Below are 129,664 nucleotides of genomic sequence, written 5' to 3' on the forward strand. Positions count from 1 at the left end.
GCCATGGGCTCCCCCGTGTCACCTATTGTAGCCAACCTTTACATGGAGGAAGTGGAGAGAAAGGCTCTTGGCTCTTTCAAAGGAAGAGTACCCAGCCACTGGTACAGATATGTAGACGACACCTGGGTCAAAATCAAGACACAAGAAGTGGAATCCTTCACTGCGCACATTAACGCTGTGGATAAAAACATCAAGTTCACCAGGGAAGACACAAAGGACAACTGTTTGCCTTTCCTGGATTGCGCCGTGCACATTGAAGAGAACGGCAACCTCAACATCGAAGTTTACCGGAAGCCCACACACACGGACCAGTACCTCCTCTTTGACTCCCATCACCCTCTGGAACACAAACTTGGAGTAATCAGGACCCTACACCACCGGGCAGAACATGTTCCCTCTAAGCCTGAAGGGAAAAAGAAGGAACACACACATGTAAAGGAAGCACTCAAAACGTGCGGCTATCCTAAATGGGCGTTCATAAAGTCAGCAAAGAGGCACAGAAAAGAAGATCAGACACCAGCGAGGGAGGATAAGAAGGACAGACGCAACAACATTGTCATCCCCTATGTAGCCGGTGTATCAGAGAAACTCAGGAGAGTTTTCTCCAAGCACAACATCCTGGTGCATTTCAGACCCAGCAACACGCTCAGACACAAACTGGTTCACCCGAAAGACAAAACCCCAAAACACAGACTTAACAATGTGGTGTATGCTGTACAGTGCAGCGAGGAATGCCCAGACCTCTACATCGGAGAGACCAAACAACCACTTCACAAGCGCATGGCACAACACAGAAGAGCCACCTCCACAGGACAAGACTCAGCAGTCCATCTGCATCTAAAGGTCAAAGGTCACTCTTTCGAGGATGCCAATGTTCACATTTTGGACAGAGAGGACAGATGGTTTGAAAGAGGAGTGAAAGAAGCTTCTATGTCCACTGTGAGCGACCATCTTTGAACAGAGGCGGGGTTTACGACACCAACTCTCTGCCATCTATAATCCAGTTTTGAGATCCTTCCCAGACGCCTTAACGCCCACTCACATCCTGGGCCATCTGACCTCAGGAAATCACATGATAAGGTGGGGTCAGGTTTCACAATGAGCTCACCCAAAACTCTGGCTGATTGGGACCCACGCCCAGTTTCCCACCTTGGCTCAGGCGATTAGAGGATCATCAGGGGGTCCTTTTGTCCCTCTGTGGGGGGAAACTCCCACTAGGTTTATATCTGGGACTCTCCACCATTTGACCTTAGAACTGAAGAAGCTTCTCGGATGAGAGGTGAAACGTCTTCAAGTAACTTAAAGAAGTCCAGACGCTTTTCTTTGCAAGCTCCTTTGACTACGATGACCTGGATGACTGAGATCTCTGGGTTTCTGGACTCTGAGGTGCTGGTCTCAGTACTGACGTTACTGGTCTTATTATTGGAGGAAACAATCAGGAGTAGTGATCATCACAGGTCAACACTTCTGCTTTGGTGTGTGTTTCTGTGTGTGTGTGTGTTTGTGTAACTGAGTGGGAGGGTTTAACCTGCCTCACATTTGGAAGGTGGAGCTCCTGAACGATGTTAATCTCTTCCTCTAATTAAGTGAAGCAGCCGAGCGCACAGACTGCGGCTGGATGGAAACGAGCTGCTGCTCCTCCTCCTCCTCTTCGGCACCCTAATGAGCTTCATTTCATCAAATCTGTTCCAGTTGTTTCCTGTTTGTGTACCTGTCAGTGTTCCTTCACCAACACTGATCATGATGATGAAGAGGATCAAGCAACAGCTGTCAGAGCAGCGTTCATCCACGTCACACTCTTCATCAGAATGAAGATATCGTTCCTTCCTGTCATCGTGGCGTTTCACCGCCTCCTTCTGCATCAGAGCGTCTGTCCGGCAGCTGCACCACTTCCTGTTTCCTGTACTAACCATCAAACCACAGCAGAGTCTGTAAGGACGGCAAGGTTTATCTACACAGAGCTGTTACAAAACACACACACACTGTGTGTACACACACACACAGAAACACACACACACACACACACACACACACACACACAGAAACACACAAACACTAACACACACACAGAAACACACACACACACAGAGAAACACACACACACACAGAGAAACACACACACACACAGAGAAACACACACACACACAGAAACACACACACACACACACACACACACACACAGAAACACACAAACACTAACACACACACAGAAACACACACACACACAGAGAAACACACACACACACAGAGAAACACACACACACACACACAGAGAAACACACACACACACACACAGAGAAACACACACACAGAGAAACACACACACACACACACACACAGAAACACACACACACACACACACACACACACACACACACACACACACACACACACACACACAGAAACACACACACAGAAACACACACACACACACACTCACACACACAGAAACACACACACACACACACTCACACACACAGAAACACACACACACACACACACACACACACACACAGAAACACACACACACACACACACACACATACAGAAACACACACACACACACACACACATACAGAAACACACACACACACACACACACATACAGAAACACACACACACACACACACACACACAGAAACACACACACACACACACACACACACAGAAACACACACACACACACACACACAGAAACACACACACACACACACACACACACAGAAACACACACACACACAGAAACACACACACACAGAAACACACACACACACACACACAGAAACACACACACACAGAAACACACACACACACACACACAGAAACACACACACACATACAGAAACACACACACACACACACAGAAACACACACAGAAACACACACACACAGAAACACACACACACACACACACACACACACACACACACACACACACACAGAAACACACACACACACACACAGAAACACACACACACACACACACACACACACAGAAACACACACACACACACACACACAGAAACACACACACACACACACACACAGAAACACACACACACACACACAGAAACACACACACACACATACAGAAAGACACAGACACACACACAGAAACACACACACACACACACACACAGAAACACACACACACACATACAGAAAGACACAGACACACACACAGAAACACACACACACACAAACACACTCTGACACAGTGTGTGTGCTGGTTTCTGCACACATGTTCACCTCACACACGCATGCGTGACCTAAAGTAGACTAAAATAGAATAGAAAGTCTGTGTGAAGATGAGTGGAGCAGAGGGATGAAATGAGAGTCCAGATGTTGGTCTCACAGATGTGCTTTAGGTGCACAGTGACATGAAGATGGAACATGGTGATTGGCTGATTGCTGTCACACGGTGCTGAGGTTGGTGTGAGTCCAGCTGATAAAGACTAATAAAGACTTTACAAAGGCGATAAATAGCTCCATGACTCAGCTGATCAGTAACATCCAATCACATTTAAACTGAGGCCCGCTTGTCTCCGTGGAAACCTCCCGCAGCAGGCCGATGGAGCTCCTCAGCTGTGGAGGATTGATCCTCCCACTCTGACCCTCTGGCTCTGCAAGGAACACCTTAGCCTGTGACAGCTGCTAATCTGTGGCTGCTCCACCCACACAGACCTCCACCCAGCTGGATTCACCTGCTCATGCTTCCCTACACTTTATCTGCAGGAAACAGACTCCTCCACCTCCACCCACAGCCTGCTGCAGGACTTCTCACGGGCTCCAGACCTGCAGGTGAGATCATTATTTCATTATTTCAGAGATAACACAGAGTTCATCTCACTCCACCTGCAGCACAGCAGCTGCTCCGTCACCTCCACCTTCACTCTTCTGCTCTGAATTAAACTCGTTCTGGATGTGACCCGGGTTACCTGTTCGTCCCAATATCAGGTAAATGTGGTACAATTCAAAAAGTCCTCCAAAAGACACAAACACAAAGCAGTGAACAACCCGCTGGACTCGTCTGCATGCAGGAGGTGTTGATGCAGCAGACACAGCCTGAGACACACTCACGAGTTTACCCAGTGTAAACGGTCCTAACCAAGTTACAGCGACAGCACTCCACAGCCTGCTAACATGGACACTAGGGCTGCCGCGATTAGTCGACTAGTCACGATTACGTCGACTATCAAAATCGTCGACGACTGATTTAATAGTTGACGCGTCGTTTGAAGCTTTGTAAGATCCCAAAAGACGCAGGAATAAGTAGTAAGATTTAAGAGTGTAATAACGGACTGAAACAGAAGATGGCAGCACTGCATGTACAAGGATGCCAGCTGCTGTTAAACCCCGAAGAAGAAGAAGCTGTGTCCCAGAATTCGTAGCGCGGCCCAGCTCAGTTTCCAACAATGGCGGCAGCTAGTTAGTTTTAATATTACTCTTATTATTCTTTCTGGGTCACAAAATAAACGTTTAACATATTTTCAGGCTGGATTGTAGCTGTGTAAACCTCAAATATCTGCTCAGTTTATCAGGACACCGCATATTTTCAAAAGCGCTCCGACGTTTTCGGAGACGTCTGTTACCCACTAGCTCGATAGCTAGCCGGGGGCTAGGCTAACTAGAGCCGTGAGAACACCGGACTCCCGGCTAATCGTTTTCAAACCCACCGCCGTCTTTCACTGCTCAGGTTAAACATGATATATGAGTCACTTAGATAAATTAAAAATGTTATTGTTTGGCTTTTTTCAGTATTTTATTTGTTCCTGAGTAAATCGGTTTGGCTGAGATTAAAGTTATAGTTTTTACACAGCTGAATAAACCTCAAGCAGACAGCTGATTATCAGAAGTGTGAGATGCTCGAGAATTTACTCCGGTGTCCTGTTATATTTTAGATAGCAAGGAGTTTATTAAACTCCACCGAAACAATCTGCAAATGTCATTAAAATTTAATAAACTATCATCTTGTCTTTATTTTTAGTTAGCACCTGAAACACTTAAAGCTGTAAGCTAATGATCGTTATATAAGAGCAGATGCTGCTGGTGCAATAAGCTGTTCGTTTTACTCCAATGGATGATGATGTGATTAGTCGACTAATCGCAAAAATAATCGGTGACTAGTCGACTATCAAAATAATCGTTTGTGGCAGCCCTAATTGTCTTACAGCTAAAACGCAGCAGCATCCGGCTGCCTTCCTGCATGTCTTAGAAATGATTTTCAGGTTTCACTGAGTCTTCAGAGCCGGTGTGCTGGCCTCAGGTGAGCCAGATTCAGGGCTCAGATGGGTTTCCATCAGGATCTGAACGAGCTATCAGAGGGGATAAAACCTGTGATACGTGGTGCGTTCACTTGTCCTGTTTTAGCTCTGAAATATTGGCGTTGTGTCATATTCCCGTCTTAAGCACCCTGAATGCATCATCTTTTATCTGGAAACATGTCTACAGGCCTCAGCAGGTTAAAGGTCACAGCCTCGACAGCACGGCTTAGGTTTGAAAAGCTGCGTCTGAGCAAAGCAGCAGACTTCTGAGCTTTTTAATTAACATCTAAACTCCTCTCTTATTCATGAATGGTAACCTGACAGTAAACGTCCAATCAGAAATCAGCTTTCGTTTGAATCTAGGACCAGCTGGATTCGAGACATGAACAGCTCATCGTCGCTGTTTGAGCAAACAGTCGTAACACAAAGCAAATGTTTCTTTTACTGTTTTTGTCCTTCTGATCTAAAATGTTCTGTTTGTCGTTGTTCAGTGATAATAGAAAGAAGTGGAAACAGCAATGCAACATACCAACGCAGCCCCAATGCAACCAAACATCTGGAACATCGATGCCGCTGATGCTACCAGAGTGGAACTTTCATTATTACCTGCAAGTCAAAGCGTTCTTCAACCAAACCTGGTCTCCGAGGTCCAAAATAATTGTGTTTGTCCCTTACAAAGAAAGTACGTCAGCATGAGCGTCTTCTGGGTTTCACACTGGTGCATTTGGATTTAAGTGTGTCCCATAATCCAGATCAGGCTTTGATTGAACTAAAATCTCTGGACTGGTTGAATCTTTACCAAAAGGTGACCGCGTGTTTTCTTCTGTTTACAAGCTAAATTAGGTCCTCCAGAGGTCTCACTGGTCGGATATGAAAACTACATCCAGATCAACATTTCACTGCCTTGGCCCGATGACCTGCCAAACTTTCCCAGTATCCAGCATTATAACGGCTTCAGAGTCTCATTTCGGATCGGAACCGATGGAGAAATCCAGGTAAGACATCCATTTCATCCCAACATCAGCGTGCAGATTTAGACCTCAGCTGGTATCTTCATTCTAGAGTTCCTTTAAACCTGTTTGAGGCTTCAGTCACATGGGCCTACAGACCATCCTGTCCCTGAGCCAGCGGTCGCTGACTGGTGTCCAGGCGCGGCTGTAAAACACATATAGTACATATACGATATAAAAATGGAAATGCAGCCAATCACACAAAGGTGCAGATTTGGCTTAAAATAACCTGGTTGCACAAATATGCACACCCTTAAACTAATACCTTGTTGCAGCACCTTTGCCTTTTATCACTCTAATCAGTCTTTTTGGGTAGGAACCTATCAGCATGGCACATCTTGATGTGGAAATATTTGCTCACTCTTCTTTGCAAAAAAAACGTCCAAATCGGACAGATTGCGAGGACATCTCCTGTGCACAGCCCTCTTCAGATCAGCCGACAGATGTTGGAATTCAGGTCTGGACTCTGTCCGGTCTCTTCCAAAGCCTCAGCCTTATTCCGGTGAATCCATTCTGTTGTTGTTCTGGATGTGTGCTTTGGGTCATTGCTGTGCTGAAAGATGAAGTTCCTCTTTATCTTCCGCTTTCTAACAGAAGGACGAAGGTTTTGTGCCAACACCAACTGGTAACAGTAGTTCATGTTTAGAAGAAAAGATCCCAGCTCACTGATTTGATCGGGGCAATAGTGCCTAAAATGTTGCAGAATTTTGCTGAGAGATCTTTTACTCTGTGGTCATCTTTCGTGAGTAGTTTTATGGACAAAACCCAGCAGGTCATTCAGTGTTCCCTTAGTGCTGATGTAAAGAGATAGCTTATGTAGGCAAGTATATTTCTCCTTTTATCAAGAAGCAAAGACAAAAAGGGGGGAAAAAGAAACAGGGCAGGGGTCGGTGGTTGAATCATCCGTCCCCACCAATGCCACAACCAAATCTACGCCCTTGCAATCACAGCAGGCTTCTGCCTAAAAGCAGGTGTCGGGTTGATTGACATGAGGAGACTTTGACTTTGAGAGTCACCTGTCAGAGCAGGTGTTGCACACCTGGTCAGGCCTCCAAAGGTGTCTTCATGGCCGCGTAGAGGTCAGAGGAGAAAACGATGCTGAGGATCACACCAGTGGGTCGTGGACAAATCCCAGATGTGATTTTAATGACACGTTTCCTCCTTCTTTGACTTGCAGACGCTGGAAACAGAAAATAAAAGTTTTACCCTTGAAAACTTAAAGAAAGGGGCGGAGTACTGCATAGAGGTGAAGCTCAACACCAGAGAACTAAACAACCATGAGCCGTCTGCCTGGAAGTGCACCTTCACCACGGCGGTGGACCAGCAGAGAGGTGAGCTGATGTGCAGCCGGTAAGGCGGGCGTTGTTGCTGAATCAGAGCATAATGAGCTGCCACAATTCATCTGCCTCCTTATCTGTGTAAATATGCAGAGGGAGTAATTACTAACACATGCCAGGGCTGCCCCTCTCGCCAGTGGGACTCCTCCCCCAGCCACCTGCTCCACCCATCCCTCCCACAGCACAGCCACAAACCACACCCCTCCGCTGTACTTCGGCTGTACATTTAACGGAGTTAGAAGTTAGCAGGAAGTTAGCTCGCTAGCTTCTATCTAAATACAATATAGCATGTCCTGACTGCGGGGTTTTGGAAACAAATTCAAACGTACAGCTCTGCTATCACTTCCAGCATAAATGAAGACAGGAAACTAAACAGCAGTGACGTTTGTAGGGTTACTGAAGTTGGGCTAGCTGGTATATAATGATGTGCTATGTGACTGCTAGCGACACAGCTATGTTAGCATAATATAAACAAGCTAACTTTTTTTCCACTCGATAAAAGTTAACGTGAGTGTTCTCGGTGGTCAGGAACAAATGTAATCGCATGGCAGGGTGCTGTAAAAGGACCAAACTTCAGCCAGGAGAACAACTGAGATAATCCATCCACAATACGAGGTTAGTCATTCATATACTGCTGCATGGGCTGGGCTGCAGTTACATCCTAAGGTTTTAAAAACTGAGCTTAAATAAATGATTAGCGGTAATAAAAGCCGAGGGAGGTCAACAGTGATCACTGACTGTTTTAGGAGCTTTTTGAGATTAAATAGAAGGAAATACAAAACATTAAACATGTTAACAACACAAAAGCCATATTAAACGCAGACTACTTTAGACCCGGAAGTAGGATTCGTCGCGTCATCACTGAACAACCGGATAGCAGCGAGACAGGAAGCGGAAGAACTTCAACGTAAGAGCACTGGGTCCTCCTGGCCCACTTAAGAAGAGGGTTGCACACGTTAAGGAGCTGAAAATCCTAAACCCTTCACCCAGTCTGAACGTGGTTACCCTCGATCGAAAGCTGAGAGTCTAACCATCATATCCACGTCTATTATATAACTATAACTGGAATATGACTCAGTAAACAGGTCACAACACAAAACTTGTCAGTGTCCATATATATATGGACCTAACTGAACAGATACTGATGCAGGACGACTCCTTCACTCTCCTCCTGAGGAGGTTCATCCGTGAACATTCAACACTGAACAGCTACACACAGAGCAGTAAACTCACCCCGATCACTTTCCAGCTCCTAATCTTTGTGTGGATGGTTTTCTTCTTTTTAGGCAGCCAGATGTTCAGAGTCCAGCTGTGGGTGTCGGTGAAGGTTCAGACGTGTCAGCAGGTGAGATAGCAGATGGAAACGTCATTAAAGCGATGATAAGAGGCGATATGGTAGGCTCTGAGTCTGCTTTTGTTCATATCTGCAGACTCACTGATAGATCACTCTGAGGTGTTAGAGTCTACGGAGAGAGATTCAGTTTTCCTTCAACATAACACAAGATAAGCTAAGATTCTTTTTCAGCAGCTGAAACTAAAACACAACCTAAAGCTGTATAAAGTTCAAATGTCTGACTCAGGCACACAGAGCTCTGTGATGGATCGAAACCTGTACAGGTGTACCCATCTCTCACCCTATGAGACCTGTGATAGGCTCCGCCCACACCATGACCCTGGACTGTAATGAAAATGAACAGACTCTGCTCACCCAGCAGGAGAGGATGCCATCCCATAATAACCACCAGCCTGCTGACATGTTTGAAGCTTCAGCGTCTGTGAAGCCAAAATAAATCCCTCTGTATGAAAATGTGATCCTTAAACAAACTGATCAGAGATCACAGATTTATTCACGTCACTTTTATTTACATCACAACCACAGGCTGAATCGTATCCATCCACTGGATCCTGATCACTGATTCATTGATCTCATTCAATGATTTTAATGACAGCTTCACCTGTAAACGATGAATCAAATCTACAGTATGACAGAGTGGAGTACACAGGAAGCAACAGAACACAGAAACAGCAGCGGTTTTAGATACGGGCGACACGGGCGGTTTGCCCGGGGCGGCATCACGGGCATCGGCAAAAAAAGAAAAAAATGCTCCGATAAAAAAAAGCTATGATACCGGACACAGCTACTTCTTCTTCTTCTTCTTCGGGGTTTAACGGCAGCTGGCATCCTTGTACATGCAGTGCTGCCATCTTCTGTTTCAGTCCGTTATTACACTCTTAAATCCTGCTACTTATTCCTGCGTCTTTTGTGATCTTACAAAGCTTCAAACGACGCGTCGACTATTAAATCAGTCGTCGACCATTTTGATAGTCGACTAGTCGTGACTAGTCGACTAATCGTGACTAGTCGACTAGTCGTGACTAGTCGACTAATCGTGACTAGTCGTGGCAGCCCTAGTATGCACGCTGTCCTCAACAGCCATACTGAAACTGTCACAGTTCCAACGTCAGTAGGAAACACAGCCAGATAAACTTTTCAGGACAAACGAGACACAAAAGGAATTTTACTGGAAAGCAAAGATTGTTTCAGGACCTACAAGTTTAAAAGATTAAACCAGCAGCTCCAGGGAAGGTGACACAGATGCCTGTGAGAAGAACACCACTAAACCACTTCATACTGGGAGCTGAGGGATCAGGAGCTCATACCCAGGAAAATATGATTTTAACCCCATCCTGCAACAACACAAGTAACAGTGAAGAAAAGAAAACTTTGCATTTTCATCTCATGTTCCAATTACAACTTAGATGTGACAAAATAGGTTTTAAGATCAGGTGTAGAGGTCAGTTTGTTTTATAAATGATTTAGATCATTTCATTACAGATCATGAAACTAAAATAGACTTTGTTTAAGAGAGTGAAGAAGAAACACCCAGTGCATCATGGGAATCCCCGGCAGCCTACGTCTATTGCAGCATAACTAAGGGAGGATTCAGGGTCACCTGGTCCAGCCCTAACTATATGCTTTAGCAAAGAGGAAAGTTTGAAGCCTAATCTTGAAAGTAGAGATAGTGTCTGTCTCCTGGATCCAAACTGGAAGCTGGCTCCACAGAAGAGGGGCCTGAGAACTGAAGGCTCTGCCTCCATCTTAAAGGAACGAGAGAACAACTCTTTTACTCAGTGTGATTGTTTTTAATGTCGCTCTTAAGGATCTGTTATTGTATATTTTTCAGATGTTTGTATGAAATATTGTATTTGTTTTAAATGTTATGTGTTTATGTGGTACGTGTATATTTGACGTGATGCCAGGTGTTGTAAAGACTCACCTTTCAGCACACTCACTTCATCACATGCACCTTGTTTCTTTTCCTCACCTTTGATTGGGTGTGGTGTTTGCCCTTGATTGCACTCACCTACAGCTCACTCTTCGCTCACACATGGGGCAGCAGCTGAGGTGAGTTTCTGTTGGAGTCTCCTGAGTTCATGTGTTATTTTGAGTTATTGAGTGACTTAAATCACACTTTATTTCCTTTCAGCGTTAGCACTCCATGTGTGTCTTTGCTTACTGATTCTGAGAATAAAAGGAGAACCCTATAAAGGATTGATGACTGCTTATTCTCATTCTAATCAGATGAGCCCGTGATGGCAACGACTTAAAACTCTGAGCCTTTCTTCCTTCATAACACCAGGGCCCTATTTCAGAAAGCCGGTTTAGAAAACTCAGAGTGAAAAACGATACTCAGGGTTGAGTAACCCCGAACTGTCCAACTCGGAATATTCGGTTTCAGAAAGGCTGATAACAATTAGTTCAGTCAACGCGGAGTTGCTTTAACCCCAAATTAAGCGCGCGCACGAGGATACATAAAGCCCTGATTAGTGGAGCACAGATTAAGCGAGTCACCATGGAGACGGAGGGAAAGAAGGCGCGGTCAATGTATCTTACAGCGCTTGAGGCCGAAATTCTGATGGCAGCATATGCTGATAACATGCAAATTTTGAGGAAAAAAAGTAACACAGCCTCAGCTGCAAAAGAAAGGGAGCATGCATGGCAAAATATAGCCGACAGAGTCAATGCGTGAGTGTTAATTTAAACATTGATCGAGGGATTTCCACCCATTTAACACGTTATTTTATTATATTTTATTTTGTGATGTGATGTGAGCGCAGGTGCAACCCAACAGGCCCCAAACGTTCCTGGCAGCAAGTAAAAATGAAATATAAAAATATAGTCCAAACAGGTAAGGTGTAATTGTATTATGAGCCATAGTGCTTGGTCTGTTTGTCCCATGTAAATCAATTGCAGTTAGAGGCTACATTAATTTCCCCTCTGTAAGCACTTATTGAAATTATCTGAGCACATTACAAGTACATATTTACTCTGTATGCTCAAATGTGACCCGTTATAGCCAACAGAAAAAAAGCGGAGGCCCGAAAAACAGGTGGGGGTCCTCCACCACCACCACTCACAGAGGCTGAGCAGTTGGCTTCCACATTTGTGATAATGTTGGCAGCATCACATATGATCTTCACAGTGCAGAGAACACAAATTAGCATCCATTACTATAATGAAATAATTTGTTAGTTTGAAATGCTACAGGGAACTATGTACCTGCACATTAATGCTGTGGAAAGACTTCCTGTTCACATAGTCTCCTTCATTTACTGAAGGAGCAATGATTGGAATGTGAGTGCCATCTGTACAGCCAATCACGCCTGGGAACCGTGAGAATAAATGTAAAATTTAAGTAGTAGTTCAAGTATCACCACATCATGAATTAAGTTCTGTTCATCCTGATACCTGCAATTTTGTGGCATCCCTCTTTGATAAATCTTGTGGGTCTATGACCGGGGAACACCACAAACGAGTACAGGAGACGTTTCAGTGCAACTGTAACATTCCTGACTGCCCGACAGACGGTAGCCTTGGAAACGTGCTCAGCGTCACCAATATTATACAGAAAGCTCCCGTTTGCAAAAAACCGAAGTGCGATACAAATAATATGTACAGAACTGAGAGGATGTCCGCGATGTGTCACATGAGCAATATTAGGCCTGAGGATGTTATTCAAATAAATTATAGATTGTGCTGAAAAACGGTAACGTTCACACAGGAAATCATCAGGAAATGATAAAATGTCCGAACGCGCTCTAATCACTCTCTCCCGGCGGAGAGCTCTGCGGAGAATTTGGGCTTCAACATCTACTGGCTCTTCAAGGAAGGGACACGCCATCTCTGACACTTCCTACAGTCAGGTTTCCGACAAAGAGGCGGAGAAAGTCAGGGTTAGTTGAAGTAAACCTGCTAGGGGGCAGGTTAGCTTCACGGAGTGTGTTGTCATAGTAACTCACTCAGAATTAATCTAAACTCGCTTTGTGAAACCGAAAACCCAGAGTTTTCGTTAACTCAGGGTGTACTTACTCAGAGTTTGCACTAAACCGGCTTCCTGAAACAGGGCCCCGGGCCCTGTGCTTCGTACGTCGCTTACTACATCCAAGATCAAATGAAACATCCAAGACCAAATCATCGCGCTAACTCTGAGCTCGCTATTCCGGTTCCCCGAACACACCTGTTGTTGACGATTAGTACAGCTGGATGAAGTAATGTGAGATCACTGGGTGGCCCAACAGGGGCTACGCATCGATAGTAGAAACATTGATCGGCAACCCTTTGATTGGTCGGCGAAAATGTCGAAGGAGCGCGCTCGGTATTTTCCGGCAGCAGAGCAAGAACTCTTGAGTGAGGGATTTCAGGAGTTTCAGAGTTTAATTAAAACGCAAGGGAACACTGCAAAGGCTGCAAAAGCAAGGAGAGAGGGCTGGCAGAAAGTTGCTGACAAATTAAACTCGTAAGTAATTCAATAATAACAATAATAATGGAGTGGATTTATATAGCGCTTTTCAAGGCATCCAAAGCGCTTTACAATGCCACTATTCATTCACTCTCACATTCACACACTGGTGGAGGCAGCTACAGTTGTAGCCACAGCTGCCCTGGGGCAGACTGACAGAAGCCAGGCTGCCATATTGCGCCATCGGCCCCTCTGGCCAACACCAGTAGGCAGTAGGGTAGATTTATCATATCACACCATATTATCCAATATTATATTACATTATATTATATTATAATATGTTATATTATATCCCCTTTCACATTAGAGCCACAACAGGACCCACTAGAACATGGGAACAAGTAAAAGTGAAATATAAGAATATTCTACAGAATGGTAATATTGATCACTTATATTGCTTTTCGTCTCTTGGAAAGAGACCCTGGAATAATCTGTTTGTTTGTTTATAACAGCAACCAAGAAAAGGGCAGAGCAAAAAAAAAAAGACAGGTGGTGGTCCTGCACCCCCTCGTCAACAAGTTGGTTAAGTAAATAATACCCTCACGGGAAAATCGATATCTCTCAATGAGCACACTGTCGCGCTGAGCTAAAGGATCCTGTCTATCCCGCAATATACGCTGAATTCTGGAAATTCTCCTTATCAATCTTGCACCTTCCGCAATGGGTGGCTCGCGTATACGGACAGGACATGGCTGCGACAGGCTTCCCAAATCCACCTTCGCTTTTATAGCCGTGGTCTCTCATCTTGATTACACGAAGTAATTTACAATTACTACTCTGAAATATGAATTACATCTGTAATAATCACATACATGTAATAGAATGTTAATAGTACATTTCCCTTTTTTAGGGAATGACCTGTATGTACACTCTAAAAAACGATTCATGGGTTTAGTAAGTAAAGCTTAAAATCAATAGCTTTTTCTGCATAAAAAATTAAGTTTGTTGCATGTACACATTGTAATCAGTTGATAACTTAATTTAATGAGTTGGTCGAAATGAAAATAAAGAAAACAGTCTTAGCTCAGTAATATATCGATTTTGAACAGACATTTCTGTGTTAACTTAACATGAAAGTGTATTCAGTTAATACAACTTAAAAATCTCGTAAGCATCCTTTAAAAGCTGAGTACAAGGCTGACTTGCCCGGACATGTTGTGCTCTCAGACCACTGATCGAAAGAAACGGAGGGAAAGAGAGAAAGCGGAGAAACGCCATTTTGTACGGAACATTATCAAACGTTAAAGCTTTGTGGTGAGTACAATTTTTTGCCTTGTTTTATTCACAGCAGCTAATAACTCTAACTTTAACTCTATCAAGACGCACTGCAAGAAATCTATTTTTACACAACACTAAACTCTTCCTCGGCGAGTGGTGGTGATAAGCTAGTAACGTTACACTTCTGGCTAACTTGTGAAGTAATTCGACCGTAACATTAGTCTTTGTTAAGTTTTGTTTTACGGTGGCAGCCAAATGGTGTTAATTGACACTGAGCTTCTGTAGCCGTAGTTTTTAACTCTGCAAAGACAGGGTAATACATGTTTTTCTTCTTTCTACTTTGAAATCGTTGCAGCGTTGATGAAGGTTTGACCAGCAAAAGGCTGGGCCGTTTTACATTCATGACTAAACAAATGTAGGTTACTGAGTATACATTCGGTTTAACATCGATGCATTTTGATGTTTAAGTCCTAGAGTTATTTTTATGTGAGATTGAAGTTTGTTAATTGAGCCCTAGCTGAAGAACAGCCTGTGTCAAAGTTCAGTCAAAAAACGCGGGCGAGGAAGCGAACGCCATGTTGTAGAAACGCCACACGAAAGATCTTAAGTAACATTCATAAACTAGTTGTTTTAATGACATTACATTGAATGTGCATTAGCACATAAAATATAATATTGCTCTTTTGGGTGTTAACTGCAGATACATAAGCGCAGTTGTATCACTTAAGAAAAAATATCTTTGATTTGGAAACATAAAGCAACTTTTAGGAGAAACTCAACACTAAAAATAATATACATAGTTTTAACTTTTAATGTCATAAGGATTTCCTGTGAGATAATGATTAGACTAAAGACTATAGTTAAAAAAGCGTGAATATTGATTGCGTGTAATTTGCCCATTTCTTTGCAGTAGTTTACAAGCATTTTTCTTGTTTTTCATCTTGAATATTCAAAAACAATGAATTAAAATTTACTGTAATGCTGATGTAGCACAAGTTGTTTGTACTACAGCCTTCTGAATCACCCAAGTTAAAGTAATTTAAACTGTTTGTTTTTAAAATGAAGTGGATCTGTAAAATTTGCAAATTTGAAACACCAAGAAAGACATTCTCCATTCGCAGGCAGGAAGTTGTCAATCAAGCACCAAAAATCAATGACCTGAAAGAAAGATGGCCTGCTCTTTTTGATGCAGTTCAGGTAAATATTTTTCCATAAGATAATTTGCAGTATGTATTCTTTTAAAGTAAATTGTATACATTAACATGTTGTGCCTATTTGTGCCTTTTTTTTTTATACAGATAAACCAAGAATTCAGAAGGATCACCACTGTTAACCTGGAAACAACATTCATGGCAAAGCTGGACCAGTACTCTCAGAAAATAATGTCCTTGCTGTCCTCAAGAGGAGGGGCTGCAAAAATGCGCATTCGGCGCATCCAGAACATGCTGCTAGAGGTATGAATGAATGAAATGTAGTTTTTTTTTTTCCAATAGGTGATATTGAGTCTTAAAAGGTAGCTGTTTACAACTCAACTATGTCAAATTATTGTTTAGAGCTTGAGGCACAAATATCAATTAAAACTATAAATACTTAATAATAAAACAAATTATAGGTGATGTGGATCATGATTGGCAGAGTAATTTGCAAGATTTTGCAGTTTTTCTATTTGTTACCTGGATTTTTCAAGTTCATGAATTGATCATTTCAGAGAAATGGCTCTTTAAAATGATCAATTCATTATTTTGATTATCACTGGAAATCTATAATTGGTACAGTTCAGGCCATATAAAGTCAATCTTTTTTTTTTTTTTTTTGATGTAATTATCAAAAACCCATCCTCCTCGAAGAGCAGTTCGACATTCTTTTTCTTATTCACAGGATGATTCTGTGGAGAGAAGGCGAGAGGTCGCTATCCGTGGCTTAGTGGTGTATCTCAGGGAAAAGGAGGAGGATCTCTTCAAAGAGCAGGTAAATCAGACATGACTATACTTTGTATTAGAGCTACGATCTAATCTATTATTAATTGATTTCTAAATTTTTACTCAGTTGTATATAGTATTTGTATTCTATTTTTATCTTATTGTATATTTATTTTATTCTACTGTATATAGTATTTTATTTTATTCTATTCTGTACAGTTGTGTACTGTATTTATTCTTATTGTATTCTAATTTTTGCCTCATAACTTTTGCACTGTCCACTCCTGCTGTGACAAAACAAATTTCCCACGTGTGGGACTAATAAAGGTTATCTTATCTTATCTTATCTTAATTAATCGGCAACTATTTTGATAATTGATTGATCGGTTTGAGTAATTATTTTAGAAAAAGAAGTCCAAATTCTCTGGTTTCAGCTTCATAAATGTGAATGGTTTCTGGTTTCTTTACTCCTCTATGACAGCAAACTGAATATGTTTGACATTTGAGGTCATCATATTGGGCTCTGAGAAACATTGACATTTTTCACCATTTTCTGACATTTTCTGGACCAAACAACTAATCAGATAATCGAGAAAATTGTTAGTTGCAGCCCTATTTTGTGTTACTCTCATGTATAAGTATGATTACTTAAAACATTTATATTGATTCTGACCTACCAGGATGGTGGCGGGGATATTACCAATGAAGTGATGAAGATTGTAACCAGAGGTGCCACAACGTCTGATCCAGCCAACGCAAGGATCATACTTGAAGGAACAGAAGTCCTAGCAGACCTGGATGTACCCAGAGCCTGTGCCTTGCTAATGGGGCTGATATATGCACTCAACCTCAGCTACCCAAAAGAACTGAAAAACACTTTTGAAGTGTTTCAAAAGATATTCCTCGAGCTGGATGATCTGAAAGCCAGTCCTAAGGTAATGTCACTAAAAAGTAAACTGTTGTACTAAAAAAATGTGAAGAGTGAGGCTATCCTCAAATTAAATGGGAAATGTTCCACTGTTGTTTGCAATGTGTTGTGTTACATACTGTACAGTAGGCAGTAGGTGTAAAGTTGAGCGTTGAGCATTAAGTACACCTAGTTCAAAATAATGCACTTTAAAAGGATAGCTCGGGTCTTTTGAAGTGAGGCTGTATGAGGTACATATGTATAGTGAGTGTATTACACACAGTAGATGGCAGTCAGTAAGCTCCACCTACGGAGAAGCAGACGGGGCCACCGGCATGCAAGATGAACCTCCATCCTAATAAAACTGATGTCAGTTTAAATGTACATTATATCAAGAATATGTTTACTGCTTTATTTTGCTATCAGACAGCCTTTTCTGTGAGGAAAGAGAAGTTCTACTGCTTGTTGTTTCAATCGCTCTGGCCCACCAGCGTCCATGGACAAAAACAGCAATTTTACCTGACAGCACACAGGAGTTGCTGGTCTCCTGCTGCCTTGATCAGTAAGTGTAATTGTGTTATTTGGTGACTTTGGTGTTAGTTCGGGTTAGTTCAGATTTACCAAAGTCACACAAACAAACTGAGCCTATCGTGCGTGTCGGTGGCAGGAATGTGCTGACTGCTGTCTACTGTGTGTAATACACTCACAATGTACTTCATACTTAAAAAAACCTAAACTATCACTTTAACACAAACAAACTTGAATCAGAGCATGACTGTCAAAATGTTCAGTCTTTTTGAGACAGATTTACAGGGGTGTTTTATGTCATTTATTTTATGGAGGCAACAATTTTGTCTGCTATTGAAATGTCAATGAGTCTGGAATGGTGGACTGGTGTTCTAATAAACAGTTTGATCATAAAACTGGAATTTCAATGCGTAATTTATTGTATAATTGTAAGTTATAAGTTATTGTAAGTTATTAGTACTCAAAAAAATTAAGGTAACAATTTGCATGGATATTTCTGAGTAGAATAAAAGTAAAAAAATAAGTTTTAATAACTAAATGGAGTAATTTTTAAACAATTAAAATTAAGTTGGTTCAACTTAATTAAGCTTGTAGAGGACAAAGCAAATCATGTTGTTTGTACGTAAGGAATAGAGTTTGCCTAACTAAAGAACTCTTGTGGCATTTACGCTATAGTGGCTAAGCTGAAGTAACTTAAAAAGATCCATGCAAATTGTTACCTTAATTTTTTTACGTTAAGCCAGCAGATCTTTTTTTAGAGTGTATCTGTGTGACATCAATAAAAGGATCAAGTGCTGCATTATCTTTAGTTACATTGATAATATTTATTTATGGTGAAACAGTGGTGGAATATCGCTGTTGCTTTCGTATGAATGAAGCGGACATACCTGCGTGGCCGCGATCTAATCCTGTTTACATAAAGTAAACCTGCTCCCGAGCAGGTTTACGCTTACGGCTCTGTTGCTATGACAGCAAGTCCCGGATGAGCTTCGGGGAACCGAACGATCCAGGATCACGCGAAATCGTCAACAATCTCATCCAGCTAACTTACTTAGCGAGGTACGAAGAACAGGCCCCAGGACTCTGTTGGAAATGAGATTTTTTTACCTGGATAAATAAACGACTAAAAAAAACTTCCTGTGCTGCTGAAGTTCTGCATTTCTGTGTTTTCAGCGAGGATGTGGTTAAAAGTGTTTGTTTTTTTTGTCAGTAGCCTGTAAAAAAACATGTGATGTGACAGCTGACCTTTAGTCTGAGAGCCGGACCAAAAGAACAGCCCAGCAGAACAAAACATCATCGAGATGCACAAAATAAATAAAGGAGGGTTCAAATGATTCATAAATGCAGCTGAAGTGTGCGTCCACGCAGTGACTGATGGGAAAACAAGTTCAACTGGAGCGCCTCCTGCTGGCCTCAACGGCCCGTGTACAGGTAGCACTGGGGCCTCAGGGTGGCGCTACAGGGCTTTGAAATGAGGCCTGGCTGAGGAGTCGTCTTTGTATTCGAGCCATATGAACAGCTGAGCCCCCTCCTCATTACATATTATATCAGCGGTCCCCAACCCCCGGGCCTCGGACCGGTACCAGGCCGCGAGAGTTGAGGCTCAGGTGTGAAATGTCTGGTTTTCGGCCTTTTTATCGGTTTTCAGCGTTATTTTGTTATCGTTTTTATCGTTTACTCGGTTTTCCTGGGGCTTTTCACGTGTGTTATGAATAAATCTTCTTTTTTTCTGTACCGGTACTAGTTTTATTTGGTTGTATTTATCCGTGACACCTTAAAGGCCGGTCCATGAAAATATTGTCGGGCATAAACCGGTCCGTGGCGTAAAAAAGGTTGGAGACCGCTGTATTATATAATGCTTGATATTCTGCTGCGGTCAGCGTCAGCATCTAACATGGAGCAAACAGCGCAGTAGTCCTCAGCGTTCCCTGAAACACATTCATAGTTAGGTTTTAATCAAACATTATTTATTGAATAATTAAAAAATAACACTTCATGGAAAATTAGGCTCCTGAATTTTTTAGACTTTGAGAAGGGTCTTATCTGAAAGTGTTTGAAGAGCACTATTTAAATTGGAAGTGCGCACTCTAACGTGATAAGGACTTTACCATTTTCAAGTAGGGTGCACTGTTAAAAAAAACCTGTAATATTCCGGCAGCCGGGGCGCCAAAATACAACCGTAAAATAACAGAAAATAACTCCCGCATAAAAATACGGTTCGTGATGTTATTTTACCTTTGACATGTAAAATCAGTCTACTTATGTAAATTTAATGATATTTTAGAACGACAGTACAAAACTGTAAAATATACAATCAGAATACTTTACTCAGTGTGAACGCACTGTGTTTTCCCTCTAACAGCCTCCACATGTTCTCACTCTACTTTCCCCTCATGAATGAATTTATGCTGCACTACTTTGAATGTTCGGGGAAATCAAACGCATTTCACTCGCAGTACTCGAGCTGACTTACCTTTGTTTGAATGACGGCGTATTGACAACGTGGAGTCTAATAATTGCCAAATCTTGTACCCGATCCTTGGTGGATGTGCGCCTCCAGAGATTTATAATGGCAAAATTGGTTCGCCGTGTACGCGGTGACTCCACAGACAAGGAACGATAATAGATCAGGCTAAGCTAAGTCAATAGCGGTTCAGGGTTTCAGCTGTGTTTCATACGGGTCCACACTTCCAATGCAATCTTCCTCCATAACGTCCTTTTTCTTTTGAGCTGCTTTGAAGTATGGTTCATAGCAATCTTCCTTCCAACACAGTGTGTTTGTTTTGATTCGCTACCTGCTAAAACGGTGGCGTGCTCCCACAATGCATTGCAGCGTGACCTGGGCCAGCTTCACCTGTTCTTGCTCGTCTTCATCACTTCACTGCTGCAGAGTTCACAGCTCTAAAACCTCACAGTCAGAGGCCGATTCTCAGAGTCTTTAAAGTGCATCCCACCTCCTCCTGCTCCTCCTAGCCCCCATCCTGTGAGGTATCAGGTTGTGCTGCACCCTCCTTCCTCCTCCTCCTCAGTCCTGTGGTCTGCTACGATGCTGACCTGGTCACAGTGCTCAGAGGGCAGCGAGACTGGGTAGATGAAGGGGTTGAAAGGCAGCAGAGACGGAGGGGGCAGGACACACACCTCTTCAAAGTGTGGCGGCAGCACGACTTCTGGGCACAGGAACTTGGAGATTTGTTTCCAGTAGACCACCAGAGTCACCACCAGAGCCACCACCGTGGCCATGACCACAAACGTCACCACGGCCACCACCCACGGAGCTGCATCCACTGTAAGAAAACCACACAGCAGCAGGTGAGCCCATCAGCGACACCTTCAGCGATTGTGACGGCTGTGTGACGGCGGTGCCTACCGTCACCGGTGCGCTCACAGACGACGTCGCTGTACTCGCCCGGTCTGGGGTTCATGTTATAGATGATCTGGACTTGGACGCAGTATTCGCTCATCGGGTCCAGGTCACTAAGAACCACTCGGTCCTGCCTCGTTTCAAGGATCTTTTTTACCTGTAGGAGGCAGCAGAGAGGAGGTCAGAGGTCTTCAGTATCTGTTTTTATTCTTTGACCCAATACAGATCAAAAGTTTAAAACCAGTTTAAAATGAGCAAAAATCATATTTTGCATGCTGGAGCTTAAGAAGGTTCCAAGTAGAGCTTCAACATGCAACAAGAAGAAATGTGACACAAAACAACGCTTAAACTGAAACAGGCTGTTTTACAGCTCATCAAAAGTTTAGGACCACACCTCAAAAAAGGTAAACCCAAATATGAAGTCAGTAATGAGGAGCTCCACTCTTATTGTTGATCACTTCAAAGACTCGTTGCAGCATGCTTTATGCCAGCGTTTCCATGAGGTGAGTGGGAACATTTCTCCAAGTGGTGAAGACGGCCGCATGAAGGACATCTACTGTCTGAAGCTGTTCTCCATTTCTGTAAACTTCCCTTGCCATCCATCCCCAAAGGTTTTCAGTTGGATTTAGATCAGGGAAACACGCAGAATGGTCCAGAAGAGTGATGTTTTTCTCCTGGAAGAAGTCCTTTGTCCTGCATTGTGTACTGAAACGTTATCCTACTGAAAAACCCAGTGGTTACCACACAGACGAGGGCTCTCAGCAATGAGGGATGTTCTCTGCAACATCTGCACACAGCCATCGGCCGTTTATCTCCTGAAGCTCCGTTGTTCCACTAAAGCAGGGGTGTCCAAACTTTTTTCACTGAGGGCCACATACATAAAAATATAGGAGGGGCGGGGCCACTTACTAGAAATTAGGAATATAACCTTAACTTTAGTGTATTAAAGTTAGAAAAATCACTTAGAAGTGGTCGAATATGTTATATTGTTGAATATAATTAAAGACAAAACTGCCTTCATCACAGCTTTCCATAAATGGATCTTTATTGATTTATTCAGACAAAGCTTTGGTAGCTCGTTCTCACAACAGCCTCGGATTTATTCTTAGAAGATTTACAGCACAGAGAAAAAACAAAGATGTGACGGGTACATTTCAAGCTTGTTATTTAAGTTATTAGGCTCAGCAACACAGCTGTTAACATCTGTTTGAAACCTTTATCAACATTAACAGACTGAACTGGGCTTAATAACAGGAGTGCATCATTTTAGTAAATTATTCTGGTGATGTCACTTGATCAAGGAGCAGATCTGCGTCAGATGAGATCAGCTGACTGCATGTGCGTGCGCCGTGCACAGCGGTGTGCTCTGTGTGTTAACAAGAAAAACGCACATAAGAAAGTGGTGCTCAAAAGCAGGGTAGTGACAGAAAGATGCGCATTATTGATATTTGAAGCATGTGCACATTAACACATGGGTACTGTGGGATATATTTTTAAAGCGCTCGTGCTCTCGTCCACTCCCCGCAAAAAAAATTAGATTAGCAGCTGTGCGGCGTCTGTGGCGTCGGTGCTCTCATCGCCTGCGATGGAGTCAAAATCAAAAGCACAGCTTTATCAGACAGGTGCAGTTTAATGTTGGCTGACGAGTCTTCAGTGCGTCGCACGACTGGATTTCTGGACACGCTGACGTTGTTGAAGTTCTGCACTTTTTCCACATTATTTCAGTGACTTTAACGAGGCCGTGTTTTATGAGGTCTCCATCTGAAAAAGGCTCGCCATGTCTCGCGATGAGTTGGGCGACCTCATAGCTGGCTATCGGAGCCTTTTCCTGGACCTTTTGAGCACGAAATAAATACAGTTGCTGACCCTGCAGGAGAGCTACCCTTTGCTTTACTTCCTGCTCTGGCTCAGCACCAGTGTCGGCTGCACAGGCCTGATGTTTGGTTTCATAATGACGTCGTACATTATCTTCTTTCATAACTGCCACAGTCTCAGTGCAGATCAAACAGACACTTCTCCTTGAATTCTTTGAAGAATTCACTCTCCCACCATGTCTGAAATTTTCTGCACTCACTTTCTACTTTTCGCTTCTTTGGTTCTGCCATGTTTAATAACTTGGGGTAAATTTCTTCTGTGATTGTCCTTTTTGGTGGAGCAACTGCCTTGATCAACAGCAGCTCCCCCTGGTGTTAAAAATAAGAAGTGCAATACACTCAGGCAAAAGTTGAAGTGCGGCCATATTCTATTCTATTTATAAAATTACTTGCGGGCCAATTAAAAGTGGATCGCAGGCCGCAGTTGGCCTGCGGGCCAGAGTTTGGACACCCCTGCACTAAAGGAAAAAGACCCCAGAGCATTATGGTGCCCCCTCCACTGTGGGGTGTAGAAAACATCTCAGGTGGGATCTACTTGTCATGGCAGTAATGTTGGAAACCATCAAGGTTACATTTGTTCTCATCAGAGAATAAAACTTTCTTCCACTTTTCAACGTCCCATGTTTGGTCCAAACGGTCAGTTCTGTTGTGTCCAAGGCGACGAGGCCTTTGAAGACGTGTTTTGTTTTTGAAGCCCTTCAGTCTCAGATGCCGTCTGGTGGTTATGGGGCTGCAGTCGCCACCAGTAACAGCCTTAATTTGGGTCGAGGATCGTCCAGTGTGTTGATGGACAGCCAAGTGGATCCTGCAGCTCAGTGCTGGAGACGTTTCTTTGGGTCTTCCACTTGACTTTTTTGTTCCATAACCCTCAGGATCATTTAAGAATTTATTTAAGATTTAAGAAATTCCAAATGACTTTCTTACTGCGTCCCACCTCAGCAGCGATGGCGTGCTGCGAGAGACTCTGCCTATGCATTTCAACAACCCGACCACGTTCAACAAGGGAAAGTCTTTTTGCCTTTGCCATCAGAACATCATGGCAGTGACCACCTGACAGAAAATGAAATGAATCCACATTTTTGCACAGATTTGGCTTTTTAAAGGCATGTGGTCCTAAACTGGTGTAAAACAGCCTGTTTCAGTTCAAGTGTTGTTTTGTGTCACATTTCTTCTTGTTGCATGCTGAAGCTCTACTTGGAACCTTGTTAAGATACCCCTCACACTTTAAGTGCGTAGCTCTAACTACGGTGGCTGCTGTAGGACAAACATGCTTCTATGAGAGATCAAACACATGAAATTTGGACTGTACATCATAACGGTTGTGGCCGTATTCCTGCTACTGTTTGGACCGCGTCCACCTCCAAGCCTGTGGAAGGCTGTCAGTGCTGTTTACCTCAGCTGTCTCTGGCCACGAATGTAAAACATGATGTCTTTCCCAGCCATTGTATTCAAATATGGTGGGTAAACAGCTTCTACAAACCACAAAGCCGCTCCTGCCTATTTTTAACAGATTAATGATAAGTTTAAGAAAATTGTTCAAAGATGTAATTACACATGTAGTTATTACTGAGTGAATCTTCAGTGTTTAGTTTTTATGCTTTTTTTATTGTTATCTTTGATTTGTTTTAATGTTGAGTTTTCATTTCACTGCTAACGTGGTTGAAATCATGAGTGAACTGCAGCTGCCTGGCTCTCAGTCCCGGCCCATAACATCACTAACTTCCTGTGTTTGACTGTTTCTACACGTTCAAGGTCCAAACTACAAACCGGCGTTCCCACCTCCTCCTTTGAGCTGCTCTTCCAGTAGGTGATGTTATAGGTGGCCGAGGTGTACGTCTCCCTCAGTTCTGACTGCTTGAACACTGGGTCTTTAATGCTGACTTCCAAAGATGTCCCAGTGACATGAAGAGTCACATCAGGTGGACCGATGAAGGCTGAGGGGGACAGATGTGGAGAGACGTTTTTATTGGACAAAATCAAAGCTGCAGCTTCTCTAACAGTCCACTCCATCTGCTACAGCTCTGTTATGCCAGTGTGCTTGGAGCTGGGGAGGTTCCCACCATGACGGCAGACGGTTTCACTGAGGACACAGACAGAAACACAGAAACCAGGATTTCACTCTGACTGGACTGAAGTCAGCGACGGCGAGAGCTCTGACGAGCGAGACGCTGAAAAGCTCGCTCACGGTTTCATTTCTGATCGTCTTCAGCTCAGCGAGGCTCTTCAGACGTCCCCTGCTGAAGCAGTCATTGCATAACTGCAGACTCCCCACACAGCTGCTGCCACAGTCTGAACCGGAGCTGAAGGGGACCATCCTGATCTCAGGAAGCTTCTCTGAGAGCCACCAATCCTCAACATGCCGTCAGGCGTACGTTGTATTGGTCTACCTGCAGAGAGCTCTGCTGCACGGTTTGCATATTTGCAGATGTGAGGAAGAACAAACTGACGGCTCAGGTAAGCAAATACCTGCAGTAATGATTCAGACACAGGCGGTTCAGATAAGAGGTGAGCTCAGGTCCCAGGATGTGTAATGAACACTACTGATGGTGAGATGAAGCCTCGTGATGAACTGAAGCTTCCATCCAACTGGTCGACTCATGGTTCGAAGCATTGCGATGATTCATTTGCTCTACTGCGCCATCAAGTGGACAATTCAAGTGAAACAGGCTCTGTGATTATAATGATGTGATGTGTAAACCTCTAAATGGAATAAATAAATTGTTTTCATGGTTATTTATCCCGAATATTGTCTCAGGATGTCTGATACAAAAGAGAAAGTGGAAACTATGAGGACAGAGTTTTGGTATGATTGTGTAACTGTGTAATCATGCTTATGTACATCTGGACAATGACACAAACTAGTGTGTGGCGCTTCACTTTTTAATGAACTGAAAGACAGAAATCAGATTATAGGATCTGTAGTGTTGTTTACTTATATTATGGTGCTTATCATGATATTTATTACTGTGTGCATACTTTATCAGGAGAGATGAGATTAAAAAAAAATCTCTTGCTGGTTCCATCGAAGAAGAAATGCTCAAGTAGCTATGTAGCACGTACGTAATCCAATTCCACAACACAGTGATGGTGGAAATCAGCTGTGTTTTGCTGCCCATTTTATTTCGAATCTGGCGCAAACCGGCGAGCCAGTTCCTGAATCAGTCACGTGGTACGGACTGCCCGCGAGGCCTCGAACGTCACTGCATACGTAATCAAAGCAAGCCTCGATACACGCTTACCAAAACTCCCCCGACATTACCGACATGCAGGACACATCACTAGTGAACACCTGCACAGACTTTCTGTGACTGCTTGGCTGACTCTGGTTCATTTACTGCAGCGATGAGAGCCTCACACATGGACGCACGATTCACAGTCACATATTTGAAGCTGGAGATCTTTATCTCTGCTGAGCGCAGCTCTCGGCTGTTGCACCGATACTGTGCGAAGGCTGTGAGCTCACACGCTGCTGCAGCATGTGCACGTCACACTTCCTGGAAAGCCGAGTACTTACCCTCCTCATAGGGGCAGAACGTCTTCTGCGCCCACTCCGAGTGCCGCCCGTCCACGGTGGCTCGCACCCGGAGCATGAAGTCGCCGATGAATAACAGCTTGAAGCGTGTGAGGTCACATGACCGGTGTGACGTCTGGTTGCACGCCGTGATCCAGTTTGGAGTCTTCCTCTTCAGCTGGTGCTTCCTGAGGAGACATGAACATGAAAACACATTAAACCCTTCTGCTCTTTCTTTGTGTTCTGTCTTCGCTCGCTCCTCCCCGAATACTCGGCGGGTCTGGAGGGAGAGCTTTCATTCAAATAAAATCAAATTACAACAGCAACACACCAGCCGTGTTTCAGTAAACGTGTCTGTTTCATAGGTCGGGGCTGGGAGGTTAACGCCTGTGGAAGCAGGATGATGGGGACGAGGGAGGAAGACTATGAAGAGGAAGGCTGCTCCACGGCTCTCTGAGGCATGGAGCACACTCTGACTTACACTTAAACTTGTATTAAAATACCAGCGAGGAGTTAAAAGGTCTTTATGTGATCACATGATGGCAGGCCAGGTGGTTAATAAACGTCTCAAATGAATTCCAGTGAAACCAGAGAGGAGAAACACGAGCCGGGACACGAGCTGTAATAATAATAATACATTTTATTTAAAAGCGCCTTTCAAGACACACAAGAATACAATAAAATGACAAAATGAAGAGTGACTACCCCATAGACAAAAAGAGAAGAAGAAACAAAACACAAAGACAAAAACAGAAGGGAAGACTGACAGCGCACTTTGTTAGTGTAAGCAGCACAGTAGAAAGGTATGGAAAAGAAACAAGCAAAAACAAACAAATAAAAATAGTAGCAAACACACCCCAGAAAAAAAGAAAGGAAGAAAAAAGGAGAAAAAGTCAGTCCCCCAAATATTGTTCTTTTAATACGTTGGCATTACTAAATTTGGCTCAGTGCTTACATATATGTGTAAAAAGCAAATGTACGAGCTGTGGTAACTGTGTCTGATAGAATGAAGAGCAGACTGATATATGAAATATTCCTTTATTGGGTGAGAAAATCAGACCATGTCATAACTGCTGTAAGTCACACAGAATAGATATCAGAGCTTTAAACAGGCTGTTAAGCTGACTCGATGTTTCCTCAGAGCTGACGTTTTTCAGCCCTGCAGGTGGAGATCTGCTGAACTTTTGAAGGACCAGAAACACGGGAAAATTCATTGCAAGCATCAAACGTACTCGAAGCGAGTGTAGCGTGGACATGTTGATGGTGTATATGAGTTAAATGCAGTGCAGTGACAGCGAGCTGAGTGGGGGGGTCTGTGTGCCAAACGTGTTACTGATGCGAATCCAAAGCAGAACAACTTCAAGGTGAAACTGTTGCTCAACAAAGGGTGTCGGCTCACCGCCCTGAGTAACGACGTGCCAGCCTTCACCACCGCAAGCACACAACTACAGGAAACGGTGTCTGTGCGATCTGTGCCTGAGGAGGGGAGGGGAAGTGTCCTTCAGCCTGCAGAGACACGCCACTGACACAGGCGCACAACTGTTTAAGGCTCTGACACAACTGTTTAACTCCTCTCTGGAGGGGAGAGGGAGGACAAAGGAGGGGGGAACAACTAAGCTGTAGTGCCTCTTCACCTCACTGTGCAATACCTTTGTAAATCGTCAATGGTGCAATAGACCTCAATACTTGAAATGTGCAATTCACTTGTATTTTTATTTTTTATTCCTATTTATTCTATTTATCCCCTTCGTATATTTTATTTATATTTGTCTCTGTATTTATATGTGTGTGTGTGTGTGTGTGTGTGTGTGTGTGTGTGTGTGTGTGTGTGTGTATATATATATATATATATATATCAATTCTGTAACTGTAACTTCGGTCGTTGCTGTGCTTTTTGGAAGTCGAATTTCCCAGAGGAACCCACCCGAGGGATTAATAAAGTTCTATCTTATCTTATCTTATACTTTTATTCCACAATCAGAGAGAAAGAAACAGAGAGAGAGTGCAGGACAGACAGACAGGTGACAGTCTCAGGTGTACACACTGCTACACAACAGCACAGAGAAGCAGGATTTAGTGTTTGTGTTATTACAGTGTAAACAAGAAGAGTTCCAGATGGTGCAGTGGACACATGTGTGACTGCTGTGATTAAAGCATCTTTCTTTCAGCTTAACGAGTGAACCGTCAGCTCGTTCAAACACACGTTAAAGTGCGTTTGGCTCGACACCACCGAACAGAGGCAGCAATGTAACACAGCTCACATTAACAGTGCAGTGGATCCTGCTTGTGCCGTGATGTTCAGGACTGCAAACCGAGCAGCATCACTGACTTTCAGCCTGTTGTGTTTGTGGATATATGACTGACTTTAATTATCCACAGAATCATCAGATTCTCTGTAAGATTAAGGTCGACTATTGAACGGCGTATACTTTAAAGTAAAGGCTTTAAAACAAAGTTAGTACAAACGTCACTAATGTCACATAACTTTGCCGACATGTGGCCAACAGCAATGTTTTAATGTTCTTCGTTATTAAACAACATAAATAAGTGACATAATATTCAGTACTTACTTTTAAAAGTTTACTCTTCGGCCGCTCCGCTTCAGCCGTCTGCCACTTTTTTCCGAAAAAAATATCCACACCCACCACCACGCTATGAATTGTGGGATAGATTGGGTCACGAAGGCTACACTGGACCCAGCCTTCAAATCTGGGGAATTGAAGGGCGCATTTGTCAACCGCATTTTGAGGACTCTTCGAATTGGGACACCCTTCGTCGCGTCGCTGTGACACAATCGGTCTACAAATGCCCACTCCGAAGCATGCGGTCCCTGAATTGGACACAGCTAAAGTGTCATAAGAAAGTGCGTTGCTAGGAGTGATTGGAGGCAGATTTCATTTCAAAAGACTACCAAGCAGAAGCCTTGATAAAAGCGTGGTTTTGTACAAACTGTGCAAAAAGGAGTTTGGATACCACCGAAGCACTTCCACCTTATGGTACCATCTAAATGCAAAACCTGTTGCAGCGGGCACAGAAACTGTGGGAGCTGTTAGCGCTACCAGTCGAGTACCAACAAAAGGTGTCGGCAGCCCAAACTTGATGAGATGACTGGCTTCAGGACCAAAACTAGTAAGTCAACATTGGACAAACTTACACAATGGATTGCTCTGGGCTGTAGACCACTATCAGTGGGAGAAGATAGGGGGTTAGAACATGTGCTACAGTTAGCGTCAGGTGGTCCAACTTTCCAACTGCCTGAAAGACTATTTCAAGTAAAATTCAACAGCTTTATGACACTGAAAAGCAAGATTACAGACAGCACCTGCTAATATGGAGGAACTACACCAGGAGCAAACAAGTCTGGGGCAACAGAAAGAGCCACTCACAGAGGATGTTTCCACACGGTGGAGTTCAACACTGGATGTGGTTTCTCTCTACTAAAGAATCAAGAGGCTGTTTTTGCTGCTGTAGACAAACAAAAGCACGAGCTGGTCATTTTAACTCCATCAGAGCTGGTAAACCTCCAAAAGCTGGCAGCTGTACTTGAGCCATGCAGGTAAAGAAAACTATTCAACTTATTGTTACGGTTTCTTCAAAAAGGTCTATAGTTGACAGTTACTGTGGAGATGAATAATGCCCGCTGCAGTGCTGGTCCAGTCGAGCAGGGACCCACCCACAGCTGTCTGTTCAAAGCGTTTGTTGTCATGTGTGCAAAGAAAAGCATTTTCTTTCTCTGCTGTCCACACACAGATGCTGGTTAATGTGTACAAATAGATAAAATACAAATAGCATGGATAAATGACCTGATGTGCAAAAATTATTATTACTGCTAAAATAGGTCAGCTGTTCAGGAGTCTGATAGCAGTGGAGAAGGAGTCTGTTGAGTCGAGATGTTCTGGATTTCACACTTGTGAACTTTCGTCTCGAGGGCAGAAGAGTGAACAGTCTGGGGGTGTGTGGGGTCTTTGAGGATGGAGGCAGCTCTGGACTCTGCGATGGTAGATGCTTATGGTAAATAACACACCACTGGCAAAAAACAGTGAAAGGATCCCAGACGACAAGTTTTTAGTTCAACATACAAGTGACGACCTTTGACCTTCATCGGGTTTTATTTAATTGTGTCAGAGAAAACATCATGTTCTCTTCATGCAGCTGAGTACAGTCAGTGTTTAACTTTATCAATAAACAGCTGCAGCTTTCACTGACAGCACATGTGGTGCTTTAACCTTGTTGTCATTAGTTTTGCAGTTAACATGTGAACATGATGGATGATCTGTCTGCTGTCACTGGGTGGTGTTGAGGTCTGAATCTGAGGACGGCTCCTGCAATCACAAAGAGAACAGAACCGCCACAAACTGAAATATAAGGTTTATCCCTCAGATCTGAAATACAGCTGAGCCTCTCTGTCCTCACACACTCAGGATCTGAAGCTCTTCTCTTACATTTATTCAGTTCTACAGTTCTGCTGACAGAGAGCTGTTTATTAAAATAAGCCTTATATACTAACAGATTTTCCAATATAATGTTCACCTTTGAGTTGTCGGTGCTGTATAAATGGAGATCTGCAAAGATGAGATGATGGAGCAGGTTTGAGTCCTGGTTCAGTCTGCTGCTGCATCCTGGTCACAACACACGGAGGTGTTATCAGCAGTGTGTGACCTGCTGCCTGAGAACTGAGAAACAAACATTAATGCTTTCAATTATTTCTCCTCAAGGATTTAAGCTGTACAGAATACTGCACGTGACTGTGAACATACCTCACTAACAATAATTCAGACTGTTTTTTTAACCTGAATATTTTAAACAAAAGTCATAAGTGGAAAAATTAAACATACATTTTAACTTAAGCTGTCAAGTGGCCGTAGTTGGTATCTGTTACACCCCGGCCTAGGCAACCGGGGTGCAACGTAGAAAAACAAAGATAAAGAAAATAAAACCACGAAGGCTCTCCACCAAAACCCCAAAACGAAAATATCCCATAACGAAAGTATTTACAACAGACTATTTATTTATAACAAAACACCAAACTATTTACAACACGGGGGAGGTCGCGACCATGACATACAGAAACACAGGGCTTAAATACATAGAAGGAGCAATTAGGGAATGGACCACAGGAGGGCAACACAGCTGGGGCAAATTAGAACTGACGAGACAGGGAAAATGTAAACTGAACACACTAAGATAACAACAGACCTTCAAAGTAAAAGAGGAAACACATGACAGTCACGCAAAAGCAAAACACTGACAACACCGAAACGTAACAGTATCAGCACATAAATATTGGGCTTTGGTACAGTTATATGATTAATTAATAATTAATGGGGGTTACTGAAGTGCAAGCTTTTTTTTTATAAGTTGGTCTTCCTGTCCTTACAGATGTGACAGGAGACAGAAAACATGCTGCTGTTTGCACATATTTAATAATCAGCTCGGCACAGGAGCTGAAGCAGAGTCCTGTTGCTCTTACAGTCTAAAAGTACAGTAACGGTAGTTAGTTAGTAACTGAGCGGCCCGGGGCGTTTCTCTTCATTTCCTTAGTCAGGGTAAATTCATTCACCTGCTCGGATTAGCTAAACGCACTTTAAAAAACGAGTTTCTGCTAGCTAGCTAGCTAAGGACGTTAGTTACGGATTAGCTTACAAACACATTTAACTTACCTCTGTTCTGTCGGGTAGTCCAGTTTACTGAAGAACACGTCAGGCTGTCTGTTTGAAACAGTCGGGACGCTGGAGCTCCTCTCGGCATCCACGCTCTATCTGCTACTCCCAAACAGAGAGACGCAAGTTTATCCGTGACTGCGAGTCAGAAGTGTTGTGATGATTTTTAACAGCATTATAAGTTTAATTAGAATCAAACTTAATAGAAAGGAGACCAACTGAACACAAATCAGTGCGATGAGAACTACTGATAATGTAAGAAAGAATTTTTGGAAAAAATTATCTGAGGAGAACTGTTTTATATCAGCCTGACCCCAGTCCCATCCGCTAACATGGAGGAGGCGGGGTTTAGGACCTATACTCCAGCCAGACACCAGGGGGCGATAGAGACTTTGAAGCCGATCAAAGTTCACCCAGGCCCGAGTCCATGAAAGCGAGCCCGATACCATGGCTCACCATGGCAACGGCGGGATAAGGAGCAGAGCCTCCATTTGGAGGAAGGCTACGTTTAATGTTAAGAGCAGCAGAGTTACCACAGCGGCCCGTCGCCATGGTGAATCCCGGTGCCACAGCTCCATTGATGATGTCATTCTTTACTCAGGGCTGGTTTCCCTCTCAGCAGCGCTCTGTGTTACCATGGTAACTGACTTTAAAGCTGGCTCACAGTTAGTTTCTCTCAGCTCAAACCTGTTTGAACCTGAATCTTCTTTAAGATGGCGCCGGTGAGGTCGGCTGCCGTCACGACTGCTCCGACCACTTTTTCTTTGTCTTTGTTTTTTAAGTTAGTTTTCAGCGTTTCTAAATCGGCAAAATCATCACCATTGGGTACATTAGGTATGACAGTGACACTCTTGTTTCTATTGGTTTACAATGTACTCACAATTCGAAGTTTTTAACTCCGGATCCGAGCTGGCCGAGTGAGATCTCGAGGGAGAACAAAGGGAAGCGGCGGCGGCCTAGAGGGAAGCGAGCCGGCGTCAGGAACAGGCTGAGAGCTCGTGCACACCGCACACCTCTGCCTAGCATCCTGCTCGCCAACGTCCAGTCACTGGAGAACAAGCTTGACGACCTCAGGGCCAGGATAAAGTTCCAGAGAGACATTCGGGACTGCAATCTCCTCTGCTTCACCGAGACATGGCTGAACCCAGCGGTGCCGGACCACGCCATCCAGCCGGCCGAGTTCTTCTCGGTTCACCGCATGGACAGGACACGGGACTCGGGGAAGTCAAGGGGAGGCGGCGTGTGTTTAATGGTGAACAACAACTGGTGCAACAGTGCGAACGTTGTTCCTCTCACACGCTCCTGCACACCAAATCTGGAACTACTGTCCATCATGCGTCGTCCTTTTTATCTACCTCGGGAATTTACATCGGTCATTGTAAGTGCCGTTTATATTCCACCACAAGCGGACACGGTCACCGCCTTATGCGAGCTGCATGAGGCACTCACACAGCACCAGACACAACACCGGGACGCTGCGCTTATTGTGACGGGGGACTTTAATAGCGCCAACCTCAAACGCGCAGCGCCGAACTTTTATCAACACATCACCTGCCCCACCAGAGGTGAAAGGACACTGGACCACTGCTACACTACGGTCAAGGACGGCTACAAGGCACAATCCCGCCCCCCGTTTGGCAAATCTGATCACGCCGCCATCTTCCTCATGCCAAAATACAAACAAAGGCTGAAACAGGAAGTTCCGGTTCAGAGGAAGGTCACGCGCTGGACAGATCAATCGGTGGCCGCGTTACAGGACGCACTCGATGACGCAGACTGGGACATGTTCAGAAACAGCTCCGACGATGACGTCAACGTGTTTACGGAAGCGGTTGTGGGATTCATCGGGAAACTAGCGGATGATACCGTGGAGACAAAGACTATCACAACGTTTCCCAACCAGAAGCCGTGGGTGGATAAAACCATCCGCGACGCTCTGAGATCCCGCACCGCTGCCTACAACACGGGACTCATGACGGGGGACATGGACCCGTACAAAGCCGCGTCATATAACGTGCGGAGGGCGGTGAAAGAGGCGAAGCAGCGCTACGGGAGGAAACTAGAGTCACAACTCCAACAGAGTGACTCTAGGAGCCTGTGGCGGGGACTAAGGACAATAACGGACTATAAAGCACCAACAACCGGTATGACGAACGCGGCCGTGACTTTGGCAGACGAGCTGAACACTTTCTATGCTCGCTTCGAGGCTGCAGCTAAGGTCTCCAACAATGCTAGTGTTAGCGGCGCTAACGGCTGCAGACAGGAAGATACTGCCAGCACCGGAAACGTGCTCGTCATCTCCGAGCATGAAGTAAGGAGAGCCTTCAAGAGAGTGAACACCAGGAAAGCAGCAGGACCAGACGGCATCCCAGGTCGTATCCTAAGAGACTGCGCATACCAGCTAGCTCCTGTGTTCACTGAGATATTCAACATCTCTTTATCTCAGTCGGTGATCCCCACATGCTTCAAAGAGTCCATCATTGTTCCTGTCCCGAAGAAACCCCACCCTGCTTCTCTCAATGACTATCGCCCTGTAGCCCTCACCTCAGTAGTGATGAAGTGCTTTGAACGCCTGGTCAGAGACTTCATCATTTCTTCACTACCAGACACACTGGACCCACTACAGTTCGCTTACCGTCCAAATCGTTCCACAGACGATGCCATCTCTCATCTCCTCCACACATCACTCACTCACTTGGACACTAGAAGGGGGAATTATGTTAAAATGCTCTTCATAGACTACAGCTCTGCATTTAACACCATAATTCCCTCCACACTCACCACCAAGCTGGAGCATCTGGGACTCAGCTCATCTATGTGTCAGTGGATCTCCAACTTCCTAACTGGCAGACCACAGGCAGTAAGGATGGGCGGACATGTCTCAGCCTCCACCACTCTCAGCACTGGAGCCCCCCAGGGGTGTGTTCTGAGCCCCCTGCTGTACTCTTTGTACACATATGACTGTGTGGCCACTACCAGCTCCACCACCATCATCAAGTTTGCTGACGACACCGTCGTGGTGGGCCTGATCTCTGATAACAACGAGACGGCCTACCTGAAGGAGATTAGGAATCTGGAGAACTGGTGCCAGAGGAACAACCTCCTTCTAAACGTCAGTAAGACAAAGGAGCTGATAGTGGACTTCAGCACTAAGCAGGAGAGGAACTACCAGACCCCCGTCATCAACGAGTGCCCAGTGGAGAGAGTGGACAGCTTCAAATACCTCGGAGTTCACATCACGCAGGACCTGTCATGGTCCTGTCACATCAACACCGTGGTGAAAAAGGCCCGACAGCGTCTCTACCACCTCAGACGCTTGAGAGACTTCCAACTGCCCTCCAAGGTGCTCAGGAACTTTTACTCCTGCACCATAGAGAGCATCCTGGCGGGAAACATCTTAACCTGGTTCGGGAACAGCACCATGCAGGACAGACGAGCTCTACAGAGGGTTGTGCGGTCAGCTGAGCGCACCATCCGCTCCGAGCTCCCTGACCTGCACTCAGTCTACAGCAGGCGGTGCTGGACCAAGGCCAGGAAGATGGTGAAGGACCTCAGCCATCCCAACAACAGACTGTTCTCTCTGTTGAGGTCAGGAAAGCGATTCCGCTCCCTGAAGACCAACACAGAGAGACTGAGGAGGAGCTTCTTCCCGCAGGCGATACGGTCTCTCAATCACACCACCACACAGTACTGACCCACACATATGGTTCTTACACACACACTGGACTTTCTGGACTTTGGTTTTGCACAACACTGGTCACTATATTCTTCATTTCCAGTTAATACTTGTACAGCTGCTGTTATTGTGTATATATTTATTTATATTTAGATTTCTTCATACATTCTTATATAGTTCTATATTGTGTATTTTGTTGTACAGTTATTTTATTTTCAACTTTAATTTATATATTTTATCTTATTCTTCCCAGTTAAATTTACCCTTCATTCTAATTTGTGTTGTACAGTTATTTCATTTTTAACCTTAATTTATATTCTATTCCTTCCTAGTTAAATTTACCCTTTTTAATTTTTCATATTTATTTCCTATCTTATTCATAGCCTTTTCCTTTTTTGTTCTCTTTAGGTCACGAGCAGTTGTCCAAGCATTTCACTACATATCGTACTGTGTATGACTGTGTACGTGACAAATAAAATTTGAATTTGAATTTGATTTGAATTTGAATCAAGAAAACATGTTTCAGGTGGACCACGCCCCCTGTGTCCACCGTCTGACAGGTAAATAAGCCCCGCCCTCGTGATTCTCAGACTTACGGCACATATTGCGTGGTGAAGGTGACGGCGTGGGTCCCTGCAGCGCCCGGCGGCCAGTCCCAGCTCAGCGTGTAGTTGGTGTTCAAGGTCTTCGTGATGACGTTCTGAGGAGGCGGCACCTCGGATCCATCGGCTCCACCTGCAGGACAAAAACAGAGTGACACACATTCATCTTCTGTTTGTATAGAGATTGACAGACCACGTGATTTTCGCGCATTGCATGCCGGGAACTCGTGGCAAAACAATCCAAGTACTGCATCAAATGCAAGCATTTGCAGCACCGCAAAACGTTCATTCTCCGGTTCCAATAAATTCTTGCTTTTTCTTTGTCCCCTAAAAAGGTTCTGTACAAAACGAAGGAGAACAATGCCGGTCCGTACAAAGACAGACTTGATGAAAAGTCAAAGAAAAGATACGAGGAAAAAAATCAAACCAGTGAAAGTGTTAGATCCTTACGAGCACACAGAGGGACAAAATACGTTAGCGTGCTGCCCAACTTTCACCACGCTCAGATTTATAATTACACGGTTCTTGGAGTGAGTGCATACACTCATGAAGTTTAGTAACTTCAGGTCACTGCAACAAGCCCAGGTACAGTTTACTGACGGATGGGTGCAGGACCTTGAAATGCACCGTGTAGAACGAAAGACCATCGTACGTATCATAAGTTTACCAGTCTCACAAATCGTCGTCATAAATACACATTCGTTAACAGTTTATTAATAGGACCTTTGAGCTCAACGGTAATTAATTAGCAGTGGAAATAATTTCTGGTAGCATCACAGAAATGTAGCAGTGACAATAATATTGTATGCTGTAATCGTACTGGGCAATTAGTGATACAAAAAACCTGTTTTATCCTGTGAATAAAAGTACATGTTTTTGTCAATGTACCATAATAACAGAAGCGAAACGCAATACTGTGTCAGGACAATTCACTATTTATGCACAATAAATAAAAGGAGCATAGCGCGACAATTTCTGTTCAGCGCCAGACTTGCTTGTAACCTATTTCACCAATTATGTTAAGAAAAATGACGTATTAACTACTACAAAACTCTGACCTTCGTGTAAATGCTTGGAGCAGACTAACCTGTGAGCTGGAGTGTTCTGAGACGTTATATTTGCTCTTTGAATGGCTGCAATCCAGGCCACCCGTCGCGTCTTTGTTACTTCGGAAACATGGCTCGAACAATTTCTCTTCAACGACGTAATCCGATAAAAACACTCTCTTTACCCGTCGGCTTCCTGTGGCTGTCATGTGACCGGCTATTGCAGTTAATAATACAACAGCTTCTTGCCATTTTTTGGGTTTCTTATTATCGCTGTGTAACTGAGTTCAATTGAAAGCCTGCGTGCGCTAGTACCTCTTGCCACAAGTTCCCAGAATTCTTTGCGGTTTTACCCCTGAGTGACGTCACATTTTCAATCTCTATTATAAGAGCCATCCAACCCCAGCTGTTAGAGGGCGGGGTCCAAATAAAAAGAGATATCAGACAGGACCGATCAATGAGGATTCCTCAGGCCTGATGCTAATTATTGGTAATCAATCAATCAGTAATCAAATCAGGCTGATGTTTCAGGACTGATTCCTGTGAGGCCGCGCTGACGACACACTGAGCTGAAAAGATTTCTGTTTCTGTCTTTGAGAAAGTAAACATGTGTGTGCAAGGCTCTAGACATGTGACCTACTTCCTCAAAGGTGCGACTGAAAAAAAATCGTAGGTCACAAGACCGCGACCAGCTGAAAGAAGAGAAAGTCTCTGTGTGGTCAACAACAGACATACGTTGTGCTCATATCGTGGTCTGAACCAATCAGAGATATTCACTCTGTTTGCCAGGTGTGCCTGCTGCTTGTTGCACAGGGAGGAGAGGGGTGGGGCAGGGAGGAGAGGGGCGGGGCAGGGAGGAGAGGGCGGGGCAGCGGGGGATTGGCTGGAGTGGGGTTAACAGTTTGCATACTATGCGTTCTATATCGCTCGCACTCTGAGAAAGTCAACATGTGTGTGCGAAGAGAAAAACAGAAATCTTTCCAGCTCAGTGTCGTCAGCGCGACCTCACAGGAAGTAGTCCCGAGACATCGGCCTTTCAGGCAGCAGCAAACAGGTCGTCAGAGGACGCCGACATGAGGTTTAACATTGCCTACGATATTCCCAAAGAAGATGTTCCGTTCAAAGTTCAAATGGCTTGAAAATAAACCCCACCTCCAGTAATGATGTCACGTGCACCCAGGTTACAGGTGTCATCGCAGACACATGGGGAAAAGGACAAGTTACAGAAGTAAACGTTAGTCTATAGCCCTGCTGTGTGTGTGTGTGTGTGTGTGTGTGTGTGTGTGTCTGAGGGTTTGTAACACGTGCACACGCAGCAGATCAGCTGCCGCCATCTTGCCTCTAGTCTCGGTCTTCAGGTGTCCACAGGTGGTCATTGTGACCTCAGTCTGGGACATGAACCCCGTGTTTGATTCCCTCCCCAATTATCCATCCCTAGGTCCTATAACTAACTGAGGCTTTTATTTTGAAAAATAGCCATCAACTTGTCACATGACCCTTATGTTGTTCCTTCGTCCTCAGCTGCTGGCCCCGCAGCTGTAAATCAGGTCCACATGGCTGTGATCAGAATAGAGCTGTGCGATACAGGGGCGGAGCGTGGGGGTGGCTTACGGGGCTTAAGCCCGGGTTGTTTTGTCAGAAGCCCGGGGTATTTTGGAGTGTAATTTTTTCATAGTTAGATGCCTGGCTGACAACTGTATAAAACAAAAAGTACACACAATATTCAAAGCACATAGTGCACACTGTGGGAATTTACTACTGTGCGTGAATCCCCCCCTGATATTGGTATGATCCAAGCTCAGGCACTAAGCGACTGAGCGAGGGGGCGGGGGGAGCTGCTGCCCGTGAGTGCGCTGTTGGAGAGACGGAGCCAGCCATACTAAGGAGAGCTTAAGTTTGAGCAGGTACCAAAGCAAATCATTCGTACCGTACAAATAATGTAAATATGACGGTGCATCACGAAAGATTGATATCAAACTGATCACTTGACCAATATTATTTTACTTGCTCTTCAAGTGAATCAACAAATGGCGAAATGAAAAGCCGAACAAATGCTATTTTTTAGAGAGTCTTAGCTTACGTGTGTTTATTTCATATTTTCAGTTCTTACCCTCCCCGACTAATTCGGTTTCAGTTATGTACTGAAATATAAGAATGGACATTAGAGGCTTCTTTCAAAGAAAAAACTCAGGTAAATGTTATTTTATATATTATGCTTTGTATGTTGTTCAGTATATTTCTATGCAAAACAAGAGGGATTTCAGTACACAGCAGGATATTCACATTTGTGACCAGATATTTACATACACTTTAGGGAGAAAACATAAAACATTTTTACTGTACAACATCAATTTAGAGTAAACTTTTGTTTTAGATAAATATTGAAATATATTTTTGAATTAGTTAAATGTCAGAATAAAGAGAGACAGAGCTGTCTATTTTTTATCACTTTCATTAAATTTAGGAGTACATGTACACTAAGTTTATTGTTAATTAATAAGAAAACTCCAGACGATTCCATTCTGAGCTGAAGAAGCTTCTGATAGGTTAGTAGAGTCCATGTGAGTAAACTGGTGGCACAGCTGTGGATGCATATAAGGCAAAACACAGAGCCTGTTTCTGTGACATGGGAAAATCAAGAGATGTCAACCAAAACACCAGGAAAAGAATCGTGGAGCTCCATAAGTGTGGCTCAGTTTGAATACAATTTGGTGCCATTTGCAATTAAAAAACACAGACAGTTTCTCTCTTTACTCTTAAAGTTAACAAATATGTTTTTATATTTATCAATCTAAAAAAATAAACATTTAGTCTGATTTGATGTTACAATTAAAAAAGTGTTTGTGTTTTGATCTGAAGAGTTTGTAAATATCTGGTTTCAACTGTATATTTGATGATTGTCAGCACAAAGAGGGAGAGAGAGGAGCAGAGAGGGTGAGAGAGGAGCAGAGAGGGTGAGAGAGGAGCAGAGAGGGTGAGAGAGGAGCAGAGAGGGTGAGAGAGGAGCAGAGAGGGTGAGAGAGGAGCAGAGAGGGAGATGGAGAATGAGGACAGAACAGAGATGAACAAGAGCAGGTGAGACACACATGTTAGTCAAATGGTTGTTTACCAACAGTATCACCGTATCATAGGTACTCATGTATCTCGTACCTAGTGTTTCTTTTTAGGTTTGCTATTTTTCAAATTCTATATTTATTAAGTTCTGCAGGCTTGTTTGCACAACAAGGATAAATAATTATATAAACTTTTCTCAATCTAAATATTGTACTTTGGTAGAATTAAAAAATAAGTGTAGTGCAGGTCTATGATGATTTTTAGTGCTACTATCATCTAGTTCTGATTGTGGTTATGTCTTGGTTAAGTCCTCAGTAATCCTGCTTTTGAACTGTTGTAGTCCTGTTTTAATTCTGGATCAGTTCTGGGTCTGGTTGAATTGGGGTTTAGTCCCTGTGTCTTGATACAGCCCCGACTTCGTTCTGTCTTGCTGCTCAATTAAAAAACTAGTTTAAGGTGTCCTGCATGTGTGATATATATATTTCCCTATATGAAGTCATTCTTTTTTGAACAAAACTCAAAACAGAGCCTATTAATCTTTCAGTCATTTCTACACCCCCCCCCTCAAAAAAAAAAAAAAAATCCCACATGCATACTACCCTTTAGGGCTAAGCCCCGGGTGTTTCAAATGTCTGGCTCCTCCTCTGGTGCGATATGACCAAAATCTCACATCCCGATATCAGAATTCTATCGTCCTGACAACGATATAAATTACAAAAATGTAACAATTTCTGTAAATTCTGTGAATCTCGGGCAGCTCGACTTGCGTGAAGTGTTTCCAGCTGCGCGTCCTTTACCCGGAGTCGAGTGTTTTAACGATGCATGAAACGATACATTTTTTTCTTTGTGAGTGTTTATCACACGGCGTGCTGCGGGGAAAAGCCTGTTCTGATGTTTGAGTCTAAGGTTGATTTTTTAGCACCTGGCGGCTTTTTTTTACTTCTCATCGTAAATAATCTGCTCTTTCACGTGATTCAGTTTATTTTGAAAAGTCTCAACAGGATCTTGAGCTTTATTGTGAAAGGTTTATGTGGAACATAAACAAGCGGACACGCGATGCTGTTACTGTCGTTGTTGCTAACGACAACGCATAAAAACAGGCGCTTGTCCGTCCGTAGTGTGGTGATATTACATATAAGAGAAAGAGAACTTTAATAAATGAATATAGCCACTACAGTGACATCAGAACCATGAACACATATTGCTGTAAACAGTTTATTTTACGACACCACGAAACAAACGATAGCGTAAAATGAAACGATCGACGTTTTTATATCGCCATCCGATATATATGGTTATATCAAACAGCCCTAGATCAGAATAACAATAATCGTATCAGCCACGAAAACAAGCGTCTGCACATCGAGTAAAAACACCAGCACAGCGTCTGCCGAGGAACAGGAAGTGCTGCGACTAACCTGACCGCACTGGGAGTGAGAGTGATTATTTACCCAGCAGCCCCAGGGACAAAAATAAAGCACAGGTGTTTCTGAGCAGAATAAAAATATGAGCGAGAAAGCATTCGTGAGAGTGAAGGAGGAACTGTGGATAAAGACCGAGCTTCCTATGGGCTCAAAATGTGGTCATAAATATTTTGTACTTGTAAATCAGTTTCGTATGTGTAAAAAAGATTTGTGTGTGGACTTAGCCAAAAAAACCTGCACGTTACAAATACGAATTTTGACCCTATTTTTCTTCCTTTCATCTGATTTGTGATTGACATGACATTGACCAATGTAACTATCCAATCAGAGAACAGATGGGTTTGGCTGTCGGAGGGACACTTTTTTGAACTGCAGGTCCTTGAAGGGTGATACAGTTTGAAGCTGGAGGATCTCTATATAAAAATCCGATAGCAGCTAGGTCCCCTAACTTGCAGTAGCTGTTGAAAGGATAAAGTTGTGGTATATCAGTGGTTAGAAACACCATCATTACTTTAGGATTAGTTTAACACAAAGTCAGGGCTGACCCGGGACCATTGCTGTGAGTCACAGTGCGCAGCATAAAAGTCCTTTCACATCGGACGCAGGATGTGCTGCTAATGCTAACTGCTAACTAAAAGCCAAGGATCCAGAATTTGTTGCTGGCTGCTGGGCTCTGTGGGTTTTTGCAGCAGCTCTACTTGTACTAGATGCACCTGCTCCTTGTCTTTTCTATCTCTGACTTTATGTCCTCTACAAGAGTTTGGTTTTTTTGCTGGTTCTTCAAATGTTCAATAAAAACATGTATGCTAATTCATAACGAAGAAAGCTTTGTGATGAAGACTGTCATTTCCAAAACACTGCCCCCCCTCACCCCGCGGTCCGCAGCTCTGTTGAAGTCCCTGTATTAAACACGTAGTCCTGTGACACAAAAATCACCAAACTCAGACAACCAGACTGTTTTCCTTCGTGGTGATGAAGGAAAACGCTGGGTTGGCATGTAAAAGGGCATTTATTCCCTTCAAAGACCTGCAATTCAAAAAAGCGCCCCTCGACAGCCAAACCCATCTGTTCTCTGATTGGATTGTTACATTTGTGATTGACATGACATTGACCAATCAGATGAAAGGAAGAAAAATGGGGTCAAAAATCCGTACTTGTAACTTGCAGGGTTTTTTTTCTAAGTCCACACACAAATCTTTTTTACAAGTACAAAATATTTATGACCACATTTTGAGCCCATATTCATGTTTCAACGCGCTGCCGCTGTGAAATCACTGACTGTGTGGGACAGAACTGACTGATTTGATTTTCTCACCACTTTTACTCTTTTATACACAGCAGAGCTATTTGTACGCAGCAGAAGGAATCTAAAGGAAGCATCACACAGCTGCTCACAGCTGCTTTAACAAACACAGGCCGAGTCTTCAGACCGGGACTCCTGCAGTGGCTTTAAAGCTGACTCGATGTTTCCTCAGAGCTGACGTTTTTCAGCCCTGCAGGTGGAGATCTGCTGAACTTTTGAAGGACCAGAAACACGGGAAAATTCATTGCAAGCATCAAACGTACTCGAAGCGAGTGTAGCGTGGACATGTTGATGGTGTATATGAGTTAAATGCAGTGCAGTGACAGCGAGCTGAGTGGGGGGGTCTGTGTGCCAAACGTGTTACTGATGCGAATCCAAAGCAGAACAACTTCAAGGTGAAACTGTTGCTCAACAAAGGGTGTCGGCTCACCGCCCTGAGTAACGACGTGCCAGCCTTCACCACCGCAAGCACACAACTACAGGAAACGGTGTCTGTGCGATCTGTGCCTGAGGAGGGGAGGGGAAGTGTCCTTCAGCCTGCAGAGACACGCCACTGACACAGGCGTGGCCTCAGACTCACAGTGAAACTCAAGTCATGAATCAGAGAGAAACACACTGAGGCAAAGTGAAATGAAAGTGAATCCACACAACAATCAGCAGCTCACACAGCACCAGAGTCTGCACACAAATACTAGAGACACACTGACGGGGAGAGCTGTGCGTTACAGCAGCAGCCACCTGAAACAGATCAGTACTAAACCCATGTGACCACTGGGAACCTGTCATGACAGTCATGAGTCCTGCAGGTTCATCCAGGCTGACCGACTCTAAATGACTCCCTGTAAAACTATTATGGCCACCGTTAAACCATAAAGCACCACCAAGCCTCACACTGGCCGACTGTTAACCAGTTATCGACCAGTTATCGACCAGTTATCGACCAGTTATCGACCAGTTATCGACCAGTTATCGACCAGTTATCGACCAGTTATCGACCAGTTATCGACCAGTTATCGACCAGTCACCCTACACTGCACGAGCCGACCCTCACACACCAGTAGAAGCTGTGATCACTAAAGGGAAACACACCAAATGAAGACTTTGTTGACATGATGTGCGCACAGCTGCGGGCTGAGACGAAGCTCCTTTAATCTCAAATATATTTGATTTGATTTATATGAAGTAAAGCAGCAGCACGGACCGAGGCTAGGATGCTACGCAAACGCAACCAGGTGTGGGACTTACCGCAGAAGAAGAAGAGGAAGCCGTGAAGGAGAGCCACTCTGTGGCGGGGGGCGGCGGACATCGCGCTGTTGAGAGGACCCACGGACCGAGAAACTTCCACACCGGCAGACACGGGACGTCTGTAATTCGTGGAGCTCTGTTCCTGCGTTGTTTTCAAAATAAAAGCACGGGCGGGGCCTCCACCACTCGTTACCGTTCCCCTCGCACGTTTTATTTCTCCGGTTTCAGCGTTTTTGCTTCACAACTACAGCGGGCAGTTTACTTTGTGCACTAACATGGAGTCGAGTCAACCAGCGCCACCTCTGGCCGAGTGCCAGATCAACCTGTGACACATCTGCAGCACGTTTGAATTCGTTTCATGCACATTTGTACCTTTCAATTGTGTCTGTCTGTGCGTCATGGGAATAAACCTTTGAAAAGAATGAAATGATATCATATATTTATTATCAGCCCACATTTGTACAAAATGCCAAATTATATACACAAAGTCATAAGAATCACCACCCTTCTTCATCATGATATCAATACTTTTGCCCATAAGAAAAATGTCGTGAACAAATATATGACACACTAATATTTCACCAGTGTTGTAACATCACATCCTACTACTTATTCCTGCGTCTTTTAGGATCTTACAAAGCTTCAAACGACGCGTCGACTATTAATTCAGTCGTCGACCATTTTGATAGTCGACTAATCGTGACTAGTCGACTAATCGTGACTAGTCGACTAATCGTGACTAGTCGTGGCAGCCCTAGTATGCACGCTGTCCTCAACAGCCATACTGAAACTGTCACAGTTCCAACGTCAGTAGGAAACACAGCCAGATAAACTTTTCAGGACAAACGAGACACAAAAGGAATTTTACTGGAAAGCAAAGATTGTTTCAGGACCTACAAGTTTAAAAGATTAAACCAGCAGCTCCAGGGAAGGTGACACAGATGCCTGTGAGAAGAACACCACTAAACCACTTCATACTGGGAGCTGAGGGATCAGGAGCTCATACCCAGGAAAATATGATTTTAACCCCATCCTGCAACAACACAAGTAACAGTGAAGAAAAGAAAACTTTGCATTTTCATCTCATGTTCCAATTACAACTTAGATGTGACAAAATAGGTTTTAAGATCAGGTGTAGAGGTCAGTTTGTTTTATAAATGATTTAGATCATTTCATTACAGATCATGAAACTAAAATAGACTTTGTTTAAGAGAGTGAAGAAGAAACACCCAGTGCATCATGGGAATCCCCGGCAGCCTACGTCTATTGCAGCATAACTAAGGGAGGATTCAGGGTCACCTGGTCCAGCCCTAACTATATGCTTTAGCAAAGAGGAAAGTTTGAAGCCTAATCTTGAAAGTAGAGATAGTGTCTGTCTCCTGGATCCAAACTGGTTCCACAGAAGAGGGGCCTGAAAACTGAAGGCTCTGCCTCACGTCTCAAAATAAAGTTTTTCTGGTTCTGAGTAAAACCCTGAAACTTCCTGTTTTGCTGAAGTTCTGCATTTCTGTGTTTTCAGCGAGGATGTGGTTAAAAGTGTTTGTTTTTTTGTCAGTAGCCTGTAAAAAAACATGTGATGTGACAGCTGACCTTTAGTCTGAGAGCCGGACCAAAAGAACAGCCCAGCAGAACAAAACATCATCGAGATGCACAAAATAAATAAAGGAGGGTTCAAATGATTCATAAATGCAGCTGAAGTGTGCGTCCACGCAGTGACTGATGGGAAAACAAGTTCAACTGGAGCGCCTCCTGCTGGCCTCAACGGCCCGTGTACAGGTAGCACTGGGGCCTCAGGGTGGCGCTACAGGGCTTTGAAATGAGGCCTGGCTGAGGAGTCGTCTTTGTCAGAGGCAAAATCAACTTGGTTGGCAACAGTTGCTCGAACAGATGTGTGGTAGACTTGCTTTTCAGGAGCTGCTACCGACAAACCAGCAAATAAACATCAAATATTTCCTCCCTGACATTTGTGAGCTTCCCTCAAACACACTCCGTCAGTCTTGTTGCTGCTGAACAATAAAATATTCAAAAAGTTTACCTGGTGATGTTCTCTCGCACGATCGCAGAAACACCAAACGACTGACACCACGCCGATGCAGTTCACAGGACAGAGCAAACGATCTGGAGAATCTTGTCGTTGTTATCGTTCCCCTCGCACGTGTTATTACTGCGATTTCAGCGTTTTCGCTTCACAACTAAAGCGTGCAGTTTACTTTGTGAGCACTCAAATGGAGTCCTGAAAAGCAAGTCTACCACACATCTGTTTGACCAACGCCACTTGATCTGGAACACCAGCAGCCAAGTTTGAGTCTGATTTAAAACGATGTTTCACGTGTTTCTGTAGCGAAGAACAATCAGAAGCATTTCATCCGTCACAAAGACTTTTATTAGAAATAAATCAGAGTATTTACAGTGTTCACACTTCTTCATCATAAGTTCTGCTGGACGGCCCGAATCCTGCCTGATGGAGATCCAAGGTGAACCCGCTGGAAACAGCAGAGGACGGCGAGGTCTCACAGCAGCTGGTGGCAAACCCAAGCCAACCTCATCCCCACATCAGTTATTACTACACCCAAACACACAGCCTGCAGGGCTACACCTTCACATGTAGTTATGTTGTAATCCAGTTACTGAACACGTAATTGAACTGGGCTACGAAGACAGAGCAGTAAAAGACCCAGACTGTCTCAGTACAGCCCAGCATCGGGTCACCTGGTTCCTACGAGCAGGAGCAGCAGAGGCTTCGGTTAACCTCCGACCATTAAAACCATTAAAAAACCAGTAGAAAGCAAAACATTTACATTGACATGAATAAACTATTAAAGTATAAACAGCAGCCTGTGACAGTGGGAACAGCTTCACCTGTTCTTGCTCGTCTTCATCACTTCACTGCTGCAGAGTTCACAGCTCTAAAACCTCACAGTCAGAGGCCGATTCTCAGAGTCTTTAAAGTGCATCCCACCCCCTCCTGCGCCTCCTAGCCCCCATCCTGTGAGGTATCAGGCTGAGTGCTGCACCCTCCTTCCTCCTCAGTCCTGTGGTCTGCTACGATGCTGACGTGGTCGCAGTGCTCAGAGGGCAGCGAGACTGGGTAGATGGAGTTGGGATCATTCAGCAGCAGAGACTGAGGGGGCGGGGCAGAAAGGTCAGTGTTAGATTAAAGAACACACACACGCGCACACACACACACACACACACACACACACACACACACACACACACACACACACACACCTCTTTAAAGTGTGGCGGCAGCACGACTTCTGGGCACAGGAACTTGGAGATTTGTTTCCAGTAGACCACCAGAGTCACCACCAGAGCCACCACCGTGGCCATGACCACAAACGCCACCACGGCCGCCACCCACGGAGCTGCATCCACTGTAAGAAAACCACACAGCAGCAGGTGAGCCCATCAGCGACACCTTGAGCGATTGTGACGGCTGTGTGACGGCGGTGCCTACCGTCACCGGTGCGCTCACAGACGACGTCGCTGTACTCGCTCGGTCTGGGGTTCATGTTGGTGATGATTTGGACCTGGACGCAGTATTCGCTCAGCGGGTCCAGGTCACTAAGAACCACTCGGTCCTGCATCATGTCACTCATTGTTTCTACCTGTAGGAGGCAGCAGAGGAGCTCAGCTGATTTCACTGTTTTCACTCTTTGAATTTTTAAAAGTTACAGTTAGGGATGCACCGATACTGGTATCGGTGCATCCCTAGTTACAGTGTGTAAAACATCATCACTAGCTGTCAGCAGTTTCTTACCCCTCACACTTTAAGTGCGTAGCTCTAACTACGGTGGCTGCTGTAGGACAAACATGCTTCTATGAGAGATCAAACACATGAAATTTGGACTGTACATCATAACGGTTGTGGCCGTATTCCTGCTACTGTTTGGACCGCGTCCACCTCCAAGCCTGTGGAAGGCTGTCAGTGCTGTTTACCTCAGCTGTCACTGGTGGGCGAGACGCCGCCACCTTTATTTAATCTGAAAGAGGCTGTGAAGCTCTGTGACAGGAGGCCAGTGCAAGTCAGGGAAGCTCAGCCATGAGTTGTTGAGCTTATGCTTAAGTGTCCTTAGCAATGCTGTTTCTGCTGCTTTTAGCTGGTTTAATGAAACTTTATTGTGCATCTAACATTGTTGCACCCAGACGCTTTGTGAACAAACTCTCGTGTGATATGAGAACGTAATCAAACTGTTTATCAGAGGGAAAGTGTGATTTTAGGACACTGGAGCCTGATATTAGCTGGCATAATGTTAGCTTCTAATAATATTAGAAGCTAAAACTACAAACCGGCGTTCCCACCTCTTCCTTCGAGCTGCTCTTCCAGTAGGTGATGTTATAGGTGGCCGAGGTGTACGTCTCCCTCAGTTCTGACTGCTTGAACACTGGGTCTTTAATGCTGACTTCCAAAGATGTCCCAGTGACATGAAGAGTCACATCAGGTGGACCGATGAAGGCTGAGGGGGACAGATGTGGAGAGACGTTTTTATTGGACAAAATCAAAGCTGCAGCTTCTCTAACAGTCCACTCCATCTGCTACAGCTCTGTCATGCCAGTGTGCTTGGAGCTGGGGAGGTTCCCACCATGACGGCAGACGGTTTCACTGAGGACACAGACAGAAACACAGAAACCAGGATTTCACTCTGACTGGACTGAAGTCAGCGACGGCGAGAGCTCTGACGAGCGAGACGCTGAAAAGCTCGCTCACGGTTTCATTTCTGATCGTCTTCAGCTCAGCGAGGCTCTTCAGACGTCCCCTGCTGAAGCAGTCATTGCATAACTGCAGACTCCCCACACAGCTGCTGCCACAGTCTGAACCGGAGCTGAAGGGGACCATCCTGATCTCAGGAAGCTTCTCTGAGAGCCACCAAATGGTCTCATTCACCAATCTTTCATTTTACCTCCCAAAACCTGTTCTGTTAGATCAATGATGACATTACACGAGGGAAAATAACCTTAATCATCTACAAGTCAGCTGTGAGGGTTATTATCTGCTGCCTTATAATTGTCAGCTGGCTTTTTAGCCTCTTCCTTTGTAAATACCAGACGACAGAGGGGAAAGTCTTGGCCTGGAAATCCACTAACATGGAAGCTTGGAACAAAACTGAGCAGCCGATGGGAGTTAGAGCAACATTTCCCACTGTGGAGCACATGTGGCACAACTGGAAAAGCTTCAGCTCTGTCCAGTAGAAGTGGCCAACGAGAGGATACCAAAAGCTCCCAGAAGCAAAGGTCTTGCTTTGTGCCTGCAGATTTCATAGTTTCAAATGCAGATAACTGCAGGGGTTAGATCCCCTCTCCAATCACTATGGGCTGGTTTTTTAGCACAGAGCTAAAATTTCCACCCGAGTGCCAAACGGGCAAAAGTTTCAGTGGGATAAACGACACCCATCAGCTCGTCATCGGCTAATAGTCGGTTTTCCTCTCTGTGTCACGCTACTGGATCAGAGACAAACGAGCTCGGCACATATGACGAGATTCACTTACTGTGTCTGTCCATGTCAATGACGTTACTCTCCACCCAGCTGGAGCTCTCGGCCCCCCGATGCGCCCGCACTCTGCCCGTGTAACTCCCGTGCACGGTGATGGAGGAGGAGGTGAACTCACATTTGAGGGCTGATGTGTTTGTGCAGCCATTGTTGTATCCAGTTGCTAAGCTTCTGTAACAGAGAAACACAGCGATGGCGTCACAGGTGTGACTTCAGACAGATGTTCTCCTCTCGGGAACACGACCGCTGTTCAAGAAGATCTCACGACTTTATCCTGCAGGACGTGTGACGGCACGAAGCAAAGAAACTAACGCTCACACGAGCTGGCGGTGCTGGTTACATCAAAGCTGGAACGCCACGTTCACCGTTTGTGCATCGGGACAGAAAAGCGTGCGTTTGCTTTCTAACGAGTCAGTCGAGTGGAGGCGTTTCCCAGAACAGAGACGCTGCAGATAAGAGGACGTTTCTGTTGTGTGAACACCTGGACCGCAACAATAACAGCTTCGATTTCACCACGGTCCTCACAAACCACACCACACATATTAAAATGGCTTCAGTGGGCCGGAGAGCAGGAGAAAGGCAGGTGCTGTTCTTCCTGTAAGTGATCTGATTGCAGCTTTTCAGAAATGTGGAACAGCAGGACTGATGGTGCAGATATCACAGATTCATATGCAAAGCAGGACTAAACCGGTCTGCAGTCACTGCGCTGTCCTCACCGTTTCAGAGCACGTGCATACTGTTTTTAAATAATCATTAAGGATCATCTGAAAACGCACAAAGGGAGCACATCGAGTGCTGACACTGACACCGCTTTAGAATCGTTTTTCAGAAAAGTTGGACGAGCTGCAACAAAAGGCTGGAGAAGAGTGTAAACCTCGACGTCTGCCAACTAAAGAGGAGGCCGGGTGTTTCCAGAGCGCACACAGCTGGATGGACACATCTGCATGGGCTCAGGATCATCACTGCGTCCACGCAAAGAAGACCCGGGAACGCCGCCGGCTTGCCTGAGCCGGGCACAGATGGAAGGCTGTGCCCTGACCAATCAGATGCTGAGATTATGTTTGGACATGACGGCGGTTGTGTCGGTTCCACAAACGCACCGCAGTTTAATCTGTTCATCTGAACATGACTCCGCCTCCTGACTTCTGCCTGAACGCACGTCTTCATCAGATCGATCTCATAAAGCCGAGATCTGACAGCGCAGGGAGGAGGGGCTGAGGTCGGAGGTCAACACCCACAAAGAAGCGAAGATGTTCCTGTGACGGTTTTACTCGACATCTCAACAGGAGAGAAAAAACACGACTAATCCACGAGTCTGCAAACACACTGTTCATCAGCGCACGGCGTTCTACAGAATAACCGCCGCACCTCTGCATCCAGGTAAATCCAGGTGTGATGGAAGGTTTACTCAGCGCTGAGTTTTAAATGTTTGTTCCTACAGAAAGACATCAGGTTCAAATTTATACTGCCTGCAGGAAAAACTCCTGATGCTGGACACGAGGGCACATTTATACAGACTCATGAAATCCGTTCTTCTTAGAATGATCTCTCCCAGAACAACAGCTGGAACTCACCGTTCCCCCGCTCTTGGATGAGTAACTTTTGTGACTTTGTGATTCCATAACTGCGTTTGTACTTCTTCTTTGGACACGGCTGTTTCAGTCTCCTCATCGCGAGGCACCATCAGCGCTTCACCTGGAGGTACAGGTGCTTCCTCATGCAGGGATGGCGGCGCGTCAGTTTGCAGATAATGAGCTTTTTGCAGGAGCCCATCGGACACAGACATGGTGGGAAGAGCTGAATAGGGTGGCGTTTCATAATCTGACGGTAATGGGCTTGTCGTGGGGGTCAGGTTTGCTCGCACGCGTGAGTACATCAAGGTAGGCGGGTCTTCTCAGGGGCGGTCTGTGGATCTGCCACATCGGATTTCATTAGTTCACATTCTGCATGGATTATCTTACTGACAGTTTATCCAACTTCCTCTATGTGGCCTGAACAGAGTACATCCTGCGCTCACAGGCTTTATTGCAGTCACTGTTCCTTCAGTCCATGCAGACCCTGGGAAAAGGCTCGCGCCTTACTTGGGACAAATCCCAGCAGGACCTGAAGCTCTGCAGCATCGCTGAACCGAAGGGTTTCATAGGAGAAAGCATCAGCGGATGTTTTATTGCTGCAGCCTTTCATTTTTTATTTTGGCAGGAGTGAGCAAACGTGCACTCATTCTGTATGATGTCAGTAGTTTATAAAGATCTAGGAATATTTTAACTTTCCACGTATTCCCAAGCCAGTGTCCTGCAGGTAAAACTTCTTCATAATACTTTATGAACTGTCCAGAATGGAGCCTCTGGTGGGCCGGTGCTGGTCCCCAGGCCTCATGTTTGGCATCCCTGATTCAGAGAGCAACTAAAAATATGACAAAGCGAAGTGTGACCTGCTCCCAAACACTGAGGTGATCGGACTCTTCGGAGGAAGAATAACGTCCATTTCTGAGCCCAGCTGCTCTGGAATCTTTGATTTTCCACTGACAGCGACGAGTAAGACCCAAAGATTAAGTTTCCTTTTCTAGCTCGCAGTGTGATTAGGGCTGGGTTTTTATAATCGATTCATCGATTAAAATCGATTCTGGCTTGGATAACGTAAAATCGATTCATTAAAATCCTGAATCGATTTTTTTATGTAAATTTATTTTGCCCGAAATGCCAGAATCTCAGGTGAAATCTCACAAAATTTCAAGAACCACCAAACAGCTAAGAGAGTAAATGAGAGCAGGAACACGGATTCTGCACAAAGACTTAAACACACAGCGCGACCCGCGGATCAGAATCAGTGAGATGTCGCCTTTCTCACGGTCGGGGCTGAAAGCCGACAGCTCGCTGATTCTGATTCGGCGGGTCCGTGTGTTCACGCCCTTTATGCGCTGATTCTAAAGCTGTTAGTTTGATGTCTCTCCAAACAATATTGACCGAACCAGCAGCAAAAGAAGATCCAAACTACGCTTCACATAAACATCGTCATGTATTCACTCTGACTTTTACTGTTTTGCTTCGACCACGATGCACAGCTCTCTCTCTCTCTCCCTCTCTCTCTCAGTATACTTCAAGAACAGTTTCCCGTCTAAAAATCTGTTTTCTTCATTATTCGCTTACTTGTTACGCACAAGACTACCGTTGTTTACAGCGCTGTCGGCCGACTTTCTTTTTTTTTCGTTTTATATACTTCCGAAAAGAAAACCTAATTTCTGCCGTTCAATACTGAACAAATTAAAACTTTTTGAAATTATGCAAAATGCAAAACGCTGTGTCTCTAATAAAACCGCTGTAACTTCAGATTACAATCATGTGTTGATTAATGGTTTTCTTTCGTTTTTGATGTACTGCAGAATATTTTTATAAAATCCCAGAACAGGAAAATCACCTTCATGTTTTTCTGTGTTTTATCCTCAGCTACTTTGACACAAAGGCATCTGCTGTGATGCTCACACCTGTGATAAAGTCTTGCGTGTGTCAGCTTCCTTTTTATAGATACAAAAATATGTAAATGTACTGATCTGAATTATAATATTTCTGACTGTCAAAATTTCCCATATTCAAATTGAATAGAATCGAATTAAATCGAATCGTGGATCGAATCGATTCGGGACCTTGTGAATCGGAATTGAATCGATTCTAGAAATCAGTGACGATACCCAGCCCTAAGTGTGATGATCGCACTCGCCCTCCTGAAGGTAAACATTCAAACTGAAAGTGACTCAGTTCTCTGACACTAAACTGCGATCACCTGAAGATGTCACACCCGCCGGTGACTCACCTGTACTCGGCCGTGTAGGTCAGAACATCGGTCGTCCCTTCAGGTGGATCCCACCTGAGCACCAGGTCCATGTTGTAGGACGTCAGTCGGACGTGGGTGGGTGCGCTGAGCCCTCCTGAGCCGGCTGAGCACAAACACAAAGACATGAGCGCTGTTCGCTGACACTAAAACACACTGCTGTCTCTTGTGCTGGGGTCAAAGTTCACCTGTCTGACTGAGTAAACAGCAGACTGTGCTCTGGGTTTCAGCTCACAGCTTTAGTTTAAACACTCGTCACTAGCTGAGCTTTCTTTTTGAGCTCCAGACGCTCTGCGCTGCCTTTCCCTCCGTCAGACCGCCTCCTCCTCCTCACCTGCCCTCAAAGTAAAGGTGTGCTTACCTGCGGAGCCGCACAGTGCGTAAAGCGCCAGGATGAAGGCGCACACAGAGGCTGCCATGTCCCCGGCAGGTTCGCCGCTGTCAGTGTGCTGTGATCCGGCTCCGAGTGTGTTTCCTGGTAGCTTTCACGGCAACAAGAGGCGGGGAAGTACGCGGAAGCGAAACTGGCGTGTGCGCAGAAACGAGTCCGGCTTCAAGGAATCAGAGCGCGCTGGAAAAAGTGTGGGTTCACCCAGAGCACGCGCACACGGGGTGTCACGTGCCTTTATTTATACGTGGGTTTATTTATGTGACAGCGCGCATGTCTGCTGCTTAGTCACAGGCAGACGAACCAACAGCACCGAGTTATTCCGAAACGGAACCGTAGCACTTCTCAACGTTTTCACCGACACTTACTTTTTACAGTGTGCAGTCACGTGGGCAGGTGGCAGCTTTAGGGGGCAGGGGGGTTCGGACTCGCGGTGTGTTCAAGCTGAGGCTCGGGTCAGTCTGTGGTTGAAGTCATTATGACAGTGGGCCTCATAAGGAAGGAAGGCAGGAGTGTGTGTGTGATGCTGTGAGGACCTGTTCACACACTCGTGGTGACGGAAACACACTGAAGCACAAAACATGCAGTTCCTCTGACGTCCAGTAGGGGAAGCAGCGAGCCCGTCCCCGTAGACTCCCATGTTAAAGCTTCCCAGCAGATAAGCATGTTTGCAGCACTGTTTGGTCCCTGTATTTAACTGATAACACAGCGAGCGATGACGAGTGATGGCTAAGGCCTGCTTAGAGACGTAGAAGCTACGCGGGTGCATGAGGCTCACCCACAGTGCTTTGCAGCTCTGGCTGCATGTCTCTACAACGCTGCATGAGCGGGATGGTGTTTGACTCTTCAAGAAACAAGGCCTCCAATTCAGGAGGAACAAAGCAGTCTCCACTCGACACTGGACTCCATGACTCGTGTGTGTGTTCCTGTGTGCTTTCACTGCTCTCTCAGTGTGTTTGGGATCATCGGCGTGCTGAAAAATGAAGCTGCTGCCAGTCAGATGTTTCCAGATGTTCCTGCGTGGTGGATCAGACTCTGTAATTCATCAGTTTAAGATCTCCAACAGCACTGACTGACCTGAAACCATGACACAGCCTCCACCGTGCTTCACAGATGGCTGCAGACGCTCACTGCTGGACCTCCTCCTGACCTCCTCGTACACACTGACCATGATGTGGATCCATCTCTCCATCACACCTGTTCCTCTGACCTTCAGTCCAGTTCTGGTGTCATTTTCAGCCTCAGTCTGTCCTCCTGTTTCCCTTCATTAAGAATGTCTTCATGACAGCATTTCTGAGGAGGTTTCAGTGAACTGTGGACCGTCGCTCAGGTGCTGTGTCAGGTCTGTGATGGATTTGACCAGTAAGTGTTTAAAGTTACTGGTTTTAGAGCATGTGCAGCGCCATCTTGTGCCAGTGCATTGTGTGACGTCACCCTCTGCCTAGTTTGGATGTTGAACTGGACAGAGAGTCAGAGAGAGGCGGCCTCATGGAGGAAGCTCATGTTGAGCCTGACGAAGAGTTTTGGGAGAGTGGCGCTGAGAGCGATGATGCAGATGTAGAAGTAACTGTCTCTCAGGATCAAAACAGCATCGCGTCCGTTCAAGAGCTGGGGAAGCTGTTTCATGAGCGCTGCGAGGAAGGTTGTGGCAAATGTGTAGTCCAGCCATCGACCACTGAGACAGCTGAAGAAGGACTTGGCCGGGTCCAAATACATCGATGGCCATGACCTCACCTGGAACTCTCTGGTTCGGTCGCCATGGAGTGCAACACCTCCATCCACGCACGTCTCACCACTGCTACGAGTGCACTCCATTTTTGCATTTTTGGTACACCGCTGGTCTGGAACATCTGTTTACAAGAGTGGGGGAGTATTCAGAGAGCATATTCCATCCCTGATACACACACACACACACACACACACACACACACACACACACACACACACACACACACACACAGCATGAGCTGTAAGATAGGAGCCACGCTCAAGACCTGAATGAGGTCCTGCAGAGGAAGCACCACCAGGCTGAAGGAGACCGCCATCCTTCACCACATCACCACTCTGCACCTGTGGTGACCTGATGATGAGGTGTGAGCATCCTCCCCTGTAGAAGACAGCAGTCAGCCCCTGCTTCATTAAAACTCTGCTGTTTGAGCTCCTGTGAAATTCGACCTTGACAAAGTGCTCCTACAAAAGTGTGAAACCTCAAAAGTTAAACATACAGGACGACCAAGAGGGAAAAGTCCCTGTAGGTGAGCTTCATCAATTTATCGCAGCACCAGAAGCAGAGAGGAAACCAGAGGATGCTGAAAGTGGCACAAACAGCTGTGCTGGAAAGGAGGTCAGCAATCTGTCATCACACCATGATGTCAGACGAGGCTTCCGAGCTTTGGAGAGGACGTGTCTGCCACGCTCAAACACCGGCTCAGCATAAAGGTGAAACCTGACAGAGCTCTCTGCGACGGGACGGCCGTGCAGATGTTCAAATTCAGAAAACCCCAGAGAGCACAAACGAACAGAGCACAGCAGGTCTAACGGTGTTTGTACTGTTCATACTGCAGCACATTACTGAAGAGCTGCACTCTAAATGATTCCTACATTTGTATGGATGTGTGCATGTACATGTCTATACTGTTAGATAGCTATTACTTGCATATTTCCACAGCCCTTTATCCATAACACATACTGTGCATGCGTGTACATAGAACCTCAGCTACTGCTGTATAGAGCAGGGCTCTAGAGTGCAGCCAGTTTGGTTGCAAATGCGACCTAATTCCTCAATAATGTCACTAAAAAAATGGAGCAGCTGTTCGAGTAAAAAAAAGTCTCTGTGTGGCCGACAACAGACGACACTATGCTCATATCGTGGTCTAAGCCAATCAGAGACAGTCAAGGGCGGGACCTCTGAGACGCCCACGGTAGGATGTTCAGACACTGAGATGTTCAGTTCGAAGCCTTTGAGCCATTTTTAATTTAGACTTTCTGTTTATTTTATATATCTTGAGATATGTTAAGTTTAAATTTGAGCTCAGTGAAGCTCGTTAGGCACAAGAACTTTTTCAGTAACTGGGCTTTCTGGTAGAAATGTGCTCCAAATAAAGAACTTTGTGTCGAGAGGATTGATAGTTAATCATTTACAAATCAATACTGTCTGTATGGACAGCTATTATGGGTTAGTTTGTAAGGTTAGGCGCACAAAAAGTTAGTCTAGGGCCGGATATTGTGTATTATCTTATTTACTTTGTATTTCTTGACTTTCTATTCTTGGTATACTCTTTGTGTTCTTCTGCTATCTGTACCTGAGCTGTGGCAATGCACAAACTTCTCCTCCATGGGATCAATAAAGTCGTATCGTATTTCCTTTAAAATGCAAACCTACAAAAATACAAATACAACAATAAATACAAACAACATACACCTTAAAGATAGGGTGAGGAGTTCGGCCATCCGGGAGGGGCTCAGAGCAGAGCCGCTGCTCCTCCACATTGAAAGGAGTCAGCTGAGGTGGTTCGGGCATCTGACCAGGATGCCTCCTGGGCGCCTCCTGGGTGAGGTTTTCTGGGCATGTCCCACCGGGCGGAGGCCCCGGGCCTTGGTGTTCCCCCGGATAAGCTGGAGGAGGTGGCTGGGGAGAGGGAGGTCTGGGCTTCTGTGCTTGGGCTGCTGCCCCCGAGACCCGGCCCCGGATAAAGCGGAAGAAGATGGATGATGGATGGATGGCAAACATACATTCAGGAAATATCTGTTCCTTTCGTCTAGTCTTTTTTCAGACTGTGCAAATGTCCAAAGAGGAGCTCCAGAAAGCTGAAGAACTGTTGCTCAAGAGCACTTTAAAAGATACAGGCAGCCTCCCATTAGATGCACCGGAGGTATAAATGTGATGATTCTAGGTTATGTTCACAAAGGTTGACCTGTGACCTCGAGGGATTTGATCTCAGTGTGTGGAAGCTCGTCCTCACCTGCTTTAAACAGGTGAGTCCAAAGTGTGATTAATACAGCATCATCCACAAACCTTCACATCAGACTCTCAGAGTTCAGTTTGCTTTATTTAAAAATGAAAGAAAGACAAGTCAAGAAAACAATCAAAGAAAAATCATCGTATTCAAAGTTCACTCCAAATATGGGTGGAGATGGCTGCACAGGCATCCACCCTTCACTCCCCTGCAAACCAGATAAACTTGACTTTAAATGAAAAGCATGGGTCTGCTTATTTAGCACAGAAAGCAGGAAATACAGGAACACTTCACAATAACGCTTCACATATAAACTTACAGTAACGACACCGAGATTTTATGAAAATTTCACTTCCTGTCTCGATTAATGGGATGAAGAAGAGCTCCAGGTTATAAAAATATAGACACAGACGTTATTCAGATTCACAGGAGACGCTATTGTCAGGATTACATCGTCACAGGTCCGACAAAGATGGGAACGACCTGTTGTGGGACGTGTCCCTGTGGGAAACCGTGTCAGCTCAGCGACGATGACCATCTGAACTCAATCAGTCCAGGTGAGACTGAAGGACTGCATCAGCTGTTCAGGAGTTTGACATTTTTATACACGCGCCCCATTTTCAGGCTCAGAGCAAACAGAGCAGGACTTTTATACAAATATTAAGAATAGGTGGCAGAGTTAAAATGATCTGAGCTTGTTCAGCCCACTGAACCAAAGTTTGTTTGATCCAGAATCCACTGCGGTGGTGTAACAGATGCCAACCGACATCATCCATAAAATACTTGTTACACATCATTACACCTGAAGCCCCACACCCGCTCCGCCGGCTCCACCTAAACAGACTTCTCCGAGTGGCTCCTCTTCAGGCGGTCAGACGAGCCGTCGTCATGTGAGCTCTGAGGCGAGAGTCCGGGTGGAGCGCTTCCTCGCCGGTAGAGGATGACGTACGACTGGAAGAGAGGGCGGGACCGTTTACTCTGACCTCTGCTCAGTCACAGCAGCTCTGACCATGAGTACATGCAGACACCAGCATTTAAATAAAAACACCGTTAACAACAGCAGCAGAGGCGAAACACTGATCCCACACTGTGTCATGTGACTTCCTGTGGACTGCATCAAACGTAGTTTGTGTCATCAGATGATTGATAAACTGGTTAAATCTGATCGATTAGTCGCTGTTACCAGAGATTTGGGAAGTCTCGTTTTCAGCACACTGAAGGTCAGCCGGCTGCCGTAGGCGACCAACGCCATGAGGAGGAACACCAGCGCGCAGAAGGCCCCCAGCAGCACCACCAGCATGTACACTGAGGAAGAGACCAGGGTGCAGGTGTTAGACTTCCACCTGCACATTTACATGCCTGAGAGGAAGTGCTCGCTCTGAAACCAGGTTCCTCTTTCAGTCTTCGAACACGGTCCATGTGCCTTCATCAGGGCGTGAGGTCTGTGAACACGCATGTGTCCATACACGGTAATAAAACCGAGCTCCCATTGGCTGTGCCGGACGCACGAATGTGACATCATGTGAAAAGAAGAGCTAGGCTAATCACAGAGGTGCGTCTTACATACTACATTCAATTCAAAACTGACACTCTGGAGTTTCCTCGTGTCTCTGAGCAGTGAGAACATTGACATTCAATAAATATTCTAACTTATCAAACATGATTTTGTGGCACAAACAGGATTTCTTTATCACCAGACTCCAAATAAGCTACAGCAGCGTGTGGACAGAGTCTTCCTGTCACACCGTGGACAATCAGGTCAGCTTTAGCGCCATCATAAACTTGTAATAAGCATCGGCTCGTGTCTGGACTTCTGGACTCCTCCTTCATCTTATACCAGACCCTGAAACTAGCTGTCCTAACTCCTCCCCTCTTTAATCCAACTTTCTTTCCAATTGGGTCTCATGCTCTGGTGGGCGGGGCTTTGACCCCCTCTGTGACGTACTACAGAAGCAAGAGAAGAAGAACTCTGTGATAAACAGTAAAGTGGGTTAATTCAGCTGTTTATACATCAAAACAAGATAAAATTAGAGCTGTCGTCTTTTAGCTCACTAAACTGAAATGACATTAAGCAGGAGAGCAAGTCTGCAGCCACACATACGTGAGTTTCTGGGTGGGGGGCTGGTGAAGGCACACTGAGCTTCACTCGGGATGGCTTTGGAGAAGTGCGGCTTGACGGAGGCGGTCACACAGTACTCCACACCTGTCTGCAGGTAGCTGATCACAGTCTCCTCAGAGTAGGGCATATGCAGCGTGAACTGAAACACACAAACAGACAAAGTTCATACTGACGGTCCGACAGGCGCAAACAAACGTCATCATGTGACAGGAAGAAGATGCTGAAAATGGACCACGCTTCAGCCAACCCTGAGATCCCCCATCAAAGGTTGGTCATGGATCTGCTGCTGTGTGGTGTGGATGATTCACTGTGAAAAGTCCTGATGCTCAGCTTCACGGCCACCAAAATCAGAGTGTTCTCCAACGTGTCCACAAACTGTTTGTGGACCTGAGCTTAAACACGTGCACATGAACACAGCTGGTGAAAAGCTGGACAAGGTGAAGACTGAATGTTCTGGTTTGTGGGCTTTTTAAAAACACATGCAGAGGCACGTTAGAAAAGGAGAGCCTGATCCAACACAGAAGGAGGAAACTGACAATACGGGAAAACCTGCAGGTCAGGAAGCTTTTAAACCTTCGACCAAACCTTCACAGATTTCTGATTCTCTGCAGGCAGGTTTATGTTATGTAGTTACCTGACCTGTAGCTTCTCCACTAGTTCCTCCAGGTGGCGCTCTTTCCTCCATTTCTTGTCATTCCAAACAAACTGGTGCAGATGCACTGTACTTTGTACTTTGTACAGTGCATCACCTCCTGTGTTACAACCGTGATTTTATTTTTCCAAAGACAGGAAGAGCTGCAGCTCAGCAGCTGATCAGAACAGGAAGTAAAGCAGAACGACGCACTGAGCCGCTAACATGAGGAGCTACAGAGCGCAGAAACATCTGCGCCAGAGGTGGCCCTGTGTGGACTCATATATGTCTGGGATCAGAGACAGAAAGCTGTGAGGAAGCCCACATCCACAGGTCTGTGCTTATATCTCTGAGGTGTTTGATCAACCTACCAGCTGAGAAACGGTGTGCAAGTGTGCCTAGAAGAAGGCAAAGGGGTCCCACCAAACACCGATGGGGTTTAGATTTCTCTTTTGTTCATTCACTGACTGATAAAAATAAATGATTAACTCTTTGATTTTTGAAAGCATTCTTTGTTTACAGCAGTTTCTCTCACCTGCCTAAAACCTTTGCACAGTACTGTATATGTGTGTGCGTCACATAAAAGTCCACACAGGTGAGACGTGGATTTGCTGGACAAACTGTGTTCACACCTGAACATTTTAGAGAGTTCAGGGTCACTGAGGATGGACTCACTACTCATAATGTGAAAGTGTGACACGACTCCATCCTGGACTCATGATGTCGACTTCAGCAGAAAATGTTCATTTTGTGTACTCGGACATAAATGCGATGAAAGTCGTGTGGCTCGTGATCGATTCATAAAGTTCCATCACAGGGATATTTTCAGTAAGCTGCTGTTGCAGCTCGTTAAGTCGCTCGTATTCTGTGTTTGTGCAGTTATTGCCAGCTGTCAAAGCTGAGCATTAGTGAGTATCGAGGTTAAGGAGGTCGTGTCCCGCCTTCGCCCAGCCGCTGGTGGGCTGATCATCTCGGTGACGGCACCATCTCCTCCTGGTTTAATGAGCTTTAAACCTTTAAGTACCCATGAAGACAGCAACAACAAATCACTATAATTTTATAAACGTAACCACATACGACTTCTTGATTAAACATAACCAAGAAGTTTTTCCACAAAAGGGACACAGAGAACGAGAGGACTCACATCCAGCAGCAACAATCAGAAGATAATGAGCCGACTGAGACTGTGGTGGAAAAAGTTGTTTTTTCACCAAAACCCTCAAAATAACTGTTTTTCTTTAATGTTTGTTATGTATTTACTGTGTTTTTGCTACAACTGCTTTGAACTGCTTTTATTTTTCTTGTGAAGAAGACATTAAGTGTTGTTTTAGTGGATTTTAGCTCAATATGTGAATTATTTTCATCCTAGTTTTACAGGAAATACTGTGAAGTCGTACATTAAAGTTTTATTTGTAATAAGTATTTGATCAAAGCCAGAATAGTTGTTAGTTTGTTGCTCTGCTACAATCTGCAGGATACGACACATTTTCCAACATACTGAAGAGTTTATTGTTTTTCTCATAAACGTTTCACATTTGTACTGAAAATTTGCCATTTTTGTTGTAAATGTCTTATTTTCCCCATAAATATAAGATGGTTTGGAAAGCTATGTGTGAAAGCGGAGCTTTTGAAAGCTGCTTGTCGTGCCTCGTGCGCACCTTTACTTCCTTTTTTGACACCAGACCGTGCGCCATGTTTTTGATGTAGGCTTCTGATTGGCCAACACTTCTGCGTTTCCACGTGGACGAGGACAATTAGACAGTAAGTGGTTGCACTTAAAGCACCCAGAGTATTAATCACATGTGTGGGCGTGGCCACAGATGTGCTGTCCAGCTTGACTCTTATTGATTGTGCAGAAACATCACTATTACTGCTACAAATAGGAATATATTCATCTTCATAATAACGTTTTGTTTGGGTTTTTGTTTATTATGCTTATTTTGGTCACAGATGTATTTTGGGGCGTGTGAACGTGCTCTTTGTGTTAGCGCCTCCTGTGTAAATGTGATACAGGCTATAAATCAGCTCTACACCTGCAGCCCAAACCTCCAGACGCTGTCTCACCTGCTTAACTCCTGACCCCGATCAGGGGGTATCAGCTGACCTCCACAAAGTGAATGAATCCTGCCTACCAGGACATGTAAGCGGGGGATTTTTCTGTAACTTTCAATGGGACTTTCAGGTCCTGCTTATTGAGGAAGAATCTGTCAATCATGTGTGTTTAATCTCCTCCAGCCGACATGTTCCAGCTCGCAGAGATGACTGACCCTCTTCTCTTGAAGCTCAGCGTTTCCTCGAACACAGGCAGATGTGAGCTGGGGAGAGGAAGACGCTGCCAAAAACCACAGAGTGAAAAACGTCAGCGGCGCCTCTCCAAGCCGCGAGGTGCTTAATAATCGTAGCGAGCTTTCAGACGAGCTGCTGTGTGGGTTTGCCGTTGTGATTTCTTGGTATTCCACACGGCTCAGAGTTTCACAGCATGTAAACGGCCTCCGTTACAACACGCAGGTGTGCGTGACGCGGGAGGATCCGAGGCTCTGCGGCTGGTTCGTCTCAGCATCAAAAAGTTCAAATTTTCCACAAAACACAGAAGTGCTGCTAAAGGAGCGTGGATGAGGTCAGCTCCTGTTTAAGGTGGAAGAGTAAATGTTGAGCCTCACCGTTTATTAACAGCAGGGCTGAAATGTAGGAAAGTTTGCTCTCCATGGAAAACTGTGTCGTCTTACATGATGATGACCAAGAACAAAAACCTACATTTGAATGAACCATGAGAACTTCACAAGATCATAAAACATTTCCTTGTAATAAGTCAAAGCGAGAGAAGTACTAATAAAAATCTGGAAATGTAGTCCTTCACAGACGTGTGCAGGAACTTTGTACTGTCGAGTACACCAAAAACACAACCACATGCAAACCCCTGTGGGTGTAGCCACAGGAGGAAGACAGGAAGTACCGTTTAAACGCACGCATGTTTGCAGAACTCAGATTACCAGTGTGACGGCGCCGAGACAACCGAAGCGCTCCGAAAGTTTAGTCGTAAAATTATTGTGTTGGTAAAATATTTGTTGTATTTGCAGCGGCACAAGTAAAGACTGTAATCTGAATAAATGTTGCTTCAAAACTCAAATCCTGATGAAAAGACGTGTTTGACATGTTCATTCATTTGTTTTCATTTATCGTTGAACGAGTCACAAAATGATTTTAGATTTCAATTTGTGTTTTAAACACTTTTAGTTTCTGAACACTGCGATGATTTACAAAACTTAAATATCCCTGAATTCTCTTTAATCAGAAAAGTTATTTTATACCAACAAAAAAAACAAGATTTACTTATAAAATAAAAGCCAAGATTCACTCATTAAAGAAAAGCTTGTATAACTGGATCAACATGTAAGGAACTTTCTGAGGGACACCTTTGTGTCCACACACACAAAATCTACAAGATAATCTAAAACAACAGGCAGAGTTTGTAGGTTGTTTTAGAAAAGTCTCAGTCTTTGTGTGTTTGGCCTTTTGTCCACATGTAAATGGGGTCCTGGGTTACAGAAAAACTGAAAGAAGACAAACAAGTGTACATTTATCTGGTTTTATGATGGTGGGGCAGCTTCTGGTTTGTCTGCATTCTTGTACCGTTAGGTTTAAATATCCACCTGACTTTTCTCGTATTTTGTGTTTTCATGTTTAAAGCAGTTCTTGGGGGTAACGGGGGAAACCCCCTTTTCAAAAAACACCCGAGTGCTGGTGGGCGTAGCCTGAGTGTACGGCCGACATACCTCCGCTCCGTCGCGGGTTCGTCGTACGTGGAAGACTAAGTCTGTGTGGCTGTCCTTCAGGTGCTCGCTCGCCAAGACTTCAGGAAGTGTGAGGTGCAGGATTAAACAGTTCCCACATCCAGACACCGCAATGTCAGGAGGTCCAATCACAGCTACAGAAAAAAGAAGAAATTCAGTCAGCTGGAAGGAGACTGGACACAAATCAGTACAGCGACACAAACACAGGCGATGATTTTAGTTTCTGTCAGCAGAAAAACCCTGAAGAGATTTCTAACCAGGGAAACTGTTCTCAAAGGAAAACGTCATGGGACCGTGTAACATCTGTTTAACGAAGCTGTGAGCAGGATTAGAAGAAGATGAAGCTAAATCATTAGGAATGTACAGGTGATGGCACGAACAGTCACATGACGTGGATACGGCGACGTATCCTGGCTCAGGGCGAGCTTTGATAAAACAACCACAAAACCAGAAAAATATGATGTTTGTGGTGTTAAATGCAAGATGGTGGGTGGAGTTACTGATGTAACCTGTGTTAATAGGAGTTATCGTTTTACACTGCTGTAAGGTTACAACAAATATGACATAATAATAGGTACAAGTGTGCTGTGTTGGCTCTCCATCACACGCTCATGCTTTCATCATAAAACTGGTAATGAAACGTGTTAAAGTGCCTCACTGTCTGACAGCGGCAGGAAGCTGTCCGATACCGTCCAGCTGGACCTCTGGGTGGCCGTGAAGGCCTGGACACGAGCTACGTAGTGGTCGAACGGGTCCTTGAAGGCTCTGGTCAGGTCACATGTTTGTCCCGCCCTCAGTGCCACGCAAGCCGGCACCGGCTTCCACAACTGCTTTCTTCATGTCGAAGAAAACAAAACACAAAGACGGACAGATTACTGTGTCATCCTGTGAAATAAACCTTTCACAGATGAATGAAGCTGTGGGCGTGTGCGTCATCCACAATAAATAACCTCACATCTGCCTTCAAATAAATATGAAAGTTTACATTTACTCAGAAAGGAAAGTGCTGACTCTGTATTTAGAGGTGCCTCAGAAACAGAAATGAAACATGAAACTTACTGAACAAAGGAGCTAAATAAGCAACAAACACAGGAGATATCATTCAGGATCAAACGAGGCTGAAATTAACTTTACTGACATTATTGTGACCTGACGTTTTAGTAAGAAGCACCTTCAGCCCAGGAGGTGCCAAACCTCAGGGACTGAGAAACCAAGAGTACAGTGAAGAATTCATGTTATAACACAGAAACTGCTTCTGTTTCTGGGACATCATCACTAGAATATCGACTTGAGTCATTCCCAGGCGCCGTTTTTACATTTCTGACTACAAAGCTAACCACACAGTCTCTGATGTACTGTATTTTCCGCACCATAAGGCGCACTTAAAATCCTTTAATTTTCTCAAAAATCATCAGTGCTCCTTATGTATGAACTCTGGTTGTGCTTACTGACCTGGAACCGATTTCATGACGTACACGGCGCTCAAAAATCTGTTAAAAATGTTTTACAACAACTTTGGTACAAGATGAAGCCGCACCGCTTGATGAACTATCAGGGGGTTACGGCAACTGTAGTCAAGGGGCCTCACGGAGTAATCTGGGTCCTAAACTCCGCTTCAGGTCCCAAAGTCAAACGAACACTGCGGCATCACCGAGAGTTACAAACTGTCTAAAATCTTTCATCTTTAAATAAAATTATCAGTGTTGCTGCTTTACCAGGTGTAACAATTAAGTTTAACATCCATGAAAACAGGATTTATTACGTTTAACAGAGTTAGAAGTTAGCAGGAAGTTCGCTCGCTAGCTTCCACCTAAGCATGATATAGCATGTTCTGACTGAGAGATTTCTGAAAAATTCAAACGTACAGCTCTGCTATCAATTCCAACATAAATGAAGACAGAAAACTAAACAGCAGTGACGTTTGCAGGGTTACTGAAGTTGGGCTAGCTGCTATATAATGATGTGCTACGTGATCGCTAGCTACACAGCTATGTTAGCCTAGCATAAACACAGTGAAGCTGGAGGATGAACGCTAACTTTTTTCCACTCGATAAAAGTTAACGTGAGGGTTCCTGATGGTTAGAGACAAATGCAATCGCATGGCAGGATGCTGTAAACGGACCAAACTTCAGTCAGGAGAACAACTGAGATAATCCATCCACAATATGAGGTTAGTCAGGAGACACTGGCTGGTTTTAACCTTTGTGCTGTGATAGTACTAATCACTAATCACTGCTCTGCCGTGTCAAACAAGACCAAGCGATCTGTCCAAGCTGCTCTATTAAAAAGACCAGTGAAAGCCTTTAAATTTAGCCTGACACTCTGAATCTGAATCGGTTTTGTTTGAGACAGCTTAAATTTCTGATCAGATTTTCTGAATACCTGGAGCGGACGACTTCTACCATGAATTGGGCGTCAGAGGGGGTCTGAGGGCCCGGCTGGAAGCTGAGTGTGTGTTCCAAGTTGATGGAAGAGATGGAAACGCTGGAGGGTGCAGAAAGGGAAATGCCCGTCGCTACAGAAAGGAAGAGGATATAAAAAAGTTTTAAAATAATCCTCCTGTATGCTTAGACAGGAAGTGTTTGTACTCACACAGTTTCGGCTCTGCAGATTTAAAATGAACCTCTCAAAACGCATTTGAAGTACAAACTCTCAGCTTTACTTCACGGAGTGGAATAATCCACTATTTTATAACAGGATAATGTACTTAACACTGTTTCTTACACAGGAGTGGATATATCTTTGTTTCTTCAAAAACAAAACTCATCCATCCAATAGTGCGAGGGACCATTTGCTGAGGACTCATTAACAGTTTGGTCCACAGAGAGAACAAAGACAAGATCGTGGACATCCACAGGAGACAGAGGGGGATGATCCCAGGATCCTTTCCATGGTGAAGAAAACCCCCCTTACAACATCCAGTCAAGTGAGGAAGACTCAACGTGAGGAAGACTCCTGTTATCGTAGGCCTTTACACACAGACTGACTCAAAATTCAGAATTTTTCAGATGTGAACTTGTCTGTAATGTTAGCATGAAACGATGAGCTCGTCCTGATGTTCCTGAACACAAAAAGGAAGAAACAGAGATTCTGGTTTGTCCGATGCTCGGGAGCAGGCGGCAGCAGGGAGGATTTCCTATTCTGATCCCCGAGTCGAAGCCTTGGGACGGGTTTCAGGATTGAGCTCCTGTTTATTAGAGTTGTGACCACATCTGAGGAGGCAGAGTACTGATTCAGAGAGCCGACTGACCCGCAGCAGCAGCTAGCTGTGAATCTGAGGGATGCAGGATTATTTACTGTTTATAACTTTGTGTGACTTGAGCTACGAGAGCAAGTGTGGCCAAACGCAGTGACCTGAATGGTCAGATATTTATTCACATGTGAAAGCTGGAATAACCCAGCGTGATCGGAGAAATTAATGCTTTAAAGCTGTTCGCTATCACCATCCTGACACTTTGGAGCTGAAATCATAAATGTGGGTGAGAAATGTAGGGAAGCTGAATCTGCAGGAACTTTTCACAAAACTAGTTTAGAAGTCGGAAATAGAAAAGCTTAAAGCTCTAATGTCCAGCAGGGGCCGACTCCTCTGGCTGTGAAATGAAGTCTGATTGCATAGAGGTCTGTGAGACATAAGCCTCCAACTCAAAAAAGATGGTCTCATTGGAGTAAGAAGGGACCTGAAAACAGGGAGGGTTTAGGGCGGAGCTACATTTGATTGACAACTGCATCGTCCCTCTGTCCTCGCAGGTCTCACATCAAATCAAATCAAAATGTATTTCTATAGCACTTAATAATACAACTAAGTTGACCAAAGTGCTTCACAGTCGGTCAGAGCAATAGCATAAGACAGAATAAAAACAGTTAGAAGGAGGACAAGAAACAATAAGGTAAACAGCATAACTAGCCGTCTGTGAAGGTTCTCAGTCATCCAGGTCATCGTAGTCAAAGGAGCTTGCCAGACGCTTTTCTTTGCAAGCTCCTTTGACAGCATAACTAGCCACGAAACTAGTTTGAATCAAAAGCCAAACTACAATAACACGTTTTAAGACGCAATTTAAAGACTGGATGGACTCGGAGGAACGAATATAGGGAGGGATGTTATTCCAGAGGCTGGGAGCTACGACAGCAAAGGCCTGACCTCCTCTGGACTTCAGACGAGACCTTGGTTGGGTCAGGAGCATTTGATTGGAAGATCTACAAATGGAGGCGATCGGATAGATACCTGGGAGCCGATTGAAAATTTTAAAAGTAAGCAAGAGAATTTTGAAATTGATACGGTAGAGCAGATCTACCTGCTCGTTTGTCACATCTGGGTTCAAAGCATCAAGATGATGATGAGGAAACATCTTCATGATGGGAATACATCACAGTGTGTCTGTGAGGTGTCTGTATGATGTGCTTGGATCATGACAGTGTTCTTTAGTTCTTTAAAGACATCCACAGGAGACGACGGATGTTTCACTCAGAGCTGCTCTGACCTGCCTTTTGGCCTACTTTGGACAAGTGGACTCTGTCACTCACCTTCAGCCTTTATTCAAAATGATCACGATTAAACCTCCAGGTTTGGGAAGGGTGGGTTTACAAAAAGAGCTTCCAAATGGGAATGTGGACAGTTGGATCACCTCCAGACCTTTCACCCGCTTCATTTACAGAGAAACAGCAGCTCCATTTGATCTCCTGAAAATCAGAAACTGTGCAAAGAAATGTCTGTAGTCTCTCAACTAAGTGAGTAATATTCCTGTTCAATCCCGTGAAGTAAAGCTGAGATTCTGCACTTCAATCACAGAGTCACCGCTATAAAAGGCTGTGACTGTTCAGAGACCTACAGCAAAGAGCACTTCAGTACAGACTGAGAGGGAAATGAAACTTACCTGAGCCACAGACAAGTGGCTACTACATAAATGCAGTGCAGGCTGTTGGAAGAAAGACATACACATGACAGCAGAGTCAGCGTTTCGTCACAGGTAGTGACGTTCCAGGTGACTAATTCAGGGATCACTTGCACCGAGCCAGACTAAAAGTAAGGAAAAGGACGAGTCTGCCGTTTATGTTCAGGAGTAAATCAGATGGGTGGCTCTTTGCGTGCCGATTAGCAGTGCGTAGCTAACCTCCTGCTGTTCAGAGACTGTTTGCTTTATCTGGATCATGGACCTTTTCTTTATGGTTTGCGGTTCTGTGACAGCGGTTAGCAGTAAGTTGACTGCTGTTACTGACCCAGTGGGCGTGTCCCAGAGATAAACTTTCCCCCTTGGACCAAAGAACAGTGACTAACATGAAGGTATGTTCAGTAGTTTAAATGGTTACCTAGGCAACCAGAGCTTGCAACGTCCGCTAGTGGCCAATCATCAGCTACAAAGTGCGATGACTTCCTGTGTGGCCAGTATCCGCTCTTTGAGTCTGACATCATTAGCTGTTTCCGGGTCCAAACTCCACTTCAGGTCCCAAAGTCAAACGAACACTGCAGCATCACTGAGAGTTACAAACTATCTAAATTCTTTCATCTTTAAATAAAATGATCAGCGTTGCTGCTTTACCAGGTGTAACAATTAAGTTTAACATCCATAAAAACAGGATTTATTATATTTAACAGAGTTAGAAGTTAGCAGGAAGTTAGCTCGCTAGCTTCCACCTAAACTGATCTACGTCCCTACCCTCACCTATGGCCACGAGCTGTGGGTAGTGACCGAAAGAACGAGATCGCGGATACAAGCGGCAGAAATGAGCTTCCTCCGAAGGGTGGCTGGCCTCTCCCTTAGAGATAGGGTGAGAAGTTCGGCCATCCGGGAGGGGCTCAGAGTAGAGCAGCTGCTGCTCCACATCGAAAGGAGCCAGCTGAGGTGGTTCGGGCATCTGACAAGGATGCCCCCTGGGCGCCTCCTGGGTGAGGTGTTCCAGGCATGTCCCACCGGGAGGAGGCCCCGGGGCAGACCCAGGACACGCTGGAGAGATTATATCTCTCGGCTGGCCTGGGAACGCCTTGGTATTTCCCCGGATAAGCTGGAGGAGGTGGCTGGGGAGAGGGAGGTCTGGGCCTCTTTGCTTAGGCTGCTGCCCCCGCGACCCGGCCCCGGACAAAGCGGATGAAAATGGATGGATGGATGGATGGATGGATGGATGGATGGCTTCCACCTAAACATGATGTAGCATGTTCTGACTGAGAGATTTCTGAAAAATTCAAACGTACAGCTCTGCTATCACTTCCAACATAAATGAAGACAGAAAACTAAACAGCAGTGACGTTTGTAGGGTTACTGAAGTTGGGCTAGCTGCTATATAATGATGTGCTACGTGATCGCTAGCTACACAGCTATGTTAGCATAACATAAACACAGTGAAGCTGGAGGATGAACGCTAACTTTTTTCCACTCGATAAAAGTTAACATGAGGGTTCCTGATGGTTAGAGACAAATGCAATCGCATGGCAGGATGCTGTAAACGGACCAAACTTCAGTCAGGAGAACAACTGAGATAATCCATCCACAATACGAGGTTAGTCATTAATATACTGCTGCAGGGGCTGGAGTTACATCAGAAGGGTTTAAAAACTGAGTTTTAAAATGAACAGTGGTGATAAAAACCGAGAGAGGCCGACAGGGATCACTGACTGTTTTTAGGGGCTTGTTCAGATTAAATAGAACAAAATACAAAACATGTTAAAAACACAACAGCCTTAATAAACCTGGCTCAGGGTTCATACTCATCACTTAACAGCCAGATCCCTACACTGACTAGGGAGGGAGCTAAACCTGACATGTATTATAGCATGTAACACTGTAAGATATCTATGACAATATAAATAATCTGAAATTAGTTCAGAACTTTTACTTTAAGTGTCTAAATTCTTCCTTTAGCAGTGTCTGAACATTAACTCGACACAGGCTGCTTTAAAACCTAAGAACAGAAATGCACAAGGACCAAACCCAAGCCTCAAGATCCAGCTGAAAGTTTTACTTATCGCACCTTCATGGCACCATTATCAAGGTCCAGAGACTTTAGAACAATAATATTATAGAAAATCTGAGCAATAAATCACTTTACTGTCAGTAAACTTCATTATCAACTTTTATATTGTGATTTTGTGTCAGTCTTTTGGCAAATGAGCAAAAGTCATTCTACAAGTTTAAGGAAGTGAAGAGAAATGAAACCAGAAGTAACATTTTACAACAAATAATAATGATAATTAGTTATTTAAAATGTTATTAATATAATAGGTCATTTTTTAGACTGTCACAGTTTTTCCTTCACTACCAGTCTGATTTCCTGTGACCCCCTCCTCCTTTGAACTCCCCCAGAAACAGATTCAACACCCCTGTAAACCTGCTGAGAGCTCAAATCAGACATTTCCTGTAAGTCCATGAGTGCTTCAGTAGAAATAAGAATGATTATTAATTCTCCTGCTAACATCCACACTCACTCTTTTCCTCCAATACACACAAACTTCAATGCAAAGGTGTAAAAAACCAGAGAAAACAACAGAAAGCTTCAGTAACCCCCCACCTTCACCCCAGTGAGCATTACCAAGATGTAAATGCAGAAGCAGCAGCATCCACAGCCCCATCGTGTGTCCATGGACTGTGCCAAAGTTAGACTGCTTCAAGGCGGCTGATAAGCTGTTTGTGGGGCTGAGGACAACCTATAGAGGGAGGGGAGGGCAGCACAGGGGCATGTGTTATTGTACAGCTCTGAGTTTCTGTTTCCACAGAAGTCCCTCCCTGCTCACACTACAGCTCCAGCTCCTGATCACAGAGCACACAGGACGCCAGCAGCACCGTCTCAGACCTTTATTGGTTTGAAGCGCGACTCTGTACAAAAACATCTGAGGCTTCTTGTTGTTTTTGATCAATATAGAAATGAAATGGCTCAACGTTGGCTACTGTGAATACAAACATGCAAAAATGGCACAAACATGTTGTGATTACACTGTTTGAATAAGTTGTATGAGTGCATTACAGAGGTATGATGTGCTTTATGTAAATGGAAATAAGCGAATAAGCAGGCTGTGTGACGCTGATTCACTGCAGACACGTTCATGATCAGACACGATGAAGAGTTCAGACACAGACGTGCCCATAATAACAGTCGCTGCCTTTAGACACACATAAGAATCAAGTCATTTCATCTGCTGTCAGATTATTTCTTCCTGATTAAAACATTAAAAATCATAAAAAATGTCCAGCAGTGCCCACCAGAGACCAGAGGGACAAAAACCAACAGCAACAATCAATCAGATTGATTCAGAGATAATCAGCTCTACGTCACTGATTACAGAGGTCCTTACAGGAAAAAGAAACTAATCGTCACTGACATGAAACATACAGGAAATGACTTCAGTTTGTTACGATTCTGTTTTTCTGTTGTGCTTCAGTTTGTTTTACTGTCACCAACAAGAATAAAAACTAAAACTAACGGAGCTGGTTACGCAACCAGCGCTCAGAGGAGCAGCTCTGAGCACAGACACATCACAGTAACCAAACATTTTACAAACGTCAGAGTTTCAGTGCTGATGGACAAAGTCTGCAGATGAGAGACGTTATTGTCCAAAGGGGAAGAAGTCGATCCAGAAGACGCCCGGGTCATTACGCCTGCCATACTGAAGCAAGTCCACCAGGTGTCGCTGCAGGTCTTTCTCAGTGTAAAGCCAAGCCTCCCTGTTCCCCACCGTCCCCCCCACAGGTGAACAAAGAGGCTCTTTAACTGCCTTCTGCTTTAATCACATGATGCAAACATGAGTAATAATCCAAAGCACGGCTGAATACGAAACATTTTGTTCAGACTCGGTGTGGGTTAGAGTTCGACCCGGGCACTGGGATGCTTACGTGACGGAGTTTGGGAATGCCCAACAAACACAGCTGTGTGTTGACAAAACAAACAAACTGGTTTTTATTTAAAATAAGAGATAAAAATAAACCTGCTCAGAACTGGTCCACAGAAAACCTAAAGTCTAACAGGAACATGAGATTTAGATAGATCGCCTCCCTAACACGGGACGTCCTCTAGCTGCTCACCGCGGAGACCAGATGCTAACCTCACGTTAGCCATTAGAGGCGGCTGAGTCGCCATCTCCAGAGACGCAGCAGGGACGGACGTCCTGGACCTCCTGCATCAGCGGGTGTCTCACACTTATTAATAGAACCTGAAACAATGAGACGATCTCTGGACTTCAGCGGACGGACAGATTCAAATAAGTAATATCAGCAAAGAGGTGAGAACCTACACGTTAGAATAAAAATGGCCGACGTCTGCGCCGCTGCTGCTGGAGGGAAAATGAAAACATTTCAAACCCTGGCCCACATGAACCCAGACGTGGACCTGATAACCAGGCACCTTAAAGAGCTCTGTCAGATACCCGAGCGCCCCATGTATCCACAGACCTCCTCCTCTTCATCATGAACAGTTTCTGTGGCGCCCTCCTCGCCGAGCACTGAGTCAAACGCCACCTCCTCCACAATGAAGTCTGATTTTTTCTCCTCCTCTTCCTCCTGTTCCACCCTGCCGAAAGTTAATGTGAGGAGGTTCACATCCTTCTCCTCTTCCTCCTTAGGTCTTCCTCCACAGCTCCTCAGCTCTAGCCCAGCTCTGGAAGGACTTCCTGTTGAAATCAGGGCATTGCGCTGAGAGTACGGCTCCTGATTGGAGGAGACAACAGGCGGTGGTTTGGGCTGAGTCAAAGATGATGATGAAGAGGATGAAGAGGAGAGGAGGTTCGTGCCCGCCCGCTGTGTGTACGCCCCTCCTGTGCTCTCCGTCTCACTCTCCTCATCACTCTCGTCCGAGGAGGAGCAGCTGCTTCCCTTCTTGCCTGCAGAGGGCGCCGTCTGCTCAATGTTCAGTGGGGAGATGATGCAGGGATCGTTGAGCCCCGCCTCCTCCAGGTGATGGATGGTCGTCTGACAAAGAGAGAGCTGAACAGTCAATAACATGAACCAATCAGACGTGCTGACATTAAACACCGGGCCGAAGTACACTGAGATTTAAAGTACTCTGTGCTGGAGGGACACAAGTATAAATACTAATACTGCATTCCTGTTTTAATACTTTACACCTGTGATCAACACCTCTGCTGTTTTTTTAATAATGAAAGTATTTATTAGATGTTGCATTTTATAACATGCACTTCCAACCATACCGTTTTGAAAATTTCCAAATAGGGTTTTGCGTCTTACCCTCATTATTTACTTTTTGTGATAAAATATCAATTGGTGTGATTGGATATGCAAGCTCTTGTTCTATTAAAATCCAATCTATATTGTTTTTCCCTGCGCAATGTTTGCCTAATCTAGCCATTTCAAAAGAGATGCTATAATAGGGCCAGCCCCCCTTCTTTTTTGGGTTGGGACAGCCGATTCAGTAAAAAGACTAGGTGTTACAGTCTCTGATAATTTAGTTAAATAAATTTAGTTTACTCCATTTACCCAAGTTTTTATTGATCTTGTTTAATAATTTTCCCACACTGTTAGTCATAATATCTTCAACATTTGGGTTCAGTTCAATTCCAAGGTACTTCATTCCTTTGTCCACCCACTTAAAGTTAAAGCCCGATATTAAGTTATGACTACAAGCCTGGGAAACCGACATCGCCTCTGATTTATGCCAATTCATTTTGTACCCTGAAAACATTAAGTATGTATTAATCACCTCTTATAGTGTTGTGATAGAATTAGTTGGGTCTTGGTTTAATACCAGAACATCATCTGGTTATAGGAACAATCTGTGTTCTCTGCCTCCCCGAATACACCTTTAATCTCTGCATTTTCTCTGATGTGAATAGCTAATGGCTCTAAAAAGATAGCAATGGGCTTAAACTGCATCCTTGACGTGTTGATCTGGAAATGCTAAAAAAAAGGAGAAAGTACCCCATCTGCTTCTGGCCCCGAGTACATGGCTCTAATCCATCTGCAAAAATTGTCACCTATTCCAAACTTTTCCAGGGCTGTGAACAGGAAGTTCCACTCCACCCTATCACAAGCTTTCTGTGCATCTAAAGATATAGCAAACACAGGATTTGTGTTATTTCTATTCAGCCACAGCAGGTGTAGTAATCTCTTCATATTATCAGACGCAGCTCTATTCTTGATAAACCCTTCTTGATCTTGATGAATACTTTGTGCTAGTACAACCTCCAACCTCTTTGCTAAAACTTTGATAGAATTTTGTGATCCACATTGATTCAACTTATCGGTCTGTAATTACCTGGATCAGTTAAATCCTTGTCGCCTTTTGGAATTAGTGACATTACTGCCTGATTAAAACTTGCAGGGAGTCGTCCAAATTCAAAAGCTTCATGTAATACTTCAGTTATAGCACATCTATAAATTTATGATAAAATTCTGCCGGGAATCCATCCATCTATTCCTTTCCATGAATTCATGCCTTCAAAGCATCGCATACAATGGCCAGCCTGTCCGTAGATCCAACGTTCACCTCGTTCAAATATCTTATATCCTCTTTTAGGGTTGATACAACTTTCTGGTCTTAGTCTCCACCTACACGTTCTGTTCTTATCAACATTTAGATTTATGTGCAATTCTACCGGCGCGTGGTCTGCAGCTGAGGGAACACAAACTCAGACTGTCCGAACAGGCTTGCTCGTTTCTTGCGTGTACTCATTTGGTGATTTATTAAATGTGTAACTGTTATTCTAATCTGCTGCTGAGTCTCTTACGCTGGTGAAAACGCAGAAAACACAGATCACACCTGTTCAACCAATCACTTTCATTCCACTTTGATCTGGACAAACTGACGCTTCATCTCTGTTACAGTGTTGCTATATGTTTGTGTTCTTTATGCTGTAGATTTTCACGTCTCTGGAATAGTTGGCAGTAATACGGATGATTTTCTGTAAAATCATACTGATATGAGCCGTGACATATTCGTAGATGACCGTTAGATTAGTCAGCTGGGAAACTCTGTGTTAACTCATGGAGCTGAGGATATCGTGGACATGCTGACCTCGCTCCGTGGTGTACAGGGCCGTTTACCCTCATGATTAATATTCACAATAAAAATATTAGCCGAACATCATGAAGTCTGTATGTGTTTCATAGTGTCGAACAACCTTTGTACAGTTAAAGCCAGCAGTTACTACATGACGGAAACACCAACGTTATCTCTTTTATGTGTTTATACACAGGTCACGCTGATTACTGAACAAAAACCCAAAGATCAGATGTTAAACAGATTTATTTGCTCTCTCTCCTCTTTAAACATGTTTTTAATGTTAGTTATAATTCAGAATTAGCGACTGAAACACGTAGGACACATAAGAACATCAGGAAATAAAACACCGATAAATATAACCTCAGTAAAAGAAGTCAGCGGGGGTTACTACAGCTGTGTACCGGGGCCTGCGCTTTGTCGGTGGGATTGCTTGCGAGGCGAGCGGGTCTATCCCACGCTTTGCCGTGAGACTGGGCAGACATCTCCGACATCATCGAAGCACTTTTGCAAAGAGGCTGTATCTTGACAAACCGACCAGACACATGAAGATTAAACCACTACATTCTCGGCTAAAAAAATATTAAAACGGTATTTGGTGACACACAAACAGGGTTTTTCAAAGCTCAGTTCTGTTAGCTTCCACATGCCGGTTGTTGTGTGCTAGAAACAATGGCCACCAGGCCAAAGCAATGGTTTTGACTCGATCAGCGTTAGCCCCGCCCCCTGAGTTTGATGGGTGAGGCTGACAGATAAAATTATTTCATGGTGAGACCCGAAGGAGTCAACTGTGCCAAAATGAATTAATTAAATGTGTCCAAAATATTTATTTAATTAATCATTTCATGGTTTAATTAATTCATTATGGCAGTCCTGGCGTTTCATACAAAGCACCCACGCAGCTGTACAGAAACTCCGTCATGCTAGCTAGTAGCAGTACGAGTTATTGTAACTGACTGTATAAAGTCAGCATAACTAAAATAAACTCCACCTAAACTTGGTTTATATCTGACCCAGATGGACTGCAGGTCATAACTTCTTACCTGAAGTTCACCTGACACTCGGACCGGCCGCCTCGGGTCTCTCCTCCTCCTGCCTCCCCTTTCTCTCATCCACCTGCTGGCCTCTGTGGAAGCTCCGCCACAGCCAGTTATTGTTACACATCTGCCAGCATCTGGCCAATCCACCTTTCATTGTTTATACCGTTACAACCCCCCCCCCCCCCCCCCCAAAAAAAAACCCCAAAAAAACCCCATCAGCCCATAAAAACGAATAATCACCAGTCCAGCTATGGTTGTGCCATCAGTTAACCCTTCGCGTGCCAGCTGTGCCACGCGTGCCCAGGGTTGCCGACCCCTGATCTAGTTCATCCCTGGAGTTAGACGCCTTTTTATTCATTGGTCAGAGTTAAATGTCAAATATATTTTAAAAACGTTCCTTTACAGGGCTCTAGACTAACTTTTTGCCATGGGCGTGCTGGTGCACAAATTTTATAATAATTGATATAATATAATGTGTTTTTCTGGATACACTGTGCTTTTTCAGCATTCAAAGATTGATGGCACCGTGTCAGAGCACTGGCTATGAATTTCAGAAGGATCAGGCCTTAACAGAAAAGTTAGCAATAGTTCTTTTCCTATTACAGCTACATCCACGTCTGTCGTGCCTAGGCTGCTCACTAGGGCTGCGTATCATCACTGATTTCTATAATCCATTCGATTCCGGTTTTCAAAGTCCCGATTCGATTCAACTTTGCCTCAGACAGTCAGAAATATTATAATTCTGATCATTTATCAGCACTGACTTCATCAGAATTGTGAACATCACAGCAGATGCCTTTGTGTGAAAGTAACTGAGAATAAAACAGAAAAACATGAAGGAGATTTTCCTGGTCTGGCTTTTTATAGCAGAAAACCTTAAAAATATTCTACAATCTTCTGCATATAAAGTTTAAATTTCTTCAGTATTGAACAACAGAAAAAACAGGCTTTCTTGTCCGAGGTCATTTAAGTGAAAAAGAAAAAGACAGCAGCCACAGCGCTGTAAACAGCGGTAGACTGGTGGGTAATAAGCCAATGAATAATACAGAAAACAGAGATTGGAGACGGGAAACTGTTCTTGAAGCACAGAGAGAGATGGAGAAAGCTAGCTGTGCATGAAGTGTGATTTTAATAGTCGTGGAAGCAAAACAGCAAAATTCATGACGACATTGATCAAATGTGAAGCGCAGTTTGCTGCTTCTTTTGCTGCTGGCTCGGTGGATTTTGGCTGGAGAGACAAAACCTGCAGCTCAGAATCAGCGCAAAAAGACGTGAACACAGCGCGGACCGGACGCATCAGGATCGCTGAGCTCCGACAGCGTGTCCGTCTGCGGGCCGTCGGGTGAGAAAGCCGAGAAAGACAAAGCTGATCCTGATGCGTCGGTCTGTGTTTACGTCTTTGTGTGGAGTCCGTGTACCTGCTCTCATCTGCTGTTTGGTTGTTGTTGAAATGGTTTTGTGAGCTTTAATCTGAGAATCTGCCGTTTCTGGCAAAACACAGTTATTTAAAAGTCAGGATTTAATGAATTGATATCCTTTATTCAAGCTACTCACCTCCCACTTCCACCTGCACTTTCAACTGGACCACGGCCAATCAGAGAGGTCCCGCCCCTGACTATCTCTGATTGGTTTAGTCCACGATAGGGGCAAAATGTGTGTCTGTTGTTGACCACAGGGAAGGTTGCAGATTTTTTTTTTTTGCTACCCGAACAGTTGGTCGCACAGGTGCAACCAAATATTTTTTTTAGTCGCACCACTGAAAAATTAGTCGCACTCTAGAGCCCTGGTTTAAACACGTCAGGTGCAAAGATCTGAGTGTGCGAAGGAGACCCCCAGAAATATTCCCATTAGTCACTGCCTCTGCCAGTGCGCCCCAGGGCAGCTGTGGCTACAATGTAGTTTCCAGCTAACAGCTGTTGGTGCCACTATTTCAGGTCAAACTGTGTTTTTTCATTTTTTTGTAGATTTAGCAAAAGAAGCAAATGACGTGTTTTGTGAGAGGCGAGCGAACACAACGAGCCTGAAGATCCGTTTTAAAATGAAAATTGAAATGTTGCGTGTTCATCTAGTTCATCCCTGGAGTTAGAGGCTCACCTTGGCTCATCTCGGCTTCACCTCGGCTTTACGAGCAAACTGAGCTCGGTGTTACGGTCGAAGTGCTGAACAGACCTTTGTGGGCTGTGAGCGCTTCATCTGCTCGCGTGGCCTTTGCGTGTTTCCTAGCAGTGGAAACGTAGCTGAATCACATTAAAAGAAGTGCGGTGTGACAGAGAGCTGGGCACGGCGCCGTGTTTTGGAAAAAACTGTTGGTGAGCACCCAAACCCTCCAAATTTCATGTTTGGTTTGTTGGTCACACAGCAGGGGAAAGCCCCCTCTGCATCTTGGTTAACTAAAGGCAGTTAATAATGGAACATGAAACTGCATCTATTTCATGAAAAGCGTCTGCTGATCCCCCCGTTCGCATGAGACACTACAAATATTAAAAAGGTTAACTGTAAGGACGCCCACAGCTGCTCCATCCCAGCACGCTGTCTGCACGAAGAAAATACTCAGATGAATTCAAGGTTTCACAAACTAAAGGTGACGACGAGTCACACGGCACTCACCGACACGTTAACAGGAGCTCATCTTTAAAATAAGCCCGGGCATGGAGATGCTATCAGAGTACGGCTCTTTTTCAGGATACAAGGTTAATGTAAATGCAGGTATTAACTTTAAACTATGAACCACCAGTTGAAATTAAGAATCGCTATAAATGGAAGTGGGATGTAGATAGCATTAGGTACCTAGGGTGGTAATACATCGTGACGTCACCAAAATGTTCAATGCCAACTATGCCCCGCTAAATGAATCTATACAATCAGACAGACAAAGATGGAATACCAATCCGTCTCTGCACTCCAGGATCGAATCAGTTAGATTAAATATTCTTCCCTGTATTTGTTTCAGTCTTTATATTGAATATTGTAAGAATATTGTCAAAACACATCTGGAACGGGAAAAAAGCTCGAGTTAAATATAAACGCTCCAACTAAAGAAAGAAAAGGGAGGTCGTGGGCTTCCTTGTCTACGAGAATATTACTGCGCAGCTCAGCTAAGACCACTGATATGTCTCTGCTGTCCAGATTACACCGCCGGATGGAAAGATGTTGAAGGAAAACCAGTTACAGCTTTAATATCGGACATAAAGTTACAGAACAAAACAGACATGGCAGATGAACCCATACTACAAATAATCACATCTGCTCTGAAAGAAGTCATCAGAATTTGCCTCTAAGCTTTGATGGTGAGCATGTGATTCAGATTTTCCCCGAATCAGTACGATAATAGATTCAAGAACTGGATTTGAAAAGGTATAACTAATTATTATTCATTCGTCCACAAGGAGGCATTTCAAAGCTTTGAAAGGAGCAAACATGATTTAGGCTCAGACGACTTCTTTAGATTTCTACAGGCCAGAAATTATTTTAATCAAAACTTAAAAGTGAACCTAAACGAATTACAGTTTGTAGAAACATTTTTATCATTAACCAAATCTGGAGCGCAAAGAAAAATTACTTCCAAACGATATAAGAGCATCCTGCAGTGTAAAAACCACAGCTCTCTGTATATGAAAGCAATGTGGGGAAAAGAAGGTAACCTGTCGATTACAGAGGAGTGTTGCATGACACAGTGGGCTACCACCGGGTCCAGTGTTTGCCGTGAGTTCTGCTGTAAAATCATTACGAGAGTTTTCATCAGCCCTGCTCAGCAAAGATATCGGGGAACTGCGACACTTGTTGGAGATGTGGGCGAGATGGAGCTAACCGTTTCCAAATCTTTTGGGATTGCAAAGTTAGTCACCAGCACTAATCCACGAACATCTACAAAATGTGTTTTCATTTGTTTTTCCTTTGAGACCATATTTCTGTGTAACACACCAGTGGATGAATTGAACTCTAATGATAGAAGACTCTTGTATATCCTACTGGCCACGAGTAAAAAGCCTCGAGGAAATGGCTTACGCCTGAACCACCAACGATGGAAGATGGAAAACATTCTGTACCAGAGATCTATACGATGGAAAATTGTCATTTTCTCTTAAACTTCAGAGGGATACTTCCTACAGAATACGTTAAGCCTGTGAGGTGTGATTTTTATTTTTTATTTTATGAACCATGCTTTCTTATTTTTTTTTACATTGAAGCCCCGAGTTGACAATCATGTGATGCTAACTTGCCTGCTGCTACTCCCTTACCCAAGTCTTTTTTCCCTCTTTTTTCTTTTCAATTGTAAGTTTAAAAATGTGAAAGCAAAGACAGTGTAAAAGTGTTCAATTGCTTTCTCTCAATAAAAGAGACAATGCAAAAATAAATAAATAAGCCCGGGGTTCATTCATGCTCATAAACCACACGACCTTTAGATCCCAGCAAACAGGTGGTTACAGATAAATAATCACGTGAGAAGACGAGATAACGACTCACAGCAGGTAACAGAGAAGACTTCCTGATGCGAAGTGTTTCCCTGTGCAGGACAGCCTCTGCTCTGAGACTCACGTCACCAAGTCTCCATAGCAACTTCAGCCAAGACGCCAACACAGACATATATCAGCAAACACCGCAGAACGACAACACCAAGAATAAACCCAGATGAACATTTCTACACTGGGTTCAAAGCCAAACTGAACCAGCGGCTCCTCAGGCCACATTTTTAAATATTCACCAGTTTTTTATGTGATAACATTTCCTGTGCACAGAGGAAGCAGCCGCTGGCCGGCGTTCTGCTGCTTCGGGTTGTGATAAACTCAGAAGAACAATGAGCCGAGAACCCTACCCTGGGGTACACCGGAGTCCCGGATACACGGCGAAGACGTTCAACTTTCAGATAAACAACACTCACTCACAACACCACAGAAACGCTGCTCTGCTTTCACCTCAGAGGGGTGGCCAACGTTTGAGTGCAGGCTCGAGGTCAAAGCAGAAAATAAAGCCAAACTTAAAAGCAGCTTTTGAACACTGCACGGAGAGCGGGCCGGGGTCGGGGTCTTCCTGCGTTCCAGCTCTGAGCTCTCAGCCCTGATATGAAAACATTACTTTGATCATGAAGCGTCTGAAATGTGACCAGAGGGACGTGAGACACTGTGAAACTGAATCACTGTGAGATCTCTGTGGACAAACATTACACTTCAGTCTGGTGAGCGCTTTAAACATGGACGGCTCGTGCCGATGCAGGAGTATTAAAAGTTGTTTGCTGGCATCTCCACACCAGGAATAACACGGCACGTTATGAACGGAGCGATTAGCGGCTCGGTGACCGAGCAGCCGAGCGGGTCTCAGCGCTGCTGTGACTGGGAGCAAATGGGATTTCACTGCGGTACGAGCTGTCAAAACATGGCTGTGTTTCACCTCTCGAAGCACATCCTGCCTGCACGCTCTGACTGTGTGCGCGAGCTCTTTAGCAGCGTCCTGAGTCTGTGCAGCTGTCTCTCTTTGTTTGTACAACCGCAGCTCTGGCAGAGTTTCCACCTGCTGCTGTTTCTTCCTGTGTCTTTACTCAGAAAACGCTGAGCGCTCGCCGCTCGACCACAAACAGCAAACAGCACGTTAACTGTTTGGCCTGCGACTCCATCTGTAGCAGAGAGCCCGACCCTGGGCGATTCCACCACATTAGAGTCCTGTTAAAGCATCTGATGGTGTAATCTGCACTCAGATTTATGCTTCACACGCATCAAAGGATGTGAGATGACAGAGATGTGAAACCACAGAAAGAAAGAACTCTTCACACGTTCCCACTCGTGTTCTCTGCAGATCAACGGGAATATTTCTGCTGAGATCGTTCTGGTGCTTTAGACACGCGGATCTGTTCGCGTGGAAAACACTTTGCTGTGATGAAGCAATGAGAAGTGACAGGAGTGAGACTGAAACTACGTGACTATCACAGCACGATCGTATCACGTTCTCATGAACCAGCGTCCTCGAGTTCGCTTCAAAGGCTCAAACTCAGGACCTCTGACCCGTTTGCTGCTGGATGCTGAAGGGTCAGGTCCAGTTAGCGGTGCGGGTACAGGATGGAAACTTTATTTTATAACTGAAAACAACTGAACTTTCAAAATAAGAGCCACTTGTCACACGCATCGCGATGGCGTTCTTTGAAACTGTGAAACAACAACAAAGGTCGAACATCAGACACGAGCGCTGACGACTGAAACCTGAAGGAATCAGATGCTAGAATAAATCGTCTTCCTTTGGTGACGTGTTCAGCGTGTGATGCTCTGACTCTGAACTTACCAGAACCGACGGCAGCAGCCTCCGTCTCAGACAGATGAACCCGGTCGAGATCAGCATGAAGATGCAGAACGTGACGATGATCACCAACGAGCACAACATGCCCGAGATCAGCGGGTCTGCACGCAGGAACACAACGAGTTTAGAGGTGAACATCAGTCTCATCAGCCTGAAAACAGCAACATTTAAACGTTCACATCGTGCTACAGTACATGTAGTACTACCTGTAGTAGTACTACATGTACTAGTACTACTACAGGTAGTACTAGCACTGCTGTTTCCAGCCGTGACTTGCTTATCAGTCAGATTCGCTGAGGTTAGCGTGGGAAGTGTGTTTCACGGGGAATTCCCTCCATTTCCAGTCACAACAGAAGCTCAGCATGAATGTTGTGGACTAAAAGCTTTTTATTGTCACCTCCATGTGTCCACTTGATTTTTCCAGTGAGTAAAACTAAATAAGCAAACACACAAACGCTGTATCTCACGGTTCAACCTGAGGGGGCTGAAACTTGGCACAGCTTTGAAAAACGTGGAGCTCCACAGAGTCCTGACGTAAAGTTATTAACACGCACGCCCTGAACGACACTGCAGGCTAACAGCAGTGTTTATGATGCTGCTCCTTTAGCGTCACCCATCTTCCACCTGACAGCGAGGTAACTGAAATCACTGTGTGTGTGTGTGTGTGTGTGTGTACCTGCAGAGAAGATGGCTGGTACTGTAGCACACTCAGGCGGGCTGAAGTTGGAGTACATGTCCTCGATTTCGTCGCAGAATCGCACGGCGACACAGTACCGCCTGCCGGGCTCCAAACGATCCCACTTATAGCTCTTCAGAGACTCAGTCTTGATGAACTGCACACACAGGCACAGATTATCAGCACAGGAGGCGTCCTGCTCACACAGACTCCGACTGACACAGCAGCAGGTCTCTCACGTGACGCCTGCTCTTAGCCTACAGACTTTTTACATTTAGCAAAATATTTAAACATTTATCATAAATCAGAGTGGACTCATGACTGACTTCAAACCGTTGAAAGCCGTGGGCCACACTTTCTGTCCCAGAGGTTCAGGAGTACGTCACTGCCATAAAGATCCACTCAGAGCTAACAGATGAAAGCAGGAAGTAAACTTGTTTCTAACGCTTCGAGCCAGCGCTCAGGTATCACCACGGTTACTGTGCGAGGTACGCTCTTATGCTCATCGGCAGCTGGTGAGGACGCTCGGCGAGCATCATTTCAGAGACATGTAATAACAGTGGGACAGAATTCCACAGCTGGATCACCATGGAAACATTAATGGAAGCGGCGGACACGGAGAGTAAGCGGAAAAATAACCACAGCGACACGAAGTGGGCGGGTCCAGAGTGGAGTTAGTGTTGTGTGATTTGAAAGGTAACTCGCAGTCCCGTGTCAGGCCTGTAGGCCAGGCTCCTCCCTCCTTATACTTTGCTTGAGTTGACATTTGACCCTCGCCGTCTTTGCCGTTTATTTGCGGAGGTGAAACTCAAACCGGGGGTTCTGATTGGTCTCCCTCTCTCATGTACCTCCATCTTATCCGGGTTGCTGCTGATCCGGAGCTCGTAATGGAGAATGTCGTAGCTCTGCCTGAGGCGCTCCAGCGGAGGGTGAAGATCCACGCTCAGGCTTCTGTCGCTGGGCGCCACGCTAAGCAGCGGCAGGCTCAGGTGTTCTGCAGAAATCAGAAACAACGCATGACGCACACACACGGCTCAGAGGGCTGAAAATAACAAACTCGTGACGTCTCCGGAGCTGAAGACTCGACACTCACTGATGGGTTTGAATGGGACCTCGGTCTCGTTCGGGTCTCCAAAGACCTGGCCTCCCAGCTGAGCTCCAACCCTTGTTAAGTACGTCTCCGTTAGGACGGAGAACGCCGCCGTCAAGTCACAAAACAGAGGCTTCTGCACACGCTCACAGCCGGCCACCGGGTTCCAGCTATGTTTCCTTTCATGACCAGAGAGGAGAGAAACATCAGATCTCAGAGGAAGTGTTCGTGATCACCTGAGCCAATATGTGCCAGAAACATGTCAGAACTCCTCTGAAGACAACGCAGACTATCATCAGGGTACCAACCAGGTGACTCAGCACACCTGCAGCTGTCAGTGTGTGAAGGTAAACCCACCTCTCAGATTTGTATTCAACGTTATAGTAGACCCCTGGAGGTGTGCCTGGTCCCGCCTCCCATTTCAGTATATAACTGAAGTTGAGTGATGTCAGGGAGATGTTGACGGGCTTTGGGAGGGTACCTACAGCTGGAACACAGACAGGAAGAGGAAGGTCAAAGGTCAGCAGGAGACCAGCACCATGAGTTATCTGACCCGCAGCACAAAATGAAACATGTCAGCAGAAAAACAATAAAATTATTATTCTTCACGGACACTCTACATAATTATTAAACAGGCAGCAGCTCTTCTACGCCTGACAGAACTCCAGCTTTGTGCACGCTGTGGGAGGAGCTGAGATCTGTATGTGTGGGAACTGTGGGAGGAAAGAAAGACCCAGCAAACATCTCCCCACCCTCAGTCATTCCAGGGAAAGGAACTTCATGCTTCAGCAGACCATCTCATGGTCCCAACTTTGTGGGAACAGTTTGGGGATGGCTGTTCCAACATGGCTGCACACCGGTGTGCAGAAAGACATGGATGAGCTGTGGAAGAACCTGCCTGCACAGAGTCCTGACCTCAGCCCGACAGAACACCTTTGGGATGAGTTAGCGACTGTGAGCCGGGGCTTCTCGTCCAACATCCGAATGGTCCAAAATTCCCATAAACACTCCTAAACCTCTGGAAAGAAGAGCTGCAAACTGTTGCTAATATAGTGTCCTAAAGACGGCTGCAGCCTCTACGTCTGAAAAGCCTGATTGGACACAAGTCTGTGACAACATGAGCAGCCTACTCTGGGCTCAGCCAACTCCTTCCTGATGATTTCATGGTCTCAGGTCTGACTGAATAACACGCCTTTACAGTGGCAAAGGAACAGGAAGCAGGGGACGGTGAATGGATGACCACAGCCGGGACACTCAGGTGGTTTCCAGAGGAAACGGCCTGAACTATGACACGGAGAGTCCAGAAATACGCAGAGGCAAGATCACGTGGTTCTGAGTGCGCGCTCACCTGGCAGGATCAGAGGCAGCCATGAGAGCATCCAGGTGAGAGCGGTCATGACAGCTGGAGCACATCTGCCGAGCTTCCATCAGCACCTCAACGGACAGACAGCAGCTGCTTTCCCTTTCTGAGCAGGGATGAAAGTGCAGTTACAGACCCACGCTTTTACTTTCTGTCTCATGTCTTACAGTTAAACACAGTTAATAAAGTTTTGACATTGAAATAAACCTTTATTGACACCCCCGTGGTTCTGTTAGCCTCTGATTTGGCCTCAGACTTCCCTGTAAGTACAGACTGTGAGATAAGTGTAACTTGCTGACCTGTTACGGAGAGATAAAGCCCCCATGAAGCGTCACTGATCCGCAGATTCAAGTTTTCGTGTTTTTCTCAAACCGCCCACTCGCCGGAAATTCCTCCTCATCTCAGGCTAACGGGCTAACAGGCTAACGGGCTAGCACCCTCTGTGTTGGTAAAAGATCAAAGCTCCAGGCTGGTAGTAACCGATCAATGAGTCCGAGCGTGTTACCTGTCCCGGTGAGCGTCCCGATATGCTTCCGTTAGCGCTGTCACAGGACCGAAACACGCTGCTGCCGCCCCGCTGCCTTCACGGACCTCCGGTAATCGCGAAGTCTCTCCTGCTCCTGTGCCGTTCCTTTGATCAAAGCGACATCACACCCAACAATGACACAGCAACAACACTTAGAAACATTTCCCACTCGGTCGGTTTGAGTTTGTTGTTGACCAGTCTGACAAATCATAAAGTGTAAACTTCGTTTGACACACAGCATTAAATACAACGGGACAGACGCCATAAAATATACCGTCACAGTTGATTTAACGAGACATCGTCCCTGAAATCGGGTGTAGCAAATATATATCTATAGATATTTTTTTCTTTACAGTTTATAACGCCGTCTCTTCACGAGATCTCATTAGACCGGCGGTCATGAATGCAGCACCGCGGGAAGTCGGTGATAGGAAATCACGTGATGTTGTTGAAGCACGGACGCTTACCTGACAGGCTCCCAGTAGTTTTGAGAAGTCATGTGATATAGTTTGTGGTTATTTTCCTTAGATTTGAGGTTTACATTTAGTTTTAAATATCCGTGTACGCGCTTCACGAGCAGGTCATCTTATAACCACAGCAACAAACCACGGTGGAATAAAATAACGATTTTATTTCTTATTTTCAAACCCTTAAGATTATGAAAACCAAAAATGCAGTGAAACCTTTTAACACAAAGAAGTTTAGTAAGTTCTCATTTTATTTATTTGATTGAAAGTGCATATCTTGTAGCCATGTTGTGTACATCAATCCTTGTTCTTGCTTCACTAAAAAACAAAAGGCTGATATATACCTGTGACTTTTCTCTAAATGAACCGTAACTCCAGAGGTCACATAAAAACCACACAAATAACATCAGCAGTCAAATGTGATTGAAAGGTTTGGAGGTTTGTCTCAAAATAAGCCTTTAAACTGATTTTGTACCCTCTGGAAGTTGTGCTAACCCCCATCTTTGCCCTTACAAAGTTCCCATTTACATTCTAATGTAGGAATAAACTGCCTTCATGTTACAACTCTGCTGCAACAAACCACTGCAGACCTTTGCTTAGTCCGATTACATTATTAAATGTCAACAGTCATACTGCTGAAGTAATCTGGAAATCCACTAGCATTATGATTTGGCTAGCAACAATATTAGCATGGGGTAGAGTGGCTGTAGCTCAGGTGTTAGAGCAGTTCATCTGCTAATTGGAAGGTTGGTAGTTTGATCCCAAAATTGTGAGGTACGTAAGTCAAAATTTCAATTTACTAAATCAAAATTTTGAGTTAAGTCAAATTTTTAAACCCACGACACCAATGTAAGGTAGCATGGAAAAATCATTAAGGACTCATTTTTTTAAATATTAAAAAATAAAATGTAATAATTATCACATTATTCTTTTTCTGCTAATTTCTGTTCACGTATCTTCTGTTCCAGCCATGGATGTTTATATGAAACATTGCTCAATGTATGAACAAGTGAGTCAAAGGCTCTTCTGCAGACAGTTTTTTCTACACCTGAGACTCTATTATATCAGAGGGAGGGTATACCCTTATATGGTCATCTCAGAAGCTCCAGCCAGCTTCTGTTTACAAGGGGCAGCCAATTAGAAAGCAGCAGTTTTAAAGTCACTGCAGCAAAAACAGTTTGTCTGAGACAGAGGAGACCCAGCGTGAGATGACCCAAACTTAATTATGAAGTACAGAGAATGGAAACCAGGAGAAAAGCAAACATTAAAATCTATATTTAATGAAGAACATTAGAAAGAGAAATGTCACAGTTTCCTTTGATTTTCTTAAAATGCTTATGTTAATTTTCAAACAACATTAAAAAGTGTCTGGACCCCATTTGGCAGCATCAGTTTTACGTTCACAGTCAAACAAGTCAAAAAGTCGGACACAGAAAATCCGGCTGGTTCATTTGCAGATCTTCTGACCTGCAGCACCAAATAATAAGCTGGTCTACAAACACGAGGAGACCCTGCGAGTCATCGACGCTCAGAGCAGCACACATCAGTATCATCTGTTTCTCAAATAGGGCGAGAACTCCTCCTCTTCCTCTTCAGTTAGCGTGTCCGTGCTGTTGCCTTCACATCTGCTCGCAGTGCGGTCTGTGTGTGTCGGGAATACTTGAGGTGTCAGGTGATCTGATTCAGTTTGTGAGTCTGTGGCAGGTAAACCCTCCAGGCTGGACTCTTTCAAAAAGCCTGTGACGTCCTCCTCATCTCCATCGCGTGCAGCCATTGAGGCGAGGGTGACTGAGAACAGGTTGACATTGCCGGAGATGTCCCGCACCTCCTTGTCCTCTTTGGACTTCGTCACCTCCTCGTCCTGACTTTGTCCCCAGACTCCACTTCGACTCCTCTCTTTCACCAAACAGAGCTGCGCTCCCTCCACCTCCGTCTCCACCTGGCCTTCGTCAGACTCTGCAGGCAGCGCCGTTACTTTCACCTTAGCAAATAACCTTGAGCTTCCAGCGTCCAGTGCTGCCGTTGGCTCGCTGTTCGTTGACATGTTGCCAGACAGCTCCTCACAGCAGCAGCTCTCCCCCGAGGAGAGATCCACTGCTCTGTTCACATAGTTGCCATCATCGTCGTCCTCTGAGACATCGTCAATGTTGGCAGAAGGTGATGTTGTGTGATTGTTATGCTCCCCGGTCTCCGAGGTAACTGAGATGGGATCTGGGACGGTGGGCTGCGGGGCCAGGACGTAGCCTTTGGTTAGAGCCGTCTACAAAGAGAAGAGAAAGAAGCTCTGAGAAGGAGGAACAGAGGCAAACTCTGCTGAAGATGTCTATCATCGAGTCACAGCTGTGTCTAAGTATGCAGGACAAACACATCAGCCAAAGCTGTTTTCTGGGGACAGTCACTGTGATCTGTTAGCTGTTTGACAACTACTCTTTCAAGGATCTAGAGATGGTCTAGAGATGCTTTTTGAGTAAAGGTTTAACTACAGCCAGCTTGAAGGCCTGTGGTACATAGCCGATTATTAGAGATAGGTTGATCATATTTAAGACTGAAGCAAGATATACACAGAGCAGCAGGGCAAAACAGAAGTCGTTTTCAGCTCAGCTGACTCATTTGCTTAACCTTTGAAGGACTTTGGTCCTTCTGTGGAAATGCAAATCACAATATGCTGGAGGAGCTTTACGACTGTGGAGCTTCAAAGCGTTTGAACTTTGTCCTCTGAGAGACGCTCATGGATGAAATGAAGGCGATGTTCAACTTCACAGCAGAAATAAACACATCATTATAAAATCTCTCAAACCACAGGTGTTAGAGTGCACATGAAACTGGATTTCTTACAATTAGAGCTCTGGGCACAGTTTCCTTCAGTTTACAAATGACTCCCGTGTAGAAGAGGAGGAGCAGGCAGCTCGTGACGATGAAGATGGCAACCATCGGGACGCCGATGACCAAACCTAAAGTGAGGCCTGCAGACACACAGACACACATTATTCCATGCAGACGACCGTCTGAACCAGCCGAAGTACAGCGGAGGGGTGTGGTTTGTGGCTGTGCTGTGGGAGGGATGGGTGGAGCAGGTGGCTGGGGGAGGAGTCCCACTGGCGAGAGGGGCAGCCCTGGCATGTGTTAGTAATTACTCCCTCTGCATATTTACACAGATAAGGAGGCAGATGAATTGTGGCAGCTCATTATGCTCTGATTCAGCAACAACGCCCGCCTTACCGGCTGCACATCAGCTCACCTCTCTGCTGGTCCACCGCCGTGGTGAAGGTGCACTTCCAGGCAGACGGCTCATGGTTGTTTAGTTCTCTGGTGTTGAGCTTCACCTCTATGCAGTACTCCGCCCCTTTCTTTAAGTTTTCAAGGATAAAACTTTTATTTTCTGTTTCCAGCGTCTGCAAGTCAAAGAAGGAGGAAACGTGTCATTAAAATCACATCTGGGATTTGTCCACGACCCACTGGTGTGATCCTCAGCATCGTTTTCTCCTCTGACCTCTACGCGGCCATGAAGACACCTTTGGAGGCCTGACCAGGTGTGCAACACCTGCTCTGACAGGTGACTCTCAAAGTCAAAGTCTCCTCATGTCAATCAACCCGACACCTGCTTTTAGGCAGAAGCCTGCTGTGATTGGCTGCATTTCCATTTTTATATCGTATATGTACTGTATGCGTTTTACAGCCGCGCCTGGACACCAGTCAGCGACCGCTGGCTCAGGGACAGGATGGCGAGAGGTTGCTGACCGGCCTGTAGGCCCATGTGACTGAAGCCTCAAACAGGTTTAAAGGAACTCTAGAATGAAGACTTTCACCAGCTGAGGTCTAAATCTATCCTATCGGGCAGTGGCTGAAGCAAAAACTCGGGTGTGGGAGGAGTTCGGAGAGGCCATGGAAAAAGCCTTTCGGACTGCCTCGAAGACATTCTGGCAAACCGTCAGGTATCAGGCGTCTCTACCTGCACTGTGTATAGTGCTGGCGGAGCGCTGCTGACGTCGACTGAGAAAATTGTCAGGCGGTGGAAGGAATACTTCGAAGACCTCCTTAATCCCACTGACACGTCTTCCAAGGAGGAAGCAGAGTCTGGGGATGAGGGGAATGACCCGCCAATTTCCGGAGGCGAGGTCACTGAGGCAGTTAAACAACTCCTTGGTGGCAGAGCCCCTGGTGTTGAGGATCAGCACCTCCAAATCTGAGGCCATGGTTCTCAGCCGGAAAAGGGTGGAGTGCCCACTCTGGGTCGGGGATGAGTTCCTGCCCCAAGTGGAGGAGTTCAAGTATCTCGGGGTCTTGTTCGCAAGTGATGGGAGAAGGGAGCCGGAGATCGACAGACGGCGGCTGCAGTGATGCGGACGCTGCACCGGTCCGTCGTGGTGAAGAGGGAGCTGAGTGTAAAAGCGAAGCTCTCAATTTACCGGTCGATCTACGTCCCTACCCTCACCTATGGCCACGAGCTGTGGGTAGTGATACGGATACAAGCGGCGGATACAAGCGGCAGAAATGAGCTTCCTCCGAAGGGTGGCTGGCCTCTCCCTTAGAGATAGGGTGAGAAGTTCGGCCATCTGGGAGGGGCTCAGAGTAGAGCCGCTGCTGCTCCACATCGAAAGGAGCCAGTTGAGGTGGTTCGGGCATCTGACAAGGATGCCTCCTGGGCGCCTGCCGGGGTTGGTGTTCTGGGCATGTCCTACCGGGAGGAGGCCCCGGGGCAGACCCAGGACACGCTGGAGAGATTATATCTCTCGGCTGGCCTGGGAACGCCTTGGTGTTCCCCCGGATAAGCTGGAGGAGGTGGCTGGGGAGAGGGAGGTCTGGGCTTCTCTGCTTAGGCTGCTGCCCCCGCGACCCGGCCCCAGATAAAGCGGATGAAGATGGATGGATGGATGGATGGAGGTCTAAATCTGCACGTTGATGTTGAGATGAAATGGATGTCTTACCCCAATTTCTCCATCGGTTCCGATCCGAAATGAGACTCTGAAACTGGCTCCGTAATATTGCTGGATACTGGGAAAGTTTGGCAGGTCATCGGGCCAAGGCAGTGAAATGTTGATCTGGATGTAGTTTTCATATCCGACCAGTGAGACCTCTGGAGGACCTAATTTAGCTTGTAAACAGAAGAAAACACGCGGTCACCTTTTGGTAAAGATTCAACCAGTCCAGAGATTTTAGTTCAATCAAAGCCTGATCTGGATTATGGGACACACTTAAATCCAAATGCACCAGTGTGAAACCCAGAAGACGCTCATGCTGACGTACTTTCTTTGTAAGGGACAAAATCTATTTTTCCGGACTCTGGAGACCAGGTTTGGTTGAAGAACGCTTTGACGTGCAGGTAATACTGGGACTCCCACTCTGGTAGCATCAGTGGCATCGATGTTCCAGATGTTAGGTTGCATTGGGGCTGCGTTGGTATGTTGCATTGCTGTTCCCACTCATTCCATTCCTCACTGAACAATGACAAACAGAACATTTTAGATCAGAAGGACAAAAACAGTAAAAGAAACATTTGCTTTGTGTTACGACTGTTTGCTCAAACAGCGACGATGAGCTGTTCATGTCTCGAATCCAGCTGGTCCTAGATTCAAACGAAAGCTGATTTCTGATTGGACGTTTACTGTCAGGTTACCATTCATGAATAAGAGAGGAGTTTAGATGTTAATTAAAAAGCTCAGAAGTCTGCTGCTTTGCTCAGACGCAGCTTTTCAAACCTAAGCCGTGCTGTCGAGGCTGTGACCTTTAACCTTGCTGAGGCCTGTAGACGTGTTTCCAGATAAAAGATGATGCATTCAGGGTGCTTAAGACGGGAATATGACACAACGCCAATATTTCAGAGCTAAAACAGGACAAGTGAACGCACCATGTGTCACAGGTTTTATCCCCTCTGATAGCTCGTTCAGATCCTGATGGAAACCCATCTGAGGCCTGAAGCTGGCTCACCTGAGGCCAGCACACCGGCTCTGAAGACTCAGTGAAACCTGAAAATCATTTCTAAGACATGCAGGAAGGCAGCCGGATGCTGCTGCGTTTTAGCTGTAAGACAATAAAGACTCGTTGGACCCACAGGCTGTGGTTTGGTGACGAGGACGCTGTATGAGGAAGAACACAGTTTCTGAACTAGCTGAAAAACACGAAGCCACGAGCAGTTTCAGTGTATTCATGTTAAACCTTGCAAACATAAAGCGAACCCTCACGATGAGTGCTGAAACTGAAACGGCGTCAGAGCCATCCCAGCTGCTCTCTGTGAACAAACCGCCCAGGAGAGAGAAAGCACCCCGCCCAGGCAGATATTCCACCAAAGAAGAAGAAGGAGCCAGTGAAGCTGACTGAAAACGTGAGCAGATTAAAGGTCGCGGTTCACCAGCAGGAGATCATCACCACAGCAACGCGGCCCAAACAAAGTCAAACAGTGTAGAAAAACGTGAAAAATGATGGAAATGCAACAGATTTGGTGATCGGTACAAATGTTAGAAGATTCATTCAAATATGAAGGACGTGTACAAACGTGGGGCAGTCTCCATGGTTACATATCAGCTGATGGTTTCCTACAAACATGTTCACAGAGATATCAGCTGTGAGAACTCCCACTGTCAGTGTGTGAGTCGTCCCTGCACACACACTAATATCTGTTATTGATAATATTAGAATATTAAAGGCGAGCTCTGTGTCGGACACGTCGCCCCTCGGAGTACTCAGTACCCTTAAAGTAGCTCTCAGGGCAAAGAGGTTGGTGACCCTGGTCTGAAGAGGTCCCCACAAACCTCAGCCCGCCGCTCTGCTTTCACTTCCTGTTTCATCTCCACGCACTCCAAAATAACCACGATCTGTGTGCTAGAACATCTTTGTGTGTAACTAACTTTGTATAGCTGCATAATTACAATATAATTAAAAATGAAATTATTCTGTTGTTTCATTTCTTTCTTTGATCTGAAGAAAAGTGCAGACAAACTTGTGTGAGTTACAAAATAAAACAGGAAATCTATTTTTGAATCGTTCTTTTGGTAAAAAAGAAGAAGCAACAGTGGAATTTCCCAGCAGGCTATGGGGGGACTTTTACCCTCCTTTAGAAAAAATATCGTGTTCTGAACTTCGACAGGAAGCATCTGACAAAAACACGCAGCTGATGCAACACTTTTATTTACAGGTGTTTAATCCTGTCCTTTATCTCAGGTGTGTGTGTGTGTGTGTGTGTGTGTGTGTGTGTGTGTGTGTGTGTGTGTGTGTGTTAATAAAAGCCTGGAGTCACAGCTGAGCTTGAACTTGATCCTTCAAGCGTCTGAACTTTGCGTTTCTACATCACCCACAGAGCTCAGAGGTTTTTTGGGGTTTGATGTGAGCACCATCGTCTTCATGTTACCAGGCTGAGAGTGACAGGACGTGAGGACAGACGGCGGACAAATTACCTCACAAAGACCCCGTACTCTGTCCCAGGGGGCGTGTTGTCGCCGGGCTTCCACCGAAGGACGTGGCGGAAGTTCAGAGAGTCGACAGAAAGGTTAACAGGTGCGGGAGGCGGATGAGCGAGCTCTGCGAGAGGAAGAAAAGAGAAAATATGTGAGGCAATCTGCTGAGTCACGAGGATCCAAAGTATACTTGTTGTAAAGGCTCACCTTTTAGCACATTCACTTCACCAGATGCACCTTGTTTCTTTTCCTCACCTTTGATTGGGTGTGGTGCTTGGCCTTAATTGCACTCACCTGTCACTCGGCATATAAGGACTGCACTCACCTACCCCTCACTCTTTCTTCACTCCCACATGGGGCAGCAGCTGAGAGAGAGAGCAGTCCATGTGTGTCTTTCTTTCCTTTACCCGTTATACAATAAAACGACAAAACCTATAAATGATTGATGACTGCTTATTCTCACTCTAATCGGATGAGCCCATGATTACTTAAACCCTGAACCTTCCTTCCTCCAAAACAATACCTGACAGGTATCAGCCTGTGTGTGGGTGGGGCAGGACGGTATTTGAACTAGGGCCGCCACAAACGATTGTTTTGATAGTCAACTAGTCACCGATTATTTTTGCGATTAGTCGACTAATCAGATCATCATCCATTGGACGTAAAACGTACAGCTTATTGCACCAGCAGCATCTGCTCTTATATAACTATCATTAGCTTACAGCTTTAAGTGTTTGAGGTCTGTGCTAACTAAAAATAAAGACAAGATGATAGTTTGTTAAACTTTAATGAAATCTGCAGATTGTTTCGGTGAAGTTTAATAAACTCCTTATTTATTATCCCATTGAGATTAAAAACCTCTTTTTCAAGGGAGACCTGGCCAAGATAGGCAGCAGCAGATGTCTCACAGTTACAGAAATTACTCAAACACAGGCAGCAACAACACACATGCAACAATAAGTGAAAGAATACAAATAAAATAAAAAATAAAATTCAATAAAATTCAAATAAAAAAGTCAGTTAAAATGACAATCAATCTAATTGAAACAGTTACATGTTATGGACTTGGCCTCAAGGATTCGTAGTTTATAACAGGACACCGGAGTATATTCTCGAGCATCTCACACTTCTGATAATCAGCTGTCTGCTTGACATTTATTCAGCTGTGTAAAAACTACAACTTTAATCTCAGCCAAACCGATTTACTCAGGAACAAAAAAAATACAAAAAAAAAGCCAAACAATAACATTTTAAGTTATCTAAGTGACTTATATATCATGTTTAACCTGAGTAGCGAAAGACGGCGGTGGGTTTGAAAACGATCTGCCGGGAGTCCGGTGTTCTCACGGCTCTAGTGACCTAGCCCCCGGCTAGCTATCGAGCTAGTGGGTAACAGACGTCTCCGAAAACGTCGGAGCGCTTTTGAAAATATGTGGTGTCCTGATAAACTGAGCAGATATTTGAGGTTTACACAGCTACATTCTCGCCTGAAAATATGTTAAACGTTTATTTTGTGACCCAGAAAGAATAATAAGAGTAACATTAAAACTAACTAGCTGCCGCCATTGTTGGAAACTGAGCTGGGCTGCGCTATGAATTCTGGGACACAGCTGCTTCTTTTTCGGGGTTTAACGGTAGCTGGCATCCTTGAACATGCAGTGCTGCCATCTTCTGTTTCAGTCCGTTATTACACTCTTAAATCCTGCCACTTATTCCTGCGTCTTTCAGGATCTTACAAAGCTTCAAACGACGCGTCGACTATTAAATTAGTCGTCGACGATTTTGATAGTCGACGTAATCGTGACTAGTCGACTAATCGTGGCAGCCCTAATTTGAACACCTGACTGCTTTTACATGACTCACCTGAGTGCAGCAGCAAGCTGAGGCAGAGCAGCAGAGGCAGACAGGCCATCGTCACAGGTGGGCAGGATTCATCGTCACGTCTGCAAACGCGCTGAGAGCCAGGAAGCACCACGCGGTCCAGCTGCAGCGAAACATCATCTACATTTACATCTCATCGACGAGACGATTGTAATGTTTCGGATTGTTTCAGTTCGAGAAAAGATTTTCAGTCAATTAAACATAAACTCAGTTAGTTGCCCAACTGCAGCCGCTTCATCCTGAAGACAGAAAACCCCCACCATCAGACAGCGGTGACAAAAACCCCTTTTCACAGGAAGAGAGCAGGGAAACAGGATGAAACACTAAAAAGACAACATTTAGTGACGCACTGCAAACGGCGAGAGAGGGGAGAGGACGCTCAGAGAGAGACAGACTCTCAGACTTGTGGGCAACATCGTCAACATGTTGCATCAAGCATGAATGATGACATCACAGCAAGTCTGGCCCCTTCTCTCCTCTTCCTCCTCTGCCGCTGAGCCCAGCCCTGCTGCCTCAGCACTAGGGCTGGGCCATATTATACCGTTCACGGTAATAGCGGTATAATGTTAGGCAACGATAGGAAAATGAAATATAGCGATAGAATATGAGTAAAACGCGCATGCGCAGTGACTTTGTTTTCATACGCACATGGCGGATTGTTGAGTGAAACAGATGAACCAGAATTGGTTTGTAAAAATGGTGCAACTTCAGTGATGTGGAACTGGTTTGGTGTTTGTCCGTCAGATACACGACAAAGCACATTTTTTTGCAGAACATGCAAGCGGCCGTTGTTATTGTCGTATTTGTCGGACTAAGATGCCCTTAAATCTGGGAGTAATCTGGGTCCTAAACTCCGTATACTTCAGGTCAAACGAACACTGCAGCATCACTGAGCGTTAAAAACTGTCTAAATTATTTCATCTTTAATAAAACGATCAGCATTGCTGCTTTACCAGGTGTAACTATGAAGTTTAACTTCCAGGCATCCATGAAAACAAAAGTTATTACATTTAACGGAGTTAGAAGTTAGCAGGAAGTTAGCTCGCTAGCTTCCACCTAAACATGATATAGCATGTCCTGACTGAGAGATTTCTGAAAAAATTCAAACGTACAGCTCTGCTATCACTTCCAACATAAATGAAGACAGGAAACTAAACAGCAGTGACGTTTGTAGGGTTACTGAAGTTGGGCTAGCTGCTATATAATGATGTGCTACGTGACCGCTAGCTACACAGCTATGTTAGCATAGCATAAACACAGTGAAGCTGGAAGATGAACGCTAACTTTTTTCCACTCGATAAAAGTTAACGTGAGGGTTCCTGATGGTTAGAGACAAATGCAATCGCATGGCAGGATGCTGTAAACGGACCAAACTTCAGTCAGGAGAACAACTGAGATAATCCATCCACAATACGAGGTTAGTCATTAATATACTGCAGCAACATGGGAATAGAGCAGCTGCCAGAGAATTCAACATTAATGAATCAATGGTACAGAAGTGGAGGAAGCAAGAAGAATGAGTTTAATAAAGTTTGATTTATCTGACTGCTTTGTTTCGCTTAATGTGCCTTATAATCCTTATGGTACGAAAAATGCGTACTGCACACTGCAGTTTAATGTTGCAAAGCACCTCTTTTTAACTTCAGTGGATATTATACATGGTTATGCTCAGGATATGTCAGCCCATTTCTACTGGAAATGCCTTTTGGTTAAACTTTCAGCAAGGAATTTGCATTTGCACTGTTACATTTTTATAAAGCTTTAATGTACATAAAAACCAGCTTCTTGTTTAAGTGAAAATAAATGGAAGGTTGTCTTTTTGCGCTAGTAATGTTGTGGAGTTGTATTTTGTCTCGCATCAATTATATCGTCAGTTATATCGTTATCGCAAATTTTCAAATATATATCGTGATAAATATTTGTGGCAATATCGCCCTGCTGTACTCAGCACTCTCACATCCTCCCACGTGCATCACTTCTACCACATTATTAGAAACCAGAGTTAAAGCTTGAAGGTGAACTTTTTACTCAGTGTTCACGAGATGGCAGCTGCAGAAAAAACTGACGTTCTTTTACAAAAACAGGAGCCGTGCAGACTGACTGGAAACACGCTCAGGACCCCGAGTCTGGTCCAGAGGCTGGGAGCCTCAGCACCGCTGTGAAAGTCTCCCAGTTCCTGTTTTCAGTGAAAACATCACGATGAGGACGGTTCATGAGCGTGAAACACCAGGACATCAAAGGTTTACTGTATGGTGTTTGAAAAACCACACGTGAAAAACACACAACTAGGGCTGCTCGATTATGGCAAAAATGATAATCACGATTATTTTCACTGAAATTGAGATCTCGATTATTTGACGATATTTATTTAACCCTTTAAGACCTACTATAGAACCAAGTCCACCAGAGCTTATATTAATTTTTTACATGTTGTAGTGCCATTTATGGGAGCATTTCAAGTTGCTATACAACTGTTATAGCCCATATTTTAATAATATGTATGCATTAAGTCCATAGTAACTACATTAATTGCAAAAAAGTGCAATAAACTACAAAAAACAAATTGAAAATCGTTTTTGGTTTTTTTACATATATTTCTACTTGGAGAAATTTAAGAGGTTTATCCCTCAAAACTTTAAATACAATAAAGTTGCAAAAAATAGTTTACAACAGGAAATTTATTTTGAGTGTCTTCATAGTTTTATTTTGGAGATACAGCAATTTTTATACACTGCAGGAAAAACGAAAAAACAATCCTATGATGCAAATTTGCAAAGAAAACAGCAGGTGCATCAAAATAAACTATTTCCAGCAGTGCAATTCGAGTTCTAAGCATCCCAGCAACTATTCAGAAAAGTCAAACATGACCAGTATAGGCTTTAAGGCCTACAAGTAAAAAACTACATTTCCGCGAAAATGACGTCACTTCCGGTTTTGGCCAGGAAATGGCGGACATGTGATAGTTCGCGCTGACGTCTGTTTCACGGTGGGAAGTGTTAAGAACAGCTGATCGGCGAAGCCTGTTTCTGGAATATTATGCTTTTGTTCCTGCAAGCGCTTTTTATGCAATTTTTGCAAAGCTTTTTGTGGAAGGAAACCGTGACCGAGGACAAGCTGATGGCATCAGATGTAAGTACAACTCCTCCGGTTTCTTATGGTAAATGGCCTGTATTTATATAGCGCTTTACACATCCAGTCATCCACACATTCACACACTGGTGATGGCAGCTACATTGTAGCCACAGCCACCCTGGGGCGCACTGACAGAGGCGAGGCTGCCGGACACTGGCGCCACCGGGCCCTCTGACCACCACCAGTAGGCAACGGGTGAAGTGTCTTGCCCAAGGACACAACGACCGAGACTGTCCGAGCCGGGGCTCGAACCGGCAACCTTCCGATTACAAGGGGAACTCCCAACTCTTGAGCCACGATCGCCCATATGCAAAACAAATTATTGTGCTAGCTTACGCGGTTCCGGTTCTACAGGGATTTAAAAATAGTTACACAAAACGGAGCGTGCTGCTCTGACCGGCTTTAAAGGGTTAACAATGACTTTAAAAAATAATATAACATAGTGTGCAACACCACTGAAGTTTTTTTTTACCTCTCTTTTCAACCAACGGCAGTCACTCTCCTCTCCAAATAACTCCTGCTTAGCTTTCCGAGCTTCCCTCGGGTCCTCTTAATCAGCGGTCTCCAACCTTTTTTGCGCCACGACCGGTTTATGCCCGACAATATTTTTACGGACCGGCCTTTAAGGTGTCGCGGATAAACGAGGGAGGGGCTAATAATCGGCTCACTCATTTTTAATGATCGTTGAAAGTCCAGATCGTAATCGTGATTAAAATTCGATTAATTGAGCAGCCCTACTCACAACACAGTCAACAACAATAACAGTGACAATAGCGATAATCCATCATCTGGTGATCCTTGTCAGGGTCACAGGGGGCTGGAGCCTCCCAGTTACCCTGCACGCTGGACTGGTTGCCAGTCTGAGACAGACCAGACTGGACACAGACACGGGGAGAACACGCAAAGTCCACGCAGAAAGACCCGACAACAGCGCTAATCACCGCGCCACCGTGCTGCTAAACAACAACAATAATAATAATAACTGGACAGTCTCGTGCACTTAAGTCAATTCAATTTTATTTATATAGCGCCAAATCACAACAAAAGTCGCCTCAAGGCGCTGTTGTTGTGATTTGGCGCATTACAGTAGTTTTAGTCAGCGTGGTGTTTGTCAGAGTGACAGATCGTGATATAATAATCTGAGCCCACGGTGAAACCTGTCCACTCTCCCACGTTTAAAACAATAAAAGGCAAAACCAGATTAGTTTAATGAGCGCTTTGTTCAGAGGAACACAACACACAGTCTCAGTGACCACGGACACCCTGATTGACTTTCTGATCAGTCACTTATCCCTATTATCATTGTTATCATGATGATCATTGTTGTTGTTATCACTTCACGCGGCTGGTCGGTGTCCGCTCCACAGTCTGGCCCCTGCTCGCGTGTACTAGTCGGTAGTTAAACACCATAAACCGGCCCCAGAGTGCCCGCCGGTCACTGCTCCCTGCGGAACCGACACAGCCACACACAGACAGCGGTGTCGTGGACATGCTCGGCCGGCCTCGGTGGCCCTCTGCCCGGTCACTCACCTCCTGTCTGCCCGGAGCGGAGCTTCCACAGCCTCGGAGAAAGACGAGCAGCTCCCAGAAACTCTCCTTACACTGTGACGCAGACGGGCTCCTCTCAGCTCTCCACATCAAACCTACCACCGCTTCCTGCCACGCCCTTCAAAGTAAAAGCCTCCCGCACCAACACAGTTCTACACTGGTCTCCGTGGACTTTTTTTCCTTAAGCTGGATCTAGTTTTCTGTATCTTAATAATATGTTATTAAATTATTGTAATGTGATCGGGATGAACTGTGGACCTCTCACAGTAGGAACTGAGTGGTTAACATCACGCGTGGGCGTGTCAGAGTGCCAGGGTAGAATTTTTCCCTTGCGTCGGGAGCGCGCACTGATGAGTGTTTGTGGGTTACAGGAGAAAATGATGCATTAAAAGTTCTCACGCGGCGCATCATTTCCACACCGTGGCTCATATTTATTTGTATCCTGTAACTTTACTGTTTAAAGAGCCAACGCCGCTAATATTTCAGCAGTAATACGTCTTTATAAGAAGTGTTTGTGAACTAAATCTAAAAACGACAGATAGTGTTCATCCGTGATTCGGACAGCCCTGTGCGCGCTCCCGACGCAGGGGAAACAAATCGTCTGGGGATACCAACCCTGGCACCACACCGGCGATCCAGCTGGATGGAAAGGCTGTTATGTTCGGGGGTGAGGAGGGGAGGATGGGTGCCGTGTTTAGGTAGGGACTCCAGACCCCGCCGGATCAGCTGCTGTCTCTGGGATCCCGTCGCGCATGCATATAGTTTAATAGTTTAATAGTTTAATTATTTATATAGCACATTTAATTACAACAGGAGCGTTTACCAAAGTGCTGTACCAGAATACAACATACATAATAAAACAACTTAGAGTATTAAAAGCAAACACCAAATATGAATTAACAAACAACTCTCATGCTGTATTAAAAGCCAGTAAATAAAAATGTGTTTTAAGATAAGATTTAAAAAGATTGACAGTATGAGCCTGTCTGATGTGTAGGGGTAAATTACTCCACAGCTTAGGCGCTACGACTGCAAATGCTCGATCACCTCCATGAACCAGCCTCGACCTTGGTACAGCTAAAAGCAAAAGATCACTTGATCTAAGAGATCTAAGGGGGGTATAAGTCTGCAAGAGGTCAGACAAATACCCGGGAGCCTGTCCATTCAGGGCTTTGTAACAACAATAAAATTTTAAAATTAATTCTGAAGCGGACAGGGAGCCAATGAAGGGAGGCAAGTACCGGGGAAATGTGTTCACATCTTTTAGTACGTGTCAGAAGACGAGCTGCAGCATTCTGGACCAACTGCAGCCTTGAACAAGCATCCTATAAAGGATGCTTGTTCAGGGGAAAGGTTGGGGGTGTGGGGGTGTGTGTGGGGTCTATAAGTTCGGTATTTTAATGTCGGGGAAGCTGGGAGGAGGTGGCTGGGAGGTGTAGTCGCAGTTGGGGTTGTCAGTGTGCAGTGTCGTTAATTTGCAGTGGGTGGATCCTGTGCTGTGGTTTATACTGGCGTGGACAGATGCGGCCTCGCTCGGGTAAAAAAAAATCGTAGATCTTTTACTGAAGTTCACGAACTTTTCCGGTAAAACAGAAGATTCCGTAGAATTTCTCTACTATTTACGGACATTCCTTCAACTCTAAAACGGAAAATTCCGTTTCTTCACAATAAAATTTGTATGAATAGAAAAACTGAAAGTCGTGTTTATCATTTACAGACACTGGTTTTCACTGTAACTCATTAAATTAATTTCTTTATATCTTTACACTTCGATACAGTTACAACCTTTTACACCATCTGCTCAAAAATTCGTAAATTAAAACTTCATGAACAAAATAACTGACAGACATCAAAATGTGAAGATTTGTATTTCCCTTGAAGTCACTTTGTCCTCATGTAAACGCGTTCATGCACATTCACGTGTTTTCTTCCTACAGGACACCTGACCAACAAACATGTAATAGTATTTGTACAGTAACAGTATCCAGAGTACTTTAGGTTCGAATCACTGCTGCGGTTGTTTGGCTCAGCCAAACACGCGTGGTTCACATCCATGTGTGTCCACTCATGAGAAGGACACACACGTAGTCCTGCATTCACTTCATCAATGAATCCGAGTGAACGTTTGTCCTGCATTAACTCTGTGGGGTCTTCACCTTACAGTAACACGTGTGTTTGTTCACTGATGCTATATGAATAAAAGGGAACTACAGGTGTTCCTGAAACGTGTCTTTGTTAGAACAGGACGGATGGATGAGCACAGCCCTCTCAGCGCAGGGCTGACACCACTTTGCCCCTTATAAGAAATACAACACAAATTTATTAGGACAGGTTACTAAACCAGGCTTACAGGTAAAAGGACATTTACTGAGCGGATCGTGTCAGCTGTTGCTTCCTTTCACCCGCTGTGTGAAAACAAAGCCCTGGGCTCCCTCTGCTGGTTCGTTAGTTGAGGACAGGCAGCAGAAAGCGCAGGAGGACCCAGTGCTCTTACGTTGAAGTTCTTCCGCTTCCTGTCTCGCTGCTATTGCGCTTCCCAAACGTCACTCGGTGGTTTCCAGGCTGTTGTTCGGGGGGCCGCCGCTGGAGGGCGCTGTGGGAGTTTATTAGTTAGGAGTTTTTTAAACGCTTTTATTTCTGTGAACTTTGAAAAGCTGCAGAGCTGTGAGGAAATGTCTCAGCGACTCGCTTTAATAAAGTTTTTAGCAGAGGTGTGGACTCGAGTCAGACTTGAGTCATTAATTTTATGACTTTAGACTTGACTTGGACTTTTACACCAATGACCTGGGACTTGAATCGGACTTGAACCGGTTTACTTGAAAAGACTTGATATTTCACCCCAAATATAAAATTTAACATGCATATTATATAGAAAGTGTGCACCATTAATTCAATTCATTGATTCATTTATTCAAACCACACTCCGTATGTATGTGTGCGTGAGCTGTAGCACAGCCGATCAAATTAACCAGATTTAAAAAAAAAAAAAAAAAAAAAAAAAACCGCTCAAAAATGCTGCAAGGAGTTATTTTTTTCAGGTACATAAACTATGAAGTAGTCAACAAAAAACTGAAATGCAATATGCAAAACATGCAAGAAGAGAATCACAGACAGAGATGGAACAACTTCCAACTTTCTCCGACAGTTGAAGTTGCATAAAGAACGTAGGTGGTGCTTCTCTCTTGCTACGATGAGATCATGACTTCATCTAACAAGCAAATCTTGTCCAGGCTACGTTGGTGATACAGTTTTTTTAATGTGTATGATACTTTTGTCATGCGATTTTAAAGCCGGTCCTACAAGCGCATCCAAGAATAACATGCAGCTTATCTCAGAACTGTCGGTGAAAATTATTCTTGGAGCTAGGTTTAATTGAGCTGCATTTTATAGAGGTGCAATTTCACAATTTGTGTATATTTTCTAAGTTCACTATTTTGTCATGTGTTGAGAAAAACACAGATTTTAAAATTACATGGTCTAATATTTACATTTAGCATAACTGCAACATGCTTTTTTCATTTTTTTTTTTTTTTTAAAGACTCGAAAGGACTTGAAATTCAAAGTTTCAGACTTGTTACTTTACTCGGACTTTTACACCAGTGACTTGAGACTCGACTCTGACTTGCCTGACATTACTTGAGACTTGACTTGTGACTTGAGGATAAAGACTTGAGACTTACTTGAGACTTGCAAAACAATGACTTGGTCCCACCTCTGGTATTTAGAATCAAAGCCTGTTGGTCTGACTGTGACTGTTGTTTATTACTGTTGGTGTGAAGTGCAGGCATGAAGCTGTAACAAAGTCAACATCACAACACTTTTTCAAACTTTATTGTCAGACTACACAAAGCTTCCACATGATGACGTGTTTATGACATTCACTCCAAATTATATACAAATCAAAGGTGCCGAGCCGTTTCCAAATACACAACCTGCTCCTTAAACACACAAGTCATCACGAAGCCTGCAACAAGCGTGCAAATCATCCGAAAGCAAAACACGTTCCCTGATGCAGAGTTAAGGTGCTGGAACAGAGACCAGGAGAGGAAACGGAGACAGGACGAGGGAGTGACGTCAAACCCAAAAACCCCGCTGAGCTCATTTTCACCCATTTTGTGGTGGAAAGTTCCAGACTCTGACTTTCAGTGCCAGTCCTCTGTGAACTGCCTGAAAACCATTATGGAGGTGTGTTACAGCCCAGTTTAGCAGATGGGAAGAGCTGTGGAAAAATCCCAGTGTGTCAGAGCGCTGCACGCTGGAAATGTGAGCTGCTCTGTTTGCGTTTGCCACAGCAGATGGCGTTCACAGACAGACTTCTGCCTGTTGCATAACTACAAGTGTTTGTGCTCAGGAAGAGCAGGAGGAGCCTGACAGTCACCGAGGAGGGCAAACTCACCCAGCGGTTCTCCTTGTTCCTGACTGGGTAAACTTGAAAACACAGACTGTATATAAAGATGGACAGCATGGCAATCGCCCTCTGGTGGCAGGTTGGGGCAAAAGTTATAAACCCCGCCCCCTCCAAATCAAAGTGATCTTAAACATTTTCTTCTCATGAGCAGTGCTTCTTAAATTTAGGTTTTCACCACTAACCAGGTGACGTCAGCTGTTGGACAGGCCTAGAGACCGGACAGGTCGGCCCGGAAAAACAAGGATTCACCAGCTGGATGGAGAAGCACTAAACCTCCCTGTGACCGCTTCCAGCAACCAGGTGGAGAATTCACATTTTTCCTTAACAATCGGAGGTTTCCGTGCAGTCGCTGACTGTCTGATAAATGCTAAGTGTAAATGATGTAAGCATGAAAATCAAGTGCAGAGACCCTCTGATGAAGTCAGACACTCACAGGCTGAGCATCTTTCATGTTACATGGAGAAAAATCAAGCGGACCGTGTGTCACTGCTGCTGGGTTTGTTTGCTGATGGGGCGTGCAGCCCTGACCCCTCCCTGACTTCACACCACATGATCTATAATTATGTCATAAAAGCTGCTCATATGAGACCAGATCCCAAAGCCTGCAAGACTCTGGGTGCTTATCAGAGTCTGCTGTCAGGACGGCTAACCACGAGTCATTGGTCACTGCTGAGGCATTTAACTAACCAATAGGCGGAGAGGTCATGAATAATGTGCGCTTACATCAAGCCTGAACGTCAGTGTTTATCTGCACGTTCGTTTTTCTGGAAAAGGATTAGCGGTTTAAATGTCTACACTTTCAACTGAAGTTCCACGTACAACCACTAGAGGGCTGCAAACAGCCAGAAAATAAAGAAGAACGTTTGTTTTGGTCATTTAGGGGGTGCTTCAAACAGCAACAGCCCATCAAAGGTTTATATGGACTGTTACAGTATAAGAAATGATAAATGTATCTTTATAGCTTATGGTTTAACTCAGGAGTAGCTTTCAGTTCTGCCTTTGACCACCAGAGTGTGAGGAACTACCAGGACATTAGCAAACATGCACTGATTTGCCTGACATCCTCTGTCGTGTGGCTGCAGCACAGCGACACCTGCAGAGCCAAAACTGAACTGTTTCAGAACAGAGAAACTCCAGGAAACTGAACCCTCTGTTCACATCAAATGTTTGTGCATGAGATCAAACCCAGTTTAAGAAAAAGGGCTAATCCCTCCACCCGGCCTTGATTAAGTCGAACGTGCTAGCTTGGACTCTGGCCATGTGTGTGCACTTTGTAGCTGTCCTGCTGTGAATGAGAATTAGAACCTGGAAGCGAATCAAAGCATTTCTGACGCACATCATTTTGGACTCTAAGATTGGTGTTTGTAAAAGTGAGCCGTGCTCTGTGCACGTTTTAAAAGTTTCTGTTTGCGGGAACATTTCCTCACACAGAGGCGCTGAGCAGCGTGCAAAGTCCCGCCGTGTAATTAAGCATAGAGGCCAGCGTGTGCTGGGCGTGGACCTGAACTCTGACTCTCTGCTCTGAATCCTCACTGCATGGGTTTAACACACACACACACGCGCGCACATGTTACAGGCCCCACTATGATGGGCGCGTAGCCAGATTACGATCCTGTAAAACAGGAGAGAAAGTGAACACAGGAGACACGCTGCCGTTCGCCTGGTCAGTCTTGCCAGAATGGAAAACTTACGGCAGCTATGCACCCAACTCAGTTCCCAAAGCACGCTGCTGCCCCCTACTGTCCAAAGTGTTATACACTCTCCTGGCAACAGGGAACTTACATGACATTGTGGATTTAAATTACACCAATAAACCAGCAAAATAAAACATGCATAATAATCTCCATATATCACAACACTTAACTCACAATTGTGACCACATTTCTGTGTGGATCACATGCTCCCAAACAAAAAAAGATGGCTCCAGACATTTCAAGAAAAATACACAGAAAGTTCACACTTCTTAACACTTTAACTCGCTCACCTAGAAACAGTTCTTGATCTTCGTATTTCAGAGCGAAGGTATTTTGTCAGTGTGTGTATCAATATGGGTTTGTGTATGGCACGACAGTGCAGGGGAATGGTTGGTATCAGAATCAGAAAGGGTTTTATTGCCAAATGTTGAGCAGGTTTACAACATTAGGAAATTGCTGCAGTGCTTCAGTGCAAACATACTGTCATAAATTGCGCTTAAATAGACATGAAAAAATAAAAGTAAGATGGGATGTAGTGTGTATGGGATGTAGTGTGGCACAGCGAGGGGTGGCATTCCCCAGACTGGCAGGGCCTGTACTGTACAAAGTCCAGCGGGGTTAAGTGACCCGTGTGCTCGGTAAGATGGCTGGCCCAGGGACTCGTATGTGAGAACCCGAGGGGGTTTCCTGCCCCTGGCGGATCTCCTCACTTTGGCTTCCTGAGAAGTCAGCGGTCGAGCCTCATCACCCTCAGCCATTGTCTCTGGACACTCCTCCGCATCAAGGTGTTCTGGATCAGCAACAGAGCAGTCTGCAGTTTGGTTTTCACCTTGTTCTTGTTCAACTTCTCTTTCAGGAGAAGTGCCTCTGGGTTGCTCTGCCATATCACCTCCTGACTGTGGCATGTATATTTGTTTTCCAGGGACATTCTGGGCTCCTTCAATATTTCTCTGGGACTGACGCATTGGTCTCAGATTCTTTGTTTGGCGTTGAGCCTGTGGTGATACTCTGAGCCAGTACTGCACTCTGGGTGCTTCACTGTCTGAGTTTTCCGAGTTGCTGCTTTCGGGCGTCTCCATCCCGTCATGTCCCACAGCAGGGTCACTCCTTTTCCTTCGAGCCCCTCTGGATGGCAATGGCCCCCTCTGCAGGTCAGGTAAGTCCACAGGTAGATTATTTACCAGGTGTAGAAGGTTTCTGTGAAGTATGCGGGTTTTAGCACCACCTGCCTCAGAGCATACTTTGTAAATGGGACTGTCACCCACTTGTTCCTTGACGACATACACAGTTTGCTCCCAGTAGGGTCTCAATTTTCCAGGTCCTCCCCTCTCACTCATATTACGGACTAGGACCCTGTCACCAGACTGGAGAGTGACTGTGTTCTGTATGTGACGATCATAATACTTCTTACCCCTTGCACTGGAGTACTGGCTGTTCTCAGCTGCAATACGGTAAGCCTCCTTCATCCGTGACGCCCACTTTTTGGCATAACTCTGAGGTGTTTCAGATTGATCTCTGGTTAACAGGCCAAAAATTTGGTCTACTGGGAGGTGGGGGTGCCGACCAAACATGAGGTAGTGGGGTGAAAAGCCTGTGGCCTCATGCCTGGTACAGTTGTAGGCATGCACTATCTGGGGTAGGTGCTCCTTCCAGTTGCTCTTCGCCCTCTCCTCCAGCATCCTTAGCATTTGGAGCAACGTCCTGTTAAATCACTCGGCTGGGTTGCCCTGTGGATGATATGGTGTCGTCCTCGAGTGAGCAACCCCAGCCAGGTGTCGTAGGGCCATGAACAGGTCATTTTCAAATTCTCTGCCCTGGTCATGGTGTAGCCGCCTTGGAAATCCAAACCTGGGGATGAAGTCATTGAATATCTTCTCCGCCGCTGTCCTTCCCGACTTGTTTTTCATGGGGTAGGCCTGAGCAAACCTGGTGAAGTGGTCGATGACTACTAAGATGTACTCGTAGCCCCCCCTACTGGCTTCCAGGTGCATATAGTCCACAGACACCAGTTCAAGCGACGCAGAAGTGGAGATTGATCCCATCGGGGCTCTGATCTGTTTGACCGGCTTCTTTTTCTTAATGCAGGGGCATTTCCATAGTGCTTCACAGTCAATAAAAACATGAGACAGTTAAAACAAACAATAAAAGAGGACAACAAACAATAGGTAACAACGCAACAAGCTAAAACAGCCAACTAGACAGAATCAAAAGCCAAAGTAAAAAAATAAGTTTTAAGACGTAATTTAAAAGACTGGATAGACTCGGCAGTGCGAATATGAACGGGGAGGTTATTCCAGAGTCTGGGTGCCACGGATGCAAAGGCCCGGTCGCCTCTCGACTTCATTCGAGTCCTAGGTTGTGCTAGGAGCCTGTGGTTGGACGATCTAAGTGCCCTGTTGGGATTGTATGAATGGAGTAAATCAGAAATATAACTGGGCGCTAAATTATTCAAAATATTAAAAGTGAACAAAAGAATTTTAAAATCTATACGATATTTAACAGGGAGCCAATGTAATTTGGCTAAAATTGGAGTTATGTGTTCATGAATTCTTGTACCTGTTAAAAGACGCGCAGCTGCATTTTGAATTAACTGAAGCCGGCAAAGAGAGGAGTGTTGGAGGCCCGAGTAGAGGGAGTTACAGTCGTCCAATCTGGATGTAATAAATGCGTGGATAAGCTTTTCAAGGTCCTTTAAAGGAAGGAAAGGCTTTGCTTTGGAAATCTGACGCAACTGGTAAAAGCTGTTTTTTACCACAGTGGACACCTGTTTCTCGAGTTTAAAAGAGCCCTCCAGGAACACTCCGAGGTTTCTTACAGTGGACGAAAGATGGCTAGCGAGAGGGCCTAGGGCATCAACTAACTGGTCTAGCGGAGTGTGACTACCAAAGACTATGATTTCGGTCTTATTCTCGTTCAATGTAAGAAAATTATGTGATAACCAAATTTTAACTTCATGCAAACAGTTGAACAGAGGTTGCAAAGAAGCAGACACATCGGATTTCAAAGGTAAATAAATCTGGATATCATCGGCATAACAGTGAAAGGAGATGTTGTATTTACTAAAAATTAATCCCAAGGGCAACATGTACAAAGAGAAAAGAGCAGGACCGAGCGCGGACCCTTGAGGCACACCACAATAAATAGGAGCAGAAGCCGAGGAGTGTTGCCCCATAGCAACAGAGAACGACCTCTCTGAGAGATAGGATTTAAACCAAGATAAAACCGAACCTTTGAGACCAACAACATGTGAATGACCCTCTCTGCCCCAAAATGACCCAGGTCATCATGAAGATGTTTCAGCACTAGGGGGTGATATTGTGTTGGAAGCACAAGCTGTCTCCGCTGTCCTGCCGTGCGATACAGTAGCTGGTTTTCGATATTGAGCTTTCCCCACTCGTGCATCAACTTCCTCACAGGGCCACTGGCTCTCCTTCTGTCGTCATTCGTTATTACTGTTTTTGTTTCTTTCAGTTTGATCAGTTCGCTGATAACAGGATCCCCCCTTTGTGATGTCACCAGATCACTGTGACAGACTGTAAATGGTGATCCGTTCACAGGTGGCTCCGGGCATGTTAAGCTCAAGGCAGCAACATATGCAACGTCCTCTGTCTTTGCTGACTCACAACCCTCCCAGGCAGCATGGACAGCGTCTCCCGTGAGCTCTTCCGTACACTTTGTGAGATAGGTGTCGATGTCAAGTGGAAACCGGGAGAATGTGTCCGCATCTATGTTCACCTTCCCCGGCGTGTACTTGACATCGAACCGGAAATCTGCCAGCTCACCCACCCAGTGGTGGCCCACCGCATTAAGCTTTGCAGTGCTCAGCACATAGGTGAGGGGATTATTGTCCGTATAGACTGTGAAATGGGGTGCATAAAACAGGTAATCCCTGAATTTCTCACATACCGCCCACTTAAGGGCGAGGAACTCCAGTTTCCCTGAGTGCAAGTTATAATTTTTCTCAGCAGGGGACAGAGTTCTCGAGCCATAAGCGATGACCCTCATTCTTCCACCCTGGCACTGATACAACACAGCACCTAGTCCCTCCTTAGAGACATCTGTGTGGAGTACAAACGGGAGTTCAAAGTCTGGATACGCCAACACGGGTGGGGGCGACAGAGTGTCTATCAGCTGCTCTAGTATCCTCTGGTGCTCATCTGTCCACACGATGGGTGTCTTTGATGGCAGCTGGGCCCCCTTTCCCTTCGTGAGCTTTCCACTTGCTACTGCTGGGGCGGTCTTCACATTCAGCAGCTTGTAGATTGGCTTAGCGATGCTAGAGAAGTTTTGGATGTACATTCTGTAATAGCTCAGGAACCCAAGCAGCTTCCTCACCTCACCCACTGTATTGGGTGTTTTCTCTTGCAGCATCAAGAGACGCATCAGTGTCTTTTGGGTCAATCCTGACACCATCAGCTGAGACCAGCCTCCCCACATACCTGACCTCCTGCCGGAACAGCTCACATTTTGTGGGCCGAAGCTTGACACCATGGGCTTTTAGAGACCTCAGGACCTGACATACTCCCTCGACATGCTCGTCAAAAGATTTTGCGTAGCAGAGGATGTCGTCGAGATAAGGGATGCAGCAGCTATCACGCAGGGAATCTAACATCTCCTGCCATGCTGCGTTGAAAAGCGGCTGGGGCATTGGAGAGCCCAAATGGGATCCTCACCCATTCATAGGGACCCCAAGGAGTGATGAATGCTGTCATGTGTCTGGATCCCTCTGCCATGTAGCCCTGGTGATAGGCTTTGCCTTGATCCAGGATAGTGAACCAGCTGTGGCCTCCTAGTGTGTCTATGAGGTCCTGGATGCGAGGCAGTGGGTGGCGGTCTGGTACAGTCTTTTGATTTAAAAGCCTGTAAGTGATACATAATCTCAATGTTCCATCTTTTTTTCTGACACACACGACAGGTGCTGCGTGCGGTGACTTTGACTTAACTATCCACCCTTTGGCAAGCAGATCTTGGATGTATTCTTTAACCTCTTTGTAGAGGGGTTTGGGCACTGCAGCATAGGTTTGCTGTACTGGGATGTTGTCCTTTAAATTTATGGACATTTGCAGGCTTGGAATACACCCTATGTCTTCGTCATCACAAGCAAAAGCTCCTGACTCCTCGTATAGCATTTGTTTCACCTTTCTCTGTTGCTCATCACTTAGGTGACTAACATCCACTGGCAGGTGCCACAGTGTAGTAGGGGGCAGGTCACTCATGGAGCTTGGTGGCGGGTCAGTGTTGCCCCGGGCTTAACTGTGCTTGCTGCTTGGGCTGCCTGTTCCTATTACTCCATCAATGGCTTCAATGGTGCCTAGGACCGTGGAGCTGGGCAGGACCACCGTCTCGGTAGAGTGGTTGGAAACTGGTACCTTCACGAAGGGTCTCTCATCCTGCTGGATTGCCAATAGCCCTTCACCTATACTCAGTGGCAACAGTGGTGTGTCATCTAGGTTAGGTTCAAACAGCACGAGTGGGCTAGAGCCACTAATGTCTAAAGATACTCCACACCTAATATACACTACTTGACCAGGATTAATAGTGGCACCTTTCCTGCCCACCTTTACAGTCGCATTCTGTTCTACTTTTGGTTTGGTCTGTATGAAGCTTACAATAGACTCTGCCTTTGCACTGTTGATCTCTAGGGCACCAGTCAGCAAGGCAAGGCAAGGCAAGGCAAGGCAAGGCAAGGCAAGGCAAGGCAAGGCAAGGCAAGGCAAGGCAAGGCAAGGCAAGTTTATTTGTATAGCACAATTCAACAACAAGGTGATTCAAAGTGCTTTACAGAGACATTAGAAACAAGAACAAATAAAAAGCATGATTTAAAATTGAATAAAACAAGCAAATAAACTAACTAACTAATTAACAAACAAACAAACAAACAAACAAACAAACAAACAAACAAACAAACAAACAAACAAACAACAGTATATAAAATCAAAACAGATAAAATCAGAACAGTAGATAAAATCAGTAGTTAGTGTAAGTTTTGAAATTTAAGCTTAAAGTGTGGATTTGGTGCTTTATTCAAATGCAGCTGAGAACAGGTGAGTCTTCAACCTGGATTTAAATAAACTGAGTGTTTCAGCTGATCTGAGGCTTTCTGGGAGTTTGTTCCAGATATAAGGAGCATAAAAGCTGAATGCAGCTTCTCCGTGTCTGGTTCTGACTCTGGGAACTGATAAAAGACCGGATCCAGATGACCTGAGGGATCTGGATGGTTCATACTGGGTCAGGAGGTCATTGATGTATTTTGGTCCTAAACCATTCAGAGCTTTATAGGCCAGCATCAGAACTTTAAAGTCTATCCTCTGACGGACAGGCAGCCAGTGTAAAGACCTCAGAGCTGGACTGATGTGGTCCACTTTTTTGGTCTTAGTGAGGACTCGAGCAGCAGAGTTCTGAATGAGCTGTAGTTGTCTGACTGATTTTTTAGGTAGACCTGTAAAGATGCTGTTACAGTAATCAAGCCTACTAAAGATGAATGCATGGACTAGTTTTTCCAGGTCCTGTTGAGACATCAGATCTTTTATCCTTGATATATTCTTGAGGTGATAGTAAGCTGACTTTGTTATTGTCTTAATGTGTTTTTCTAAGTTTAGGTCTGCATCCATCACTACACCCAAATTTCTCGCCTGGTTTGTGGTTTTTAGATGTATAGATTGAAGTTCTCTGGTGACCTGTAATCGTTTTTCTTTGGCGCCAAAGACTATTACCTCAGTTTTGTTTTTGTTTAGCTGGAGAAAATTGTGGCACAACCAGTCATTGATTTCCTCAATGCATTTACCAAGAGCCTGTTGGTTGACGCAGGTTGACGAGGATGGACATGATTTTGGGTCTGCTCTCGTTACTCTTGATGAGTTCTTGGATGACATTAAAACCAACCAATGGTCTTTCTAAATCTAGCCGACTAACTAGAAAAGGTACTCTAATGGATAGATCTGGATCATTGTTGCCTTGCAGGTTTACCACCACTTCCATCCACCCATCATATGGCACTGCCTCCCCCGTGACAGCAGTTACACTGAGTTCCTCATCCATTAGTTCACTCAGTGGGCGGATCTCTTTTTCAGGTAGGTACTTGTTCTTCCAGGCGTGGTCTATGATGCTCACATTTGCCCCAGTGTCTAACATGGCAGTTACTGCTTAGCCGTTAATGCTGCATTTCAATAGGGATTTTCGGCCAATCAGTGGGGCAACTTTCTCAGGTGGGGGTAGGTGGTTACCCATCTGTAAGCTCATAGACTGGTGCCTCTTTCCTAACTCTAGTACTGTGGCATCATGGGGCTGGGATTTCTCCCTTGGATTGGTCAGCAGTTGCCCCTCAGCCCAGACTGGCACTCGTTTCCCGACTGCATATTCCTTTTCAAGCAGCCAATAGCACGATGGCCTACTTCTCCACACGAAAAGCAGTGGTTACAGCTTGGCCTGCCTTGGGCTACACACTGTGGACACCCATATGATCTTTGTGTCTTTCTGTCCGATTTGGTCTTGTCAGAGGCACTCTGTTGGACAATTTGATGGGCAGCCCCAGGCACCAGGGCTGGAGTAGTGAGCTTTCTCAGTGTCTCCATGGCCTCCATTAGAGCCTCGACCTGAGCACTCAGTCTCTGAATTACATTGTCTTTACCTTTGACTCTAGTCTCGCCCACAACGCCGGTCATTCCCTCTGGCTCTGCAACTGTGCTGTGGGCTTGTGTGAACTTCCGGCTGGTGCTACGCCCCAGTCTGCGTTTTCTCTCGTTGTCCTCCATCGTGGTCTGGATAACCTGTCTTAAGAGAGCTTCATCAGAAACAGTGGGGTCAGCCAGGAGCGGCTTCAGGTCCCGCCTGAGGTCCTCGTGCCTTTCTCCCATGCCTTGATAAACTGCGTTCAGGAACACGCCCTGGAGTGTGGAGGCATCATACTTTATGACTGAACTTGCCTGCTTGGATGTTAACGTTATTCTCTGTTTCAGTCCGATCATGCGATACAGGAATTGCTGTGGAGATTCGTTCTCGTGTTGTTTAGCACACATCAGTTCCTGAAAGAGCTCGGTGCTGGTTTTCTCTCTCAAATGGGACTGTAGGAAACTTTTCAGTTCTGTAACTGTCAGGTCTTCCTTGTTCACAAGCATGTCTTTAAAGTTTCAGCCCTTGATTACGCGTAGGACTCCTCTAATTATGTCGTCATCTGTGTGTTGTTCCCTGCGACCATCATCAATCTGTTTGCAGATACTGTTAAAACTAATGTCCGATGCAGTATCAGTTATGCGACCTCTCACAACGAACGTAAGATGGTCAACACCTTGGAGACGTTTGCATCGGCTGTGAAGGCTCAAAGCAACAACATTGAGCGTATGGGGGGATACATCAGAGAGAGGCCTGCTCAAAATGGGACCCTTGAGCGACAGTTGGAAGACATCGCGGAACGGATCACTGCAGCTGTGAGGTCTCAGAATCAAAAGAATGACAACACCATGGAACAGAAGTTTGATACCATCATGGGGAGGCTCGCGGCTCTCCAACGGGAGATCGAGAGGCCAGTGTCGGAGTGTTAGGGCAGCCTGAAAATTCTCCTGGGCTGCTCGCATGGAAATTTACAAAATCAACATCGAGATTGCGGACCCCCATAACGGCGCCAGCTGCAGGCCCAAGGCTGGAGCCGAACAATCACTCCCTGATAACGACTGTGTTACGGCTATTCTTCCCGTCCCATGCAAGGACACCTGGATTGGCTGGAGGACTGTTTACTTAGCCTGATAGGCCGAAGGACACTGTCTCAGCTAAACTATGGACACACACACACTTACACTGATATGCACACTGATCCCCCCTCCCTTTCCAACGCCTTCGATGCTTGTCTCCTCCCGGGGAAGATGGCAGTCGACTGGACCAGCGCAGATGCTGCAGGACCGGATGCGCTGTCTACACCGGCTCTCTCTTACCCTTTACCCGCCCCTGTTGCTTGTCTTGTGTTTCTATGGTGTGTTGATAGTCATGTGCTTTTTGTGCTGAGGTGTTTTTTCTGTTATCAAACTGTTCTCCCACTAGGAGCTCAGTCTGAGTGGAGTTTTTTTCTCCTCCTCTTACCTCATGTAGTGTATATTCGTTGTTTTTTCCTATCAGCCGACCTCTCTGACATGTCTCCCCAATGTGATGTTTGTGTAAAGTTGGTCAGAAGGTTCCTTTGTAAGTGCGCATGCGCCATTAGCGTGCTGCCTGCTGTAACCCTAATTTCCCTCGGGATTAATAAAGTATTCTGATTCTGATTCTGATTTGCCCACCATGTATTTTGAATTCCTTCCTCTGTAACAGGGGCAGGTCGCGAAGGGCAATCACACTCTCGTGGGCTGGGGTAGGCAGTGCTCCCGCAGCCATGTGGTGTTGCTGGGGAATCAGTGGATGTCTGATGTCAGTTGGTGGTGAGTTAGTGGCACGAGGCCCGCTGATGTGACCGCAGCTACCCGTCCTACACTGTGGTCCCTCTGGTTCAGGTGCGTTGATGCTGTGTCTGTGAGATTTGTTCTGCCCCTCCCCTGAATCTGTGAGCAGTTGGTGTATGTCAAAGTTGGGGGTTGCCACTTCGGGAGTGTAGCCACCCATGGGAGATATATAGTGGGGCAAAAAAGTATTTAGTCAGCCACCGATTGTGCAAGTTCCCCCACCTAAAATGATGACAGAGGTCAGTAATTTGCACCAGAGGTACACTTCAACTGTGAGAGACAGAATGTGAAAAAAAAATCCATGAATCCACATGTGTCTGCACATATACTTGGCCAATAAACACGATTCTGGTAGGATTTGTAAAGAATTTATTCGTAAATCAGGGTGGAAAATAAGTATGCAGACATTGCACCCATACGTGCCTGGATGGAGGCCAGCAGTGAGCGTCCTCAATGGACTATTGTTTCACCATGCAGCCCGGCCACTAAGACACACTGGGCTCAATGGAAACGGCTCTACTTCAGAAATGGAGTTCTGGTCCGTTGCTTCTACTGCCTTGACGAGACCCAGTTCTTCCAAATCATACTGCCACGCAAGCTACAACCAGAAGTGATGAGCCTGATGCACAAAGGGCCAGTGGGCGGACATTTTGGTGTCAAGAGGACTGTGGCCAGACTACGAACCCGATTCTGTCATGAATCGCTGTGCGGCAGGCAGGAGTTGGACCCAAAATGCAGGCACTCAGGCACGAGGTTTAAACACAAAGAACTCAGCTTTATTCGCTGGCAGGAGAAAGTCATACAAAGAAAACTAAACTGGAACTCACAAACTAAACCCACAGAGAGACACAGGGAGATCCGCACAGCATGAGGGACGACGCGACACTGACTCAGAGAAACACAGGGTTTAAATACACTGGGAAGTAACGAGGGGAATGAGACACAGAAGGAGGGCACAGCTGGGAGAAATCAGGACTGACGAGACAAGCAAAGCAGGACGCATTCACATAAGACACGGACCATCAAAGTAAAACAGGAAGTTTCACACAGAGACACGAACTTGACACAGTGGAGACAGCAACTAAGAAACACAGAGACATAAACCATAAGGCAGAGGACTCTAAGAACCGAGAGACACAGAGGGGAACTCAAACATGCAGACACAGACTACACAGAACAGAGGGGACACAGAGAAACATGAAGGGCAAGGGATCGAAACTAGAAACCATAGAATAACTCACACAAGTACAATAATACAAACATCACAAAGAACTAAAAACGCTGGGTCAGGAGACCCAGGACCGTGACAGATTCTATTGGTATCACATGAGGGAAGACGTTGCTCTTTGGTGCCGTACTTGTACCAGCTGTGCATCCAGAGCCCGACCCCAGAAGACACCACAAGCTCCGATGGGAACTGTCCGGATAGGAGCCCCAATGGAGCGCATTGCGCTGGACATTATGGGACCACTGAATGAGAGCGCAGAAACCGATATGTGCTTGTGATACAAGACTACTTTACAAAGTGGACTGAAGCCTTTCCTATCCCAGATGAATGGGCTGCAACTGTTGCTGAGGTTGTTGCATCTGAGTGGGTGTGCCGCTACGGGATACCTCAAGCAGTGCACAGTGACCAGGGACGCAATTTTGAATCTGAGGTGTTCCAGGGGGTGTGCAGTTTGTTTGGCATAGACAAGACTCACACAACACCATTCAGACCCCAGTCAGATGGCCAGGTTGAACGTTTCAATGCCACTCTCCAAAAGATCCTGGCCTCCACAGCAGAACGTTGTCATTGGGACTGGGACCTGATGATCCCGTACGCTGTTATGGCCTACAGGGCGACCAAGCACAGTGCTACAGGTTTCACCCCAAACTTCATGATGTTTGGTCGAGAACTGAGTGAGCCAGTGGACCTTGTCGCAGGTTTACCTCCCGATCCAGACAACCAACCCTCAGCTCCAGAGTATGTGCAGCAAATGCTTCAGCGGCTGGAGCTGGCTCACCTCATCGTCAGGGAAGCCCTGTGTGAGTCAGTCACGCGCGCAAAGAGACAATATGACAAGAACTGTTGCCACACACAGTACAAGACTGGAGATCCTGTGTGGTATCTCATCAAAGGAACATGTCACATCAAGAACAAGGTCAAAAATTTCCTCCCATCGTATGAAGGACCATTCTTTGTCCTGGGGCAATTGGATGACCTAGTTTATCGGATCCAGAAGAACCCAAGATCTAAAATGAAAGTTGTCCACCATGACCAGCTAAAGCATTATCGCTGCTGTGAGCCCCTGGACAATACCTGGGTCCTTGATCAAGCTCATCAGTGGTCACCTACAGAGGTCCCACCAGCTTTAGAGGATGACCCAGCAGACCGTGATCTGGGTCTGCACAGTCTGTTCTCTACAGACACTGGCAATGGTCCCAGCTTCTCTCTGTCTCAGTTGCAGCTGATCCCACTCTGGTTGTGCTTGTCCCATCGTCTCCTTCCCATGTAGACCATGAGAATGGTGGGGGTGTGGTGGGTGTGGTGGGTGAGCCAGACCATCTGGGCCAACAGTTTCAGTGACCAACTCGTCGGCGCAGAGCACCAGACCGGTATGGGGTGTGGGTTACTTAGCTTGGTTTATCTACCATGGACAGTTTCAAGTAGGACTGAAGATTCAGTTCAAGTTTAAATCGTTTCAGCTTCCTACAGTGTTAGCTACAATGGTTTAAGAGAGCTATGTTTTTCATTGTGCCAGTGTTTACATTAAAAAAGGGGGAGTAAAGTATCTGAAGAACCTACGGGGTTATGTACATGCATTTGTATTTGTGCCTTCCAAGATGCTAGGATAAGTTAGTTATTCTTATTATATATAGTCGCCATGTAATAGTTACAGTTGTGTAATTTCTTTTCTACTTTACAGCACTTGAAATGTTTTATTTTGTGCATTACAATTCTGGAGTGGAACTATTGTTTAATTGCCATCCAGAGTGGGGGTAGTGTTGCAGGAACTGCCAGCTTGTGTGTGGCTGGGTGCTGTGTGAGGCGTGTATGCGATGTGTGTGAGAGCATGCGTGTGAGGAAACGCGGTAAGCGAAAAAGAATGTCACGGGTAGAGGCGGTGACCGAGAGCAGCGTTCTAACGGGCTACAGCCTATGCAGTGTGTTTTGAAATGTGCAGTGCCGTTATTAAAGCTGTCACGGTCCTGGGTCTCCTGACCCAGCGTTTTTAGTTCTTTGTGGTTTTTGTATTATTGTACTTGTGTGTGATTTATTCTATGGCTTCTAGTTTTGATCCCTTGCCCTTCATGTCTCTCTGTGTCCCCTCTGTTCTGTGTAATTGTGTGTCTTTGCATGTTTGAGTTTGTTTTCTGTCACTCTGCATTGTGCATTATGTTCTCATGGTTGGTCTTTTGTTACTCCCTCTAGTCTAGTTTCTTGTGTTCCAAGCTGAGTATTTCCCTCCGCGTATTTTGGTTCTTAGAGTCCTCTGCCTTATGGTTTATGTCTCTGTGTTTCTTAGTTGCTGTCTCCACTGTGTCATGTTCGCGTCTCTGTGTGATCCTTCCTGTTTTACTTTGAAGGTCCGTGTCTTATGTGAATGTGTCCTGCTTTGCTTGTCTCGTCAGTCCTGATTTCTCCCAGCTGTGCCCTCCTTCTGTGTCTCATTCCCCTCGTTACTCCCCAGTGTATTTAAACCCTGTGTTTCTCTGAGTCAGTGTCGCGTCGTCCCTCATGCTGTGTGTGATTCTCCCCGTGTTGTCTGGTATGTGTTACAATTGGCTTCTCCCAGTTTAGTTTTGTATTGCTTTTGTATCACCGTTATCTTTTGTCACCTTTTTGTCAGCATTAAAGCTTCATTTTGAGTTCAGTCCTGTTTTCCCGTGAGTTTGCGTTTGGGTCCTATTTTCCTGTCTGCCACACCGTTACATGACAAAAGCCTCATCTCTTCAGTACTCCTGAGTGTCTCGGCTGATTTCTGCCTACCCCACTACTCCGCAAAAGTGAAGGGAGTTAACCCAGAAGGAGGACAAAACTTCGGCCCTGGAGTAAGCATCTCCCCTTGCGTATTCCGACCATGGTCAGGGGACCGACGGCGAGGAATGGCTAAAAAAGGTAAGACCTCCTCCTGTCCTCCTCCCGATCTCCTCCTGACCACTCCAGTTAGCTCCTCCTGATCTTCTCCTGACCTCCTCCTGTCCTTCTCCAGACCTCCTCCTGTCCCAGACCTCCTCTGTCCTTCTCCAGACCTCCTCCTGTCCCAGACCTCCTCTGTCCTCCTCCAGACCTCCTCCTGACATCCTCCTGTCCCAGACCTCCTCTGTCCTCCTCCTGACCTCCTCCTGTCCCAGACCTCCTCCTGTCGTCCTCCTGTCGTCCTCCTGTCTCAGACCTCCTCTGTCCTTCTCCAGACCTCCTCCTGTCGTCCTCCTGTCCCAGACCTCCTCTGTCCTCCTCCTGACCTCCTCCAGACCTCCTCCTGACATCCTCCTGTCGTCCTCCTGTCCCAGACCTCCTCTGTCCTTCTCCAGACCTCCTCCTGTCGTCCTCCTGTCCCAGACCTCCTCTGTCCTCCTCCTGACCTCCTCCAGACCTCCTCCTGACCTCCTCCAGACCTCCTCCTGACATCCTCCTGTCGTCCTCCTGTCCCAGACCTCCTCTGTCCTCCTCCTGTCCCTGTCGTCCTCCTGTCGTCCTCCTGTCCCAGACCTCCTCTGTCCTCCTGACCTCCTCCTGTCGTCCTCCTGTCCCAGACCTCCTCTGTCCTTCTCCAGACCTCCTCCTGTCCTCCTCCCGATCTCCTCCTGACCCCCTCCAGTTAGCTCCTCCTGATCTTCTCCTGACCTCCTCCAGACCTCCTCCCGTCGTCCTCCTGTCCCAGACCTCCTCTGTCCTCCTCCTGACCTCCTCCTGTCGTCCTCCTGTCCCAGACCTCCTCTGTCCTTCTCCAGACCTCCTCCTGTCCTCCTCCCGATCTCCACCTGACCCCCTCCAGTTAGCTCCTCCTGATCTTCTCCTGACCTCCTCCAGACCTCCTCCTGTCGTCCTCCTGTTCCAGACCTCCTCCTGTCCTCCTCCTGACCTCCTCCTGTCCTCCTCCGGACCTCCTCTGTCCTCCTCCTGACCTCCTCCAGACCTCCTCCTGTCGTCCTCCTGTCCCAGACCACCTCCTGTCGTCTTCCTGACCTCCTCCTATCCTCCTCCTGTCCTCCCCCTCTCCTCCTCCTGTCCTCCTCCTGTCTCTCTTCAGTAAAAACGTCTTCCTGACCATTGCTGATGAGGTTTCAGTCGACGATCAGCTGATCACCGTCAGGTCTTTGCTCCTACTATCCTGTCGTCCTCCTATCCTCCTCCAGACCTCCTGTCGACCGTCAGGTCTTTGCACCCTGTCTGACGTGACTGTCAGATACACACTGCACACCACGCTGAGATCAGGTAAGTTTCCAGCTAACAGCTGTTGGTGCCACTATTTCAGGTCAAACTGTGTTTTTTCATTTTTTTGTAGATTTAGCAAAAGAAGCAAATGACGTGTTTTGTGAGAGGCGAGCAAACACAACGAGCCTGAAGATCCGTTTTAAAATGAAAATTGAAATGTTGCGTGTTCATCTAGTTCATCCCTGGAGTTAGAGGCTCACCTTGGCTCATCTCGGCTTCACCTCGGCTTTACGAGCAAACTGAGCTCGGTGTTACGGTCGAAGCGCTGAACAGACCTTTGTGGGCTGTGAGCGCTTCATCTGCTCGCGTGGCCTTTGCGTGTTTCCTAGCAGTGGAAACGTAGCTGAATCACATTAAAAGAAGTGCGGTGTGACAGAGAGCTGGGCACGGCGCCGTATTTTGGAAAAAACTGTTGGTGAGCACCCAAACCCTCCATGAAGAAAATACTCAGATGAATTCAAGGTTTCACAAACTAAAGGTGACGACGAGTCACACGGCACTCGACGACACGTTAACAGGAGCTCATCTTTAAAATAAGCCCGGGATTCATTCATGCTCATAAACCACACGACCTTTAGATCCCAGCAAACAGGTGGTTACAGATAAATAATCACGTGAGAAGACGAGATAACGACTCACAGCAGGTAACAGAGAAGACTTCCTGATGCGAAGTGTTTCCCTGTGCAGGACAGCCTCTGCTCTGAGACTCACGTCACCAAGTCTCCATAGCAACTTCAGCCAAGACGCCAACACAGACATATATCAGCAAACACCGCAGAACGACAACACCAAGAATAAACCCAGATGAACATTTCTACACTGGGTTCAAAGCCAAACTGAACCAGCGGCTCCTCAGGCCACATTTTTAAATATTCACCAGTTTTTTATGTGATAACATTTCCTGTGCACAGAGGAAGCAGCCGCTGGCCGGCGTTCTGCTGCTTCGGGTTGTGATAAACTCAGAAGAACAATGAGCCGAGAACCCTACCCTGGGGTACACCGGAGTCCCGGATACACGGCGAAGACGTTCAACTTTCAGATAAACAACACTCACTCACAACACCACAGAAACGCTGCTCTGCTTTCACCTCAGAGGGGTGGCCAACGTTTGAGTGCAGGCTCGAGGTCAAAGCAGAAAATAAAGCCAAACTTAAAAGCAGCTTTTGAACACTGCACGGAGAGCGGGCCAGGGTCGGGGTCTTCCTGCGTTCCAGCTCTGAGCTCTCAGCCCTGATATGAAAACATTACTTTGATCATGAAGCGTCTGAAATGTGACCAGAGGGACGTGAGACACTGTGAAACTGAATCACTGTGAGATCTCTGTGGACAAACATTACACTTCAGTCTGGTGAGCGCTTTAAACATGGACGGCTCGTGCCGATGCAGGAGTATTAAAAGTTGTTTGCTGGCATCTCCACACCAGGAATAACACGGCACGTTATGAACGGAGCGATTAGCGGCTCGGTGACCGAGCAGCCGAGCGGGTCTCAGCGCTGCTGTGACTGGGAGCAAATGGGATTTCACTGCGGTACGAGCTGTCAAAACATGGCTGTGTTTCACCTCTCGAAGCACATCCTGCCTGCACGCTCTGACTGTGTGCGCGAGCTCTTTAGCAGCGTCCTGAGTCTGTGCAGCTGTCTCTCTTTGTTTGTACAACCGCAGCTCTGGCAGAGTTTCCACCTGCTGCTGTTTCTTCCTGTGTCTTTACTCAGAAAACGCTGAGCGCTCGCCGCTCGACCACAAACAGCAAACAGCACGTTAACTGTTTGGCCTGCGACTCCATCTGTAGCAGAGAGCCCGACCCTGGGCGATTCCACCACATTAGAGTCCTGTTAAAGCATCTGATGGTGTAATCTGCACTCAGATTTATGCTTCACACGCATCAAAGGATGTGAGATGACAGAGATGTGAAACCACAGAAAGAAAGAACTCTTCACACGTTCCCACTCGTGTTCTCTGCAGATCAACGGGAATATTTCTGCTGAGATCGTTCTGGTGCTTTAGACACGCGGATCTGTTCGCGTGGAAAACACTTTGCTGTGATGAAGCAATGAGAAGTGACAGGAGTGAGACTGAAACTACGTGACTATCACAGCACGATCGTATCACGTTCTCATGAACCAGCGTCCTCGAGTTCGCTTCAAAGGCTCAAACTCAGGACCTCTGACCCGTTTGCTGCTGGATGCTGAAGGGTCAGGTCCAGTTAGCGGTGCGGGTACAGGATGGAAACTTTATTTTATAACTGAAAACAACTGAACTTTCAAAATAAGAGCCACTTGTCACACGCATCGCGATGGCGTTCTTTGAAACTGTGAAACAACAACAAAGGTCGAACATCAGACACGAGCGCTGACGACTGAAACCTGAAGGAATCAGATGCTAGAATAAATCGTCTTCCTTTGGTGACGTGTTCAGCGTGTGATGCTCTGACTCTGAACTTACCAGAACCGACGGCTCAGACAGATGAACCCGGTCGAGATCAGCATGAAGATGCAGAACGTGACGATGATCACCAACGAGCACAACATTTAGAGATGAACATCAACATGAACAACATCATTGTTCTAACAATATAATATCATGTTATTACAATATACACAACTATCACGTTCGTACAATATAAATATTATATTGTACGAACATGAAAGGTATATTGTTAGAACAATAAACTTTTCACGTTCTAACATGATACAGCTCTATTTTCCTTTTGCCTGGGTGCCAGCTCTACGCTTACGTACTCAGATGAGCTTGCCTCATCCTACAAGTTGTGCCTCCATCTCTTGTGTCCAGATCACACGCTGCACTGCCGTGCTGCTCCACCTTTTCTCTTTCATTTCTGTGTTTGTGCGTGCGCAGTGTGAGAGGCTGCGTTGAGGGGCGACAGGATTTCAAACAGGTTTGATTATCTTGCGACCAAACGATTGATGATTGGGAGCTGGTCGTGAGGTGTTAACTGCTCATTACCCCATGTATACTACACGATGCACGACACACGATGAAGGCAAAACACTGGCCGATCCCCAAAACTGTTGCGCGACTGAAAAATCGGCTCAAAATGGGCCAAAAATCGCACAGTGTATGGGCAGCTTTTGGAGGCTAGCTCCAAACAAACATCTGCAGCTTGGCAGTGTTTACAGCACTATAATGACCAGACCTAATTCTTTTGAAAACCTTACATCTTTCCACAGGTCTCCACTTCATCAGACATCACCTAGACTCAGAGCTGGATGAGGCCAGCACAAACAGCAGCCTAACCGACGAAGATGATGGATCCATGGGGTCAGGAAAGCCAGAAGCAGGGGAGCTGGAGAGGTACCTTTCATGTCCATTCACTGGAGGTGTGGCTCTATTACATGGCGTTCCTCACATCAAGAAGCTGTTGATCAAAATCAATACAGCTTCCTGCAATTGGAGCTTGTGAAGGACTTCTCAGTCATGCAGGACTCCTGTTCACTGCTGAACAGTCACAGCTTCACAGAAAGAACCTTGAGAGCAAACTGCTGCTGAAGCTTAACCATCACCTCACTGAGTGAAGAAATGGCACATTTTTGCTAAATATGCAGAAATAGATGCACACCCATACAACTTATGGTAAACTGAGCTGCCTTGTATGAACATATGTTGAAGATGCCTCGTTCTAATGTTTTCTCTGAGGCTGCTGCTGTTTATATATTTATATTATTTACTGTAGGTTTTGGTGAAAAAAGCTTTATGTTGTGAAAAACTGAAATCTGGAAATTAGAATAGTTAATTGTGCCTCTGAGGCTGTATCTGAGGCTGAGACCACGGGACTGTAAACATGATTGTTGGGCTTCATTTCTGTACTGAACACTCATTTAAGATTAGTTAGTAAATAACAATTAGCTGATGTTGTTCATGAGACTAAAATCATCTCACTGTGGTAATGTAAATATAATATGGCCAATATTATAGTATTGTCAGATTATTATGATATATATATATATATATACAGTGTTGGGGAGTAACGGAATACATGTACCGCTGTTACGTATTTAAAATACAAAATATGAGTAACTGTATTCGTTACAGTTACCGTTTAAAAAGGTGGTATTCAGAATACAGTTACTTTGTTGAAATAAATGGATTACACTGCAGTACTTTCCTGTTTCATCTTGTCGCGGGTCAGGACTGTTTGGGTTTTGTTTGACAGCTACGTTCTGTCGTTCCAGGCGGCAGCGTTACGGTTGCCATGGTTACAGTCAAGGCTGGACTGGGACAAAAAATCGGCCCGGGCATTTTGACTAGAGACCGGCCCACCAGGATAAAGATTGAAAATGTGACGTCATTCAGGGGTAAAACCGCAAAGGATTCTGGGAACTTGTGGCAAGAGGTACTAGCGCACGCAGGCTTTCAATTGAACTCAGTCACACAGCGATAAAAAGAAACCCAAAAAATGGCAAGAAGCTGTTGTATTATTAACTGCAATAGCCGGTCGCATGACAGCCACGGGAAGCCGACGGGTAAAGAGAGTGTTTTTATCGGATTAAGTCGTTGAAGAGAAAATTTTTAAGCCATGTTTCCGAAGTAAGAGCCGACGGATGGTCTGGATATACCAAATATAACGTCTCAGAACACTCCAGCTCACAGGTTAGTCTGCTCCAAGCATTTACACGAAGGTCAGAGTTTTGTAGTAGTTAATACGTCATTTTTCTTAACATAATTAGTGATATAGGTTACAAGCAAGTCTGGCGCTGAACAGAAATTGTCGCGCTATGCTCCTTTGTTCATTGTGCATAAATAGTGAATTGTCCTGACACAATATTGTGTTTCGCTTCTGTTATTATGGTACATTGACAAAAACATGTACTTTTATTCACAGGATAAAACAGGTTTTTTGTATCACTAATTGCCCAGTACGATTACAGCATACAATATTATTGTCACTGCTACATTTCTGTGATGCTACCAGAAATTATTTCCACTGCTAATTAATTACCGTTGAGCTCAAAGGTCCTATTAATAAACTGTTAACGAATGTGTATTTATGAAGACGATTTGTGAGACTGGTAAACTTATGATACGTACGATGGTCTTTCGTTCTACACGGTGCATTTCAAGGTCCTGCACCCATCCGTCGGTAAACTGTACCTGGGCTTGTTGCAGTGACCTGAAGTTACTAAACTTCATGAGTGTATGCACTCACTCCAAGAACCGTATAATTATAAATCTGAGCGTGGTGAAAGTTGGGCAGCACGCTGTGTGCTCGTGAGGGTCTAACCCATGCCTATTCAACTACGAAGTTAGTTGGGCCAGATTTTCAAACCGAGGAATTTATCTGGGCCAGATATTTTTTTTGAAGCCAGTAAGCAGCAGATCATGATCAATTTCAAACCCAAACAACTGTACTGAAAAACAAGTATTTTTTTTATTCCTTTTCCCCTATAAATCTGGTGGTGACCTCTCACAAATGCACACCAAAAGGTCCATTTAAAAAAAAGGGAGCTATAACTAAACTATTTTTTGCACATTTGAAATAATAATAATAATAACAAAAACATTTTGATAATTCCCTTTCAAATTAAAATAAATATTTCGCTGACCACTCACTTTTCCTGCCATGGATGGAGCCCCATCGGTCACAAGTATACAGACACGCTTCATATCCAGACCATTTTCCTCAAAAAGAGCTTAAATCTTCTCAAACATCATTTTGCCAGCTGTGTGTCCCTCTAACGGTAGTAAGCCGAGCAATTTCCCATCCAAAAAAGGACATATACGCATTATCAGTTCTGTCTGTGATCTCCTGCTATAGACATTACATCAGTTTTCTTCAGGTCATCTAACAGCATTTCAAACTCGTCTGACGCCAGAACTTCAACTCTACGAATATTTGAACTGTCCTACAGGGGTACGTTTTTAATAGCAGATGTCACACTCACTTTTCACTGCATCCACCACGGCCAGCATGCAGTATTTCATTGTTTCAGAATCTGTGAAAGGCCTTTTCTTCTTCGCCAAGAAGCAAACACGAAGGGAAGATGCTGCAGCTCTCTCTTGGGCTGTACAGGACCCTCACCATGGTAGTACAACTCCGGTTGTAAGATTATTAAACTCGGTAAAATGAATAAGTATTTGTCAGTCCAGGCAGGGTTAAACCGACAGTTTTCATTGTCAATTTTGCGCTTTTGGAGTGAGAGAGACATGCTGTTGTCGCATCATATATTACGATGATTGTTTAATATGTTTACATCACGGTGCATTGTGGGTTAAATATTGCTAGGCTACTAGGAGTGTTGCATTCACAGTCTACACTACGCTGTAGGAATTTTTAATTTTTTTTTTAAATTAATTAACAAATTCATTTTTTGCGTTTTCTCTGTGTTTCTGTCAGGACCACAGGCAGGGCCACTCGCAGGTTGCTTCTGGGCCGCATTTGGCCCGCGGGCCGCCATTTGAATAGGCTTGGTCTAACCCTTTCACTCCTTTGATTT

At 45.2% G+C, this 129,664-nt stretch overlaps 6 protein-coding genes across 13 annotated transcripts; 1 reads left to right on the forward strand and 5 right to left on the reverse strand.

Moving 5' to 3' along the window:
- Positions 1–5,465: 5,465 nt before the first annotated feature.
- LOC308410179 (uncharacterized protein) lies at positions 5,466–17,564 on the forward strand. 3 transcript variants are annotated; one of them, XR_013974135.1, is made up of 7 exons: positions 5,466–5,946; positions 6,099–6,259; positions 7,452–14,666; positions 15,752–15,827; positions 15,929–16,084; positions 16,509–16,598; positions 17,230–17,564. XR_013974135.1 is itself a non-coding variant. In XM_080903347.1 (5 exons), the coding sequence occupies exons 2-5, from the start codon at positions 15,690–15,692 to the stop codon at positions 17,515–17,517; spliced, it is 672 nt and encodes a 223-aa protein (XP_080759473.1). In that variant the 5' UTR covers positions 8,086–8,226; positions 8,898–15,689; the 3' UTR covers positions 17,518–17,564. The 3 variants fall into 3 exon arrangements, 2 of the variants coding, with proteins under 2 accessions (XP_080759473.1, XP_080759474.1); XM_080903347.1 differs by lacking the exons at positions 5,466–5,946; positions 6,099–6,259 and having other exon boundaries at positions 8,086–8,226; positions 8,898–15,827; XM_080903348.1 differs by lacking the exons at positions 5,466–5,946; positions 6,099–6,259 and having other exon boundaries at positions 14,584–14,666.
- A 148-nt stretch (positions 17,565–17,712) lies between these two features.
- On the reverse strand, positions 17,713–45,077 carry LOC308410178 (interferon alpha/beta receptor 1a-like). 2 transcript variants are annotated; one of them, XR_013974134.1, is made up of 7 exons: positions 44,741–45,077; positions 36,663–36,801; positions 26,734–26,918; positions 24,999–25,153; positions 21,352–21,502; positions 20,458–21,268; positions 17,713–19,912 (listed from the first exon to the last, which is right to left on the reverse strand). XR_013974134.1 is itself a non-coding variant. In XM_080903346.1 (6 exons), the coding sequence occupies exons 1-6, from the start codon at positions 44,799–44,801 to the stop codon at positions 20,976–20,978; spliced, it is 984 nt and encodes a 327-aa protein (XP_080759472.1). In that variant the 5' UTR covers positions 44,802–45,077; the 3' UTR covers positions 19,959–20,975. The 2 variants fall into 2 exon arrangements, 1 of the variants encoding a protein (XP_080759472.1); XM_080903346.1 differs by lacking the exon at positions 17,713–19,912 and having other exon boundaries at positions 19,959–21,268.
- A 2,034-nt stretch (positions 45,078–47,111) lies between these two features.
- On the reverse strand, positions 47,112–55,613 carry LOC308410399 (interleukin-10 receptor subunit beta-like). Its single transcript, XM_080903704.1, has 7 exons — positions 54,419–55,613; positions 54,040–54,163; positions 50,231–50,403; positions 49,046–49,200; positions 48,201–48,351; positions 47,972–48,117; positions 47,112–47,861 (listed from the first exon to the last, which is right to left on the reverse strand). The coding sequence occupies exons 1-7, from the start codon at positions 54,474–54,476 to the stop codon at positions 47,715–47,717; spliced, it is 954 nt and encodes a 317-aa protein (XP_080759830.1). The 5' UTR covers positions 54,477–55,613; the 3' UTR covers positions 47,112–47,714.
- Positions 55,614–58,486: 2,873 nt separating this feature from the next.
- LOC308409447 (interferon alpha/beta receptor 2-like) lies at positions 58,487–72,593 on the reverse strand. 3 transcript variants are annotated; one of them, XM_080902222.1, is made up of 7 exons: positions 72,461–72,593; positions 67,325–67,457; positions 65,601–65,776; positions 64,925–65,076; positions 60,503–60,659; positions 59,585–59,706; positions 58,487–59,352 (listed from the first exon to the last, which is right to left on the reverse strand). In XM_080902222.1, exons 1-7 carry the CDS (start codon positions 72,498–72,500, stop codon positions 59,236–59,238), a joined length of 897 nt encoding a protein of 298 aa, XP_080758348.1. In that variant the 5' UTR covers positions 72,501–72,593; the 3' UTR covers positions 58,487–59,235. The 3 variants fall into 3 exon arrangements, with proteins under 3 accessions (XP_080758348.1, XP_080758347.1, XP_080758349.1); XM_080902221.1 differs by having other exon boundaries at positions 72,440–72,503; XM_080902223.1 differs by lacking the exon at positions 72,461–72,593 and adding an exon at positions 69,814–70,005.
- Positions 72,594–72,741: 148 nt separating this feature from the next.
- LOC308409446 (interferon alpha/beta receptor 2-like) lies at positions 72,742–88,163 on the reverse strand. 2 transcript variants are annotated; one of them, XM_080902220.1, is made up of 8 exons: positions 87,830–88,163; positions 87,313–87,430; positions 86,322–86,451; positions 85,968–86,143; positions 85,723–85,868; positions 84,875–85,031; positions 84,184–84,299; positions 72,742–74,829 (listed from the first exon to the last, which is right to left on the reverse strand). In XM_080902220.1, exons 2-8 carry the CDS (start codon positions 87,359–87,361, stop codon positions 74,281–74,283), a joined length of 1,323 nt encoding a protein of 440 aa, XP_080758346.1. In that variant the 5' UTR covers positions 87,362–87,430; positions 87,830–88,163; the 3' UTR covers positions 72,742–74,280. The 2 variants fall into 2 exon arrangements, with proteins under 2 accessions (XP_080758346.1, XP_080758345.1); XM_080902219.1 differs by having other exon boundaries at positions 72,743–74,829; positions 87,624–88,161.
- A 1,413-nt stretch (positions 88,164–89,576) lies between these two features.
- On the reverse strand, positions 89,577–102,467 carry LOC308410176 (uncharacterized protein). 2 transcript variants are annotated; one of them, XM_080903341.1, is made up of 8 exons: positions 102,249–102,467; positions 97,569–97,689; positions 95,706–95,829; positions 93,562–93,752; positions 93,243–93,409; positions 91,556–91,709; positions 91,153–91,280; positions 89,577–90,577 (listed from the first exon to the last, which is right to left on the reverse strand). In XM_080903341.1, exons 1-8 carry the CDS (start codon positions 102,354–102,356, stop codon positions 89,867–89,869), a joined length of 1,704 nt encoding a protein of 567 aa, XP_080759467.1. In that variant the 5' UTR covers positions 102,357–102,467; the 3' UTR covers positions 89,577–89,866. The 2 variants fall into 2 exon arrangements, with proteins under 2 accessions (XP_080759467.1, XP_080759468.1); XM_080903342.1 differs by lacking the exon at positions 102,249–102,467 and adding an exon at positions 101,191–101,660.
- Positions 102,468–129,664: the final 27,197 nt, after the last annotated feature.

This window comes from Rhamphochromis sp. 'chilingali' (assembly GCF_963969265.1).
Source record: "Rhamphochromis sp. 'chilingali' genome assembly, chromosome: 14".
NCBI classification, from domain to species: Eukaryota; Metazoa; Chordata; class Actinopteri; order Cichliformes; family Cichlidae; genus Rhamphochromis; species Rhamphochromis sp. 'chilingali'.

Bases quoted from the DNA above. Each gene is read 5' to 3' on its own strand.
- LOC308410179 (XM_080903347.1), top strand. From the start codon at position 15,690: ATGAAGTGGATCTGTAAAATTTGCAAATTTGAAACACCAAGAAAGACA. The intron at 15,828-15,928 runs GTAAATATTTTT...TTTTTTATACAG, and splicing joins CTCTTTTTGATGCAGTTCAG to ATAAACCAAGAATTCAGAAG. The intron at 16,599-17,229 runs GTAAATCAGACA...CTGACCTACCAG, and splicing joins AGGATCTCTTCAAAGAGCAG to GATGGTGGCGGGGATATTAC.
- LOC308410178 (XM_080903346.1), bottom strand. From the start codon at position 44,801: ATGTCCGCCGCCCCCCGCCACAGAGTGGCTCTCCTTCACGGCTTCCTC. The intron at 21,503-24,998 runs GTGGGAACGCCG...TGCCTCCTACAG, and splicing joins AGAGCAGCTCAAAGGAGGAG to GTAAAAAAGATCCTTGAAAC. The intron at 21,269-21,351 runs GTAGGCACCGCC...GTTTTCTTACAG, and splicing joins CTGTGAGCGCACCGGTGACG to TGGATGCAGCTCCGTGGGTG.
- LOC308410399 (XM_080903704.1), bottom strand. From the start codon at position 54,476: ATGGCAGCCTCTGTGTGCGCCTTCATCCTGGCGCTTTACGCACTGTGC. The intron at 48,352-49,045 runs GTGGGAACGCCG...TGCCTCCTACAG, and splicing joins AGAGCAGCTCGAAGGAAGAG to GTAGAAACAATGAGTGACAT. The intron at 48,118-48,200 runs GTAGGCACCGCC...GTTTTCTTACAG, and splicing joins CTGTGAGCGCACCGGTGACG to TGGATGCAGCTCCGTGGGTG.
- LOC308409447 (XM_080902221.1), bottom strand. From the start codon at position 72,500: ATGGGGCTGTGGATGCTGCTGCTTCTGCATTTACATCTTGGTAATGCT. The intron at 65,777-67,324 runs GTATTCAGAAAA...TTCGACATGAAG, and splicing joins GTAGAAGTCGTCCGCTCCAG to AAAGCAGTTGTGGAAGCCGG. The intron at 59,353-59,584 runs GTAACAGCGACT...CCTCTCTTCCAG, and splicing joins CGAGACTTCCCAAATCTCTG to TCGTACGTCATCCTCTACCG.
- LOC308409446 (XM_080902220.1), bottom strand. From the start codon at position 87,361: ATGACCGCTCTCACCTGGATGCTCTCATGGCTGCCTCTGATCCTGCCA. The intron at 86,144-86,321 runs GTGGGTTTACCT...TGGTCATGAAAG, and splicing joins GTTGAATACAAATCTGAGAG to GAAACATAGCTGGAACCCGG. The intron at 85,032-85,722 runs GTACATGAGAGA...CTGTGTGTGCAG, and splicing joins GCAACCCGGATAAGATGGAG to TTCATCAAGACTGAGTCTCT.
- LOC308410176 (XM_080903341.1), bottom strand. From the start codon at position 102,356: ATGTGGAGAGCTGAGAGGAGCCCGTCTGCGTCACAGTGTAAGGAGAGT. The intron at 93,410-93,561 runs GTACGTCAGCAT...TCTGTTTACAAG, and splicing joins TTTTGTCCCTTACAAAGAAA to CTAAATTAGGTCCTCCAGAG. The intron at 91,281-91,555 runs GTGAGCTGATGT...GTGTGTCTGCAG, and splicing joins GGCGGTGGACCAGCAGAGAG to GCCTCACTTTAGGTTTGGTC.